At 39.4% G+C, this 144,179-nt stretch overlaps 1 protein-coding gene across 4 annotated transcripts; it reads left to right on the top strand.

The window, feature by feature from the left end:
- Window positions 1–18,098: 18,098 nt before the first annotated feature.
- MINDY4 (MINDY lysine 48 deubiquitinase 4) lies at window positions 18,099–103,160 on the top strand. Of its 4 annotated transcripts, none has more exons than XM_052807902.1 (18): window positions 18,099–18,317; window positions 20,345–20,464; window positions 21,678–21,886; window positions 25,459–25,717; window positions 26,748–27,166; window positions 43,032–43,090; window positions 43,441–43,550; window positions 44,694–44,810; window positions 48,340–48,428; window positions 53,060–53,161; window positions 54,153–54,216; window positions 55,584–55,649; window positions 55,913–55,980; window positions 75,499–75,562; window positions 77,493–77,654; window positions 91,557–91,737; window positions 96,628–96,700; window positions 102,199–103,160. In XM_052807902.1, the coding sequence occupies exons 1-18, from the start codon at window positions 18,255–18,257 to the stop codon at window positions 102,245–102,247; spliced, it is 2,274 nt and encodes a 757-aa protein (XP_052663862.1). In that variant the 5' UTR covers window positions 18,099–18,254; the 3' UTR covers window positions 102,248–103,160. The 4 variants fall into 4 exon arrangements, with proteins under 4 accessions (XP_052663862.1, XP_052663872.1, XP_052663882.1 ...); XM_052807912.1 differs by having other exon boundaries at window positions 18,099–18,293; XM_052807922.1 differs by lacking the exons at window positions 91,557–91,737; window positions 96,628–96,700; window positions 102,199–103,160 and adding an exon at window positions 91,279–91,468.
- Window positions 103,161–144,179: the final 41,019 nt, after the last annotated feature.

The raw sequence follows: 144,179 nt of genomic DNA on the forward strand, positions 1-144,179 counted from the left end.
AAACAGAAACCGTGAATCATGAGCTCACCCTAGTGTTTTAAAGTAAGACTGCAGTGAGGAACTAAGAAATCCATCATGTTATACTTAGCATTTTCATAAATCATTTTACTTGCCTACTTTTTCCATATTAAAGCCAAAAATTACTTTGATTTCGTTAGTATTTAACAAATGCTTACTCATCTGGATCTCCCATTTTACAACAGATTGAACATACTCAAATATTTTGATGTGTATTTTGAAGTCAGTTAATCAATTAAGGTCAAAGCAGTAAATTGCTGGTTTTTTTGCAGACTATAAGCATTGCAGCATTTATCATGGAGAATCTCTAGCAAGTTGTTAGTTATGATTTTACTCTATAGCTTCAGCATAAGACACAAGACAAAAGGAGAGGGAAAAAAAGCAATAGCTAAAAATCTGAAGCATTTCACGTGGGATTTATAAGAAATTCCCAATTCATTCATGACCTGGTTTTCAGAAACTAGTCCATTTACATAAATACAGTCTGCATGCAGCTACAAGCTGCCTTTCTAATTCTTCCTCCTCTTCCTGCCTTTTTTATTTTTAATTCCCAATAAAACAATGCATTTCAAGCATACAGTTTGATGCCATTAATGAGGATGCACTCCAGCTTAAAGGAAAAAAAAACAGACACAGGGTTTTTGCAAAGCAATACCTATCACCTGTAAATTGGCAAAGTGACCTTCTTCAGTCTGCCTACAAACATGAGGACAGAAAGTATCACGAGGAGTGGGATGGCATACACTTCAATTTCAACAGAAGTGTGCAGTAAGCTGCAAATTGTGGGAGAAAAGGAAAGGAAGGAAACGTCAAGCCTTTGAAAACTACAGTAGGAGAAGCTTTTCAAGGACAGATGGCAAAACCTTCTGCAGTTTGCTCAGTGCTGAGAAAAAAAACAGTGAGCATGCTGCCCACAGCAGGTGAATTGCTTAATAGTTAGAAGCTGGTTGCACATTTTAAGGGAAGAAAAGAGTGTTTTGCAGCATGCAGAGCATTGTTCTCAAACAGCCACCCTGCAGTGATGGAGGGGGGGAACATTGTAATTTCCCTGAGATAGAACTGTGCTCCAAAGGCATGTAGTTATTTATATTTTCTCTTAGAAAAAGGGACAATAGGACAACACCAAGAAGAAAACTGCTCAACTATGCCAATGCATAGTGTAACCATGTACAAAAGAAACAGAAAAGCAAGAATTTGTTATGGGATGATGGTGATCAATTCATACCTCAAGTCAAAAACCACTGCAAACACACAGCAGGAGGAAAAGCTTGAGATGGACTGAGAAATTTGAGGGCAAAACTAAAGGAAGTAGAGCACTTCTGTTTATTCTTAACAACTTTAAAGGTGTCTGAAAAAACGCTAAGGCAGGGCCTTCTGGTTGCTCCACCTTCTTCTAAACCCCTTCCTAAAATCCCCTCCCAAAGAAAAAAGAAGAAAGAAAGGTGATCTCAATCTCACATCAAAATTTCGCATTTCTATCCCAGCCAGAATAACTGGATTCTGCAAGAAGTGACTGCTCGAGGGTAAAGGTTTTAGAGAGGAGATATAAGAGCAAGGCTAGTTTGGAGAGCAAGCACTACAGAATGCATAAAAGCAAGGAAAAGTGTGATAGGGTCAAGGCAACAATTTATTTTGCTGACAATGATGTGCACAGAAAAATGAAACATCTCCTGTATTCCTTTCATTCATATTCTTGCATTAAACATAAGTTGTATCTGAAGGAAAAAAATCTTAAAAGAGAAAAAGGACGTTTGAAAACTGACTTGACAATCAGAGCATGTATTTTGTTCCTGTAATTTTATTCTGCATTTTGTTTATTTCTCCGTCTATGTGCCAAAGCATATTATTGTTTACTGCTGGACTTAATTGTTTTCCTGACAACAGTGCCAATTCCTATTTCAATAACAAAATATACTCTTGATTTTCCACACAGTCATATTGCTGTTAGCGAGAATTCAGAAGCAGTGAAAACTTCCCACAAAGTTTATCAGTTTCTCTGAGAAAGCAGAACACTGCTTTTCTTTGAGAAGCAGAACACTGTAAAAAAAAATGTGAGCCACCAAACTTACAGTTTTTCTGTTAAGGTCTGCAAGTACATGACTGGGCACTGGCTTGAGGTTTAGTTAACTGAACAGACCATGAAAAACTAGTGGACACAACACTAGAAACTGCTGAACATAAATAACAGAGTGAAAAGCTGAAGAAAATTATACATAGCACTGTGAAGGATGGCTGAATTTCACACACGATGAAGGGGGAGTTATGTGAGACATGGCCGAATTCCAGAGGTAATCAGAGGGACCATTTGGGGACCAGGATCTTACGAGGCCAACAGGACCCAGGTAATGTCATACCACATAAGGCGCAGATGACCTAGGTAACAGTATCAGAAATACCAAATTTGGATGCAGATATAGTAAAACCATGACCAATGGGGAAAAGGTAATTAAGGATGGGTTGTTCATTTAGGAGGACATAGGAGTGGAGAAAGGAAGAGAGTAAAGTGCACGGGGAAAGGAAAAGCATGGGAAAATAGAGAGAAGGGGGAATAAATGGGGTTAGCTATGTGTAAGCAGGTCAGTACCCTTGTCTGACTGACCCTGTGCCTGACCACCACAGTCTACCCTATCTCCTTGTTAAATCCTAATCTTAACTATTTAATGTGAGATCTCACTCTGTTCCCTGTGTCTGAGGGTGATGTAAGTGTCAGCAACTGAAGAGCAGACTGTCAGCCGCAGGGCTCTGTAGGTCTTGGTGCAAGCAACTGGAGGCACTGGGGCTGGGGCTGCTTCATCAGGGAATGTCAATTCTGTGTGCATGTCGAGTGAGATCTGCTAACAAACTTCAAGCTGGACTAGCTGGTGAGTATGAGAAGATCCACATCTGGTGAAGCCCAAGGTCTCAGCTGACAACTTGTTAAGGTTCTTGGGCAAAGCCCAGAAATGGATATTAGATGAAGGAGTCTGTGATAACATTTGAGAGATCTGCCAACATGGTGTGCTTGTGAATCTAAATAGGCAAGGCATGTAAATGTCTCTTCACTGCTGAACTTCCATCCAGATCTGATGGAGAGGGTAAAAGCACTGGGCCATTTATGTTCATGTTTATGTGAGCGCTGTTGGTGTTCCTGTGGGTGCTGTTAGGAGCTCATGTATCCTGTCTTAGGGTACCCTAAGATGCTCTGTGCTTATCACCTTCTGTCAGCTGCCCTCTTCCGCTGCCATTCCTCTCTTGATGGAATCCCAGAAGAGGAAATCCCTTACGTATACCTGAATATGCCCTGGCAGGAAGAGCATCCTCACTGCTTCTTCTTGCTTAATCCCGGGAAGAATGTATAGATTTGTTCAGCAGATCTGGTGCCCTCCGTATAGTGGAGCAATTTGAGTTCAGAATGTCACATCGGTCCCTTAACTCCTGTCCAGAAATAGGTATCAGCAGCTTCACTTACTGCACTGCATGAACTGCTAGGAGAGACGAGATGCCTGTTCCTTTTGGACACAAAGAACAGCCCTATTCTGATTATTTCACTTTTGGGATGGTGGCAGGTGGACTCAGCAAAGGAAGAATGGTTATTACCAAAGCATTTCTACACAGAAAAGTAGCGACAGTTCCTATGAAAAGTAGAGAGAGCACAGAGAGGCTTGCAAAGGGGTGGGAAAGATGCATTTACTGAGAGTGCAGCAGCCACCTAGATGAATATCCCCTCATATGGACCAGAGGAATTGCTATCTTTATATGTGTTGTTTACATAGCCAAGAAAAATGGGCAATGTTTTAACGTAATGCACTTTGTAACGGGCAGTTGCAAACACTGCACAAGAGCTTCATACTTTCAGGATCCTAAGCAAGCCATCTAAATTACCACAGTATCAAGCCATCAGAGCTTGTTTCCATGGTGGTATGGGTTCATGAGTACTTCTATGCCCACACAACTGCTCCAGCAAACAAAGAATGCATATCGCAAAAAGGAAAAATAAGTTTGGTTGAAGTATAGTCATCTAAAATAGACTGCAGTGAAGAGAGGTTGGCTGATATGAAATGCATCCATCCATGGACTCTGTGTTCTCTCTCTTCTGCTTGATAAATTGTAGGACAACAAAGTTCTGTAAGAATCTCAGCAGACATCAGGACAGTTATCCAGTAAGACAGGATGAAATAAAAAGGGGAGAATACAAGAGAAATAGACTATCAGCTACCATGTAAGAGTTGCACAAAGAACAAGCAACAAAGCCTGCTGTTATCAGGTGCTGCATGAATGCTCCAAGTACAGTCCCGCTGTTAAGTTGTATTGCTTCTGTATTTCCAAGAGGATAATGATGAACATTTGTTTATAACTATTTTCCAAGCACTAAGGTAAGACCTGTCTCTGACTTCTGCTGCTTAGCATCTTGCATTAGCAAACAGTCCCAGAGATTTTGACTAAATTAGTTTGACTATTTAAAATGCAATATTCCCAGGAGCATGACAACCTGATATTAGGAAACTAATAGCAGCATCGTACACAAAAGATACACATGCCATTACACACACGCGTATAGTTAACAGTGAAGTATGCTTCAGGATATCCAGGAGTCCCTTAACGACAGGGCTGATGAAGAACAAGGCATCCATCACATTCCTATATGAAATATTACAACATTATTAAAAATTACACAGCTGCTTATTCTCAAGGCCTCAGATGCAATTATAAAACTCAGTGGTAGAAAAGTACATATTGTTTGCTTTCATTACTTTGCTTCTAAGAAGTTTAATTCTCACCTGTGTTTCACACCTTTTCTGTAACACAAAGCTGATGCTCCCATTAAACCAGTACTCCTTCTTCAGAGAAGCAAGACAAAAAGATGAAGTTCGAGATTGAAACAATGCTATAACTCACACTTCATGAGTTATACAGAGGATTACATTACTGTATTTCAAACTGCATCTGGCATCTCTGTGATCACTTGCTCTATGTTTGTAACTTTGAAATACGCAGAAATGCACAAACCTTTAGAGAAACAGCCAAGGCTACCATGCAGTACAGAAATGAAGGCTTTTTTGAAGCCCTACCCTTTGTTCCCAATCCTCCTTAAATTGACAGGGAATGAAGAATGCTGAAAAAAAAAGCATGGTGCCATGCCTTTTCTTTTTACAAAATGAAACAGTTTTTCAATCCCACATCAAAAAAAGTTCTTAAGAAAATATTAGCCAAACCACACTGGAGGAATTCAAACCATCTCCAACAAGACAGTTATTCAAACAAATCTTTTGATTTAATATACTTGTTAAACAACACATAGCAAGATAAACAGAATCCACTTGTGGACCAGGCAGATTCTGTTGGTTTCAGTCAACAAAACAGCAGAAAGCTACCTTGATACTGAAGTGTTCAGAGGGTGGTATTTTAGCATGTTTTTTCTTAAGAGTGCATTCTTCATGTATCACTTTTGACAGGCTAATTTTTGCAGCACTGATTTACAGCAGTAGTTCTGAGCTGAAAACCAGTGTAACAGCTTTTAAGCATCAGAATTTAACACCTCATCCTTGAAAAGCTTTTCAAAATTTCTTGCCATTATTGTTTTACTCTTCCAGTCATTTTTACCTTTGATTTCTAACAATTAAATGAAGATAGTTACAATAAACGGTCAATGAGATGATATTTGTTTCAAGTCTCCTCTTTAAATGACACTCAGTTGTCTGGAGGGAGATGACAGAGCAGGCTCCCATCAGACCTGTTACTTAACTTACACCCACAAATATAAAATGGCCAGGGTGTGCAAACAGGGACTAACTGGTTAGCAGAGCGGGTGGTCCAAAGGTGCAGCCCAGGAAGGTAATTCAGCACAATGGTGATGTTCTACATGAATAGAAGAGGTCTTGACCTAGATGGGAGCCCATGAGGAAAGATGTAGCTGCACGGAGTACTGGGTGCCCCTTCCTGAGTCCAGGGCTGGGACCACAGCAACCTCAATAAGGCAGGTGTGCTCTGGTCAAATTACTGAATCTGGAGACCTGTCAGGGGGTCAAATGAAATGCTTGACATCTAATGACCACCCCAATAGCAAGAGACATCCGAAAGACCCAGTGAAAACAGGGTCTTTCAACAATGGGACGACTAATGCTAAGTTATCAACTTTGCAAAAGTAACAGAGCCACATGTATGGGGGTGTGTGTTCCAATATATTTAAAGAATTATATACGGTTGTAGTGTAAGAGCACGAAGATATTATAGGAAAAGAGAAGCATGGAAGAACCCTTGAGGTTAGGAATCCCATAATCTAATTCCAGTTTAGCACTGGAACTGGACACTACTGACCTCCATCAGGGCAATGACAGTGATCATGAAATGCTGAGCACAGAAGCAGTAAATTTTGTACTGGTAGCAACAGGAGGAGCTAAATTACCTACATACAGAATGGGTCAGCAACTCATCAGGATGAGACGCAGAAACAAAACTCCTAGAAGAACCTGTATAGGAATCCACATGAGAGTTGGATTTAGATTCAAGTGGTGCCTGGGAACCAGTTCAAGTGGAATCACTGGAAGAGCTGTTCTTTAGCGGTGATCACAACACAATTAGGCTACTATACAAAACAGCAGGTGAGTGAAGAAAGCGCTAGATAAAAAATGTGAAGAAATGGAACAATGTAAAAACGAGGCTATTAGTCAAGAAAAAAGAGGAAAAGAACAGCCCCAAAAGCAGGAACAATATCAAATCTACAAGCAATCTAGAAACTACACAGAATACTGGATTAGAAGCCCAGATAAAACATGGACCAAAAGGTAAAAAAGGAGAAAAAAAAAAAACCAAAACCCAAACAATTAATTCTTGCTTGGCTCAACAGGGAGTTAAGAAGGCTGTTAGAAGAAAAAGGTCAGAATTTAAAGAAATGGAAAGCTTGCCCACATGTAGAGAACAGAAAAGCCATACAACATGGCAGGTCAAATGTAAACAAGAAATTAAGAGGATGGAAATTAATTTGAACAGCACCTTACAATGGATACTCAGCTTCATTGTAAAAAGTTCTTTTAAAACATTAAAAGCAGGAGGCCAGCTAAGGAATCAACAGGACTGCTTGATGAAGAAAGTATAATAGGAGCACTCAGGGGTAGGCAAAAACACTCAGTGAATTTCTTGCATTGGTCTCTTCTGACATCTTTTATAATGAGTCAGCTTCAATACACAAGAAATATTGGACCAAACCAATAATACTAATGAACACCAGAACTGGGTAGCATTCTCCCAAATGTGAATCTGCAAAACTGCTGGCAAAGGCATGCTACCCACCCTTACAAACAGCTGCTCTGCCAGAGGCCAACTCTGGCAATTCCCATCTACAAGAAGGGCTCCGGAAGGTATCTTAGAATTATGGGCTTGTGAGTAACTTCCTTGGCAGTGACGGAGTCCATAAAAAAGAATAAATCTTGAGCTCATGCACAAATACACTCTATTTGGAAAGAATTGGTACAGATTTGTAAAGGGAAATCCAGCCTCACTAGGCTGCTGGACTTGTATGAGTGTTTTCAGTCAGTATTTGGGTAAAGGGAATCCCATGGACATGATATATTTGTAGTTTGAAATAACTTCTCATTAATAAGCTACGTTGCCTCAGGGTTGGAAAGAAGGTATCACATCCAGGACATGACCAAAGAGCATCCATGTTCAGAAACATGCTAATACCACCTCCAGGTGATGATCAAAGTGCAGTACCATGCTTCCCAGAGCAACCACCTTGGGGACATTTCAAAAGCCTTTCAAGTTTCCTTGTGCAATACTGTTTCCTACTATGTATTTTAATACTTTTCCAGCTTATCAGCAGTAATTTCCTACATTCCTGTTCACAGCAGCTCTAGAATAGAATACAGTCAACACAAACTACATTACATTTTTAAATAAAATGTACAATTGCAGAACTAAAGTGAAATTATTTCTAATGAATATCTGCACTAATGAGGCAAGTTCAAGCTAAATGCATCATTTTGCTCAAACCCAAATTCTATAAATTGAAGTGGGTGTCATAGCCTTCAAGAGCTTAAGCATTGCTTTAAAAGAATCTGTCAATTATTTAATAGAAATCCTTTCCTAGCATGATGTTGCTGATCTATGTCTCACATCCAAGGTTAATTTAATGTTTAAAATGTAGCATTTCAACTGCTGCTGCATGAAGTAATTTATCTTGGAAAAAATGTAGAGAACAAGGAAAGACAATTATTCATGTGAATAAGAATATTCATGAGAAAATTACATCTATATAATGTAGACATGCAAAGATCAATCCATTATACTAGGTGACACAAAGAAAGGAGATTTAAATTGTAGGGTAAAATTACAGCTACATACAGTACTTTTTCTTTTTTTCTTTTTTTTTTTTTTTAAAGCAGAAAGGAATCTGGTTCACCACAGATTCTGGTCAAGTCAGTCAAGGTGCCACCATGCCATCCAGAAAACCTCTTTAAACCCATTCAGATACATCTGTACTATCAACACACATTCTTCCTTCCAAAGTTCTCAAATGATCAAGAACACACCCAAACATTTGGTAGTTCCACAGAGGAACCCACACCCGTGACATTTAGACAAAGGTTAGTCCCAAGGCAAAACCAAGGAGGGTAAGTATCAGGGATAGGACCTACTTTCTCAGCTGGAAGAGGACCAGACACCTGACTTTTTCTTTATCAGTGACCCTAGACAATGATTAATAAAATAAACAAACAAACAAACAAACAGAGACCTCCCATGAAGTCTCCAAGGCAAGTTTCATCCTGTTTCCAAGGACATCTCAGTAAGTGGCCAAGAATCAAACCACTCCTCTAGAGCAGGCTGGTATAGCTGCCCACATTATTTGTTACCAGGACTCCGCATCATTTCAGAGCCCGTACCTTGGGGTCTGGCACCTTAATGTGGAGAACCCCAGAGCCAGATGACAAGACAAAGAACCACATCCCTGTCCAGGGAGATTTGATGCTTCCACTGGGCTTGGATCAGGGATGCTGAGGAGAGACTGCCAAGGCTCTTCCAGCCCTTGGACACTTGCTGCTCACTCACATGGGCAGCAATGATACAGTCAAGGGAGACCATGAGCACATCAAAACAAAAGGCCTGAATAACTAGAGCTCTGTGATAGACAGATTACAGATCACAATGGAGGAATTTAGAAACACTGCCAAGGCATATGGAAATGGTGTTAGAAAAGCCAGAGCTCACCCACAGTTCATGCCAGTAGGAGACTTTAAAGGCTAAAAGAAGTGCTTCTTCTCTCACAGTAGTGGTGAAAGACTGACCAAAGAAAATGTGGGCCTGTTGCTCAGTGGGGCAGGTGACTTCAGAATGGCAAGGACACATAAGGTTAAATTAGCTAATTTCTTCCCTGCCTTATTTGCCACTGACAAGGTCTCCCACGTCTCTGAGATTCTTCTCAAAGAGAAGATGAACTACTGGCAGCGGATATGGTTGAAGTCAGGGATTACCTGTGAGAGCATGACTCATCCAATTCCATAGGACCAGATGGGCTTCACCCACGGGTGCTGAGAACTGACTGGTATCATAGTAAGGCTGCTCTCCATCATCTTTGAAAAGTTGTGGAGATTCAGAGAGGTCCTCAGTCACTGATGAAAGACAAATGTTGTACCTGTCTTCAAAAAAAGGCCAAAAGTTCTACCCAGGGACCTACAAGCTAGTCAGCTTTCCTTCAGTTTGTGGGGAAATGATGAAGCAAGTCCTCCTGGATCACACTTCTGAGTGCATGAAGGAGATGGTGGTTATTTGGAATAGCCTGTGGAAAAGGACGTGGAGGTCTTGGTAGTCAGCATGCTGAACACCAGCCAGCAGTGCGCCCAGGCAGCAAAGGCAGCCGACAGCATCCTGGGCTGTATTAAAAGGAGCACGGCCTGTTAATCGAGGAAAATCAACTGAGGGAAATTATTATCCCCCTTTACACTGTACTCATTAGATCACATCTACATGACCACATACAGTTTTAGGACCCCTGGTACAAGAAAGACATTGATCAGCTGGACTGAGTTCAGTAGAGGGTCACCAAGATGGTCAGGGGCTGGAGCACACATCCTCTAAGAAGCAGCTGAGGGAACAGGGCTTGTTCAGTGTGGAGAAGAGAAAGCTACAGGGAGGAAGACATCTGTTAGGTTGTGTGAGAAAAGGTTCATCTTCACAAAGAATCATAGAATAACTCAAGTTGGAAGGGACCCATAAGGGTCATCGAGTCCAACTCCAAGTGGTAAATGGGAGAACCTGAGTAACACTCTGCCCCAACTATTCTGGGCTATCACAGGAGTCATCAGCTTGAAGGAGCACAGAGGAACAACAGGCAAGGGAACCCCCATAACTTACGCCGAGAAAATGAGCCCCTGCCACAGCTCCTCCCAGGGCTGTCACAGGAGAGCCACCGATGAGACAGTGAAAAGGCTCTCCAGTGCATCTTTCAGACTGAGGGGCGAGTTTACACGATGCAGGGAAGAGCTTTACAGGATTGTTCAGAATTTACTAAGGCTGTTTAGAGAAGGAACCAAAGGCAGGCGAAGGTAAGGATTAAGGTGATTTGGGAAAGATTAACATAGAAAGGTAAGGAGTTAGAAGGAGCTGGATGTGTGTTAGCCAGGGCGGGTCAGTATGTTTGTCTTTCTGCACCTGGTCAGCACAGTCAGTCCTGTACCTTCATTAAACTTTATTTCTAACTACTGTTCTGGGTAAGTGTCTATTCTGCAGCTATGTGTGTATATGGAGGTCTGAGTCATCTATTTGTATCTCATGCATTTAACTCATTTTTTCCCCACATGTCCGATTGAGCTAAGGGCTGAAGAAAAGACAGGCAACAGAAAAAGTAACAACAACGGACCTAAAAAATGCTTTGGCAACAAGGAGCTCAACGAGCTTTCTTGTTCAGCACCTCAAATACCAGTCAAGTCCTTTCCTGTACAAATCAGTCACTTTCCAAAGCCCTTATTTACAAAAATGCCTTTTGTTCACAAGAAGTTTATGCATTTCACATTTAGAAAATCTTTATGCATTTCACTTTCTCTTTTAACATACAATGAAATGTTCTGCATTTTTACAAAAAAACACAGGAACATTAACTAGACAAATAAAGGTAATTCTAAACAGCATATAAAACATCAGACTTAAGTGCAATTATGTTCTCCCAGTACAAAGCAGAGAACAAGGGGAGTCAACAAACTGCAGCACATACATAATTGTGTGCAATTATACAAGCAATACATAACTTCTTCCAATTATTTAGCATTGGTAACAGACTCTGTTGTATTCCAAATTCTGTACCAAAAAATGTCAGCCAACTCCAGGTGCCTTTTAAAAGCCAGATCTACTCTACTCATTGTGCATTACTCACTGTGGAAAATAATGGTATTTACAGACATCACAAGGTTCAAAGACTATGTTACAAAGTCTTTCCAGACCTCACATTTGCTGGATTGCTGGAACTGTCACTCACATTACTGACAGTATTTCCCTTAGCCCCTAACCAGAATAATGTTTCTAGATCACATATATTCAGCACCTAGTAGTGCTGAACCAGCCAAATTAAATGCTATGTTACCCCAGCTGCTATGTGAGCAGTCGGTCTGCCATGATTGTCACCGACTGGGATCCTAAAACCTGGGGTGGCGATATTTGTGAGTTTGATGACTAATTAAAACCAGAAGCCTATAAGGCTGTAAGAAACAGGGGGCTACAATAGCGACCTGTGGGGGAGGACATCACAAACTACCATGTGTCAGGCAAAATCACTTCCAGGCTGCCCTAAGTCAAATGAAACAACAGTGGAAAAACCCAATGTGTGCCAAAACTTAATCGAATCAGAGAAGTACTTGAGCTTAAATATACTTAATGGAACATCTGGAACTGCTTAGGGAACTCTCAAGGGGAAAGAATACACCATGCCAGATCACGTATGCGCCTGAGAGTACTCCAGCCTATGGCTGACACCATGCTGGAGCAGGAACCACTATGCTTATTGCCTCAAGCTCCCACATTGCCCATCTATTCATGAGAGGAATTTTTATGGACTCCATGTATCATTTGGTGAAAATAAAGGAATATGAGACTGGGAAAGGGGAAGACAGAAGTGTTTATCTAATTTTTTTTCCTCTTTTTTTTTTTTTTTCCTCTCAGGGCTCAAATCATGGTCAAGGAGTGGTGGACAACTAACTGGCTCAAGTAAAACACCCCAGCTATAGACTGCTTCTCCTGCAACACTGTTTCTCAAACCTGAGGAGCACTGGCCATGCAGAGCTCCAAACTTTGCTCTCTGATCAAACTGGACTGTAGAGCACACCAAGAGTAGTGGTGACACAAGATACTACATTGGTAACATTAGGAATGACTCAGCTTGTCTTGCTGTTGCAGGGAAACATCTTGGCATTATCACTACTAACTACCATGATCTGAATATGCAGTTACAGAGATCCATAAGGCTGTGGCTACTGTACTCCAGACTTGGCAGTAAGTTTGGAGAAACACAGTAAAAATAGTCTAGCCAATGCTTTTAAGTAATTCTTTTTAGTTAATACAGCATTTGGGAACAGGACTCCCCAATGTCTGGCCTATCTGTCTATAAATAGTGCATTTTCCAGATAGGTCTGCCCTGCTTGGGAGAAGCCGGACTGCACCCTTGCTGGTGATGTCACCATTGCTTACCCATGACGTGGTAACCCTTGACACGCAGCTCACCTTCCTCTGCAGAGCAGATCTGCTCTTGCTGCTCTCTGACACTGGGAAAATGGATAACATCATCAGAGGCTTCTAATTAAATGTTCTCCCAACTGTGCTCATGCTGAGCATGAGATATGCATCCCCAGCAGTTGCCCTCCAACTCCTATCACTGCTGATCAAGAGGAACCCAAAAGACAGAGTGAGGGCTTCACAGCCAGTGTCCCTTGTCCCTCCATGTTGCACAGAAGTGATCTTGCCCAGACCACTTGAACATACAGGGTTTGGTGCTTCTGAGTATGTGGGTAGCAAGGTTACTAGCAGAAAAAGTATGTAAAGCAAGAAAGATTTTGCGTAGTAAAAAAATCCCCTTCCATAGGATTTCACATTGAATTTTCTTACATTAATTTTCTAGAGAAATAGCACATCCCCTTTCCCACTGCCTGGTGCAACCTTATTCAGCTGAGGAACCCCATGACCCCAGGGGTTCTTGCCTTGAGCTGCAGGGACGTGGAGCATGTCATCGGCACCTAATTTTGCAGTGGGGCTATGTCAGGAGATCTGCCACATGCCAATGCAGCAAATGCTTTAGACCTAACTGAGCCTGCTGAGTACTTCTTAATACATGTGGATACCGGAGAGACGCTGTCCCATGTGCTCAACAACTACCCAGTCCCTGTAACGGTTATGATCACTGTATACTATGACCACTGTAGTGGACACACTAAGAATGAGACACTTTGCATAGATTAGTTAGGTAAAACTCATAAAATCAGTATTATAAGAACGTTGTTACAGAAAGTCTGTTTCAGAAGCCCACCATTCTTTGGCATAGCTTAATAGTAAACCTTCCCCAGCTTTGTAATGCAGTTTCCTGATTTCTTTCTGTTTGTATCTCATTTGAGATTGCTTTCTGTGTCCTGGTGAGACCTTGCGTCACAGCGCACGTGAATACCCACTGTTAGGAGTACCCCAAGAGCTACTTCAGGGAAAATCAATCCCTGCATCACCACCCCACGTAATCTCTTTGTCAGGTTATAATCAACCTACTTTTACTAGTAAGCGTTAAATGAAACCGTGAGAACACTGTCACTGCAGTGGACAGTAACAGCAATAACCAGAGGGTGCCAATGTCACCCTGTCTGTACCGAAGTCGGTAGCTGCATGGACAAGAGCTTTTCTCGGTTCTGCAATACCGACCTATGGGCACCAGAGGGCATTCCTGGCACTTACATTTCACTTCGGCAAAATTAACTCCCAAGAGCTGTTACCTCTTTTGTAAGGAAACAGGTACCAAAAGCTGGCTACAGGTAAACAGTGCTGGACTTTTTGTAAATGCGTAACAGCATCCATCTTTCCTAAGAGAAATGGAGAGTAAAAGACTGTAAGACATTCAGAAGTAAAAGCTCTTAAGGTCTGAGCTTTGTCACTGTATTTTATTACACTACCTTTGTATTTCACTATCTGCACCTAGATTTTTCCCCTACACGCTACCCAGACTTTTCATATAACTGTCTCCACAGGCCTCCTGCAGCTTCCCACTGCACCAACACCTGCAGGACTTCCTTCTGCAGTCTGTTACTCTCATCTGATCAATACTGGTTTCCTACCCCCTTCCCCCTGCACCCCCCCCCCAACCCCCAGGAACTGGGGAGGGAGTTCTTCCTGCTCTATAAAACCAGGTCCATGTGGAATCAGCTTATGAGCAGAAATTCTGCCATTTTTGCAGAGAACGTGTAATTTCAAGTAGCTGAAAATACTTTGTGCAATGTCTTTAAACAGTGCTACACACTTCACAGCCAGAGCTGTGCTGCAATCACTGAGCAGGGATTACATTACACTATCCCCATTCCTTCAGACATTTCAGTGATCAGTGTATCGCATTTACATGGCAAGGTGTTGGTAGCAGGAGGATGGAGAGTGGCTGCAGAGGTGGCCTCTGTGAGGAGAGATCAGGGGCTGCCCCCATTCTGGACAGTGCTGGTTCCAGACGGCTTCATAATGGGCTGACTGGAGGATGCAGCTGAGCCCATCAGCGAAGCCAGTGGTGCCTCTGTGAAAGCGTATTTAAAAAAGGGAAAACTGTTGTGCAGCAGAGTGTGAAGGATAAGGAAAAAAAGGGTGAGAAACAACCCTCCAGACACCAAGGTCAGCAAAGAAGGAAGGGTAGGAGGTGCTCCAGGCACCAGAGTAGAGGTTCCCCTGCAGCCCATGGAGGAGAGCACAGTGAAGCAGGCATTCCCTGCAGTCCATGGAGAGGACCATGCCAGACCAGATATCCACACTGCAGCCTGTGGAGAACCCCATGCCAGGGCAGGGGAAAGGTGTGAAGAGGAAGGAGTGGCAGAGAGAAGCTGTTATGGATCGACTGCAATCCCCATTCCCCATCCCCCTGTGTCACTCAGCGGAAAGGACTTGGAAGAGTCAGGAATGAAGGAGTGAAGTTGAGCCTGGGAAGAAGGAGGGGTGGGGGGAATATGTTTTCACTTTTATTTCTCACCACTGTACTCTATTTTTTAAATTGAAAATAAATTAAATTTAATTTCCCCAAGTTGAATCTGTTTTGTCCGTGATGGCAGTTGGTATGTGATCTCCCTGTCTTTAGACCTGCAGGATAGCACCTTTACTGCTAAACTGTTGTTATCAAAATCATGTTCCACTTTCATTTTGGAATACAGTTTCCTGGAATGAAAGGAGTGACAGGGGCACCTATATCATAGCAAGCATTATTTAGCATGTTGCATCATGTTCTAGGACAATGTAAAATGCCAGCAAGTTAATGCATGGCAGACAGCTGGTATTGACAACCATAACGAACAGTCAGGCCCTTTGCATGTCCGATTAACTGAATGGTTGGCAAATTACCTCCCGATATCCTGAAAGCATGTGATAGCTCATTTCCAGCACAAGGCAATCTTCTTTTCCCCAGATGTCCCCAAAAGACATATGGAGAAACTAACCAAAACTTTTGCAAAATACTGTTTCCTCCAGGTCTCCAAGAGCCTGTCAGAGTCCAATACCTTCTGACCAGGTTCTTTTAGATATTCCACATGTAAAGGGTATAATGTTTAATGTCAAATTTACTTATATGAATATATTTGATGTTACATGGGATTTCTGATTTAGCAGTGTGATACAAAGCATCACACCACAATACAAATGTAAGTTACACTTAGCAAATATAGCAATTGCAGTATGCAGTTCAATCACAATACCAGTATGATCCCCATTACTAGTCTCTATAATATGTTCATTGTTATGACACTGGGCATCCCTGGTAACTGGGAAGAAATATGTGGGTTGAAGCCAGGTCAAGACCGTTGCTCTCTTCAGAATGCTTTTGCTAGATTTCTAGCTTTTACACTGTGTTGGGCTGAGCCATGCACACACTCCGCCTATGCTGGTCTGGCTAACTCAAAAGACATGCACACTCAGGGAGAAACATTTACACCACCAGTTGATCCACTCAACTGTTGATAGCTGTTTATATGAAACAAAGTCCACCCTCTAGTCCCCTTTGTGTTGAGAAAGTCTGCTTCTTTGCATTATTCTCTGAGCTTCATGGGCACATCACCCTTGTCCATCTGCACCCACCATTCTTCCACTGTAGAGTTTTATTCAGTGAGCCGCATTCCACCCTTTGTCAGTCAGAGGGTCGACATACACGCGTGGCAGACTTAAGGCTGAGATTTCAGCCAATGCCCTACCAAGTAAAATTATACAAAAAACAGCTACTTGTTCTTGCGGGTATACCATTTGATACATCTGGATACAAAGCTAACCCATAAGTAAGCAAAACACCAGGTCTGGAAGAGGCTAAAAATAGCTCACCTGACTGGACCGATACAGGATTTCAAGAAAAGAGAAGCAGGTAAGAGGGGGGAGGAGAACTGTGCTGCATGCAAAGCAGCAGCCTGAATGCAGAGATCTACTATGCAACAAATTATGGGCCAGCCAAGAGCTTATGGGTCAGGACCAAAAGGAAGGTCAACAAAAGAGCCATTGCTGTGGGGATCTGCCAGAGACTGTTCCATTGAGAAGAAATGATGACTTCTTCAGAGAACTGGAAGAAGCTTCGCCATCACCAGGTCCTGCTTCTCATGGAGGATTTTAAGCACCTCAACACCCCATGGAAGAGATACGTGGCCTGGCACAACCAACCAAGAGACTTCTGGAGTGTGTTGACAATAATGCTTTGAAGTTGTGCTGGACAGACGAGTTGATGAAGAGGAGTGCTCTGCTTGATCTGCTACACATGCATATGGAAAAAACGGTGGGTGATGTGAAGGTCAAATGCAAAGTCCTGCAGTAAGAATGAAAAACCCACTCAAAAATACAGCCTAACTGTTGGTTATGCAAGAAAGCAACTTTGCAGAAAAGGATCTTGGGGAGCAGGCAGACAAGCTGAAAATGAGTCAGTAGGATGCACTTGCAGCAAAGGCACCTAGTAAAAGCAAAAATGCCCCTCTGTGAAGCGCTCCTGAGGCTGCATATGGAATACCCTGTTTTATTTTTCTTCCCCCACTACTCAGTTTAAGAGAGCGATGAATGAATCTGACCAAGTACAGCAAGGTACCAGTAAGGCAATTAAGGGGCTGAAGCACACAAGATGCAAGGAGCAACTGAGAGGGCAGTGTCTGCTCAGCCTAAAGAGAAAAAGACCAGGTGAGGGTCTAGATGCTATACAAAACTATTGAATGTGGGTTAAAGAAAAGATAGAGCCATACTCGTCTCACAGGGCACAACAGTTAAAGGGGTAAGATGAAACAGTCAGAAGCTGTAGCAAGGGAAATTTTAACTAGCTAAGGAAAATAGTTTACCCACCCAAGAGTGGTCAGCTATTGGAAGAGGTTGCCCAGGCTGCGGAATCTCTGTACTGGGAGAATACCCTGCTTTGAGCAGGGTACTCTGTTATATGACCTCTCCAACCTAAATCAGATCCCCAAGCTCAAAGCATTGCTCACCACAATCCCTCTGGTTAGCATATTGTATCACTGGCTAGCATAGGTGCAATCTGAAAGGGAAGATTCAGTTGATGAATGCTCCCACCCTAGACATTGCCTGTATGAGAGATTAAGGTCAATTTAGCAGCTGCATTTTTTGTTTGTTTTGTACAAGAGTGCAATTTGACTAAAGAAACATATATGGTTAAAAGCTGCATTACCACAGGAGTTAATAAATTGCAAATAAGTATGTATGCTTCTTAAAACCAAAACAAAACACCCAGAAAACTGTCCCCTCTCTTAGATTTGAACAGTCCTTTCTCCAATTTTATTATTTAAAGCAACGACCGAGATGCTTGCTGCAGTGTTACACCATGAGCTGTTTCAATTTTAAGTCTCTCCCTGGCTTCCTTCCCAGGGGGAGGAGTTCTCCCTGCTTCCGATGACATGGTCTCCACAGCAACATACCTCCAGCACCCGGACTGCCCACAGCCCTGCCGCTGCCATCCACCCGCTGCTGCTTCAGGACTGCAGCGGTTAAAAGCCGCACCGAAGAGCTGCAATGCCGGCAGACTTGAATGATTTGTTAGATGAAGTAAAGAATACGCCCCCTAAGCACACTTTGGGCTAAAAATGGACAACTCCTTTGTGGAAGAAGTGGCTGCATCACTGGTGAGAGAATTTCTCAGTAGAAAGGTAACTTGTCTCGATTTTCTCCAGCTAGTACAAATGAGAATGACACATGAAAAATGTTAAGTGCTAAAAGATTAAGGAATACTGGGAGGGGGGACTTCTAGCCTTAGAGCAGCTAGACCTGAACCGTAACAAGCCTGTTGGGTAAGTATCTGCACTACATTTCCCACAATGCCTTTTTATTCCTGATTATGGAAGCCAGCTTCCTCCTTGTTTGAGAAAGCCCGATTCTTACCCACACGCGCCTGCAGAACCCAAGATTAAATCAAGAAATGCAGTTTCTTTTTTTTTTTCTCATTAATTACCTATTTTGCTGTTGTCCTTGTGTTTACAAGAGGCATACAAAACTTCCCAGGACATTAAAAAAAAAAAAAGGGGGCAAAAGGTAGTGGTTCTAGAGAAACTGGTAATTTTTTTTTTTTTTTTTTTTCTGGTTTTCAGTAATAGCTTGGCAGACAGCAGATTTATCTGGGGGAAAGGGGACAGGGAGAAGGGGGGGTAAGAGGCCACTGTACTTTTCACAAAGTTAATGCTGTAAAGGAAACTTTGGACTATACATAGGTGTGTGGAGTGTGGGACTGAGCAGAAGAAAAGGCACCTTCACATTTCCAGGTGAAAGAACCTACCACCTTGTATTTATGTTAAATCCTAAGGAAATACTGCTGATGTCCAGCCCAGTCAGTCCTTCAGTGTCAGGAATGAGTTAGCTTGTATCAGAAATTAAACAGCCACTGTCTTATTAAGTGCTACACAGACCTCAATTTTCTTCATCTGTTTTGCATCAAGTCTCCAAATGCACATTTTCAATGTTTGTGAACAAAGTTGAAACATTTGCCAGCAGAATTTCAGATGCAGAATTCATTATTTGCCATTTACTGCCAGAAGTATGAGAGGCTGGAGTCTGTCAGCTCAACTGATGGCAAAGATTTTTCAAATGAAAGACATTTACATTTCTGAGTTAGATATCTTTAAAGGTAAAACTGAATAAAAGCATAAAAAGAAAGGGAATGCCCTGCTGGTAAAACAGACCATACAGCTTACCATAGTAACTTATACCTGAATTGCCACATCTATTTCATACTATATACTCTCGAGTCAAAACAAGGGACACTGATAATCCTTTGTGCTTCTGCACAAGTGTTCCCCTGCATCCCCCAAATCTTTAATACACATCAGAGCCAACTGTGGTAATGATCCTTTATTTATCACAACTTGCCCAGTTCCCTAAATCTGAGCCAGACAATCCATCTGCAGAAAAATAAATCCTTTCTTGTAACAATAACCCTTCATAGAAGGAATCGGGACTTTCTCTTTCAAAATGGTGCTGTACCACTTAAATTAGTTTGGGATCTGACTCTGACATTTCACAATCAATCAGTCTCTCCCTCCAGAAAGTGAGATACCCATACATTTTGTCTCTGAAGTGCCCATGTATGTGGACTACAGATTCACAGTAGTTGAGGAAGTCTGAAGACCCCAAACCAGCTGATGCCATGGAGATCTGACTGATTTCCAACCCGAGACTGATCGGAGTAACTTCAGCTCATGATAAAGGTTCTGAAACCTGTTCTGAACCCACCAAGAGATAGCATACACCTGATATTCAGACTCTGTAATTACCCATGTCGGAATCACATATATGAAAAGCTGTATCACATCTTGATGGAAAAAGTAAACTCAGTATTTCTGGAACTATTTGAACCAGAAGCCCAGGTATTAGAAGGGGCCTCATACAGACCAGTCAGTCTTATGAGGGTGTTCAGCAGCTGAAGTCACCTGAATGGAGGTCTTTTTTTTTCCATGTTTGGTAATTTCCATCTCACAGACAACATAGCCACCTTAATTATTTTCACATCTGTGGGCTGTAATAATGCAAAACTGTACCATTAAAGTACAGGTTCTAAAGGTTAGCTTGTTACTAATTACTGCCATCCAGAAGTTTCATACTACATCCAACAAAGTCAAGAATAAAAGATGTAGTAAGTTGTACTGTCTCAAGTACTCTAAAATCTGACACTTTTCCTTCGCAGGGTTTGAAGAAAACCATCACTACCATGGACCGAGAGCTTCCACGTTCTGCACTTAGCATCAATAACAGGAATGAACTTCGAAATGTCCTACATCTGCACTCCTTGTACAAACAGAACAAGGTAAGGAAACAGATCGTGTTCCCCAAAATGTGGTATCAGATACCATGAAGCTGGGCCAACCAGATCAAGACTGTAGCGTATGTCCAAACTGGAGAGAACTCAAGCTTGTGTCTGGTACTGCATTGCTGCAGACACACTGACAGTTCTCTGAGGAATGGAGAGCTTAACATTTAGGTGAGATTGCAGCTCATGGGACGAAGCTGAGAACCTGGCAGTTCATGAACCCTTGTTACAAACTGCAACGTGCAATAAAGCAGGAGCAGTTACTCACTTTAACACCTTTTCCATCATTAGGGCTAGATTATTCAATTTTGGAAGTACCCATACATGCCCATTTCTATTTGCAACTTTTTGTAAGACCTGGCAGATAAAATTACACTTCTAGCATTTACTGTTCTTTGAAATGCAATATAGACAGCAATATTTGATGACAGGGACATCAATGGATAATTTCCACTTCCAGTTCACTCATGACTTAAGGCACCATGATGCTTTTGGTAAGCAGCATGATGCTAATCCTGTATTAAGTCACTTCAAAAAAATCTCCCAGTGTAGTTGCATCACTATAGCAGACATTGTAGCATTTTCTACTTAAGCCTTAAACATCTGTGGTGTTTTTAATTTTCTTTTGTTGGTTTTGGTTTTGTTTTTTTTTTTAAATAAAATACTCATGTACACAGGACACTTTTCCAGAGTACTGTTGAGAAACAGTGTAACAAGAGTGGTGGGGTGTTGCCCTATAATTACCAGTTATCCCAAGCACAAGAGAGTTCTATAGTGTATGCTTCTCACCAAGTTCTGATAAAATAAACCCCAAATACTGAAGTCAGGTACTCAAAACACAGTTCATTCTACATTCTTCTGACATTCACCAGGTAACATTAGAAAAGGTGTATTCTAGCACAGCTACCATACTGTGCAATGTTTAGCTACAATGAGAATAAGGAATGGCTGTAACAGGTTGCTTTTTCTGCATCACGCTTACTTCATTTAACAGCAACACCTTGAAGCTCTTGACATTCTCTAGCTGACATTTTCCAGTTTCCTGGATTGTTTGTAGAGTCACATCTGGGATACACCCATAGGCAGCTAACTCTAGAATGTAGTTAGTGTGTTCAGCTACCGTACAGTGTACAAGAATATCCTATTTTAGGCTGCAGCAAGACGAACAAAGAGTTTCAATAGTCACCGAGAACTTTTTCTTTTTGGATAGGCCAAGGAGAACCCACTGAAAACTCTTCTTGAAATTATTACTAATTACTTCCTTGAGCACCATGGGACTTCCAGAAGCATCAGTTCAAGTTCTGCTCTGTCAGTTCCTCAAAGTAAGAGCTCAACATCTCATCCACCTGACTTCTTGGATGAAGATCATGTGCGTGGGAGTGCCACTGTGCTTGATGAAAGCGAAACTCAAGCCTACAGGTACAGTTTTATTTTTCTCTTTGGCCTGTCTAGTAACTTTTTTAAATTAAATAAGGGAAATAGCATTAAAAGTATTATCATTTATACCTTCAGCTACATTACCTTTTATTAGTTATCCTAGTAACACAAAGCTTAAATTTCCAATTATTAAAATCTCCTATGCAAGCCACTCTTCAAAAATGTTATGTTCCCTACCAATTAGGAAGATTGATAATCTCAATTACATCTTTCAGTCACTGAAGCACACAGAAATCTGAGCTTTTATGCGTTGTAAATTGGAAATACTCAAACTGAAGCAGTCTGATGAGAAACTAACCACATGCACTCAAACTACATGTATATTCATGCCTTACATGTCAAAACCAAGGTCTATTATCTTAAATTCAATATTGTTACTAACAGTATAGGTTATTTCCATCTTGCAAAATACCTGAAAACAGCATGTAACCAAGTCTTTCAATTGCATTTATTACTGCCTCAAGGTGGAGTTAACAGCCCCAACTGTGCTTCAGTACAGAACTTTTAAAATGGGCACAAAAGAGTAATTCACCGTCCCAGCCTTGACTCTCAGGAATTAATCTGATTTTATTCCTCATCCTGAACACAGCATGCTCCAAGTAGCTAAGTCTGAGCATGAGTGCTTGCAAAACCCCAGCAACTCCTTCCTTACAGGGGAAGAAAGCCAAGATTTTGAGTTGATGCTACCAGCTAAGAAGTGACACTTGAAAAGGAGGCAGTGCAAAAGAAGAATTAGCTGCTTCTCTTTTTCAGATACAGAAGCTTCTAGCACGTAGTCAGTGATCTTATCTCCCTCTGTCTGATACTATCACGCCTCATGCTACCTCAGACCTCATACCTGCCTCATTTTCTTCCCTTGCCCTAGACACTGCAAGTTGCTCCATTCCCCCTGCGAGCCTCTCCAGTGCCTGCAGACCTTTCTTACTACAGCAATAAGCTTTCTCCTACAGAGGGATCCACTAACACCCCCGTCTGACACCGAACAGGAGCACCCAGAGAGTTACCAGACCACTCTACCCACCCTCCCCATCCCCAACAAAATGGCGACGCCCCCCTCCCGCCCGCAGCTACCTCTAGCCCGCTGTGCGCATGCGTATTGGCAGCTGAGCGCTTCCCTCCCGCCAGGCGGGGGGTGACGGCAAAGTGAGTGCTCGGCTGCTGGCCCAGAGTGGCCCTTCACTGCACAGGAAGTGGTGCGTTGTGGGGCCGCTCTGCTTTACACTGGAGGGCACTCTATGGTTCTAATCCTCCGCTGGCGGGAAAGACCTGCGCAGTGTGGTTGTTGAGTCCGCCCCCCCCCCCCCCCTACATCTGCACACACATAAACGCTCATTATACACAGATACATGAACACACAAATGCAAAGAGGCAAAGTAAAGCCCTACAGGCAGAAGCAGCATGTGTCGGCGACCGGGGGGGGGTGTGTGGTGCTGTGAGGAAGGGCCCCTCGCCAACATGGCGCGGGCACCATCCCTCAAGGGATGAAGTATTCCCCTTTGCTGCCTCAGCCAGTGGGGCAGGGGGGAGCCAAAAATGGCAGATTAAAGGCAAATCGGTACCCAGCCACACACTGAAAGCTGCCAGCTTTGGAGAGGGCAAAATTCTGTATTGATGTGCAGGTTTCCATCTAAATCCTGTGTGATTTTGTACCAATTTTCATGCCTTCGTATGCACCAACCTCACCAGTTACGCCTTCCTGAGGTGGGGGAGGCCGAAGTTGGCTGGAGGTGCAAGCAAGGAAAAATAGGCCAAGTGGGTGTGACAGGGGAATGTGGGTTTCAGGGCCTGTCCTGATACAAACCAGTATTTGTAACTGATTTTTCTTTCGAAACCAGCTGCGAATCTGACCCTCGGACACAGGTAGGCATTCCTGGATGTGTGGCTCCATTTTTCCCCTGGATCAGGTCTTGTCCCAGCCGTGCGGTTCGGCTGCGTTTCCACGGCAGGGCCGCAGGAGGAGGCTGCAAAGCTGCCATAACAAGGACTAATGTGGGCAGGTTGCCACTTTGGTTCAGCCACGTCCTATTTCAGACCACAAAATGAACCGGTGAGAGAAACACCATGGCAAAGTGCAGCTCTGTGATCCTCCTAGCCATTTCCATCCCCTCCGGCCAAGGAAAAATCAGGCATTACCAAGTCAACCAGCTAGTGCCTGAAATTAGCTTTAATTTCAACTACCTGGATAATTTTTAACAATGCTTTCAGGAGTGGAGAGTATAATTAGACAGGTACTCTTCACTGGTTCCTTATTAAAGGGCCTTCTCTCTTTTTAACTTACCTCTTGAAGTTTTTTTTAATGTCCGTAACTGTTAAAACAGTCTCTAAGCTGACACACTGTGCCCTTTGGCAATGAGGGGTTACACGGTCCCAGGTCGGGAGTAACAGTCCTCAGATTTCCTAATGCTCCCAGAGACTGATCATGTTCCCTTCAGTTTACATACGCAGCGTGTCTTCACAACAAGAGACATACTACTTCAAAAACCTATTTTTAACTGGTTAAATAAAAGGAATGTTTTTGTGATACGAGATGCTTCAACTCAAGGAATTGCTTTACTATGAAATAGGATGGACAAAAACATTCTAGAGTGAAAAACAAGTTCATGGACAGTTGTCATAAAGGCAGCTAGCATTTTCAGGTTACAGAGAATATAAATTTATCAGCTGACACAAAAGAGGTCTCAGTGAAGTGGGAACTACTCAATAAAAGTACTTATATTTAACAGTGATCTAATATTATGCAGACAGTGAAACAGATCCTGATGAAGAAAATTGGGACTTGTCATGATTTCTTACAGGCTCAAATGATGATTTTTTTTTTAGTAAGAACATGATTTGTTAAAAGATATTTTTAAGGAAGAAATTCATATTGTGTTGTACAAACGGAGTCACAGATCCAGGTGAATCTCACTTGCATTTCAGAAAAGCTTGTTTATAGCATTATATATGTGTGGGAAAACAGATGCAAACAGTGAACTACACCTTGTGTTGCTTCCTGGAGGACTAGGCTGAAGAATATGGAAGATGTCAAATGACAGCAGTGTAGCAACCTGTTAACAAGGAAAAGCCCAAATACAAAAGTACCTTTCTTTTTGAACTAAAGTAAGAGTTCTACATTTGAGCAAAGAGTGAAAGGGGTCAGTAGAGTCAGTCTAAGTTATATGATAACAGAGGATGTTAGCAAAAGTGTTAACAAATTTTCAATCTGCCAACCAAGCAGATGGAGAAGGAATGGGAACTGCTGGTGGTAGCTTAGGACCTGTCTGGTATGATATATATAGTTTGCTTTCTGTTATGGTATGGTACATATCAAAATAAGTAAGCATAAGATTAAAGTGTTACACATATTATAACCAATTGTGACACATCATAATGATATTGAAATAATGTCCTGAAGAACTACATATAGATGTTTAAGTGAAAAGCAGCAGTGAGTACTATTGCTAGATAAGTAACTTAATTTGACAGCACTGCTTTAATTAGCCAAGCAAATGTTTTCATTGATTTCATTGTGCATTTTTTTGCTGTTTGAAGTTTTGCCTTTTTCTTCCTCGTAGATATGATGTTGAGAATCCACTAGATAAAATCCTTCCATCCAGAAAACATCAGCACAAAAGTGAAAAATGCCACACAGGGACAATACACAACAGCCACTTACCCTCTGATGGGGATAAGAAGTTAAAAGATAGTCAAGAAGATTTAAAAGCAGCAACGATTTCTGAGGAGCTGAAATCCACCATGAAGGAGAAGCCAAGGCCCAGGTCTGGTCTTATTGTCAGAGGAATGATGGCTGGACCAATAGCAAGTTCACCAGAGGTGATTTCCAACACTTACAAAATATTTGGCTTGGCCATGGATTTTATATCTAAACTTCTGCGATAAAGTCATTTGCAAATAATGTGAAAATGACTTCTGCATGCTAATCCATTAAATCTGCAGTCTGAAAATATGTGGTAAGTTAAGGAAGTGGTTCTGGTTAATTCAGAAATTCAAACTGTTTCAGATATAACCACTACCTGTAACTTCCCCCTGCATGTCTGTGATCTTAGGTTGCAGAATTGCTTTATAAATCTTTTCCATTCTTGATATCTCTTGACAGATGGGATTTTCCATTTTCCTAGGAAAATCGCTTTTTTATCTTAGCAGTATCTACAGCTTTCAAAGTTTTCTTAGCCATGGGTATCAGTTTTACTCAGGTTTTTCCCAAACCCTATATTTAATCAGTAGCAGTTTGGAATTGAAAATTACTTTCAGTTAGAAATATGTTTCTAAAGTGGTCAATCAGACCATATTCCATCAGTAAGTATTTTCAAAACACAGTTCTAAAATTCTTGCCTCTTTTTTTTCCTTCATGCTGCTTTTATATAGACAGGAACTTCCCCTGTGTAAAATTAGGCTTGTAATAATGAGAAATTGAAATATTTTAAACATATAATTTAGATAATACTGAAGAGAATATGGAAGTTAAATGAATTAGTTGGATTTTTCTAAATATCTCTGATTTGGAAATAGAAACTAGATACCTGTAGTGGGCAGTCTTAGTTTCCTGAGTTGGGTACATCCCCAAAATTAAGCTTTTAGGAGGTATTTTGTTGATGTTCTTGGGTAAAAGAAAACAGTTTTTAATGGTATATAGCATCTTTAATACTGTTCAAATTTTAAGTGAAAATGTATGTCTGTCATATATTATCATTTTTTTAAAAATCTGATTTACTATATAACCTGATTCCTAATAACAAACAAATTGCTTAGCTCAGAAATTAGCAACAGAGCTTTCCTTTTCTTTTCATGTTTATTTAAAGATGTTCAAATTTTAATCTATGGTTTTAATGGCACTTACTTCTAGGACCTGCAAAAAAGGAGGCTTCCAAAACGATCCACTAGCATAAGCAGCACAGCACAGTTCAAGGGTGAAGAACATGAAGAAAATGAGCTGAGTGTCCCAAGTACTGATTTTCAAGAAAGCAAAGGATCTTCAACACAAGTAAGTAAGGAGTTTGCATCAAAGACTATGTCAAGCTCACACACAAGTTCAGCCTCTGAAAAACTAAGAAATATCCCCAAAGATACAGATGACTCTTTTGCCAAACTGCTGTCTGAAAGAGAGAGGACCAAGACAGAAGAAAGAAAATCAGTTCCAAGCTTTGGTACAGACAGAAGTGAAAAAAGCCTTAAAGTGAGCGGCCCTCACAGACATTCAGGGGCTGGGAGAGAGAAGAGAGAAAGATCCCTCAAGAAAAATGAGAGTCGGTTGTCAGGCCACAGGTAAGAATATTTGTAAGAATATTATACTAAAACATTGAGGAAATCTGATGGAGGACTAGGAGTGACTGAGATATGCCTTCTGATTTCATTGAGGGGAAGAAGCTGGAAGAGGTGAAGATACTGAAAGGTGGAGAAATTTTAAGATTTAACTTACTAACTTTTGACATCCCAAACCACTGAAGTCTCCTTTCTTGGTCAGTGGAGAGAACCTAGAGGTGCTGGTTTCTCTTTACTGCTTCAAAAGGGAGCTAGTTGCAGGTTCAGACTTAGACCACTTAGACATCTAAGCAGTACAAGTGACTCCCACCTCTGAAGGTCATCTACAGTGTTCCACGGAGATGTTGCTTGTTCCTTAGGAAATAGTGTTGATTACCTCTAAATATTGCAGTAGTACATCCAGAAAACCTCAGAGGATAAAATTAAGGAATACCAGCCAAGTGCACACATACGTCCACATGGTTCAGTGCACTGCTGTGTTGAGATATCCAAGCCATGCCCAAGCAGGCTGGTTTAGCTACCAGCACAGTGCTGTACCATGCAGAGACACTGTGCTGTGTCTTTGAAGCAGGACAGCCCGTGTCATTGCAGTATTTAGACTAAGCCCAGTTAGCGTCCTCATGCACCGTGATGCTGCAGCCACACAGCTCCTGTGTCTCAAAGTATTTTACTCAAAAGTTAGCTCAGATTTTTTTTTATTGTGCTGCATTGCTTCACACTGATATAAAAGGTTTAGAAGAGCCTCCTTCTGTGACCTCCAAATGTGTATTTTTGGCTTTTCTTTGTCTTATATTCTTAATTGATTTTTTTTGGTTTGTTTTCTGGTAGGGTTTTTTTTCTGTGCAGAATTTGAGAAGAGTGGGAGGCATGGGATTTTATTTATTTGGGGGTTGCTAAAGCAGTAGGGCCCAGACTGCCACATCTCAAAGCTTGCTTTGTAGTGGGGCTGTGACTTGGGTTGGGTTTTGAAATGCTTCAGGTTGAGTCATCCATCAGAGTTTAACCAGTCTGGAATTCTGAACTGCTGAAGATGCTCTAGGTTTGAGCAGTGCAAGGCAACTGTGCCCTGTCTGTGCATATATAAAATCTGCATAATAAAAACTGCTGCCTCATTATCTAGCACTTCCTGTCAGCAGCTCTTCAACAACTTTAAGCAGGGGGTGATTATTGCTCTGCCCATACTACAGATGGGAAAACTGAAGAAGGTAGAGAGAAACCTGCGTGCTACAGGTCACACAGCAGGTCAATAAGAAAGTCATACATAGGGCTCTGGCATCCTGAGTGTTGGTCTTGTGGTGTGCTCCCAGTGCTAGAAGTGAGTGTGTGTTATTATTGGCAGAAATATTTTCAAGTTTATATCACGTACTGCTCCACAAACTAAGGCACATGCCATTATCCCCTTCTGCAGGCCGTAAAGTAGTATTTTTGTTTTACTAAATTTAACAGCAGCCAGGTTTGTTGCCTTTTTTTAAATGCTGAAAAACCTCATTAATATGCTAAAACTGCAATCACAGATTTTTTAAAAATTATTATTACTATTTTGTTTTCATGTTTAGTTTCTTATAAATCTTGAGATGCAGTGTGTTAAGGCCCTGTTGAGATCATGAGGAAGCAATGATATATTAGGTCTCTCCACACTTACGGTATGGGCTGTGGGAGTTTACAAACTGGGGATCTACTGGAGCTGCACATGGTCCAGGAGTGGCACTTGCTTCCTGTCTGGAACCAAAAAGCGACTGAAAATAGCCACCAGCATTATGCAGTTATTTATCTGTGTTAGCTAACTTCATTTGTAAAAGATTATTGAGTAACAGGCCAAAGTACTACAGTCTTAAGTCTTAAAACCCACAAGAGGTCAATACTCCATTATGTAATGTACTAGAAAGCTGAGCTATGTCAGATAATGGCTGAACCCAGGTAATACAAGTCCAACTGTTGCTGAACTGGAACTGGTGCCTGCAGATCCACCTTTGATATTCTGCTTTCAGAAGGATTTATTAGGCCTTTCATGACTCCGTGTGAATGCAGAGAGCCAGCTCGTAAGTCACTGTGGAAGCAGAAGCAACAGGGTCTGACTCCATACAGCTCTTGTTTCATATAGCTTGACAGAGTGTATAAGGTAGTGCTAACCCATCACATGAACAGGTTGCCCAGAGAAGTTGTGGATGCCCCATCCCTGGCAGTGTTCAAGGCCAGGTTGGATGGGGCTTTGAGCAACCTGGTCTAGTGGAAGGTGTCCCTGCCCATGGCAGGGGGGTTGGAACTAGATGATCTTTAAGGTCCCTTCCAACACAAACCAGTCCATGATTCTATGATCCTTTCCAGTTTCAGGATGGTTTATTACTTCACGCTCAGCATTAATTGAGGTAGACAATACAGCTTCAGCAGGCTTTTGACAGCTCCCCAACAAAGCTGAGAAGAGTAAGTGTATTCCTGGTATTTGATAATCAGTGCATATATAGTACATTATTTATGAGTGTCAAAGGCATATTGGACTGGATAAAATTCTTTGGGAAGACTGCGTCTGACCTCTTGTACTAACTTCACTCAGCTGTAGTTGGACGTGCTGACACTTCCTAACCTTATGCAGTAATTGTGGAGTAAGTAGAAAAGTAGAAGCTGGACTGAACAGGGACTGCCCCAGTGCACCATTTTGTGCAACGTACTGTGGTACTGTGCTCCATTGCTGTAGTAAGTGGTTTGAAATAGATTCCTTCCTGCAGAGGACTGGATTGGTTTCAGCGAGAACAGAAGAGGGAGCTATTTCCTAAGCAGAGTCCATGTGATAATCTATTTCCAAAGCAAAACGGGGACATTCCTGCCAGATGATTTGAGTTAAAGCCAGTAAAGCATTTGAATTCATGCTGAGCTCTGAGCTTCTGAAAACTCACACTGAAATCAGCAGGACTGCTGATACTCCTGAAGTTAAATGAAAGTAACAGAGAGTGGAAGTGAGACTACAGATAAACATCGACCATTACAATATAAGGCCTGGCTCTTGCAAGACTTTTATATCCCTTTGGGCAAATCCTGCAGTGTTTGACAGCCTTTCAGCATTTGGCCAGAGTGCTTGAGCATTTTGAGGCATGAAAAATTACAATGTAGGAGTGGATATTTGTCTGGATTCTCTTCCATTCTCTGTTACTGCTACCTGATGCCCCTGACATAAATGCTAATTTAAGTATTTAGATAAGTAGTTGAAAATCTCTGTAGGATTAACCACAGCTGGTTCATTCACAGGCATCTGCAATTCTGTTTTTGTTTCCCATAGAAAACTAAAGACATACAAATCTTATTTTTCCTTCCATTTGCTGTACTTTTTCATTCTCTTTTCTCATATGCAAAAAATGCTTTTGTTGCATACAGGCTGCAGGCATCCATTGTCTACCTGTGAGGAAAAACTCAAGCAAAACCACTGCCATGCTTCAAAAGACAAGCTGAATATTATCAAATAAATGCTTACAAACTGAGTGGGCAGAAATACCTAGCTATAAAAATATCCTGGAGAAATACAGATCCACAGTATTTTGACACACACATTTTAATGAAAGAAATGTTCATGCTTTTTTTTCATTAACTATCTAATTCGTAGCTACTGCATGAAGTGTGTGCAGCAGGGTAACTGTGTCAAGAGGCCAGATTTGTGACTTGCTACTTCAATCTTATAATATCAACACGAAGTTAGACCTCCAAGTACCATATTTCACAAAAAAAAGTTTGTCCTCAGTAAGAAATGGAGCTTCTGTCTTTGTCCAAATAGATACTATTTGCTATCTTGACAGTGAGGAGGCATTTGGATTTCTGTGATGACCCAAATTAAATGCTTACCTGTAAAGAGAGCTGTGTAATTCAAGAGTGAGCACTAAGTTTTCCAAAATAACAGACCGACACACCTACCACAGATAGGAAAAAAAAATGCAAAGTCATTTATTTGCATTGCTATTGCTGCAATTCCTTGTTTCTTTTTAGAAAAATGGAATCAAGTTAGTGAATCAGTCAAATGGAGACTAATGATACAGATGTAGTCTTTGCTTGTTTGTTGAACTACTGCTGAGACCATCTGCTTTCAAATTCAGGTAACTCTAGTGATGGTTTAAAAGGCCAGTGCTTAACTGCAGTTATTACCTAATTGCTCATAACTGTAATAAAATACTGACTTTTAATAGAAAATCGCTTGTTGTGTTTTCAGTATACTCCAGACTTAATGTTGATCCCCTTGCAGACATACTGTCATTACATAGTGAGTGCACTTCATTCCTTTAATCACTGAAAGATAGAGGTGAAGAACAATTTGTTCACCTGCAGCTTCATTTATTTACGTAGTTCCTGGTAATACAGTGTCTGAATTCTTCCCCAGAAATGGGAGAATAATGATTGCAAAGAATTAGAACAAAAGGATTATTTTCTTCCTTGTATTACAGGGGGAACAGAAATTTTTGTTCTGTTGGGTCAATGATAGCTCTCTATGACGTGATTGTATTCTTTTCTATGTCACTAGGAGTTATTCCATAAAGAAAGTATAATATGCAGTAGAGTTTACATACCTACTCAGATGTAATTGTGAATGCAATCTATATGCCTTTTTTTTTTAGAATTCCTTTACTTTTAATTAATCCAGAAAAAAAAGCAATATATAGGTGGCAGCAAATCTTCATGTATCCTCAGCTGTAAGCAAACAGCAGCTAATTTAGTTTCTCCATCATAGAATCATAGAATACCAGGTTGGAAGGGGCCTCAAGGATCATCTGGTCCAACCTTTCTTGGCAAAAACATGGTCTAGACAAGATGGCCCAGCACCCTGTCCAGCTGAATCTTAAAAGTGTCCAGTGTTGGGGAATCCACCACTTCCCTGGGGAGATTATTCCAATGGCTGATTGTTCTCATTGTGAAAAATCTTCCTCTTGTGTCCAATTGGAATCTCCCCAGGAGTAACTTGTATCCATTACCCCTGGTCTTTTCCATGTGACTCCTTGTAAAAAGGGAGTCTCCATCTTCTTTGTAGCCACCCTTCAAATACTGGAACATGGTGATAAGGTCTCCCCTAAGCCTTCTTTTCTCAAGGCTGAACAAACCCCGTTCTGTCAGCCTTTCCTCATATGGCAGGCTTCCCAGTCCTTTGATCATCTTTGTGGCCCTTCTCTGGACCCTCTCCAGCCTGTCCACATCTTTTTTGTATAGCGGGGACCAAAACTGAGCACAGCATTCCAGGTGTGGCCCGACAAGCGCTGAGTAGAGTGCCTTAATGACTTCATTATCTCTGCTGGTGATGCCCTTGTTGATGCAACCCGGCATCCTGTTGGCTTGCTTTGTCGCAGCAGCTCGCTGTTCGCTCATATTGAGCTTGTTGTCCACCAGGACCCCCAGCTCCCTTTCCACAGAGCTGCTCCCCAGCCGGGTAGATCCCAACCTGCGCTGCACTCCTGGGTTATGTTTTCCCAGGTGCAGGACCTTACATTTGTCTTTGTTGAACTTCTTAAGGTTCTTGTTAGCCTACTCTTGCAGCCTGTCCAGGTCTTCCTGCAGGGTGGCTCTCCCTTCCAAAGTGTCCACTTCCTCACTCAGTTTGGTATCATTGGTAAACTTCATCGGGGTACACTTGATCCCATCATCCAGATCACTTACGAAGATATTAAGCAGCGTTGGGCCCAATATCAATCCCTGGGGGACCCCACTTGTGACAGGTTGCCAATTTGAAAAAGAGTTATTTACCACCACTCTCTGGGTGAGGCATCGCGTTTTGTTTATTGTGCCATATATGTTGTGGTGTTGGTAATGGTAACTGTGCTGGTTGCTGGAATCTGTAGGTACAGGAGATTATTATAAGGACAGTATTTCAATCTGAGTTTTAAACTTACTTTTCTCAGGAGTTGGTTTTCTGACTTTTCATATTCCATGGCTTTAGTTTTTAATAGTTTAGATAAAATGCTTCAGTGGCCACAGTACATTTCTTTTCTGCCTAAACTACATAATAGTAGTGCAATCATAAATATATGAAGTAAATAAGGAAAGGTAAAGGTTTGCTTTGACAGAGAAATCATGCAGCAGAAGTAATTAACAGTGAATCGGTTCGTGATATTTTCCTATGTGACTTTATCATGCAAAGGTAGATTGTTGATGAGTTTTCTGGTTGTATAAACTGATACAATGTATACAGCACTCCTAATATTTTACTGTAGAACCTTCCATTTTAAGGAAATGAAAAATGTTTCTCCAAGAACATATGGAGACAAATACATAATCTAGTATTTGTATATTGATATCAAACTACACACACACACTTGTATACAGAATTATGGCAGTAATTCCTCCATACTCCTTCATAGAAATTTCATTTAACTTAACAAGTTAAAAATGACATTTATGTCTCAGTGCCACTTCAGTGGAGAATTTGAAACCTCATCTATCCTTTCAGGTCATTTTGATGCTGCTGTTTATAGTTCATTCTCAAAGGAGTATTTCTCACTGTTCTCCTTTTTGTTGAGTCCTTGTTCCTCTCAGTAGTGTCAGTTTTGTGCAAGGCACAAGCAAAATGTGGAGGACTCACTACTTTTTAATTTTTTTATTTTGAGATTTTCAAGAGAATAAAAAATAATGTTTAAAAATACACAATTCAAGTGAATGATTGAAGATTCCAACTAAAAAGTTGCCATATCTGTAGTTATAATTTTGTTAAAATGCTGCAAGTTCCACAGGAACTTGGGAGAGACGATGTTGAAGGAACATATTCAGATCAAAGGCAGCAAACTATTAAAGACTTTCCCAAGTCTTTTAACCTGGGCAGAGCCTTAAATGGCAGTGAGGAAAGGTTCTCTGCCACTTTTAATATCTTGAGGTAGGGTCAGTCCTCCCTTGAGCAAGGGGGTTGGACGAGCTGACCTCCAGAGGTCCCTTCCAAACTCAACCATTCTGTGATTCTGTGATTCTCCTTAATGCTGAATCCCCTACAAGAAGCAAGTATTTATCACTAAACTGAGCACACAGAATAAAGAATGCGGCTCTATAGTGGAATGGAATTCACAACCTTTAGGAACTGTAAAAAAAAAAATAGCTGTTGTAGTTGATGCCTGACCTTGGATTAAAATTTTTCTATTGCTTTTCCGGAAAGACCATGGTGAATAATAAGGTATTTGGGGAAGCTAAATGGTGTTAGAAGGTCAAGATGTCCCTATGTTTCACAGCTCGCGCAAACAAAATTGGGGAAAGGCAAGCAGAACCACTTCACAGCAGTTGAGAAAGTTCTTTTGTCTCAGCTACAGAGACATACTACAATTGCTGCTTATGCAGCCACTGAAGTTGAAGTGCTCTCCTAATTTTCCATGTCCTTTAATTCTATCAATGTAAGGTGTGATAGGGATGTGGAAACCCTTTAGTTCTCAGCTGAATAGTTTCTAAATGAGTAATTCTGAGCTGGCCAGCTGCACTCTGACTGGGCAGTTCTGCAGTGTAGTGGAACCACCTTGTGCTGAGTTAGATGGGCAGATACTATCTGTAGACCTCAGTTTCACCTCTGGTAGTTAAGAAGAACATATTGCGATGTTTGAACTTCTAGTTTTCATGTATAAAGCCAACCACCCTTCCTCACCCAATTCAAAGAAAAATAGCATAGAAACTAGAATCAGAGCAATGAAAGAAGAAAAAAGTGTAAAACTGGAATCAAAGACCCAGGGGAACAAAAGGACTTAGCAATCAGGACCTGAGGTTAAGGATATCTTGCCAATTTCATAGAAACCAAAAGGGAATGGCTATCAGAAAGGCAAAAAGAAATAGGAATATCATTACATCAGAACAAAAATTTCCTCCTGCCATTAGTGAACAAAAGGTTACAGCAGTGGATCCCATTGTCCAAAGGCAGAGATCTATAATACAGTTTCAGGAGCAAGGAAGATAATTGATTCTCCACTCATCCTTTCATTGTGAACAATCACCCTACTTATCCGGTTCTTCTAATTGCGTCTGCCATACCCTCCTTTGCCTTGCCATCAGTCTTGGCTACAAACTGAATGTGAGCTAGTGGTTTCCTTTCAGAAGTCTGCCAGTACAGATGGATATTTCAGACAGTAAGGACTATTTTATGACTGTGTAGCTTGGCTTCAGATGCCTTTTCCAACCAAAACCTAAATATCTCTGATGCACTTCATCTCCACCACCAGGAAAGCAAGCGCCAGTGAGTTCGGAGCCAGAATTTCTCTTCCTGCAATAGTCTCTCAGCTGAGTTTGCCTTAGCTGGGCACTCTTTAGTGGTTCCCAAAATATCACTTATTATTTGATAATAAGCCTTTTTCTAGCAGTGCTTTGCATTCTAACACAAATAGGGTAGGATTAGTGAATTGCCATAGATACCAAGTTCATTAGTGGAACATTACTCATATTTCATAGAATCTTAGAAATTACAGATGGAAAAGACCTTTTAAGGTCATTTGTTTCTATGGCAGATTATTCATTTCTATATATATATATTTGCTGTAATACTTTTTCCAGGGTTTTGTCTAGTCCAGTCTTAAATTACTCAGGTAACACCTCTCCCCTGAGAATATATTCCAGTGTCTAGCGTCCTTAGTCTTAGGAATTTTTCCCTTATATTCACCTTGCATTTGCTTTTTACTGCCCTGTTATCCGTAGCTAAAGTTGGTTTTTGACTGATCTTTCTGTTCCTTGCTACATATTTGCCTCTGTTAAAATACTTTTATATAATTTTCATGTTCATTTAGACATTTTTTGTCTAAAACTTATATCGCCTGCTTGTATTTTTATCTTTCCTGCTCTGAAATTTTGCTGTTGTTTTTCTGTTAGGTTTTACTGATTTGTTTTATATTTCTTCCATGTAGTTAAGGACTGCTCTAACTTTATTGCACTGTGAGTCTCACTAATACAGCATAAGAACAGTCACCGGCTGCTCAAGGCAGGATTCTCAGCACTATAAAATCACATTAGCCCATTTGTCACTGCAGTTTATCACAGGCGTATGCCTTCTTACTTTCAGTTTCAAGCACATTGAATGCAAAATGTCTCCTCAGTGTTTTAGTGTGTTTTCCTCCAAATTGGCCTTTATAGTAGAATTATGAAGTCAGTCTAATCTTCTGTGGTAAGGCAATATGTGTTCCTATAGCAAAGATACTTCCCTTCAACTCCCTGCATTTCTATGTAAGACTGACAAGGAGTGAATGGCTTTACTTTGCTCTCTGAACCACCTATGGCTTTCTTCATCCTGAATGGAGATGAATACAGGTGAACCCATTGTGTTACCGAAAATTCCTGCCTTTTCCCTTTCATATGTTCCAACAAAAAGTCCCTGAAAATTCACTTTTATGGAGCTAGGAGATCCTTAGAGGAAAACAAAGTACTAATCTTCCTCTGTTGTGGTTTAACCCCAGCCAGCAACTAAACACCACGCAGCCGCTCACTCACTCCCCCCCACCCAGTGGGATGGGGGAGAAAATCGGGAAAAGAAGCAAAACCCATGGGTTGAGATAAGAACGGTTTAATAGAACAGAAAAGAAGAAACTAATAATGATAATGATAACACTAATAAAATGACAACAGTAATAATGAAAGGATTGGAATGTACAAATGATGCGCAGTGCAATTGCTCACCACCCGCCGACCGACACCCAGCTAGTCCCCAAACGGCGATTCCTCGCCCCCACTTCCCAGTTCCTATACTGGATGTGAGGTCACATGGTATGGAATACCCCGTTGGCCACTTTGGGTCAGGTGCCCTGGCTGTGTCCCCTCCCAACTTCTTGTGCCCCTCCAGCTTTCTCGCTGACTGGGCATGAGAAGCTGAAAAATCCTTGACTTTAGTCTAAACACTACTGAGCAACAACTGAAAACATCAGTGTGTTATCAACATTCTTCTCATACTTAACTCAAAACATAGCACTGTACCAGCTTCTAGGAAGACAGTTAACTCTCTCCCAGCTGAAACCAGGACATCCTCAAAGAAATCCTTTAAGTCCTTTAAAAATATGTGCAGTTTTTTTTGTATTCTTTTAGATATCTGAGACTTTCAAAATAATATTTTGAAAGTGTTATGGTCCTGAAAGGATTAATACTCATGCTTTCTGTTATTAACAGGAATAAATGAGCTTATTTTCTGTGTGAGGACCAAGCCTATAGCTGTCAGTTACACATGATTGAAACCTAAAACTGCCAAGATCCTCTCACACATTTTTATCCTGCATCATTCCTGGCCACACGCGGTGCTGATTTACATTAGGACATTGGCAGAGAATGTTGGCCATGAGTTTCTGAACAAGTCCAGAGCAGGATTTGACATTCCCTCCATCAGCATAAGCAACAAAGCAGAGCACAAGCAATCCAGGAGGTTTCTGACTGCACTGATGATAACTTCCTGACACAGGTGATTGAGGAATTTTTTCCTATGAGGGTAGAAAGTAAGTACTCATCACCTTGATAGCCTATTCTGTGAAATGAGGTCTGAGCTCAGATGGCCATGTTGTTATAAACTAGAGCCTGTTTAAAATCAGTCAGAAAACCCCAGCTGATTTCAGTGTATGCCAGCATACTCAGTGACATGCAGAGTGTATGAGCAATGTCTGAGAAATTTGTTAAATTTTTCCCACTATAAGAGGAAGAGGATGTATTGGGCAATGGTGGCGTTTCTGGGAAACAGGAGTTTAGTCAGAGTGCAACACTTCAGGCAAAAGAATGGAAAAGAATGCAGAGTTGGAGCAGCCTAATAGTAAATTACCTTTGCATGTTTCCTTCCATCTTTGTCAGTTTGTGATCTGTGCATAGCACCAGGCATTGTCCTTAAGCTGCATGAAGAAGCACATGGCGTCATCTCAAGCTTTCGTCAATGCTTCGGTGTGGCTTTGTATACAGGAAGCACAGTAAGACTAGTGCAGTCGGCACCTTCCCTGAGAGACTAACCAAACCCTCCTGGAGTGTGTGCAGCTGCCAGCCGGGGAATAAATCTTTATTTGTCTCTTGCAATTGGCAGTCGAAGAATGGCTGTCAAACAAAACGGGCTCATCTTTGGGGAATATGGATTTAACTAGCCTATATACAAAAACAGAGAGAGAGATACTGTAGTTGCCAAATCACTCAGCAGTGAAAACCTTCAAGTATCTGGAGTTGCATAACACCTTTTATAACATAATGCTTGGACCGGAAAAAAGAACCTAAAATAAAAGTAACTCTTGTGACTTTTGTTTTGTGCCAATGGATTTATGGCATCAGAGCCTTTGACATAACATCTGTGTGTGCTGCCATTTGCCCTTTTGGTATTTTTCCAGCACTCCATAGGAAGAAGCACTTTGCAATTACTGGAAATGGCAAATGGCTTCTCTATCATTTCTTTATTTTTGGGAAGGATGTAAAACTGGAAAGGTCCAACCCATTGCCCAAAATGCATTCAGTCATTTGAGAATTTGCCTTGTTCATGCAAATACAGAGGGAGTCTAGATCTTCTCAAATGTAAAGCAAGAACAGACAGTATACATCCTATTTTGCTCATAGAGCTTCACACTATTTCCTTTCACTGTGTCTACATACGAGCCTTGGGGGGAGCACAGTAGGAAGCAGCATGAGAAATTACCCACTCCTTAAAAACAATCAGTTGTTTGCAGGTAGCACAAGGAATTTTTGTCCCCCTATGTGTTAATCTCCCTAAGACTACTTTACCAGGAGGTAAAATCTCTCTCTGCAGTATATGTGCTTACCAATAGGCTGTTATCTGTATTCACCTTTTTTAATAAGAAAATGAGATAAGAAAACTGCCCCACTCTTCAGTGTAAGCTTTTGTCATCTTCCAATTTAACATTTGATATTAGCTTTCAGGAAGATAATTTATTTTGCTAAAATTTGTCAGGTTACAGTGGTTTGGACTGTTAAAAATCTGAGGTTTCTGACAGGAAATGTAAGACCACGAAAATTCTACATCCTTAAAAATAAATGTCCTAAAAGTTGAAGGCCAAAACCAGTCAGAGTGTGTACTTTATGTACGACAAACAGAATGGAGGATTCTATTCACCTCCACTCATATGAACTGATTGAGCGTTGAAGTCTGGGAACCCTTCTCAATACTTTACGTAGAGTCTCTTAGCTGGTGTCTTGTAAGCACCTTTAGATAATGGAATCAATGGAATGGAGTTTTATTTTACTGATACCTGTTTATTTTGCTGGCAACTGTTTTGAGTTGCTGAATGTAATGGTCAGTTCAAACGAGTGGTACTGTGCTCCTTGAAAATTCCAATGTGGGAGTGTTGCACTGAAAAATCTTTGATAGAGTACAGTATGAATAAAGGAGCTACACTTACATTATAGTCAGTCTGGTTTTATAGCTGGAGATAAATATTCATTCATTGCCCATGAGAGCATTCTGTTCAGGTGAGCCCAACTCATCATGCAGTTCAAACCATCTTGTAACTCAAGCCGTGATTATAATCATACTTTTTTCATATGCAAGCCTTCTCAGCAAAGATGTAGCTTTCTCCTGAATTGTCACTACAGTTAATAAAATTCAGCAGGACAAACACAGATTCGTGTGTGAGCTTATTAGAAATGACCCTTTCAATGGCAATTTTTTCATTTAGCTTTTTTATATCTGTCAATGAGCCATCTGTTCATGAATTAATTTTTCATACTGCTCATGTGCCAATCAAATCAGATGCAGGTCTTAACTAAAAAGGAAATTTGGAGAAGTTAAGTGTGTGAGATCTGTTACCTTTGTCAAACAGACTTACAAGCATGGCAGAATTTATATTAAATCTTCTTGACTAGGTCTTTTTCCAATAGAAATATATTGCCTAGTATTGATTATGATCCGTTTTCTTTGCATTTTTACAATTGCTTTTAATAATTCTGGTTTTATATTTTTGCCCCAAAGCAATGGCAAGCTGCATCGCATATAATGGCCTTGTTTACCTTTTTGCAAATAGCAACAGAGTCTAATTTTTTTCTTACCTACTCTCCAGATCTTACTCACTATACCAAGAATGTCACGTATGTCTGTATATGGCATAACAGCAAAAGACCAGAGGATTGCATTGTGACTTCTTGGCATCCTGCTGACACTAAATTGTTATGCAGAAAAGGTATATGTCCAGTGGAAAAGCTGTTGTAATCAGGCAGTGAAATAAGTTTTACCAACACAGTCATCTTAAAGCCACCGATCATCAGTGTTTATTTTTTAAGCCCCTTTGTTTATTTGACCTCTTGTGTATGGTAGTATAAATAGGAAATAGTGGAATGTACATGCATTATTGTGCCAAGAAGTGCTTTCTCTGCGAGTTTGGCTATTCTGAGTAAATTCAGTTTTCTGAAATGCATGAAGATCAGATAGGAATGTTCAAATATTTAGAGAAAGTACTGTATAGTATGTTTATAATGAAACTTATTTTCTTCCTGTCCCATTTTTCTGCCATGACGGATGACTTCCCCCTTCCTCAGTATTCTAACTGTATGGTTTTACATGTACAATAAATTTTCCTGGAACAGTAACCATCTGCTGAAATGGAAATTGCAATAAATGTCCTGACAGTGTTTTGAGAAACACAAGCTCCCCTTAAGGAGGGAAACTACACCTGCAAAAATACCCCTCTTAACCAGAAAACACCCTCCATCAATCTTACATGTCAGCACTTTCCTCAGCTTGATGGGAATTCTCAGCCTTGACAATTCAAAGCACTTTGCATCCCAGCATTGGTTCTTCCTGGAATGGGTGTAGAACCAAAACTTTTTAGACTTTCCAGAAAGCAATAATGTTACAAAAACTGGTACCAGGTGAGCTATATATGAATTGTACCATAGTTGACTTTATTTTCATTTATAGATCTTTTGAGATGAAACACTACTGAGAAGAGTTTGGGTTGCTAATTTGATGTAGGCAGTGTTCTACATGCCTGAACATAGGCATATTGTGCTATTTGAGACTCTAAGGTATCCAGGACATCTAATGAAGCTACAAGATATGATACAGTACCTATAAGAGACCCAAGCCCTTCTGAAGCAGCAACTGAGGCTGGATGGGATGCTGTAACCTGTAGTGCTGCATTCTTAAAGTGTTAAGAGCTCTGTTTTTGCAATACTAAATCGAAATGGGTTGACCTAGGAAGAAACACATTATTCTCTAGGAAATAAGAGACAGTAGTCTGCAGTCTCAGACAAAAGAAAAATATGGCTTGTGGTTATGTCAAAGTACAGTTAAGTGACATGATGCTTGACAGAAAAACATTTTATTGGCAAATTTAGTGTCATTGAGACCCTTTCCCTCACCAGGAGGGATGAAATACTAGCAAGTAGCTAGCAGAAAGGAATATCAGCTGAAATTCAGTATTAGCGAAAAGCAAGGTGAGATCTGATTGTATTTTAAAATATACCACAGTCAACTATATTAAGCTCTATATCACATTAAAAGTACTATTATGTTCAGTGAGAGCTCGGTACTACTTATGCCACTATACAAATTTGCTCTCAGTCCTCTTATTTATATTGACCTGCTGGGCATCCTATTTATTTTTACCTCAAGTCCCTAATAACATGGGTGATTCATTTCCATTCTATCTTTTCTGAATTGTAGCCATCCACATTTCATTGCATAAACCCTTTAACTTGTTCACAGAGAAATAGAGGTGTTTCTTTTCTTATAGTATCAAAGATTATCAGTGAGAAAGGTGCCAAAATGCTTTTGAACTGGAAAAGCCTTGATTATGATATGTCTATGTTCTGTTTTTATTCATCTTTCACACACTGAAAAAGGAAATTAAGTTAATGGAAAGTATGTGATATGACAGCAGTTGTTGCTATAATAATATCGTGCATACAAAAAATGTTGCTGAGGAAATTATTCCATACTATTTTTGAAAGGACTGTCAGTGCAATGCCTTTTTTCCAAAGCAAAGGCCAATGATGCAGTATTGCTCTTTTGGAAAAAAAACCAAACCCCATCATCTTTTTACAGTTGTTATTTGAAACTTTTCCTTGGTTCTGAATTCATTTTGGTATGAATTCAACAGAAAGAGTAAACCCATCTCATCTCTGAAGATCTAACATTCTATTTAAGTTCTGACTTCACAGCCAAGTTTAAATGCTTAGTCCTTTTAGTAGTTGTTTATATGAATTTTTAACCTGTTATTTATGTAATATACAATTAAATCACAAGGGCAGTTGAACAACTGCTACGTATTAGTGGATTAAAAAATTACCCTGGTAAAGGAAGCCAGTCTACCACCTATTCCCACTTATATTATTTGAATATTTCACGTAGTTTAATGACTGATTTGAATCTCATCCTGATCCCCATCAGGGATGTAAATTTTATGTTATGTTCTGATCCTTTGAACTCAGAGGCAGTCACATATACTTGAATATCCTCACTTGAAATTCAGGGCAGTATAAAATCTGCCCCCGTATATGAGCTTGCAGGACCTGATACATACTGAAATCACACAAATGAAATGAAACTGATGTTGAAAGAGAACTGAAATCCTGAATCAATTGCAGTATATTGCTCTGTGCTGGTGGCTTTTCCTGATGAACTCCTGAAGTTCTGCTTTCTTCCACTGAAAAAGTTTTTGCTCTAACACCATTTATTTCTTTATACAAAAATATGAGACTGAGCTCCTTTGTATAGAACATTTTAAAAACTAAAGGTGAAAGCCATTTAATATGTTTTTATCTATCATCTTCTGCATCTTTTATTATCTCTCTCTCTCCACATGCACACACATACCCCCACACCCGCACCCCCCCCCGTATATAGATATATATACACATATATTTATACACACATAAAAAAATATATCTTTGTGTGGGCGTATTCCATATTTCTTCTTGTTTATTCAAACAACTTTTCTCATTGTAAGTGAACATTTGGTCATTTGCTTTTTGCTTAATTTTAATGTAGGAAGTCTCCAACATCCACTTACTGTAAAGAAGACCAGACGAAAGATGTCCTAGAATTACGTAAGTTACATCAAGCTTCAGTTTGGCTTTTGCCATCGTATTCTTCAGAGCAGCTGTAACCAAATATGTATGAGTTGCTTCTTTTGTAACCCTTAGTTGAGTCAGAGTAATTGCATTTGCTATTAACTTCTTGGGTAAGACTGTGTGAAGAAGTCATTAAGACATAATCAAACAAAGGCTGGCTCATGTATTTTTTATCTCTCCTTTCTGACTAAAACTATATTTTCTTTTTTATAAAGACGGATGACAAGAAAGTGTTAATTGTCATATTGGTGACCCCCTGGCACTGAGCCTGCTGGGGGAAGCAATTTTTTCATCCAACACATTATATGATTTTTTTTTTCTTTTAGTTGATGTTGAGGATGAAGAAACAACTGGAGAAGTTAGTAAGAACCCGGATCTTTCAACACTGTATACGCTTCAAGTAGTATCAAAGGCAATTGATATTTCTCTTGCAAAAGTAAGACTAACTATGATGGTAAATATAAATAGACGTGTGAGAATGTTTTTTCCAGTTAAGTTAGCCAAAGCTGCAGTAGGTTGCTATGTGTTGCATGTTTGTGTGTGATTTAACATGTGCTGTTTCATTCCTGAGTATTTTCCTTACTAGGTATTCAGGTGAAAAAGTAATGTAGGGATGCCTGGCCAAAATTCAGAAAAATATCAGAAGAGCATGCCAGAATGCATCAGCACACTTGAAGCACAGATAATAGCTTTAATTAATGAAGCTTGTATTATTTTATTAATGCCTCCAGTCAGTTATTCACGTGCTTATTCTCCAGTCCTTTAAATTGACAGTGGTTTAGAACAAGTTTATTATTCCCCTATCACTGTTTATCCCTTGCTTACCTTCCTCATTCTGAGCAAAAATGGAAGCATTAAATACTTTTAATATTTTCTTTTCCATTCAGACAGAGGGAAAGAAAAAACAGAGAAGAGATAATGAGGGTGTCTTCCAATTTAATTTCTAGATCAAAGAGGTCCAAGTAACTATACAAACACTGAGTAGTCAGTCTGTTCTTATTTACTCAGCTTTACTTTAGCATGAATGCAATTTCTTCAGTGTAGCTATTCCTGAATAGCAGTGGTCTGCAGTTGTTCAGGGCCAAGACTGAATTTGGCACATGCTGATATGCCATCCGACATACAGCAGTTAAACATTTGAGTAACATTTATCTCATACCAGCAATTCTGACAGGCAAAACTAGCTGCCTTTTCTCCATACTGTGTTCAGCAAGGTCCTTTTCTCCCTAATGTAACCATTAGTAGGCATTGCTTTTCTAGCTGTTAAATTTAAGTCAATATTCTGTAACGGTTTCATGGGAAACTGTGCCCCAGACAATCCGCATAAACAGTTTCCTATGCTGAGCAGCACACAGCATTGTGAGTTGAAGGAATATTGCAGGAAAAGGAAAAAATTGCTCCTTTTCATTTGAGTGTTGCTATTTACAGTACGTATAAAACAGAAAAGGGTGGTTGTAGTGAGTTAGTCATTACCCTTCCACACTCCTCCTTTCTTTTCTACAAATTACTGCAAGAAAACGTATCTATGTTTTGATTTGTTTTTAAAATGAGAACTTTTTTCTTTCCTTTTTTTTTATAGGAATTAAAAAATCTTTTGTTTGGCTCTAGTCTTTGTTGCTTCAGTGAAGAATGGAAAATACAGAGTTTTACTTTTAATAACATACCACAGTTAAAATACGGCATTGTGCAAAAAAAGGTACTGTAAGTGACTTCTTTAAAGTGATCTTTGCTTTTTACACTGAGTTTACAAAGGCTGTGTGTTTCAGCAGTAAAAAAAAAGTCTTCTAAAGACTCTTCTCTTTCTTTAACTTCTCTAGTTACCAGTGGATGATGTGACCTTCTCAGATCTTCTTAGGAGACTTGAGATGGATGGAATATTTCTGAGGGAAACTTAAAGTAGCTACAGAAACTGTGCACATATGCGTGTGTGATGGGGAGTTATTCGTAGGGAGGAAGACAAGCCACTTCAGCTGAAAGCTAGTGGTGGTAAAAGAATAAAAGAGCATAAATCAAGGGTGGAGTTTAAGAGATAAGGGAATTGGGGGGGCAGAGTTTAACAAGTTTAAGGTAGAGCTTTATCTGTCTCAAAATGGGAGGACATAGCAAAAATTGCCTGCAGTGCCTGGGAAATCACAAGGAGATTTTTGCCTCTTAAAGATATGGGGGTCACATGATGAGGCTCATTCCTAAAACAAAAGGGAACAAGTGCCCCTGCAGTGTCACTGAGGCTGGGACTCTGGGATGGCTGGTGGGACCACCTCTTTTGCAGCCATGTTTCTGTAATTCTGGACTGCAGCCACAAGATGCCAGCTCCTCCCTAAAACAAGGTTTTCATCAGTTCCTTGGCATCATCTACCAAGTGGCCCTTTCTAAAATCCCCAGGAGGTCCCTGTGGTGACCCGAGCTGGTAAAACCACCATGCTATGACTAGGGTCAGCCTGGAAAGCACGTACCCAATCCATAGAAATTTTTGGTGCTAACAAAGATCTCTCTGGCCTAGGGCATTCAGTGGGAGACTCACTCATCTGATGTCTATCTTTTCAACCTTGCCTGGGCACCTGACTCTTACAGACTCAGACTGCAGTGCTTCAGACTGTCCTTCTGCTCTGTATGCCGGATGCAGTTGGTCAGCCTGGTTTCTCAGCTGGCCAATGTGTAGACTCAGACCAGGGACCACACGCAGGGTGCAGGAGGTGTAGCTGCCTCCAGAATCAAACAGATCCTTTGTAAAAATGCATCCTGCTCAGCTACAGCTTAATGCTTTTGTCTCTGCCCTGTGACTCTGTACATATGCTTCTGGGACATCCATTCACGAGGTCTCTTCTCTTGAGAGCAAGGATCTGAGGACTTCAGTAAAGACTAGGGAAGGAGTAGACTCCTCTTTACAAAACACTCATCAAGCTTCTGCACTGATGCAGAAAATCTTTATCTGGCCTGAGAGAAGTAGACCATTATGTATTATACAGAAATGAGAGGAAGAGAGGCTTTGGGGCAAGGACAATGGCTAATAAACATGTCATTAAGATGTTTAATTAACTTACCTTGTCTAGTTAAATATTTCATTAGGCTGATGATCTCAGAGAAAAGCTGCTTATGTTTAAAGAAAACCTAGCAGAAAAAAGATATTAAATGTTACTTTAAACTCCAAAAGGAACCATGGCAGTAATGTTCACTGGTCCACAGTAAATGTTACTTTGGTGTTTCCAGACCCTGCTGCGAGAGAAAGGATATCTCATCACTTCTAGTGACTCACTGGCCATTAAATTTCCTACTGTAAATTCCACAACAGGAATGGTAAACCAGAGTGTTTTGCTTAGATGTGATTATTTCAGATAGGTAATATATTCCTCCTCACTTCCAAAATTCATTTCAGCTGAACAAATGTTTGATTCTCTCTTACATTAAGTTTCTGTGGTGCAATAAGAAGATATTTAGAATGGTTCCTGTAATTTTTTTGACTGGGAGGCTTTCCCTGGTGGACTGAAATAAACCTTGCTTTTTTCCTTTATATATTTCACATGATTCACTCATTAGTTGTGTAAGTAAGTATAGAGAGGTAGTGTGTGTGTAATATAAATGAGAAAATGGAAGGTATCAATATCTAAGCTATTTTCTGATTACAGGACCTTTATTTTCTAGGTTGCATACTGTGCATACTGCATGTACCTGGAAGTCCCATTCCCTTAGGCTTTATGCCATACTTAGGACAACCTGAGAATTAAACTGATCACTTTGGTCACATTGCTATTTGAAAATAGCAGTGCTGGCTGCAATTTTCATTCTGCTCCATGGTTTTGAGAGGAGTTTGACAGATCCTAAACTGATTCATCACAACCTGGTTGTGATCTACAGCGGAAATCAGGGGCGCAACTGTAGCATATGACAGCAGTGTGATCCTGGGTTAATCTCATGCTATGGAGAGTAACAACAGCATAGACTTTGGCATGGGTTAAAATCAGAACACAGACTCTCCAGAAAACCTGCTGGGTCGTCCATACTTTCTTACTCTCATGGTTTTTCTTACGTGACCTCGGTAGACAAAGCTGGCACTGATACATCAGCCTATATGGGATGCTGGTTTAGGGAGGACCTGTGTTAAAGTAATTGACTTCCTAATGTTAAGAGTGAGCCCATTTCTGAGAATGGCAGCATGTGCTGACAGACACGTGGGACAGCATCTGTGGGATTTAATATGCTGAATCCTCTGTTAAGTTGCAGTAATTCCCAGTACTACCAATTTGATGTGTGGTATTGCGGTATCTGTGATGTTAGTCTTGTGTCCTGTATAGCCTGCTCCATTCATGCTTAGATGTTCCAGACAAATGATGGCTTTTCTCTGTCTCCTCAGCAAACTACTTGAGTAAATAATATGATATGAGGCACCTGGGAGAGAATTGAGTGACAAGGGAAGGAGAGTTATGCTGGATGAAGTTTTCTAGACAAGAAGAGGGCATACCATTTGCTTCTCAGGACAACTTGTACAGCTGTCTGTCATATAGTTAACCCATAGGAACAGGTCTTGGTCGTGCAATAGGGTCAGGTGGGCTAGATGGCAGGGAATAAGCAAGGAGAAGGAAATACATTGCTACTCCATCCCACAGTCTTTCAGAACAGCTATTTATCTATTTTCCATAAAGTTTAAAGTTAATATGGTATTTATTGGTATTGTGATTTTTTTTCAACATGAATAATTTGAAAGGTTCAAACTTCATTCATTTTCTTTCTTCCCCAGTGAGATAGCTGCCTAGTGCAGAGGACTATACATAAAACTGAAATTTTTGTTTAGTGATGTAAGTGGGAACTTGAGGGGGGGCATAGTGCTCAGAGGAGGTAAAAGACCAAGGCTTATTTTCACCATTTGGAAAACAGTCAGATTTGATTTCTCTCTGGAAGTCAAGGTAGACTGTGACTCAATAGGGATCAGGAGATCTTTCATTTGTTTGCATAATCACAGAACAGATTTTAAAAAACCTTTCCTTTGACATTATAGATGTCTAGGCATTTTCAGGAAAAATAGATGGGAAACAATACCAGTTAGTAACACTGATTTTCACTGGCTTGCAAAAAAAATAGAGCGACAGAGAGTACTACAAAGTCATGGATGGAAAGAGAAAGATGAAAGAATGGCTTAAGCCTGAATGGAAGCGCATGGCTTGCAAAAGTTTTCACCAGCATCAAACAGTGCAAATTGTTTTGCTCATGGAGTGTCCTGTTATTCCCCTCAGGGTGGCCCATGTGGAGTACTGGCTGCAGTTCAAGCTTGTGTCCTACAACAGCTTATCTTTGCAGACAGTAACAGGAATAAAGACACTCGGTAAGTCAGCAGTTGACATCAGAAATATTTTCCATACAGAATTAAATTTTTTTTTTCTCTGCTGCAGCCACTGAGGAGCCTTTTGAGTTTGAACTTATTGAACTTCTCTTTGTCTCTGAGAGAGAAAGAAAGTAGCATATGATTTACTTGTATTTACTTCCCTTTCAACTGTAGGAATTTAGAGGTTGGTGTTTTATTTGTAAATTACTTGCTTGTCATTAACACAAGAACCTCTAAAAAAATCCAACAGCTTGAATTGAGGCCAATGAAAATTATTTAACTTTGAGATCCCATGGAGATATGATTTAAAAGAAAATGTAATCAAGGCTTGAAAGACCATGAAATTCATGCAGCTTTTGACACTACAAATCTCAGGGAGGGTGAAAAATTAAAGTTACAGCTATAATTTTTTTTTCTTGCTACTGTGTTTGATCTTTCACAGTTAAACTCCTTAATAGAATTTGAACTTAAATTCTGTGTGTGTATTTTCTACTTACTTTAAAGGAATATTGTTAAGTATGCTAGTGTCAAGGAAAATTACTTGCACTTCTATAATATTAACATACTTGTCACTTTGCTAAAGGAACAGAGCTTATTCAATGAAATGCTGGAAAATTATGTCTAAAAAAATTACTGTATTACCAGACTTCTTGTATTCACCTTTTGTTTTCAATAACAAATTAAGTCCATTACAAAAGAAAAATTTCACAAAGCTTTCCTGTGCTTTATAGATACAGTTTGTTGAATAGGTACAACAGTATTTTACTGGTTTATGCTGCCACCACCTTGTGTTATTTGTGGGTGATACACTGACCCCAATTTAGTCAGAAGAAAATCTTTCATGCTGAGAATTTTCTTGAACTTCATTACCTTACAATGTAAAAATGTTCATCATGTATAAAAATTTGGCCATAAATATACACTTTTCTGCTTGGAGCTGTTTAGGAAAGTGACAGGGTCTCTGTTGATTTTTCTTAGTTTTGTCTCACTGGCACTTAATGTAAATTCATTGTTTGGGCTGTTTTCATCAATAATGGAATGAAACAGGCACCTGTAGAACATCATTATTTGCCTTCAGCACCCAGGATGGGAGATGACAGTTAATCAAAGGATTACCAGGCCCTAGGGGGTCCACACTGGTGCCCAGGTCCAGTACTAGTGTGTAGGCAGTCCTGATACAAGACACCTAGTAAGCCAGTAGAAATGTTGAAAAACAGGCTTAGAGTCTAAATACAATACTGAAAGTTTTACCGGTACTACTACTATTGCTGTTGCTAGTTGTTATTGGCACTGATTGCCAGCAGACCCCAAGACAAGGGCCAAATAAACAAGATGCTATGAATTTATCACTTGAAAATTGCCTATTCCTTGAAGTCACTTAAAGGCAGTTAGGATGGACTGATAAAGAGATAGGGTCAGTGGGATAACACCTGTGCAGAGTGTAATGTCAAGTTAATTCTGCAATGTTATGCAGTTTAGTTTTTTTCTTCTTCTGTTCAGTTCTTTCAGTACATCACATCTGTCTGTAATTCCTATCAAGAGCCTGCTGTTCAGAGCACACTTTTTAAAAGTGCAAAAATTAGCTAGCAAAACTTTATTATTCTAATTTAGATTATAATGAAAGTAGACTTTTCAAGGCAGAATGAAGCTCTTGTCCACATAAAGAGAAAACTCAGAAACTTGCATGCAAGAAAATCAGTACATATTTAGATTTTATGACCAGGAATCTCCACAGAATTCACCGAAGAATTATTTCTGGTTGTGAAAGCCAAGAATTTGTTTCAGCTTTGAGGACAGCCTTTGATCATCTGCTCCTTGGTCCCTTTGAGTCTCAGGTCATCCTTAGTAAAAATAGAGCTGTTAACCTTTTCCTCTTTCAACGTGGTTCAGTGATTGTAAATATCATAAAATTATGTGGCACCCAAATAAGTAGATTAAGGCCAGATTGTTTAAACTATAAGTAAGTGTCCCCACTCATGCCAGCTACAAATTATCCTGTTTACTTGGCAACATTTGCCTGTCCTATTTTTCCCCTCCTATTATCCACATGGTTTTAAAATTGTTTTTACATATTTTGTATATGAAAAATGATGCTGAAGTATGCAGAAATTCTCTGTAGGATTTCAGGTTAGCAGGTGAGCTCTTTGTCTTTATGCACAGAAATGCTAAAAGCCTCCAGGCTCCTGAAAATGAATAGCAAGATGGACTGTTTTATTCATGAGATAAACATATTTTTCTTATGATGTGTTTGCCATAGGCAGAAACTCTTAGGCAGAAAGAGAGGGAAGTCTCAGAGCTTGAAATGAGAGGATTAATATTCCTTTCTAATTCTAACCTGAATTTTCAAATTACTAACCACTTCACAGTAAGTGTTTGACTTCAGGCTTCTTCGACATTCAAGAAATAATTATCATGTCTCCTTCTTGCTCTGCTACCTCTCTCAGACACGTAAATTAGTTGCTATGCTTCCCATAAATTTCTGAGTGTCTCTATTAGAACACAGGCAGAGATAAGAGAAAGTTGTGATTATATTTTTTTTACTTGAAAACTCTCACCAATTATTTCCCATATCTCACATCCTTCAGAGGGAGAAACATTCTCCAAATGAACATTATATTCAAGGTAGACATTGAACTTGAAAGTCTGTTTAATTTTTTGATGTTTGCTGTTTCTTGTTTAGTCTTTTGAATTATTAGATCTTTTACTGAAATGCTGGGAACAGGTTCTGACATCATCTCCCATGCTGGTAACACTCTTAAGACTGATAATATCTGAATTTCAAAGACTGCCATTCTTGAAGCCACTAGAGAAAATTCCAATGCTGTGCTTCCCAGGGGCATGGATCTGTTGTCCACTTCTTCAGGCTCATGGATGTTGGGTTTTATTTTTAAATCTGCCAGTTTTCCATTGTGTGACTTTTGGCCTCCTGGTCCTTTATTTCTCCATTCACATCTTGGAAATTAGAATAACAGGAGGTATTAGAAGACTTCACAAAACACAGCTTGTAGGAAATGTGTTGACAGCGTTGCTTACATACAGATCAATAGACTACTGTAAGCATCTTGTAGTTTTGCACATCATTGTGTTATTTCCAAGCCAAGCATCTAAGTGAAGATATTTCCGAAACAGTGGGGCTTCACAGACCAATACTAGGTCAGTCACCATAATGTTTTAGGTCACCACTTTGGGGCATACCTTATTAAAAAAATGCAAGCATACTGTTTATTGCAGATAGTACTTTAGATGAAGTTTAGTAGTAAGTAAGAGCATTATGTTGTTGACAAGAGTTAAGAAATAAGAACTTAAGAAAGAAATTAAATATGAAGGCCTTTATAAACTAAAAACCATATTTAATATATAAAACAATCCTGTTATAGAATATTAAAACAATTTTATTACAGATTTAAAGATGAATTAGCTTCTCTTGTCCATTATTTGGCAATACAGTATTGTTCCCTAAAGTACATTTACCTGTTTTTTTGTCCAACCAATTATAAATATGTAATCTGAAAGAGCATCCACTATTTTTTTTAGAAGATTAGTTTCCAGGGTATGATTATAGATCTGTGTATAATCAGTTCCTGTTGTTGACCATAACTTATTTAGTCTTCTCTTGATTTTGGTCCATTGGTCTTAATAATAGTTTTGTTTTAATCATTCCTTATAAATCAGACACCATTTTTAGTATTGATCTCCTAGAAATAGAGATTGTGCATTTTATCTCTTAGGTTCACCTGTATTACAAGGGTATTGTTGTAGAATATATAGACATAAGCTAGCAAGCTTACAATTGCTTAGCTTAAGTACCTGTAACAGCAGTCTAACCATCATTATGAGCAACATAAGTTCATCCAGATCACCCAAATGCAACACACTGGTGTTAACACTTGACCTAGGTGAATTAACTTCCCTCAAATTTCTATTTTGCTTCTGACTTCAGACGAGTTTGCTACTCGCCCAGTTTGTTTTACTAGCAATCTAAAGAGGTAGTTGTTCTAGATACAGCTCTATTCACTGGATCTGATTACCTTCAGCAAGATCTAAGGTACCTTCTTGAATGCCTAAAATGAGATTTAAGGTGGTTCACCTCAAAGAATGGTTCCAGAAAGTCCATATTCCAGTGGTAACTTCAGTTGCATCTCCCTCCTTAGAGCTCTTTATGTGCTGAACAGCAGCATCACATCCTCCTATCACCTGTTCAGTCCAGTGCTGAGAAGTCTTCATACTGCATGCACAGTAAGTGCTCTCATGGCATTTCATTCAGATGCTTAATCCTCAGAGAAAAGTCAGATTCAACTGTACCTTTACACCTGGTACATCTTCTCAGTAAAAATACTAGCTTCCTGTTCAGCTCACAGGATTTTTTTGAGTTGGCCATCCAAGTTGTCTCTTTTCTTGACTACAGAAGGAACTGAGATACCTAAATGATTATTTTCTAAGGGAACTTGCCGCAGCCTCATTATTAGGCATTGCAACACCTAAATAGTCTCAGAAAATTGCTTTTGTTCTTTTAGCTGCAAACCTGCTATGAATCTATGTATACTGTAATTGGGGCAGTTTGCCCTCTAATGAGTAAGCTTCCCAGTACACATTTTGGTACTTGTCTGTTTCTTCCATTTCCTGGACTGCAGTTGTCTTCAGCCCTCAGAAGTACACAGGACCAAATGCCTCACCATGGCTATTGCAGACATATTGTGGCGTGCAGGAGGCAATGAAAAAGCAATTGTGGCACTGTAAGTAGGAGAAGTGGTTTTAGTTATTGTACAATGCTCTTATACTTGTGTCTGTTATGTATGTACATAGTTTACAAAATGGAAGTTTTGTAGCATGTATGTATGCAGTCTAAAATGGCTTAGGGAGAAATGCAAAATGTCATTTCTGCTGTCCCAGTAGCTTGGACAAAATAGTCAAATTCTTTGAAATTGCTGTGAAAGATCCTGTGGATTTCATTGAGGCTAGGATTCCTCCAAAACCATTATCAAGAGTTATTTTTCCAGACGCAGCATTTTACTCCAACAATTTTGTATTGCAGGATATTCTATTATGGCTGGGATTAATTTCCTTTTGCTGTAGCTTCCTACTAGTTACTTAGTTTATGCTATGCAATTAAGCTGCTTGTACACAAGACATCTAACTTTTAGATTTGCTTTGGCTGTACTGGATCCAACATGATATTTTACGTGAGCCAGGTTTTGTGAGAATAGGTCATTTCTTTTATTAGATCAACTAAGATAGCTGAAAAATAACAGAGAAGCTTTTGGGCACAGAAGTCCTTCTTCAAACCTGAAATAGAAGCAGAAAATTCAAAGACATTTCAAATGATATTTTGCATATTTTACATCTATAAAATGCTTCCTATGTGATGATATTGTACATATGTTCTTCTTGTTTTAATGTCATTGCTTTAATATTCTTTTCCAATAAAAACTGTCATTAACATCTTAAACCTATATTTATCCTCTTTCTGTATAGAGAAACTTGTAATTGATATTAAATATACTGAGAGAACACAGCATAGCTAAAGTATATGTTTCAGTGATAAAAGTTTGTTTAATATGTAATATGAACTTATTATGCAAGAGGTCCCTTTTTTAAAAAGTGGTTAAAAATAATAATACAAAATCTTTGGCTCATCATTCAGTTAATATAACATCTTGATTTCTCTTTAATGCCATTTTGTTCCTTCTAACATGAGCTTTGGTTTTGTCTGAATATCCTCTTCAGGCCATCAGGAAGACAGCAGTTCACTCCCATAGGAAAATACAAGGCAGATGGAATCTTAGAAACTGTAAGGCTCTGTGTAACTCACAGTGACACTCTCCATATATCCTCTTTCTAGCTTTTCTTATTTTAGTACAATGAATCTGATTTCCATTGCTCTCTTAGTGTTTTAAAATCTTTTATGTCAAATTAGTTAGTTGTGATCCAAAAACCAATAGGAAGTAACAAAATCCTGTAGTCTGGCTGGCTGGCTCTGAGTCGTCCCAGTGTCTGTGGGCAATTGGGCTCTCTGAAGTCCTTTTTGTTCCATCTACTTTTCAAGCTTATAAACTGTGCCTACTTTTATTGATATGTAGTAAAACTGAACATGGATCCTTTCAAGTTGACCAGCATGGCTGTGAGCATCAAAAGGCAGTATTTTCTTCTTGTCTTACACAGAATTCTTTGCCTTTTTTTTTCCTCCAGAAGATCTAAATGGCAAAATACTTTCCAGTTATGCCTTTATTTCCATCTGAAGCTCTCAGATGGCTTTGCAAACAGTGATGCCATAAGCCAGGCTTTAGTGGTTTAAGGAAATATTACTGGCCTCCTAAATGGAGGAATGGATGTGCCAACAACTTTTCAGAACCAGACAGTTTTGGAACAACTGAAAGTGAAAACCTGTATAAATAGGGTGAATGCAGCAGAAAACCTTGGCTATAATATGCTTTTCCAAGAGACAAGATAATTAACACATTAACATAATTCTCAGCTGCTGGCTATTTCGGAGTGCAACTAGCACCATTATGCTGCCTCTAAGTACTGCTTATCAAAGGTCATGTGGATATAGCCACAGTGAAAATGTGATGGAAAGGAATATAATCCAGACTGCTTCATCTTTCCTCACACAGTATCTGCAAGACCATCATTTCTGTCAAAATCTGAAGATGGAAAAATAGACAAAGAATGTTGAAATAAGGGCCTGGATCTGTGAACTCTCCTGAACTTCATGTTAAATAGGAGTATTCATGGGAGTATTCTCTGATTATGATAAGAAGTGCTCTGATATGTGCCTGCTATAGATGGCTCACCACATAGGTACAAACTCCTAAGCTACTTGCCCATTCTATGTCTTCTAAAGCTGCAGTATTCCTATGTTTGTTCTAGGAATCGTTTTTCATTGCAAAAACAATGCTTAAAGTTGAATCAAACTGTTCAACAAATTTAAAAACAACAAGAAGCGGTATTTAAAAATTCAGAATATACGAAGTGCTGAGATACAGTATTATACCAGGTAGCAACAATAAGTGGTAGATTTCTTTAGATCTTTATTCCATTTTGTTTATTCAAATTTTTCAAGTTAGATTTAAAGTTTTGGCTACTTCAGCTTTCAGATTATAAAAATGAGTTGTTATTGTTTCAGTTACTTTTTTTTCTTTTTACATTTCTTCCCAGCTAATACTACATAGTGCCACAAGATACGAAGATCTGATTGTATTTCTTCAGCAAAATATTCATCAGGTACTGTGTATAGAGAAGATACTAAACCTGTTATAGTTCAGCTGCCAGTCTTTCTGTGTTTATCAGTCCCATATGATGTCTTCCGAACATCGTTTCAAACACTATATGGACATGTCTTGCATTTTAACAAACAGAGTAACAGATTCAGTTTTAGTATAAATGAGAGCAATTCTTTCAGCTTTTCAGTTCAATTTGTGTATCTTTAGGATTGGACAAAAAATGTACACAACAAACAAAATAAAAATAGTCCTTTTCTTTTTCAGTTTGAAATTGGTCCCTGTGGGTGCATCCTTCTGACTGTGTCTGTCATCTTATCAAGATCTATCAATCTGTGAGTATCTTTGTATCCCTGTTTCATAAACTGCAAAGCAAACAAGCTGTGCAAAATGAGGAAACAACCATGATGTACTTAACTCTCTGGCCTTTTTAATCTGTCTTGATGTTTACTCTGATAAATATAGGGAAGTTATGCAGATTTACTCACCTAATCTTGTCTTTTTTTGTTGTATACACATACACTTGTGTGTGTATATATATATATATGCTGTTAAAGTGGCAGTGATCAGTCCACTGTATCTGATATAAATGACTCCATCTAAACATTAGGCTTCATGTCAAAGGTAGTTGCCTATGCTCCCTCTCTTGACAACTGAAAGCAAGACTCATTTAGAGGGTTATTTGTTTCACATACTTTAGGTATCTGTCTTAGGTAGGGATGAATAACTTGCTTGTGATGCCCCAATCTCTCTCGTCAATGATAATGATAAAGAAAGGCTAGTATAAAATGGATTAGGCAGCTAATTTTTAGATGGTTATAAGTAAGGTATGGCAAATCTAGTCTCCGTTTATTAGTGTAATAAATATGCTGAGCTCTAACTAAGCAGTAGTCATTATAGCCTCTTTTAAAAACTCATTGAGGCTTGCCCAAGCACAGTTGCAGTTATTTGTGCTTTTATACAGATTAAATGTATTTCTGTGGTACTGTGAGTATCAGAGAGGGTCAGAATATAAAAGCTTTCTTCATTTTGTCAAATTCCACTTTTTAAAAAATGTCTTAGAGTTATCTGCAAGTGAAAAAACTGTTCCCTGACAACTTGGAATAACAACTGACATTAAGAGAGCAGCTTGTGCTTGAAAGCAGCATGGGTTTGATTTATGTAAGCTTTTATTTCTAACATCTCTGTATTGTCTTGAAAATAAATAGCAACTTAGTCCAAATTTGTGATACGCATTCAGTTGCTTACCTACTGAGATTCCTACAAGTGTTTACAGATTGGTTTTTTGGTTTTGTTGTCATTTCTTCATTTCTTTTGCTTACAGTAACACTAGAGGCTATTGGCTTAACTCCACTTCTGCACTCTAACACAAATGATGTGATAATTTTATAACATATGTCATTTATTCTTATTTTTCTGAGCTAGTTACAGCAGAGAGGTCCAGATTAGTAAAGGTATTTCATAGAATCATAGAATGGTTTGGTTTGGAAGAGACCTTGAAGATCATCTAGTTCCAACCCCCCTGCCATGGGCAAGGACACCTTCCACTAGACCAGGTTGCTCAAAGCCCCATCCAACCTGGCCTTGAACACTGCCAGGGATGGAGCAGCCACAACTTCTCTGGGCAACCTGGTCCAGTGCCTCACCACCTGCACAGTAAAGAATTTTCCTAATAGCTAAACTAAATATACCCTCTTTCTGTTTAAAACTGACACCCCTTGTCCTGTCACTACATGCCCTTGTAAAAAGTCCCTCTGGCTTTCTTGTAGGCCCCCTTTAGGTACTGGAAGGCTGCTCTAAGGTCTCCCCAGAGCCTTCTCCAGGCCGAACAACCCCAACTCTCTCAGCCTGTCTACATAGGAGAGGTGCTCCAGCCCTCTGATCATCCTCTGGACTCAATCCAACAGGTCCATGTCCTTCTTATGCTGGGGGCCCCAAGGCTGAATGCAGTACTCCAGGTGGGGTCTCATGAGAGTGGAGTAGAGGGGGAGAATCACCTCCCTCGACCTGCTGGTCACGCTTCTTTTGATGCAGCCCAGGATACGGTTGGCTTTCTGGGCTGCAAACACACATTGCTGGCTCATGCTGAACTTCTTGTCAGCCAACATCCCCAAGTCCTTCTCTGCAGGGCTGCTCTCAATGCACTCATTGCCCAGCCTGTATTTGTGCTTGGGATTGCCCAGACCCATGTGCAGGACCTTGCACTTGGCCTTGTTGAACTTCATGAGGTTCACACGGGCCCACCTCTCAAGCCTGTCCAGGTCCCTCTGGATGGCATCCCTTCCCTCCAGCATGTTAACTGCACAACGCAGCTTGGCGTCGTCAGCAACCTTGCTGAGGTTGCACTGAATCCCACTGTCCATGTCACTGACAAAGATGTTAAACAGCGCCGGTCCCAGTACTGACCCCTGAGGAATGCCCCTCATCACTGGTCTCCACTTGGATATCGAGCCATTGACCACAACTCTTTGAGTGCAACCACGCAGCCAATTCCTTATCCACCAAGTGGTCCATCCGTCAAATCCATGTCTCTCCAATTTAGAGACAAGGATATCGTGTGGGACAGTGTCAAAGGCTTTGCACAAGTCCAGGTAGGTGACATCCATTGCTCTTCTCTTATCCACCAACACTGTAACCCCATCATAAAAGGCCACTAAATTTGTCAGGCACAATTTGCCCTTAGTGAAGCCATGTTGGCTGTCACCAATCACCTCCTTATTTTCCATGGGCCTTAGCATAGTTTCCAGGAGGATCCGCTCCATGATCTTGCTGGGCACAGAGGTGAGACTGACTGGCCTGTCGTTCCCCGGTTCTTCCTTTTTTTCCTTTTTAAAAATGGGGGTTATGTTTCCCCTTTTCCAGTCAGTGCGAACTTCCCTGGACTGCCACAACTTCTCAAATATGATGGTAGTGGCTTAGCCACTTCATCCACCAGTTCCCTCAGGACCCGTGGATGCATCTTATCAGGTCCCATGCACTTGTGCACCTTCATGTTCCTTAGATGGTCTCAAACCTGATTTTCTCCTACAGTGGGCAGTTCTTCATTCTCCCAGTCCCTGGCTTTGCCTTCTGCGTCTGGGGTGGTGTGGCTGGAGCACTTGCTGGTGAAGACTGAGGAAAAAAAGTCATTGACTACCTCAGCCTTCTCCATGTCCCGCGTAACCAGGTCTGCTGTTTCCTTCCGGAGAGGGCCCACATTCTCCCCAGTCTTCCTTTTATCACCGACGTACCTATTGAAGCTTTTCTTGTTGCCCTTGATGTCCCTGGTCAGATTTAATTCTCTCAGGGCTTTAGCTTTCCTAACCTGATCCCTGGCTGCTCGGACAATTTCTCTGTGTTCCTCCCAGGCTACCCGTCCTTGCTTCCACCCTCTGCAGGCTGTCTTTTTGTGTTTGAGCAAGTGACAATATATTTGGCATTTGGTAGGATCACCAAAAGCAGCAATGGTCCTAATTGCTATTGATTGCATTGCTTCACTTGTTATAAAATGGTAAACATTCTTTAATAATATAACCAAAGAGCTTATTTTTCCCATCACCTCTAAATTCTTAACAGATGGATTATGACAAGGCCAATCAATCATCTGTGTTTGTATTTGGGGGAGCTAAGTGTTTGAAGTGAACATGAAAATTCCTTATGGTGCCTATTTGCATTTTTAGGTATCTAAATATTATTACAGTTCTGGTCCACAATGTCAGAATTGTTTATAAAATGTAGCTTTATTGTGAGGAAAATTCATGACTTTCTCACAGATCATAATTTTAAAGTACCATTACTCTTCTAACTTGGTACTGTGTAATACATTGCATTGGTACCTATCTTTTTGTTTATAAGAAACAGGAATTTTTCTGTGTCACTAGATACAGTGGAATGTGTTTTCAGACCTTTGCATAAATTTTTTTTTAAGTGCAAACTAAGTTTCGTTTATGTAATTTTCAGTAACAGATTTGAATGACTATGTCATAGTGCTTCTCTTAGGATATTACAATTATCAAGACAAATAACTCACTGCTCATATCATCAAGAAATATGTACCATTTAGTGAGTGTTACAAGCATTGTAAGTAATTATTTACATAACTGACATAGTTCTGGGTGAATAGTTGAAGACAAATAAGAGTTGTTTTAGGTAATGGAATTTTCATACAGTAATAAATCTCCCTAGGATTATTTTTGTCCCAGTTTTTTAACACAAAATCAGTGGGGGGGTTTGTTAAAAAAAAAAAAAACAAACCCCCATGGAAGTTTCAGTTGTCCTGATTTTTGTGTGCATATTCTATTGAAAAAGCTAGATAGATTTTTTAATTTTAGTTGAGAAGTTGACATATTTTACGTTCTCAAATCATGTTGAAATGCTTCTGTTTGGGTCAGTTCTTCACCATGTGCCCACAATGCTGACCCTCTGGGGACCCTTGTTAAATATCTCTTCTATAAATAATTGGCATTTCTCGTAAGCAAGTTGAAGACTAAGGATGGAATAATCTTGAACCATGGTTATCATAAAACGACATTGTCTAAGATGCAGAGGTATGTCCAGTGAAACCAAACCAAAGCATTTACATTTGGTTCAACAAAAAAAAGACTGGCATTTTGGTTAATGAATATTGAAATGTTTCTTTCAATCAAAAATATTATTTCAGATGTTTTCTGTTCCATGAAAAGTTCCAGTGTTTACTGAAGCTTTCACTTCAGGATGTAATTAGAAGAAAATAATAATACCTTATTTTATATGGTGGGGAAGCATTAATTATAAGTTAAAAGGAAGAGCACTGAATGTGGAGTAAATGGTGAGGTTGATTAACTGAAGGATAAGTACCACTGTACCAAGACCTGTGCAGTTCAACCCATCCAGCACTGATCTAGAAGGGGTGCAGGATAATGAGACCACAAAGCTTACAGACTTCCTCAGAGCAGTCACACCTGTGGACAAATGCTTCCCATGTCTGTAAGATGGAAGATGGCATGCAGTTGTGACCATGCCACATAACTTAGGAATGATAGCTGCAGTAGTTGGTGCGGTTCAGAATGATCAAGACCTGTTAGCACCTTCTTAAATCTGTGACTAAGTTCTAGCAGTTCAGAAGGATCTCATAGTGCCAACACAGGAGTATTTTCATCTAGGGTTAGCCTTCTAAAAATTACGCCAAGTCTCAGTCCTCCCAGCTCCCTCTGTAATCAGTGAAAAGAGAGAAGCTTCTCTAAGAGAGAGTCATCCCATCCGAAAATAAGTGCCAAGAAAGGTGAGGAGAATTGCTGTGGGCAGCATCTATCTTTTTTCTTTGATTTTGAAGGAGAACTACTAGCTAAGACTCCTATTTCTTAGATTTTTGCTATTTTGAGGGTAATGATCTATTTTACTTTATTTACTTTCTATGGAAATATTTGCATCTAGGCTTCTTTTACGCTCAGCAAAGAGAAAAAGATCATGATTCATTTGACTTATTTTGAATGTCTAGCTTAGAATGAGATAAATCATCTCCTGAAATGCTTACTTACCTCCCCTATATAAAAAGAAAATCTCAATTACCTAACCATATAGAGGCTTTACACTGTAAACATCAAGCGGTGAAATGAATTCTGTCTTATAGTAACTGCTCAATAAAATGGGAGATGAAATTCAGTGCAAAGCATTATACATGATGAAAAAAGATTCTCAACTATACTTACCTAGTGATGGGCTTTAAATAGGCTATTATAAAAAAGGAGAGAAATGCTGGCACCACTACTAGTAATTTAATTATCTGAACATATCAGTTCAAAAAAGAAATAATGTGTTGGTACTTAAGTTGATAAGAAGTGAGAACAGAATAAAAACATGGTAATGTCTTTGCATAGATACATGATCTTCTCATGTCTCTGTCTTGCATGTAGTCTTGTCTCCCCCGGTCAGAAAAGACATACAGTGGAAGACAAAAACCAAAGTTTCCCTTTAGTGTGGACTAGCTTCTGTGTGAGGACAGATGAAATCTTTCCTCTTTAGCATTGAAGAAGAATAACTTGGATGTGATAAATATTTAGACTTCCATGATAAGGTTGAATAAAGAGTGATTATACATTATTTCTCAGAGTCCAAAAACTTAGGGGATGTCATGGAAATGCTCAGGCTTCGATTTTAAAACAAACCACAGTACTTTTTTTCCACAGCATAAGTAACTGTCAGTACTGGGAGATGAGGAGGCCAAAAATATGAAGAGGTTCAAATAAATTTAGACAAATTACTGGAACGTGCATGCTTTGGTATCTTTAAACTCACCTGTCTAGATGTAATCTCCATGTACCCTGTTTTTGTGTTCTGCCTTGATGTTTGCTATTGCTGCTGCTGACTGGATGCTGGGATAGGCTGACTTTTGGTCTGGCTCCATAATTTTTACATTGTTACTGATTTTTCATGTAAAGGGAAATTCCAGATTTCAGCTAGGTCTATCAGGGAGTTGTTCTAAATCACTGACAATCTAAGTATTTTTATTTAATGGGGACGCATGCCAGGAAATGCAGGGGTTTGCACCGCTTTGTAGATTTTGGTAATGAGTTTATCATACTCCATGCACTAATGATCATCACTGGTAGGACTGATAACAAATGGCCAAAAAGGAGTGAGAATTCCTGAGGAAGTTGCTGAGAACGTGTTGTTGTTTCTGGTACAGGAAGGAATGCTAGTCACTAACAATTGTAACCTCTTTTTTTTTTTTACAACCAGTGAAAAATTAAAAAATAGTGGGCGTATTGTACTAGCTCAAGGGACCAATCTTCCTGAATGTGCAAAATGTGTACTGAAATCTTCATGTTGTTAAGAGCTACAAGATATTTTCCATGTACCTGGGAGAGACTGAGCTTAAAGGTGGGCTGCAAGCCCCCATGTGGGCCTCACCGTTGCATCCAAGAATGGCACATTGCATGCAGGAAAGATGAATACTGAGGAGTGGTTTACACTGACCCAGTAATGGCAGCTTCAGTAAACTCCACAGTCTTACTGAAGTTACAGCATGTACTGGAACTGCAGCACAAGCTTTCTCTGCTAGATGCTGTCTCATCACCTCTAACACTTGGCACCTTCCTCACTGAGCTTACTCATGCAAAGCCATTGCTATATTGGGATGTGGCTGATTCTGATCCATTCATTGAAAAGCCTTCTTTAAATTTCAACTTCTTACCAACCAGTTGTACTGTCTGTTTTCATTGCTGTATTTTTCTTAATCAGTGCAATAACTTTATTGCATAAAACCATCATTACTAGAACCTATTAGCGCAAAGAACATATTGAATGAGAAAATTCCTTGGGTCAAATTCCTTTGTGGAAAAGCAGTGTACTGCTGATTTCAAGCTGCCTGGAGAAAATAAATAGAGCCTCATCTGACACAGAGACTCATTGTGTTACTCACAAATTTGCTGACCAATAGAATAAAACCACCAGTGTTTGCAATCTTTTTTATCAATTTAGGGATACGTTATCACTTACTGATAGCAGATCACAAATGTAATTCTACAGTCAGCATTGGTCATTTGGGTATCTTTTCAAATTTTTCTCTGAAGTGTTTGTGTGAGAATAAAGAAAACAATGTCTTTATCTGTGAAAAAAAAGGAGAGTGATTTTGCAAGTCAAGAGGAGGCTGTGTACTTCATTAAGGTTGGCCACTTATAAACCTAGGAAAATATGCATCAACACCTTTTTCCTTATTGTGATCCCACAACTCTAATAACTATCCTTCTGTAGTGTTTACTGCTCCAGAAATGTGTACAGTCCTGTTTCAAAATTATTTGTGCTGTTTCCATTTCTGAATTTGGGAGTTTTCATTGGGTGTTTTGTTTTTTTTTTTTTCAAAAGCCAATGTCTTTTTATTAAATGGAATAAAATATGTTTTGATTCCTTATCAGTCTAGGACTTCCCACATCAAATAAGTCTGCCCCTAGTTATTAGTAAATTATCTAGTTCTCTGAAATCTTCTATCAATTAACAATTTTTTACTAAGTGAATCATGGGATTAAAACCATGTTGTTCTGTGCCCTTGAGTACTTATTCTTCATTCCTGTGGTACCATTTTACTGAACCAGGGAAGTTAAATTTCCTTCATCTTTCATTCTAATCCATCCTTGAAATAAACACACACAAGCATTAAATCATGTTAGTAGCTGTCCGGTATACCTATTCCATCTCAAAAAATATCCTTCCCATAATAAATGAACCTGAGCTGCACTTGACATGTTGCAGGGGAGAGAAATTTTTACTTGTTTGAACTTCAAGTGAGAGGAAAGCCTGATCAGACAGGCTAAAGGAGCAGAGGCTACAATCCCTCTCTGGCTATTGAGAGCATGTAGCTTCAGCATTTACAGAACTATTATACCTTCCTGAACCAATAACTTGCTCATCTAAGGAATCTGATTTTTAAGTGTTCAGAAGATGTTGGATGCACTATGCATTGTTATCATTATTATGCCCTGTACTATGCTCAAGTATATCCATTTGTCAACTTGGTTTTACTTCTGTAATTATTTGTTGGGTTGCAAGCCATATTCCAAGAATCTTCCTGCTTTGGTCCATTGGCAAACTATTTTTATCAATTTTTAAAAAAATATAACATTTCTGTCTTTACTCATCTCCATAGGACAGCATTTCGCTATGAGACATACTGTTATATATGTACATTATATATTTATAGTACAGTAATACCTATGGGCTGTAATAAAGATCAGAAGCTCTCCTTGCCAAAGAGTCAGAAAGAGCAAAGCCACATCCAGAGTAACCTCAGCATGCCACTTACTACTCCCCAATCGCTCTGACCTTATATGCACTAACTTATAGGGCAAACAGATGTGTTCATCCTTGTTTCACACAGGAGAAAGTTATCTCAGATTTGCTGTAGGGTAAGAGCATGTGTATATGCAATTACTACAGGTCATGCTCTACCTGGCCTCAGGATCAGTTGTTTACCCATAGCCACACAATTCCTGCTTTATAGAATTTTCATAGAACAGGAGGGACATGTCACAAATAGGAAGCAGAAGCCTGTGGGAATTGATTTATCAAGGAGCTTCCAGATACATATGATTTGTTGGGCATGTGCTATAAGCATGTGAGCACATTGCTTTACTGTGGCCAGAACAAGGTGCCACAAATCAGGGAAGAAACTGTACATTGACTACTGAACTTTGGCATCTCTAGTCATGATGTTACCTGCCTTTCAGACATGATTTGCTGGTCCATTTTCATCTGGATTATTTCATATTGCTGCAAGGACAGAATAACCACTCTTAATTAACCATACACTTCATTATGATAAAGAATCTTAAATAATCTCAAATAACCATATTAAAATTATAAAATGTTAGTGCAATTAAAAAATATTGAAAGCCAAGCTCTGGGAAGAGTACCTTTACTCAATAAAACAAGTTTTTATTGAGATGTGTAACAGAAGATAATTGTCATTGTAGTAATCTGTATCAAGCCATTTTTTTCTGTATCCTTTTCTATATCCTTTCTGAATCCTTTTCTGTATCAATTATTGTGAAATAATCCTGATTCTGACATGTTACTTGACTTTTAAACTCTTTCAGTCACGTAGGCCATTGAAAAAGAAAGTGATGCTCTGTTGCATGAATTGTGGGTGGAACAATGGGTCCTCCACCCTCAATCCACTTTCCTTAACTGACACCTTTTCCTGTCTCAGAACCGATCTCTAATTTAGAGTTCCCCTAAAATGCACCTACTCTCCTCATGCTATTTGGCTGTTGAAGAAAGGCTTTCTGTAAAATGACCATTTGGCTTGTCCAATGGTAAAAGCAATTACAACTTCACATAAAAGATCCAAACACATGGGGCATACTCAGTTCTTGATGGAAATATGAGCTAGTTTTCTGGGAAAACTTTTTCAAAGGTAGTTCCCCCCCCCTTCTTGAGAACGCCTGGGAGACCAACAGCAAGGGGAAATTACGTGTGTGAGCAGTTTTCACTCAGTGTTTACAGTTATGTAATATAAATACATGTCATCATGTATTTTACGGCTTAGTCTTTTGGTGTTTGAAAAAGATAGGGAAGCAGCTATTTTTAAGGGGAAACAGCTGTCAATTACGTTACAGTGCTAAAAAACAAGCAGCTTGACCTAACTGAAAAATCCATATTTGAGAGTCTCAGACCTCTCCAAGATCCATTTGTGATTTCACAACATGGAGGAAGCATGAGATTAGATTTACCGAGAACAGTGGGAGGAGAGCAAATAGGAGAGTTTGTGTGGGATCCAGTCCTTGGTAGGGAGGAATTGAGTCCTTGTTTGTTTGGGTAAGTGAACTTCTATGCCTCCTGCTTGATAGGTTGCATGCAATACGTAATCTTCGGGATCTTCCTTGTCTTTGAGGCTCTGTTGTGTAAATTAGACAGAGGCCCTTTTAGCTGGAGTGTTCACTGGGCAAGAATTGCTTGCTACATTAATAAATATATTAATAAATGTAGAACCTTGATGAAGTACAGATTTCAGCTTCAGCTCCTAAGAGTCAATAAAGAAGGGAGTTTGCTTGAAAGAAGCTAATGTTTTCCCTTAAAAGAAAGACAAGAAGACAGGGATAATAAGTGAGACAGCCATAGCAATATTTGAAGGAGGATGTGAGACCAAGATTTGAAGCTATGAGATTTATATTTTTTCAAAAGTGGATATGCAGTGGAATATATTGAAGTATGAAATGTCACCTTATAACACATGAGAAAGAGGGGACCCAGGGACAAAGGAATAAAGCTAGAGATGATAGTAGAATGGGATTTTGAAGACAAGATACAGGAAAAGAGAGTAGGGTCTGACACAACACAAATATGTAGGCATTTGTCAAATAAGATCTGAAGATAAGGAACCTATATAGCGTGCTAGATAAGGAATGAGATCCAGGTGGAAAAATGACCACAAAGGCAAAGAAGAGGAAGAGTTGAATTAGGTTTGAAGAAATTTGCTGCACTGAAGAACAAGGAACAGATGTTAGTGGTAAAGGAAACCGAAAAAATGAAACTAAACTCAGCAAAAAAGGGAAGAATCAAGAAGACAAAGAGGTTGTTATATTGACTCTGTTTGACATCTTGCTAGGTAAGGGATTGGTATATTGGGAAACAATGCAAAAAATAATGGGAAAAAACCTGGGATTTGCACAAATAATGGAGAGAAACATGTAACACTTGTTTCCCTGTTAAGAAAATTCAGGAAGCCTGTCACCAGCATGGGTCCACAGAACAGAGAAGTGGACTATGTACTGGGTATATATATATACACTATATATATACACACTATATATATATATATACTGGGTATCCACACTTTTGGTGTGGATATACAACAGAAAGATTTCTTATGGCAACAGGGGAAAAAATCCAGATTGTTCCCCCAACACATCCAGTTCCTTCTAGAACAGATCAGGATAAATCATAAAGCTGAGGAACATTCCTGAAGAGAAGGAAGCTTATTAGCTCATTCTCTGGAGAATTTTCTGATCTCTAAAGAGTGCAAAGGAATGAAAAAAAGTGTAGTGAGCAACAAATAGCTCTAGCACTAGTGGTCTGAGTCTTGGTGTTGGAAATAATGTGATTCAGACAAGGTCAGACCTAGACCTTGAGTCACGGAAATTAAACAACAAGCAATTTCCGTATCTTATCAATAAAAAGATATCAGGAAAAGATGTGAAGTTTCTGCGTAGAGTGGATGTGGGTGATATTAGGAATAATGTAAAGAATGCTCCAGATCTAAATTAATATTCTGCCTTACATTTCAGTAAGGAGAACACCATGGTGCAAAGTCAGGATAGATAACTGGAATCCATGCATAGAAATTGAATTAATTTTGTGGGAGGTAGAACTGAACCTGAAAAAGTGATGGCCACACAACATGAAGGAAAAATTGAACCAAGTATCTTTTTGCCTATATCTCATTCCTAAACTTATGCAACACTTTCTGATCTCTCTCTTGCTTTTTCAGACTTTATGAATGGACTTGATCCTAAAATCTTACATGCTTTGTCATACTATACCTCTTGCCCCATTAAAACATACAGTAACATTGCATCTCTGGTGCAGTAAGTCTGGAGAATTGGATGCTCTCCATCTCCAAATACTGAAATAACTAATATCTAAAATCATAGATACAATGACAGTGATGCTTTATACCTTTTTACAATAGAGGTCACCATAACTGTGTAATAGCAAACAATGCTTACATTTAAGAAAGATAGAAAAGCAGACCAAGCAACTTAGCCTTTATCTCAGCAGGTTGAAATTCTGTAGGCAAAATTCTGAAAAGAGAGTCAGTAACTACAGAGATAATGGAAAATGGCAGGGAATGCAGTCTGATTTTATAGAAGATAAGTTATACAAAACTGAACTAATATTCTACTTTGATAAAAGAGCTGCTTTTTTGAAGTGGGAAATGAAATAGACGAATTCTATCTGAACTTCAGTAGAGCATGCAATTATAGTACCAAATGGAGAATTGTTAGTTAAACTGGAAAAAAAAAAATAGAATAAATTTAGTTAATGGAGAGGTAATAAGAGGGTTTTGTATTTGATATCATGCCAAATGAGAAGTCATTTGCTAATGTGAAAATAAGGGATCTTAAGAATTGTAAAGGTGATAAAGGAAAGGGACTCAGAAAAGGATTACCAGCGTGGGGAAGGTTACTGATAGAGTTCCGCAATGATCAGTCTGGGATTAAACTTAGTTTTTATTCCCTACAGTAATGTTGGAAAAAGGGAGTGGTGTGCTAATGAAATGTACTGATGACTTGAAAGTTGAAAGGCACTGTCAATACAGAGAACAAATTGTGTTGTGCACAAAGAGTTGGCTCAGCTTCATGATGAGGATAATAAAAAAAGAATTTATTTTAACTACAGAAACTACAAGGTCATGCAAACAGAGACTACTCACTACTGTACTGTGGGGGTTCATAAGTTGTGAACGGCAGGATGAGGGGTTGAGAAGAGTAGTGGAGTACATGGTGACTTTGAGCCAGCATTATAAAACAGCACTGTATCTGCTCTTAGGGTGTATCAGCATAAATAGTTTTAGGAGGTGAAGAAATATTAATAGATTGTGCAAGGCACTGATGTATCCTCATTGAAATCCCATGTCAGATTGGGTTCACCCATTAAAAATGGGAGAAGTGTAGGGAAAGGGAAGATCAGGGGAATGAGAAATCTGCCTTATAAAAGAAGAACAAACATTTTAATCTTTTCTAGCCTAAAAAACAGATTTTGAGAGGGGATGTAACTATTTTCTAAAAAATGGGAGGGCAGCAGTTGTAAGTAAACAAGAAGGACTGAGAAGAATTGTTGAATTTAAAGAACAATAATAGTACAAAATAAAAGTGTATCAGTAAACTTAGCCTGTGACTCAATAAACCTAGTCAAAGTGCGACTAGATTTCAGGTTCCTAAGCTACCACTGAGAAAAGTATGGAAAGCCAAGAAAGCAGCTAAGTGTTTTCTGTGAAAGAGAGTAACTGGGATGGCTGGATTTTACCTGCCAGATGCAGAGAACATCATCTTCCTTTTTTCCCCCTCTCTGCAATGCTGCTCTATCCCAGTATGTGATATGGCTGTAGTCCACACTGTGGCTAATATAAACACAGAGTATTGTTCTGAGAAGTATCTGAGATATGTGGATTTAATTGCCCCTCAGTTCCATAAGACTGTCCATATAGCATCAAAGGAAAGGTCCTATTAGCCTGTCTTTGATAGTGGAAAGCCGTGGCTGCTGAGGGAAACTGCATAAGAAATGGGGTGAATATAGAGCAATTATTCTGCTGGTATATTCTTTATGTTTCCGATAGTCAGTAATTCAGAGACTTCCTAAACTGGAAGTTGTATCCGGACCACTGAGTTTATTAGCCCTTGATGAACCTATCCTCCCTGAATTTTTCTAAAACCTTTTTGAACCCTTTAATTCTTTTGGCCTTTGCAACATCCTGTGGCAATGAGTTCCCCAATGTAGTTAGGTGCTTTCTGAAAGAGTTTTTCCTTTTGTTTGCTTGAACTGGTTGCCCAATAAGTCTACAGAGTGTTGCCTAGTCCATGTTATGAAACGTAGTGAGTAAATGTTCCTTAATAATCTCCTTACTATTGAGGAGTTTTTGAACTTCTGTTGCAGTCCATTGGTTGTGTCCTTTTGTAGTGAAAAGGTCCTAGGATCTATGAAGTCTCTTCTTACAGGAAAGCTGCTCCATATCTTGACAGTGGTTTCTTCTGACCATCTGAATTTCCTTTGATTCTACTATATCTAAATGCTTAAATTCTGTTACTGTTGAGCTAAAATTTATAACAAAGTGACTGTTTGAAACCGAGTGTTCATGCATTGTTTTTAATTCGCTTGTCCAATTGAGGAGTCTTTTTTAAAGGCTGGCTACAGGGTGTTGTCATTTCTATAGCAACCTTATTTCTCATCGTGTGATCTAAGAAAAATATAGTCAGCCTGTCTGCAGTGCTGACATATTTGTGAGTATGATTTATCTGCCCAGTCCCTGCTATAGAGCAGTTAGATGGCCATGCCTGAGCCATGGCAGGCTCCCTTTACTTTATGGTCATCAGATGGAGAAGATGCATTTTCCAGTAGAGTTTCTTCCTCTACTCTGCAAATGATCTAAGCAAGGACACATAAGCTACCTTCAGGACCTACCAGTTTCTTTCCATGTACAAAAATGTAAAGAAGCCCAGACTGATTAGCTGATGTTTATGTGTCCATCTTTAGATAGAAAAAATTAGTGATATGAAGCCCATCCCTAAGTGTTTGATTAGCTTTGTCATCTTCCCAATCTTGTTTTTTCCCTTTCCTTCAGGAAATCAATGCATTTCAGAAATGAACTCTTTTGATTTTAGGGGCATAAAGTATATTTATTAAAAAGACTCCAAAGATGTGAAAGAACAATTGTGATTCTACTACAAAATAGAGCAGTAACAAAAACACTCTCATATTTTTGCCAAATTTCAGCCAGTGTACTGTCATACTGTGTACTATTCAGCTGTTTGCTAAACATAAGATCAACATGGTTAAGCAGATCTGGGTTTAGTATCTTTGCTTAATGTGTGGCGCTCAGGAAGACATATTGCATTCAGTAAGAAGAAAGATAATTTATTTTTAAAAATGAAATAGGAGGTTGAATGTGCCAATAGATTAATCACTTTTCACATCAGATCTATCTCTCTGAAATATAAATACTTCCTACAGTATGTTAGCACCCTGTAGCAGCAGAGCTGATAAATTAAATGTGCATGATTACCTCAGTACATGTACATTTTAAGAACTTTGTGAAATTAGCAGGTACATTAAAAAAGTGATAAATAAAGAATCAAGCCACTTCCTTGCTTTCACTGGTTTGAATCCCCAACAGCAATCTTTTTTTTTTTTTTTCTTTTCAGAGGGGCTCTTCCCTTCTTTTTTGAACATTCATTTGAAAGCTTTGCAGTGTGCCAGTATAAAAAAAAAAATATTATGGAACATTTACACAATAAGCCAGTCACCCATCCTGTCATTTTCCACATCCCCATTGTAATTATTTGAAATCCTTATGCTTGAAGACGAGTTTTTCTCCCTCCCAACCCAAATTCTATTTTCGGAGTAGACTTGTAATTGTGTGTTTGTTAATATAGCTGTCTGTTGCCATGAACAAAGTGAGGTCACCAATTTTCTATTACAGCTTTGCCACAGAGTTAAGGACTGTAAAACAGCTAGCACTTACTTGAATGCACTATTTTTTGTTTTATATTGTTTTATTTTGTTCTGCTATCAATCCAAACAATATCTAGGGTAAATAACTGACATGAACTTTTGTATTTAATATTCAATGCTCAGATGTTCTCCATTTAAGGCTTGGCAAGAATTTTCCTGGAAGTAAATTGAGAATTAATGTGTATGAAGCATTTTTAAAATATCTTGATTATCTAACTCAGTGTTATTTGCTAAGAAAAAGTTAATCTGTTTACAGAGTATGTTATATTGTAGCATCCAGTGCTTAAAATATTTATATTTTGGATTTGTATTTATGCACTTTTAAAACTTTAGTAGAGTTCATACAGATCACTGTAAATTATTTTATCAATGCATCAGTACTAAGGTTTATACCGCCATTATGGTTTCTTCTAAATCTGGTATTTTTGTTCATCTGTCTTAAACTCTTAGAATATTTTTTTATAATTTGTATATCCCAGAATGGATGAATGAATTGAAAACATGAGGCAGATTCCTAATAAGAACTGTCATGGCTACCTTGAAGTCAGCAAGTTTTGTCAGTACGGCTGTGACAATTCAGAGCAGTCAAAGGTTTGGCTCAGAACATCTACAAATCTTCAGTACTTTACATCCTTAATAAACACATTATTTATAACTTGAAACTAACAGTTTCAACAAGGCTGGTTAACACAGAATCACCAACAGGAGAATGGAGAGAAAATGAGATTTATAATATGTAATGATATTTTTTGAAAGGCTATTTCAGGCATTCCTGCCCTAAAACCAGCAGCTTTAACAAACATGAAAAAATATGTATAATTCACACCAGATGCATTTTGCTGATTTCTGTCATGATGAGATTTCTCCAGTTGCTGTAAAGTAGATATTTGCTCTGAAGCCACTTTACACATCTTTTGGTTTTGCCACATAATGATGTTCATTTTATGCAATAATAATGTGAGAAAAAAATGTTTGGTTGCTTGCTGAATGAAAAGACAGTTAAGCCCCAGTATATAGGTACCTCACCCTGATCACCCTATTATGGGGGGGGGGGCAAAAAGATTTACATAGAAATATTTTTAAAAAGAACAGTACAAAATTCATTAACTATGTGGAGATGAGTTTTGACATGTTATTTAGGTTCTGTGAGCATATAAAAATACATCCATATTTTGTCAAGATATCAGAAAAGCAGGCCTAAGCAATTCCAGCACTGCTGAAAGGAGAATTCAGCAATTCAGGGGTCCCAGGACAAAACCAGAAACACAGCAAAAGTTGAAACTATGCCTTTACGCACATTAGGAAGTATGTTAATCTGACTCTATTTGCTGCTGTCTCTCGTCTCAGGAGGCTGCTTCTGCCTTAGAAGAAGCCACAGCTTCCCTCATTCCATAGGGTATTCACACTCTCTCCTCCCTGGTTTCAGTACAGATGTAAGCCACATTACTTTACACACAGTACAACTGAAAATAAAAATCAAGCTGGGAGATCTTACAGAGTGATCTGAAATTTAGCAGATCTCATTGTCAACTTTCTGATTATCTGTCAACTCAGGAAATGATTCCTGCTGAAGGTTGCACTTAAGTGTATTTGAACACATGCTTAATTTTAAATATTTGTCCAGGAGATTTTAAAAATCAGTATCTTGCTCTCTGCGTAGTTTTTTTCACAGACTTTACAGTATTACCAGGTGAGGCAAACACCCCCATTCTGCACCAGCAGTCAACATACTCCTAGCTCACTTTCCAGTTAAGTATTTAAGTACTACAATGACACTGGAAAATACTGATAATATTGCATGAGGAAAAAATATTTACCATTAACACTGTTCTCTTTGTCTTAGTTCTCTTAGTGTCTTTTTACTGACCTGTGATTCTGTCAAAGCAGCATGCAGAGCCCTGAGTTGTAAATTAAGAAGAAGGAATTCAGTAGGGCCAAGCCTTTAACTCATTGTCTGATGGTGACCGGGATTCTTAAAAGTCTCCTGGCTTAAAATTAATGGGGGTTTCTGTTTTAAAGTGATTTAAAAATTATAAATGGAAAATTCCATGAAAGGACAAAGTAGTATTAGTAGTAATGATTTATTCATTACATCTGTTTTGACATCTGATAGCCAAGACACCAGAATGAACAAATGCTTCAGATTTGCTTGTCATCAATGAATATCTTCACAGCCTGGCAGGAAACAAAACACATTGTTACCATTATCTGATACTTTTACAATGTATGAAGTGTACTTGCACTTAAAAGCTGACACCTTTTATTATAACACAATAAATACACCTGCACAGAAGCTGGTAAGTCTTTGGCAGGTATGAATAATAATCTTAAAACCATTTAGAATAGGTATAAATCTCATAGCTATATGCCTGATGTTTGTTTCCTCATTAGCAGAGATGATTTGAAAGGCAGATGTTCTTCTTCTTGAAAATCTGAGATACACCTCTAAACTCCCATATTGTTTGTACCTACAGATGAAATTAGAACTTCCTCCTATTGTCTTTGTCGTATGTCCCATCGTCCCTAACTGACGCATATTGTATAGTCTACTCATTTCAAACAAGGCTATGGCGTTTTCAAGATGAAACTGTTTCTAAAACTAAAAAATGGCCAAAATCCAAAGATTATTATCACCTCATCCATTCCTTGCAATGTTGCATGAGAGAGTTTTCCATATCACAGGCACATTTTCCGTGGTCTTTTCTTTGATTTTACACTAGCAAGAGATGTTATTATGGCACTTTGTTATGATTGAGACTAACTTGTAAATTATCTTTAAAATAAATTTTTAAAAAAGGGAATTGTGATTCAATGGCTATGACTTGATTTGAATGATTTTAAGTATCATTAGGGCTGGAAATCTTAGAAATTATATATTACATTCTGATTTTGGCATTCAAAAAAATCCCATGAGAAAATAATTATTTACAGTTTGGGTTGAAGACAGGGAACGTCCGAGCTTTTTACTTAAGAAATTAATTTTTTAACAGAGCACGTATAGCAACGTTGAAGGGAAATTTCTAGCTAGCTCTACTCCAACCACATCTATTCAACTCTTACTTTATCACAAACAAAATCTTTTGGGGTTTTTTAAATAATTGTGCTAATTGCCAGAAAACGAGTAATTGGGTGCATAGAAGATTTTACAAGTCAAATGAGAGTGAGAAGGCCAGGTGTATGTAGAATAACTAAGTTTTAATTGATGATCATTCAGGCATTCTCTTTACCTTTGTAACAATATCAAAATAAGTTAGTAGACAAAACAATTGAGATCGACATATTTTATACTGATGGGAAATAGCTTTTTTATGAACCATAGACTTAATCTGTGGAATTTATTGCCATAGCTGTCCCAGAATATAGTACACTGTTTTTTCTCAAAATTAGATTAGACATTTATTTATGTATAAAATAATGTTTGCAATTACATTTTATCTGCAGGATAAAAATGATCACAGTTACAATCTTATTTATTAGGTCATCAACCAATCACTAGTTCAGTAATTTCAGGAGTATGGGAGAGGGAATTTGGTTTGGGGAGATATTACGCCATAATTATCCATAGTGCAATTTCATGGACTTTTCTCTTTGATATCATAAAATAGAAGAAGGGTCATCTTCAGTTTGTGGGTGTATTCCAAGTACTGATGATAGGCATAACAAATACATGCATTTGTGAGAACATCTTATCTGAGTACTGGAATAGGTTGCCCAGGTAGGTTGTAGAGTCTACCTCATTAGAGATATTAAAAAACTTATCTAGACATGGTCCTGGGCAACTGGCTCTAGGTGGCCCTGCTTGAGTGGTGGGGTTGGACAAGGTGACCTCCAGAAGTCCCTTCCGACCTGAGCCAGTCTGTGATTCTCTAATTCTGTAAGACAAGTGGTCCACTAGTTCTAATTTCTAAAGTTCTAACTAGTGGTGACAATGGCTTCTTTTCTCCTATACAACTATTTTCTTTAGTCTAGCTCTAACAAACTTTTGCTTTCCACAGGTTTAGTTGATATGTACACTTTTTTTTTTTGCCATGCAAAAATGACCTTGAAAGAATTTAAAAATGTAGAGCTATATTTATGGTTGGGAAACAGTTTGGGTTTTTTTCGCCAAGATTTAGACATTAAGTCTAGTGAAAAAAAGCAATTGTATTTAAATATCATCCACTCCTTTTCAGGGTGCGCAATGATTTTGATGTACTTACAAACCGATTGATTGGCAGCCATGGCTATTGTACTCAGGTAAGTTAAGTGTGCAGTCTTGGGGATGTGATATGCCTCTGCATGCAGAGCTGTGAACTGAGTTCTGTGAAGAGATGGCATTTCTTATTTTAAGTTCCTTATGGTTTTCCTTTTTCCCCATAATGTCAAGCACCTTCATCCTTTATTCTTTTTTCCTTGTGTTTTGGCATATTGTTGTCTTTGCTTTCAGAGCCTCTGCTTTTTGGCCTATTTTTCTGCTCTGTGTGTGTCTGTACCTATGTGTGCATGTGCTCATACTCCTCTCATCTGCCTCTTTTGAACTCCTTAGTTGATTTTGGTGCTGAGATACTGCTGAGATAGATTGCAAGCTGAGTTTTCTCCATGCCATTTCAGAAAGGTGACTGAGGTTGCATGTGCAATTGTACAGCTCCTCTGTAAACAATCACTGCCCAGCTAACTGAGCTGACGCTGACTTAAGCTAACTGGTGCTTCAAACTGGAGACACTGATTTATTAAATACATGTCTAAAAGACATGTGGTGCTTGAAAATAAGCAGTCTGAATTGCTGTCTGACACTTAAGACCACAACTGTATGTAGTCTAAATTCCAGCTCATTTCCTGTACCAAATGTCTCCCACTGGCTGGCTCTAGGCCTGCAGAGGCATCCACTCAGTTGGAAACGCTTTGCCTTGGACATGTAGGTGGAGTGTAGATCCCAGAATCCTGGGACATGGATTCCCCCAAAGCTGGGATGTAGGCAGTTGTGTGGTCTGAATATGGTCCACAGCCATTAAATGTACTGCCATTTTGGCTGCAAAAGGCAAGCTTCATGTTATTCTCTGGTACTGTTGCTAGAAGACTTTTATGCTGTGGTTACATGGTGATTCCTCAGGAAGGTGGTGGAACATCACTGGTGGATTAGAACTCCTAAAAACATCAGTAAGAACTTATAAACTTTGGAGAGTCCTTCAGGAGAAACATGGGGCTATAAATGTGTGCAGTATTTTTAAAATCATACGTCAAGTCCAAACTGGCAATACCACTGTTATTCATGTCTTCGGGCATGGTAATTTGGAATATTTTTTCTGGAAGCTTTCTTCTTGTTATTTCCCCTCATGTTTCTTGACATGTGTTATTTATTAATAGTTAGCTGGTTCATTGCTGTAGCACAGTCTGCTGCTAGATATTGTTATGTGCTGTTACATTCTAGCTGGCCCTTGTGAGATCTTATGCTAAACAAAATGTCTAGTGTCTCTGTTCCTTGTACTTTACACACACTCACATGCGCACATGCACACACACACACAACCTCTCACTTGTATTTAGCCCCTGACACACCCGTACTTCTAGTTCAATTGGAGACAAAATAATCAACAATCTGCTATACAAAGTATGAGTATATTAGTGATATGGACCAGATGTGAAGCCATATGGGTGAATGTCTTACTGAATGAGACTTAAGTTCATCCAGAACTAATCAGTGAGGAAAAAAAAAATCTTTTAACAGACCTCGTCCAACATCTGAAATAAATCACTAAGCACATGCAGAAATACCAGATAGTACTGTAGAGGCTTTTAATTTATATCATTCATGCTGTAGCTTTCATTGTAGAGAAGAAGGGACACCAAAATGTTTTAATTCAAAAAAACCTCAACACTAATATGAGAAGGTTGAGAGTTGGATGTCAGAGTAAATGGGTTATCAGCAGTTTGGAAGGGTGAACATTGAAAACTCCATTAGTATTTCCTCATTTTACTTTGGGAGTAGACTTTCCTCAAAATATCTGGAAAAATTTTTATAAGCAATCCTAATCCTAACCCTAACCCTAAACTTAAAGCAACCACATAAATTAGGGGTCTGGTACATGTGTCACTTTATCAGTCCTGAATCAATCTTGTACTGATGTCTGGTAGAGACAAGATGTTTAACTACTGTTTGGTTTTTTTTTTTTAAACATGTCACAAACAGGAATTGGTGAACTTGCTTTTGACTGGCAAAGCTGTGTCCAATGTTTTCAACAATGTGATAGAGCTGGACTCTGGAAATGGCAATATCACAATACTGAAAGGTATCACAAGCCGCAGTGATATTGGTTTGCTGTCTCTCTTCGAGCACTATGATGTTTGTCAGGTATGCTTTCCATTCTTCTGATTTTAATTAAAAAGGAAACAATTACATTTAAAATTGGCTTGGAGTGAGTATAGCAGCTAAGAAATTATGGGCTTGACTCAGTTGCTCACTCAGAGGCATCTAGCACTCTTTCAGATGCCGCAAGGCAAAGCATGGTCTCTCTTCTGGATGCAGGTTCTGTGTCACAACTGCCACCCCTTGGTGAATGACTTGGGTAGTCCACAGCATCTCAAATCTTACATGCCTGTGTCGTTTCTAACTGATCTTCTGAAATGGGAGTCAACTTACGGACTAACACACTTCTATTTAAGTGGCTGCTGTATAGATCTGTATACGTGAACTAGGACCTGCTCAGTGAACTCTGTGGAGTTGAAAGCTGATCAGCTGACTAAACATAATTGGGTACTCTAGGCTGAGCTGAACAAGTTCCTCTGACTGTATTCACTAGCTCTCCACTGATTACAGTGTAGTTGAGACGCCCAGCTCACATGTGGACACCTATATCTTAGTCATGTATATATAAGCAACAGAATCTGGAGCTGAAACTCACCCTAAGTATTCAGTTTTCCATGAGTTCCCATGTGATGGGAAGCCAGATCGATTGAATCCTCTACTCCATGCTGTATGGTGGTCATATTGTATTAGCAGTAAAAAAACCCATAAACAATTAAAATAGCTGTCAATATAATGGGAATGTTCCCTTTAACATGTCTTTGAAATTAGTATTTTAATTGTAGTCATCATGAAAATTTAAAGATAGATTAAAAATTTCAAAGATGAGACAGCCATTAATTTACCCTTGGAAAAACTTTTATAAGGATTTCACTGGTTCTCCATCAACAGACGTTGTTGTCAAGATGGACATCTTTAGGAAAGACATGTTCTATCTTAAACAGAGAATGTTGTGTTTGATGCAAAGATATTATCTGAAATTCTCATGCTTGTGTTAGAGGCTAGATTAGATAATTGTAACAGTCCCATCTGAATTTTCCTCTATAAAAATTTTAATTCATTAGCAAAGAATTTGTTTGTACTTATCTAATATAAATGTGTGACTGAAAACAAAGCTTAGTTCTAACTGTTTCCCATATGGCTAAAGTCAGTTATGTTTTCCTACTACTGACAAATTATAATTTTTACTATTTTTGATTAACACAATCCTTTACATTATTCACAAGATTATAATAAGGCTTAAATTCAGTGCAGACAGCATATCAGTGTATCCAAATCAGATTAGTTCAGAACAAACTGGACTAAAAATAAATTAGCTTCTGTGTCTAATTCAAGCTCCTTGTCCTTTTCTATAAACAATGTAACATTTAAAACCTCAAAAAATTGTTATGCATCACTGTAGCATTTTTTCCATTCTCTAGTGAGGAAAATTACTTCTAAGCAGCAAAATGGTAAGTGAGGTCAGTGCAGGTAAGAGCTATTTCTTTCCCATCTGCCCTCTAAAAATAAAATAAAAAGTTACCCAGAGAATCAGACACTGTCTTCCACTTATTCTGCAAATTACATGGTGGAGGGAGTCCGTTTCTTCTACTACTGTGCTCTTGCATGGGAGCTGGACTCATGAGCAGTGATCTGTTTTCCAAGTGAGTCTTAATCAGTTACAGAAACTCCAGTAGATGTAGTTTCCTTTTTTTTCTGTCTACACTAGTTAGGCATCTGATGCAAATTGTCTTGCTTTTTATTAAGAACATCTGCGACTGCTCTGCATTTCAGTTCATATGTCTCAGTGCATGCTGCAATGCCTGCCTTCGGACTAGGACAAAAGTCAGATTCTGGTGGACTTTGGCCTCAAGTCTGGGGAGTCTTCACTGTGGCTTCTGCATGAGGGGCCAGATTCTGCTTTCTGTTACAAAGAGATACGTTTAGAACAATTTAGAAAAAAGAAATGTCACTGATAGTTTGCAGTAGTGGAACTGAGAATAGCATTTGCCTGTCATTCAAAGTGACTCTTTTCTTCCTCTCAGTGTTTCAGTAAGTGGATTCAACATCCAATTACATTGTGGCTATGAGGATGGTAACTGAAACCAGTAATGGAAAAGGACTGTCATTTTTGGTTGGGTTTTTTTTTGTTTCCAGGAGTAAGAAAATCCTGAGCATGATATATGATGAATCATAGACATTAGAGTTGGAAAACTCCCTTTAGGTCATATCCAGTCAATCTCTCAGGGGATAAATCAGGATATTTTTATGTCCTGTTATATAGTAGACGTTCTTTTAAAAATCTGTATCCATGAAGTTCCTGCCTTTTTGTTCAGATGACCATTTATTAGTTGATCGTAGTGCATATAACTGTGATCTTACCTTTTTCCTCACACGTCTCTGCTTTAAAATATGAGGAAGTGCAAATACAGATTTGCAGGTACCTGCGAATGTGAATATTTTAATATCTACTACACAGCTTGTGCTTGGATATTCTAATATTAAATCTGACTGTTCATTTACTTGGTTTCCTCTGATTATCATTCTTACTTCTAATCCAGCCTGGCCCCTAAACAATTCATCCTCATCCGCTAGACATTTGCAAGCTGATGTAACAGTTCCTCCCTTTTTCATCAGTGCATCCTGTCCAAAGCTTATTTTTATTGACCTACTCTAGACTTCTTCCAAATTACCAATGCATTTAGGAAAAGATATGCAAGATTCCAGGCTAGATGCAGTAAATCCACACAGAGAAAGAATTCTATACCATTTTATCTCCTTTGTCTAATATGTGGAGTATTTGTATATAATCCACAATTTCCTTGGCATGGCTTCTAAGTTGAAAATATCATGAGGGCATGAGAACTGAATTAATCCTTCTGTCAAACTTCAACAGTAGCAAATCAAAACAAAATGATCAGTCCTTTTTTCTCCAGTGATTGCCTGAAGAATCCCTCTGTTACTGATCCATTAATCTCTTTCACTGGATCATGCCGAATGTGTTATCTTTACTGATTAGAAAAATGTGTGTTTCATGTAATTTGTCTGGAATTGTTAATGCCTAATCATCACTCTTAGTCCTAATATATCACCATACTCAGTAAATTTTTTGTAATGTAATTACTTGCTGAAAATTGTTTCACAATGACAGATGGATTCATTCAATCTATTTCATATGCAAACATTTAGTTTCATAGTGAGATTCTGTATTTTAATGCAAAAAGGCTAAAAGTCCAATTCTGTCACTTTTTGGTAGGCAAGTTACACATCTTTGGATTTCTTTTCTTTGTGCTAAGCCCATGTTTAAGCTATATTAATTCCATCTAATCTTACACATTTAACTAAGAAACCTAAATTCAGATTTTAGGTTTCCTGGGATTTAGTTAGAGCTCTTAAAGCAATAGAAACATTTCCAAAATCTGGTCAGTCCATATAAAATTGATGCAGGTTTTCCTCTGTTTGCTGGGCTGCAGCATGCAGCAGTTTAGCAGTAGTCTCAGGGAAGCTGAGTCGTTTCTGCAGCTGGGACAAGACCTCAGAGAAAGGGGTGAGGCACAGAAGTGGGTAGGGCCAATTATAGAAGTCATGAGTGAGAAAGTTCCTGCATTTGGGTCAGAGTCTTTGGCCTAAATGCCACATTAAAATTGCAGGTGAAAAAAATTTGAATGATGAAATGCTCTTTTCAAAACTTATTGTGACATTAAAAGTAGAAACAGATGGAAACAGATTCTCTTCATATTTATACCAGATCATTTAAGAGACTAAAAGCAACAAAAGGGAAAAATAATCTGCATTCTCATCTGAAAAATTTAAAAGATAATACTACTATCATTATTAATGGTAATAATAACAATAACAATATTAATATCTAGCATTTATATATCATTTCCTATGAATAGATCTGTGCTTTGCAAAAGAGGCAAGTATCATTACCATTTTACGGGGAGGGAACAGATGAACAAAAGTCAAAGTGCTTATCCCAATAAGTCATCCAGTAAGCTGGTGGCTGAACTGGGAAGAGAGTACAGGTCTTCTGAATCTCTCATTCTAAAGTTAGTATGATACCGGCTGATGAATTTGGCCATCCTTCTGAAATGCTTTTTGAAACCACTTTAGGTATGTGCTGTTGTACATGAAATAATGAAGGTATTCAAGGTTACTTGTCTCTTTTGAACCTTTCCTCTGATTCTTCTTTGTCTTCACTGATTCTCTGCTGCTTTTAACCTGTCATGCTATAGTAGTTAAACCTCCTATCATCTGACCTCCCAAACTCACCCTACTCTGATTCTTGACAATGTCCAAGTCTCTGCCTGAGCTGTCAGCATTTCAAGAGACTGATGCTTTTTAGTTTTTGCATTTCTGAAAATGAACAGAGAATGTGGCATTGACAAAAAAGTTATGCTCATTTTTCCTATTTCTTTTCAAAAAGAGAGAGAAATGTAAATAAACAGAATTTATTCATTAAAATTCCACAGATGGGAATTATTATCTTTGGTCCTTTTGATGAAACCAGCACACTCTGTGCTATAACAAGACCTACTTGAATTATTAAATTCAGCACACATGCTCTGTCTTCTGGCACCTCACCTGTTTATTTGCCCTGTGGAACGTCCTTCTTATAACCTTCTTCGCTGGGAAATATGTCTGCTAAACAGGCGCCTTTCTCAGACCGATGGACTGGATTCAAGCCAGGTCATTGGTGGGGTTGCGGAGGGGGAGGTTTAGAAAGACGTTTTTAACCATCTTGTTTAAGAAACCAACAACAAAAATATGCATGTGCAAAATGGAAACTGATGGTTGGTTTTAATTTTCCACTTATTTTTCAGTAATGGGTATGCGGTAGATATTGTGCCGCCTAGATGCATTCAGCAAGGGACCCTGCTATTTATGTAAGACATTTGTGAGCACCACTGTGGGCAAAAACATGTGATACATACAAGTTTGACTGAAATAAGGGTGACAAAGCATCAGCCGGTTAAAAAGTCTTTTCTTCATTCTTTGTTTTTACATCTCCCTTTCTAGCCTGGAACTGAAATTTTCTGTAATGAAGTCCTATTGTCCTACTTATCCATGGACAGTTATTTTCCCAGTGGCCAGTCACTGTTGCTGGGATATTGGCATTGATTTCTTGTCAACATCCTTCTAAATAAAATAGAATCACAGAGTTTTTATTTAAGACAATAAGAATAACAAACCCCACATTTTTAAGACAGATCTGCATGCTTTGCAAACAGACAAAAAAGAAAATGATAAGTCAAACATTTTCCACATGTCTCTCTAGATTATAAATACCTGCATTTGGATCTGGATTTATTCTATCTAACGTTAGGGCCTTTATAGGCTGAAAATGCTTCAGGTAAGAGTTGAACCAACTCCCTTTATAGCTGATGAACAGGGGGGGTGTCTAAATTTCTGACAATACCCATCTCTTCCTCGTTTGATTTTACAGACAGCCAAAGCCTAGGGGCTCGCCTAAGTTAGAGGGCCTACAAATAGATGCTGAAGAGTTAAGTGGACTGAATCTTGACCTATCTTTGTCATTACAGTGAAGTAACTTACTGAAATGGATTATAAAATCCTTCATGGGAGTGGCAAAGTGCTGAAGTCTGAGTGAGGCTCTGAATCTCCCACAACATTTCTTCACTTGATGGGACATACCAGAAAAACAGCAGAATGGGACAAAGATAAAGGAAAGATCCTGAGGCTACCTGGCGTCTATTTGCCTTGCCACAACAGCTATCTTCTTTTATGTTGTGACCACAAAAGAGAACTTTAGTCAAAAGCCAGTGCTTTCCAGAAGTCTTTTCTTTGGTTTGGTAGTCCTGGGATTGAACACACATCTCTTTCTATTCTTCTTCATTAAAGTTGCCCTTTCCCCCCCCCCAGTTCATTATCAGAAAGATTTCCTTTTCTAAAACAAAAACGATTCCAAGCTACAGAGAAATTATCTAGGGCTCCCACATGGCAGTAGTGTTTTCTACTACAATTTATAAATATCTGGCTAAAAACTCTTCAATTTCTGCCTAACCTGGCACAGTCAATAAATTATGCATACTCTGAATGTCAGATGCTGTGAACATTAATTTTATTTTTCTTAATCTGATTGAAATCAAGTACATATCAATGGCAATAGCTTTGCCCTCACAGTGTCCCTTAACTATATGAAAATATAATAGTAATGTGGCTGGCCTGGTGTTTTAATAGTGCTGGTGCAATAGGTGAACTGAGTCAGTGGTATTCTTGATCACCCAAGGGCTGTTGCAAGGGTATCCATTTTCATACCATTGACACTTAACACTGTTGGAACATTGTTTAATATTAATTCAGTAAAGGTCATTGCAATTGCTGGGAAAAAATGACAGAACAAACAATAGGCTATGGCCTGTAACTGTGAAAGCTTTGTGTAATTATCCTTTTGTCTATCAGTCCTATTGGATTCAGTACAACTAGTAATTTCTCAGTTTGACAGAACCCAGACCTTTGTGGAATTACATGTGTCTCAGTACTGCACTGTATGATTACTTTGGAAAATAAGCATCTATAACAGTTGTATTCAGGCAAACAAACATAAAGCAAGAAATGACTGAATATAATTTTGATTGAAAAAAAAAAAAAGTAAAGTCCAACAAGCAAGGAAGGGAAATTATATTAAGTTATAACAAAACTCCTGGAGAAAAATGCCTTCACATTAACCATATCCAGTGAGCTCCCTTGGTTTTGATAATCATCTTCTCTTCTTTGAATCATGGCCACTGCATAGGAGTGATAACCTGATGTTTATTTTTGTTCAAGGTAAATTGTGTAATGGAGTCCAAGGAACACAAAATCTCGGTTATATTTCTTGTTTATTTCTTTTGGTATAAATGTGGAAAAAGATAGCCTTGTTCAATGAGCAAATAAAATCTGAATGGTGAAGTACCATACACTCATTCTGGCAGATACATTGGAATAATTCTCCAGTAATAAATATTTGTCTGTAGATTTAATTTCACTATTGTGTGAATACACACTAAACTCAGATGTGGAAAAAGACCACCCGTAGTGTTGAAAATGAGCCCTTTGAAGGTGCTTGCTTTTGAAAGGTTGACATTTTCCAAAGATGAGAATTGTGTCCCTGAAATTTATGAGCATTCTTAAGAGATTTGTAAAGGAGAGGATTAGGGTTAGTGAAGTGTCCATAGGAATTGAAAACATGCAGCATGAAACAACACCTAATTAATCCTTCCCCCCTTATATTTTTTTTTGCCTGAAGAAGATTAATGAGCATGTTTTGCCTGAAGAAGATTAATGAGCATGTTTGAAAACAAATATTTGAATAGTAATGCATTTTTACTATTTAATGCATTATGATACTGCAAGCAGGAAAAAAAAAAAGGATTCTTTTTATGTTCTGCAAAGTAGAAATACAGCCCTTAACACAAATAATAATACTTAATAAAGTAGATTCAAGTCACATATCCGTGATTTGCCTTTGGAAGTCAGAGCCAGCGTTACACTCACAGGGCAGCATACAACAGCTGGAAAGAAGGGCCCCATTCTCTGGCAGGCACTTGTTGGATGACACACACTCTGAGTTTAAAGGGTTTCCTGAGAAGTCAGAACACTGGGTGTTCATGCTTGTTCTTCCCTGTCCTGCTTCAAGCTCCTGTTACATTCCAGGATCAGTACCACCAACAAACCTGGCCAGTCAATTGAAGAAGCACTCACCACTCAGCAGGTGGACCAGTTAAATGAGGGCTTTTAGACCACTCAACAGCTGATGCTTGAAGAAGCAGGCAAAGGATTCCTCACAATGAGGATTGTCCTTTGTCAGTAGCATGGTTCCATATTATATTTTGTAGAAAAAATCTAGACATGTTTTGGGGAATGCTATAGGAGAGGGAAGTTCCTTATAGGAAGTCTAGACAAAGTAACGTGTTTGGGGAGAGGAAGAAATTTTAGTCTTATGGATAAAAACCATTCCATGCTGCTTGACCTTAAAGCTGGAGTGTAGGAATAACCTGAGGTATCTGGAGAGCCAGAAGCCCCTGGAAGGTGATGATAGTGGGACAGACTGGCCAGTGGTTTTGGGGAGAAGCAAACCTCCAGTGACCAGCCAACCACCCGAACACAACTTGATGCTGAAGGCAGCAGCTAATCCTCAACTAGTATAATTGATGTAAGTGAAATGAGGACCTCTCCCTTTTTATGGCAGATGAGGATTTGACCTGCAATGTTTTTATACTCTCCTTATTGTCTTAAAGTTCATGCCCTTGCCTTCTTCTGCAAGCATTGTAATTGAAAACTTTACATATTTGGAAAATGTTCCTACAGACCTTACTCCTGACTTCAATAGGACTGTTCATGTGAGTAAGAACTGGAATGGATGTGTGCTTTGAAACAGTTTTGTATCTCTCTAATCTTGTTTTGTCAAATGTTGTTTGATGAAGCTTGGAAGTTGCTTTAGCAGACATATGTAGGAAGAACACATTTTTAAAAGACTGGCTGTTCCCTTTTGGCTTTGATTTATCTGCATATTAAAATATGCATGTTTGTGAGACTGAATCTTTTCATCCGTATCCCTCTAATTTGCCATCTTCTGTTGCATCTGCGTATTTCCCTTCTTGATAACTCCTGTTCTGAGTGTTTTTGTAAGCTTGTAAAAAAATTTCTTTACTTTTAAGCCAAGAATTTACATAAAAAGCAAAACTGTTGTATAAAAGGCTGTTTTAAATAGATATCAGCAAAGTAATGAGTCAGAGAACAGTTACTTAATTAGCTAATGACTTCTTATCTAACATCAGAAGAAATTCTCATTGGGGAATATAATTGATTTTGTACTCATATAACACTTCAGATGATACAAATTCTAAATCTCAGCAATACCCCCCCCCAACTACTTATCACTTAGGATGCTGGTTAGATTTTTAGTTACATATATCTTGGCATATATCTTGACTTCTGCCTTTTAGCAGTATATGAGATGACATTTGCACCTGTGTGCCCACGGTAAAGAACTGAGGGCTGCACTGTAGAAGCTGTATCCGTTAATCTGTATCTAGAAAACAGGCATGAGAATTTTTCTATTAAAAGTCTTCCAGTTTCCACTAGCACCTACTGCATATGCTGAAGCATGATTTAAATCCCATAGTGGTAAAGGTAAAGGTAGTAATAGGCAGAGATTAGTTCTGTAGATTATATCACTTACCATATTACTATGCAAACCTCTTCTAAACTACCTGAGCCTCTGAACTAGCAAAGTTTCTTTGATCCATGTGTCTGTATTACGGAGACAGAAACTGATCTTGTATTTCTATGCACATATATTTGCACACTTGGCTGCCATTCCTTGTTTTGCAGATTGGTAGCATACCAGGAGTGCAACATCTGTTTAGCAAAGGATACATACAACTGGGGATGAAATAAAAATGGTTATATACAGCGTCCTGCACAGTGGTGATTCTGTCTACTCTAAGAATAATAAACAGATCTGTGGTTAGAAACATTCCACTGAAAGCAAAAAGTTTTATTTTGTTTTTTAGTTGCCCTGAGTGATTTATCAAAGATACAAAACTCAACAATTCAGTGATGGAAAAAACAGTATTATTTTGAACTTAGAATACAGCTTTCAATGACAGGAATATAGCTAATAATAAATACCTGTTGTAGCTGAATACCAACATCTTAGCTGGAAGAAATAAGGTTTCTTTGTTACATTAAGCAATCATCTAATCACTATTTTTACTCTATTACTTACTACTGAAGGGGCTAATATCATTAACTGATACTGCAGCTTTAAAGCAGCAGCATGCAATAGGAGGATGGTATCCGTCTCAGAACACATTAGTGTGAGGTGAAGAAAATACAAGATATTCACTGACCTCAGGGGATGCAGGAAACTTCCATAACTCATTTTATGTCACCATATATTAAGATTCAAAACCATAGATACACTCCCCCAGGTATTAAAGCCTTAAAACAGAAGTTCCATGAGAAATAATATATATATGTGAGGCTAATACACATAAGACTAGTCTCAATCCTTTGCTGGACTGGACTTGAACCTTAGAGACTATGGGGTGAAGCAACAGAAAAAATTGATTAAACCAATAAATGAATACATATATAGATAAAAGAAATTACTCACAAATCCAAAGAATTGCTGTAGTAGCCCACATTTTAAATAGCTGGTAGATTTAAAAATAATACTTCAAATCAGTAGAATAGAATAGAATAGACTATTTCAGTTGGAAGGGACCTACAACGATCATCTAGTCCAACTGCGTGACCACTTCAGGGCTGACCAAGTTAAAGCATGTTATTAAGGGCACTGTCCAAATGCCTCTTGAACACTGACAGGCTTGGGGCATCGACCATGTCTCTAGGAAGCCTGTTCCAGTGTCAGACCACCCTCTCGGTAAAGAAATGCTTCCTCCTGTCCAGTGTAAACCTCCATTGACGCAGCTTTGAACCATTCCCACGCATCCTATCACTGGATCCCAGGGAGCAGAGCTCAGCACCTCCCTCTCCACTTTTCCTCCTCAAGAAGCTGTAGAGAGCAATGAGGTCACCTCTCAGCCTTCTTTTCTCTAAACTAGACAAACCTGAAGTCCTTAGCTGCTTCTCATAGGACATGCCTTCCAACCCTGTCACCAGCTTGGTTCCCCCCCTTTGGAGACATTCAAGGACCTTCACATCCTTCTTAAATTGAAGGGCCCAGAAGTGCACACAGTACTCCAGGTGAGGCTGCACCAACGCTGAATACAGCAGGATAACCACCTCTTTTGACCGGCTGGTTATACTGTGTTAGATGCACCCCAGGATGGGATTTGTCTTCTTGGCTGCCAGGTCACACTGCTGACTCTTATAGGGCCTGCTGTTGACCAGCTCCCCCAGATCCCTTTCTGCAGGGCTGTTCTCCAGCCACTCCTCTCCCAGTTTATACTTCCGCCTGGCATTACTCCATCCTAGGTGCAGAATCCAGCATTTCATCTTGTTAAATTTCATCCCATTGATCATAGCCCAATGCTCCAATCTGTCTAGATCCCTCTCCAAGGCCTCCTGTCCCTCAAGAGAGTCAACAGCATCTCCCAGTTTGGTATCATCAGCAAACTTGCTAATGGTGCATTCGACTCCTTCATGCAGATCGTTGGTAAATGTAGTGAACAGAACTGACCCTAGAATTGAACCCTGAGGAACTTTGCTGGTGACTGGTTGCCAGCCAGATGGAGCCCCATTCACTACAAGCCTTTGAGCTCTGCCCTTCAGCCAGTTCTTCACCCAGCACACTGTGAACCCAGTCATCCCACAGTTGGACAATTTGTCCAGAAGAATGCTGTGAGGGACACTATCAAAAGCCTTACTAAAATCCAGAAAAACTACATCCACCATCTTCCCTTCATCCACTAAGTGGGTGACCTTATCATAGAAGGATATCAAATTAGTTAAAACAGGACTTTCCTTTTGTGAACCTATGTTGACTGTGCTTGATGACTGCATTATTCTTTAAATGCCTTTCAATAGTACCCAGTATAATTTTCTCCATAATTTTTCCAGGAACTGAGGTTAGACTAACAGGTCTGTAGATCCCCGGGTCTTCCCTCACACCCTTTTTGTAGATTGGGATAACATTGGCTAGCTTCCAGTCAGCGGGGACCTCTCCAGACTCCCAAGACCTTTGGTAGATGAGAGAGAGGGGTCCTGCCATAACATCCACTAGCTCCTTCAGAACTCTGGGATGAATCCCATCAGGCCCCATGGACTTGTTAACATTGAGCTGATTCTGCTGGTCCCTTACAATTTCAGTGTCCACAAATGGAAAGTCACTGTTCCCACACTCGTGGTCCTCTGTCTCAGGGAACTGGGCAGCCCAAGGTCTACCAGTATTATTAAAGACTGAGGCAAAAAACGCATTGAATGCCTCTGCTTTTTCTTCATCCCTATTAGTCAGATGACCATCTTCAACAAGTATTTGTTCAATGTTTTCTTTAGACCTCTGCTTGCTATTAACATACTTATAAAAGCCCTTCTTGTTATCTGAAACAACTCTGGCCAGTTTCAACTCTAATTGAGCTTTGGCCTTTCGTGTTTTCTCCCTGCATAAATGAACCACAGCTCTGTACTCTTCCTGTGAAACCTGACCTTGCTTCCAGATATCATACAGTTTCTTCTTGCTCTTAAGCTCCACGAGGAGTTCCCTGTTCAGCCAGGCTGGTCTTCTGCCCCAGTTGCTTGATTTGCAACACAGTGGAATTGCCTGCTCCTGTGCTTCTCAAAGGTGGTTCTTAAAGACTGACCAGCACTCGTGGACTCCTAAGCCCTCAAAAGCAGATTCCCAAGGTACTTTGCTAAAAAGCTCCCTGAATAGCTTCAAGTTTGCTCTCCTGAAGTCCAGGGTAACAACTCTGCTGTCCTTTTTTCTCATTACACTGAAAATTTTAAACTCAACTAGTTCATGATCACTGTGGCCAAGACAGACACCTACTATCACATCCCCCACGAGTCCTTCCCTATTCACAAATAGCAAGGCTAGGAAGGCATCTTTCCTACTTGGCTCACTGAGTACCTGTGACAAGAAGTTGTCTCTTACAAGCTTCAAGAATTTCCAAGACTTGCTTGTCACAGCAGTATGATATTTCCAGTTGATGTCTGGGAAGTTGAAACCTCCTGTAAGGACAAGGTCTACCGTTCCAGAAATTTATCCTAACTGCCTACAGAATAACTCATCGGTGCTTACATCCTGGCTGGGCGATTAGTAGTAGATACCCACTACAATCAATATCTCCTTTGTTTTCCATCCCCCTAATCCTTACTCAGAGGCTCTCCACCACATCATCACTAACTGTAAGGGCTGTGCAATCAAGCCTCTCCCTTGTGTATAGTGTGACACCTCTACCTCGCCTGCCCTGCCTATCCCTCCTGAACGGCCTGTAGCCCTCTATCCCGGCACTCCAACTGTGGGACTCATTCCACCAAGTCTCACTAATACCAATGATATCGTAGCTCTGGGAGCTGACCAATGCTTCCAGTTCATCCTGTTCGTTTCTCACACTGCGTGCATTGGTGTACAAATATTTCAGATACACTCCTGAGCCCTCCATGCTCCCAGGAGCAATGTGAATGTTTCCACTAGGATTGCCGCCCTGAGTTGACGCCATGCCAGCTCTTGGCTTACCTACTGCAATCCTATTGGTATCCCCTTCCCCCACTAATTCTAGTTTAAAGCTCTTGAGTATTCTAGTTTAAAGCATCTTGAGTATGAAAATCATTTATATGCAATTTCATACAGGATATTTAAGTTACTTATAAAGAAAGAAGTTTATTTTCAGACATTCAAAAGGAAGGCAAAGGCTTAGAAAAGGCATCTGTTAAAGAAATAATTTTTTTTTTCAGCTGAGAATATTTCATTTTTAAGAAGAATGAATCAAAACAAGTGCTTCTGTTATTGCTTTCTTCTAGTAGCTGAAAATATTTTACATATCTGGACTGTGAAGCTAGAAGAACATGCTAAAGTGAAGAGAATGTATTATATTCTTAATCCAAGAAAAGATTTTGGTCTCAGTTTAGTTGCCCACACAGGGGTGTCTCATGTCATCTGAGATCCTATGAAGTCTCTTGCCTGGCTTCCAGGTGCTGTTGCATAAGAGCATGGTCTCCCATTGATCTTGTGTAGTATTCCTAACCTAAACTCACTGTGGTTTTATAGTTATTGCAGAGGACAGGGTTCTTTTTGGTTCTGATCATCTGGTATATGATCTTTTTGCTGTAAGGATTTCATTACCTGCCTGTAACTCAGAGCCAGATAGTTGCTTTATATGTTCCATGATTTACCAGAGCTATCCTGGTCTGCTTCATCAGCAGTACATAATGAGCCTTCATTAATGTTTGTAGACTATAATAAATAAAAGATCTTATACAACTCATGTTTTCCACAATGAATTGTTTCTTCCCTTGCCCCCTGTGATGTTCTAATGTTTTGTATCTTTCTTTTAGGTTGGTGGTTACTTGAAGACCCCTAAATATCCAATTTGGTTGGTATGCAGCGAAAGCCACTTCAGTGTGCTTTTTTGTTTGGAAAAGGATTTACTGGGTGACTGGAAAACAGAGCAGAGATTTGATCTGTATTATTATGATGGCTTGGCCAACCAGGAAGAAGAAATACGGTTAACAGTTGGTACGTACAACTCAGTACCTCTGCATTTCATCTCTGGTGGTGGCAACAGCATCACATCAGAAAGAAGAGTTCAATAATACAAACAATGATGGTCTTAGGCACTAAAGTTTATTTGTGTGCCTGTTTCCTGTTTTCTGTAATTAGTTTTGGTGATTAATTGGAAATTAGATTTCGCAAGGAAATTTTGAGGATAAGCTCTTGAAAGGGTTAAAAGTGAGCACGTGCTACTTTATACAGACTGGTATATCTTTCAGTGACACTGATTTCCAAGGAACAGATTGTGATCTGGCCTATTCATGCTCCCAGGATTATAAACCATATTTAGCTACTCCCATTCTCCTTCACATCTTCTCACATCATTTCTACAGGCAGAAAGTGCAAGTGTCCTGTTCCTCAACCCTACATGCCTGTAGTAAAATGAGCAGAGAGGGTGAGGAAGCATGAAAACCTTGCCTCCAAAACTAGCTACTTCAGAAGATGGGAGTAATCTGCTAACAAAGTCTGGTCTCTTACCTGCTTGTAAGCATACCTGGAAACACAAGCATGCAAAAGATCTTCTGACTTGTTGCACTCATTTTTTCAGGAAACCATGCCAAACTATGCAGCTGCTTTTACCGTAATTATGTATTTCTCCAACTGGAAGGCATTTGGACAAGAAGTATTCTGATGCTTAGAATGCTCCTACTTATTGCCATATTAAGTCATTCTTGACCACTAAATTCCTATTTGCTAATAATATCCTACTTATCTTTTTTTTTCTTTTCTTCAATATATTTATACAATCTAATCAAATTCCTTCTCAATCTTAAGGAGCCACTCTACTGTAGTCCACTCTTTAAAAAGAAGCTGTCTGTATTCCTTGTTTGCACCTACATTCTGGTTCTTGGACAGGATGAGTTATACATGGGTGTTGTATGTTCTAATTGAGTCCATGTGGCAAAGCTCTTTGTATGGTGGGAGTGCTGGGGGCTTTTAGCATCTCGCAAGATTTGGTAGTGAATTCAATCATCTTTCTCCCTGTTATTTATCCTCTTATTTTAATTAAAATCCCTGTCATTCTATTGTAGTGATCACATTATATATTATCTCAAAGAAATACTTGACCTTTACAGGACTATAGTTGCCAACTGGTTCCCACATGGTCTGTCCCAGATAAAAGGTTCTTTGTAAGTGATACAGATGATATAGTTCAACATAGGGCTAGAGAGATCAAGACACATTTTTTCTATTGTGTTGTACCATGTAACATACAGTCCAAACCAGGTGTCCTTATCTGTCTTTTTATCATTAATAAATCAGGAATGTTTCCAAAATGCAGAGCTACCAAGCACTCTGAGATCCCTGGATGAGAAAGTGCTCAGAGTATGTATCAGTTTTTCTCTTTACTGTTCAATCTGTCATGGCATATCTGTATATTTCTCCTCAAAGACTAAACTTGCATTGAGAGGTAGATATCTTTTTGTTGTGCCTATAGCCTCTTCCAGGGATGTGTCCTAGTCAATCTTCTGTTATCTGTGAAATTCTGCAAAAGGCTGTAAAATGCAAATAATTTCATCATTCCAGGGAAATGCTTTCCTAGTTCTCACTGTACAGTAATCCTTTGTTAGGTCTGGAGAAAAACTGAAATTACTTTACATCCAAAAGGTAACATTGATCATACATCTAAACCATGCATACAGTACCAGATGGAAACATCAGAATGCTAAGTATTACTGGTATTTCCATTGCAGAAATATCAACAAGCTATGATGGTTAGGCAGTGTTACTCTGATGGTTAGGCAGTGTTACCTAGAGATACAACGTGAGGTTCTGGGTGCTGCACAGCCACATCTCACTGGTGCGGGTTAGTGAAGTTGTTTGCTTTTCACAAGCAAGAGGGTGAATTCCTTGATATGGGAATCTTGTTTATAATTAGGAAGATTACAATCAAGGTCATATTTCAGGAAATCTTGAAGAAATTACACTGGGCAAGAAAGGTAAAAAAGCCAGAAAGAAAGAGTAGAATTACATTTTGGGGGTAATAGCAATTGCCACTTTATATTGAGAATTTGCCCTGCTTCTTATACTTATAACCATTTGCCAAAATGTAGACGGGAAATAATAAAGTTCCTTCCTAAAAGCAGGCAAAGCCTTCTAGTGAATTCAACATACTAACCTAAATAGATGAAGATTCTTCAGTCCTTTCCATTGGGGTAGAAATTTCTGATAGGCAGAGAAGAAAAACAAGCCAGTGTATCTAAATTTTGCATGCATTTTGCTCATCTTCTTTTGTCAGCTGTTCAGGGACTGACTGGAGATTCTGGGATTTTTGTTATATGTCACAGAGACCACTTGTATGAGTGTGTTGTACTGCTCAGAAAGATACTCCTTCTCCTTTCTAATATATACAGTTAACACCTACCTATGCTAACATTTACAATATGTTGTCTCCAAGTGAAGATACAGGGAATTTTTGTACAGTCTGTTTTAATAGATCATTCTTATATCTCATTGGTGCTTACCTTCAACTCAGTATCCTTTTAAAGGTGTTTTCAAAAAGCAGCTGAATAATTGCTAAGGAGAATATAACTGAATTTCTCAGAAGATTCTTGCAGAGTCATAGACAGCATCCTGAGCCCCTTTGCAGGTACCACAGAAGGTAGTGCAAGCAGTGAAATTAGCAGAGATTCAGATACTGGAGGCAGCTTCTAGGAAAGGCTCATATATTGATTATGACACTTTCAGAACAGTTTTTTCGTACAGTTAAGATGAGATTGTTCCAATGTGCAAACGTCTTCTGGAAAGGTAATTAATAAAAATCACTTCCTATGGTTGCCGTTTAAATTATGAGCAGTATTTCTTCTCTCGGTGATTCACATTCCATTCTTCTGAACCTGTGGTCATCATATCTCCTGAACAGCAAGTTTGTCTGTAACTCTGCTGGCTCTCAGTTTCTCACTACCCTTAGCTTAGTATATAAGTGAATATGTAAGAGATCATATTCATATCTTTCTTGCTGTTGGTGACTCCAGGATGGAAGAGTGTAACTTCAATATTGCCTGCTCCAAATAAGTTGTATGAAACACTTTAACGCAGTTTGTTAGTTAATTAACTTAGCTAAATGTTCCTTGCCTACTCCCGTAAGGTACACCTTTAGTGATACTTTTTTCCTATTCCTTTGTATGAAAAACCTTTATTCAAACCTCCTGGTTGGAAGAACTCAAGTCTAAAAATTACAAAATTCCACAAGTTAGCAATGACTGGGAAAGGCAGCCATGCTATATGCCTATCCTGCTACCAGTACTATGGTCAGGACAGTGGCTCTTGCTTCTCACTATGAGAAGATCCAGAACATCGGTATCAGGAATTCCTAGAGGGGTCCAAATACTATTGGAGACCTCTAACAAACCATTATAAACTCTTCAATATTATGATAAAAGAGGCCCTTTGAAACTTAAAAAGATTCCTGTGTACCTCTAAGTTCCTGAGGATCTAGGAGAAAACTGCCAGTACTTTATGTATTTTTAAATATTGTCCATTTCCTACTATTCCAGCCCTTACAGTCATTCAGAGTTTTCCGCATGTATTTATACCAACATGATCAACAAGCAAGGGAGAGCCAGATTCTGTCTATGACACGAGGAAGCCAGATATATCTGAGACTGGCAGCTGTGAATGTAAGAGCAATTGCCTCCCATCCTGTCTACAACAGTGTCACTGAAGCAGACCCATATCCTACACCCTGTCTTGGCATCGTTTGTTGCTCGCAACCTACCCATTGGCTGGATGACTGACAGAAAAGAAGAAAAAGAAAAAGCCCTAGTCTGCTGCAGTTTAAAATGTTTTACTCCAAAACAGGAAACAGCTGAGCAGACTAACATCCAAGCTGGTCGCAGGATGTTTTCTCCCTGAGAAGTTCAGCGACTACTTTCACTGTTGACAGATCCAGTGTCTGAGACACTGACCTCTCTGTTTTCCCTGGAACAGTGCAATTGCCTCTCTGTCCCGAAGGAATGCTCACAGCTTGTGGTAGCTCTCTTATATCCAACACAACATTGGCTTCTCCTGTCTGTGCATTGCTTTCTCAACAGTCAAGGGACAATCTTCTTTTCCAGGGTGAAAGAATCTTAACCCAGTTTGGATTGGACTTGGGGTTTCCTATTCAACTACCGCTGTCCTTAGTATTTGAGTAATGAAAATTGCTTTCTTAGTAATTACGACATCAATTGCAAAATAAAAACCTCATGACATCCCTCCAGCATATTCTTTCACCTTCTAATCCATGTTTTTCCTTGAAACCATCTCTATATTAGTAAACTAACCTGTGTCAGGGCATGAGTCTGAACACTGTCCCCCGATCATCCTTGCTGGTAAGTAGTCAGCACAATTTTGGGAGAGTTTCTGGCGCAGAACAACTAATATTGGGCACAATCTGGGGATCATTCCCAACAGCGTTTGCATTCAGTCACCCCTGCCTTTAGCCTGCCATCACATGAACAGGCAGTAGACCACAAGCTGAAAGGGTTCAGGCGATGACAAAGCAGTGAGTGCCAGACTGTCCACTGTAAGCTCAGCTATAAAGCCCATGCTATTTGCAAAGACCCATAGTTGTGGTACCTGCTCTGAGCATTCCTGGCCGTGTCTGTGGCCACTCTGTTCAGATGGTGTGAACGAGGGCATGAGATGGTATTCCAGTGCCAGCAATGCTCACCTTCCAGGGTATTTCAGTCCAAAGTGGATACGTGCCTATTGTGGGCTAGGAGATTTACAGTGTGAGTGGTAGTCCATCACTTCCATGGGTGGAGTTCCTAGAAGCTACTGCGGTATTCTATATAAATAGAAGCTACTGCAGTGTTCTATGTGAATAGAAATATACTCCAGCCACTAATAATGTCTGATATGTCTCTGCAGACACAACTCAGATGTGCACTGAAGATAAAGAAAATGACCTTACTCCTCCACTTGAGCACTGTATTAGGACAAAGTAAGTGAAACTACAGTTTTTCATACAGATATATTCAGTTACTGATATAAATAATATATGTAAGGCTGGAGTGTGGTAAAAAATAATGCAGCAAGTAATCTTGCAAAATTACTGCTTAAAAATCAGAAAGGATCTGAATAGGCCAGGCTGTGATAATAAGTATTACACATTTAATTGTGTGTTATTGTAGTTAACATCAAACTAAGACATTCACTTCATTCTTAGAAGAACCTTCATTACATCACCAAGAACTGACTGAGCAAAATTCAGTTTGAGAGCACAACTTGATTTCAATAAATCTGCATTTAGATCCCCAAAAGTTCACTGATTCCTATTGTCGAGGTATAATGAGAAAAGGAGAAAATTTTCCTAAGTCCTTTCTGAAAAATATAATTGCTCTGGGGGACTTGGGTATCGTTCTCGATGCATGAAGCCCTGTGCTCAATGGGCTCAGTTTTCTCAAACTTTCCATGTGCCTATGGGCAGCACAGAGCTCAAGATCACAAAACACTGTGTTTTGTGAAGTCATTCTTGACAGTTCTTAGGTCATATTTTCTTCTTAAATACAAGGCTAGTTCCTGTCATGTTCAGATTTTCATGGCCATTTTGAGGTCTATATGATATTAAATGATGTTATTTTAAGCAATTTATCCAAGTCATACTGAAGTTAATGAGAACATTTTCAGTTTAGTGAGACATGAAAGAAGCAAAATGGAGAAATTTAACTAGGTAGAAAAATTAGCTTTATATCAGCTCCATCAGCATGACTTTGAAAACCGCTATCTGAATATCTTTGGAGCAAGAAGTAAAAGCCTCATTGTCAAAGACCGTAACATTTGTTAAATCAGCAAGCCAAGCAGCTTCAGATTTCTGTTGTAATTTCCCCCTCTCCTTGCCACAATTTGTCCTGTAAAAAAACACCCCCAAAAATAAGCACAGTGGCTGCCAAACAGTGTGTTCCTGCATGGCTGCCATTATAAAGTTACACAAAAGTAGAAGAGGCATCCTGTAATATGACAGCAGTGACATTAGTCCAGACTCCCTGCACATATAGATTGTATTGATTCCTCTGTTCCAGTAACACATAAGCATGACTACAAACTAAAATAAATAATATATAGCCTCAGAAACCCACACAGTAAATAATGCGTGCAACTACTTAAAAGTGCTCTTAGAACATCTTCCATTCCTGGCATTGTATCAAAGTTACACAGTTTTTGTAGTGGTGATGTTTGTTTATTTTAAATTCCTTGCTTTAATCTACTGGAGAAGTAAATTACCAGCAAATTCCGGTGTCAATTTATTTTGTTTGTACCATTCTCAGGACCATCTGATTTACCCTGATCAGTCTGGCTCCTTGTTTTCAGTATTCTCCATTTGCTTTGAGCATATTTATTTAAGCATGGCCTTGCTGCTAAAGGTTTTTTGTGTTCTATTTTTCCTTTTTAGTTTAAGAACTTTTTCTTCCAACTGTGAAACACTATATAAGGAAAAGTAAAATCAAACCAAACTAACCAATATTTTAACAAATTGGGAGATAAAAAAGAAATGTTTTCTATCATACAGCCATGGAAAACACTCCTAAACTAATTTTTAGTAAAGCAAGCAAAGAGCTGTTACTTATTTTGACAAAACATTCATGACGAAGCTACTTAACAAACCTTTCTCATAAAAAAGTGCAGGATGATTTCTCAGGCAGTGTGGATAATTTCACAGACTGAACAATCAGAACTGAGAAGATTAACTGTTGTTTCCAAAAGTTGATTGGGTTTTTTCCTTTTATTCACATGACTCCGTTCTGTTTTAATCCATGAAAAGCCTTACCCATTGTTTACCTCAATACCTGAACACCACCGTCCTGTAATGCATTGAATTACATGCCTAACATCTGTTTGCTGTTTGTTCTCTTATCCTCTCCCAAAGGGAAAACTGCATATGTAATAGACTGTTTCTGTATTTAGGTTTTCTTGTTATTATTTTTATCAGAGGAGAAGGGTTGTTTTGCTTCTGCAGGAGGAAGAGAGTCCCTATTCTAGTCCCTGTTTTAGTCCCTATTCTATAAAATGTCAGAAGAGCGAGATTTGAGTTTAAAGCAGGTAACGCTTCAGATGGCTAGAATGACTAGTCACCAACAGGTATCACTTTAACCTGCAGGCTCCCAACCAAAGAGTCAGTACAAGTACATGTGCTTTTATTGTGGCTTTCAGCCCTAGACATCTGTAGAAGCAGTCAGATTCTGACCAAGAGATGTCTGGAATGTGTATCCCTCTGTTGTTTAGGAGATGCTGTGCAGACGTCTTCTCCCATTCTTCCCTGAAAAATACTCATATCACAGTCACAATCCACAGCGTCTCTCTGCACTGGCGGAAATAACATCTGTTAGCTCTGCCTGAGGGGAATAAAACTTTGATCTGATATTATAATCTGAATTTAGAGGTATATTTTGTTAACCCTCTAGCATCAGCTTTCCTCTGGGGTAGTGGGGCTATATGACACATTAGTTCCTCTATTTGGCTTTGAAGTGAGACATCCAGTGGAAATTTAGTGGATAAGAGGAGAGGAGAGCATGGGCATTTCATCCTGAATTATTGGTGTGCTCTAAAACAATACTGAATGATTAGTACAGGAGATACTCTCTGAATGTTATTCCAGACTGAGCATTGTTCAGGGCTTGAACCAGTTCCTCCTGGGTTCCCGTTAACTCCATGACCCTTGGGTGAGGTTGTAGTTGAACCAGGTGTGTCAAATATAGTTTTCATGTTGCTAATCTGATAAATTATAATTGAATCAGCAGCTAGAATCTGGGTTCCATTTGAATTGCATTGTGGCAGGATAGTGTGGGGAAATGATGATGCTGAATTGTCTGGACAGTTTTGTTTCTGTCTGTAAAGAAAAGACTTGTTCAGCGCCTGTGAGTGAGGTTCCTCACTATTTGACACCTTTTCTTGTGCAGATTCAATAGATGAAAAAATTTTGGATCCATCTCCACAGGAGCAAACAGCTAAAGACTGCTTTTCAATCTACAAATGGCTCAGCAAAAATGGTTTGAAAATAAACACGGGAGATAAGGCTTGTTATGAAAGTTACCTTGAGTCCTGCTTCAAAATACTCTTTTCTGTTTAAGCTTTTTATTGAAATCCTGTTTTAGGAAAGGCCAGTTCTTCACTGCATAGCGATTAGCAGCATCCTAAGCCATAACAGCAAAAATGGTATCAGGACATGTTAGTGTTTTCACAGAGTATAATGTAGTCTCAGAGCAGACTTCATTCGGTGTCTTTTGGCCTCTGTGGGGTCTCTGTGGATCTCTCTCAAAGCTTTAATCACCCTGATGAGATAGAAAGTGGTGCCTTGGGAAGATTGTACACAAAGATAAGGAATGATTTGATGGCATTACCTGAAAAATCCAATGGGGACAGAAGGTGGCGATTGTACTTCCCACTTGCATTTGGTTATTCTGGGGGTAATATTCTGAACATCCGGCAGGGACAGCTCTCACCACTGGCAAATGCCAGACTAGGTCAAATATCCCCAGCTAGAACATATTCTGCTTTTAGCTTAAGATGTGAGGCATCACTGTTGTGTATTCCTACTAAGTCCTGGGATGAGGACAGCCTTTCTGCAATTTTTTAATTTTTATTTTCTCAGCAAAATCAAAAAAAGAAGGAAAAAATCCACAACAACCCTCAGATGGTCTCTTCCTTTGAGACTTTGCACTGAATACTGCATGAATTCAGCTTTTGGTTTTGTTTTACACTTAATTGACTTGCTCAGTGAAAGGACTGAGCTGCCATACCCTTGCTGACACATTCTTTCCTCGGTGACAGAAAGAATGTGGCACTCTGGCAACTCACTGTCATCTCCACCCCCTCACCAATGTCTTGCTACTGTGCACATGCACTCTGAGACAGATTTTCAAAACAGATATAAATACTTGACAGTGAGAATGCAATAGTTTAGTCCTCAGAAGATGGGGACCATGAACTTGCAAACATGAGAAATGCCACGGACAAGGGTGCAATTCATGCAGTGAATGACTCTGACTGTACAGTAAGTTGACTCACTTCAACCCAGTGAGGTCACTGGAGAGCATCATCCTGCTTTCACCAAGTCTTGGTTCAGATCTTTGTCTTCTGCCACGATTTGAAGACACATTCGGTGACAAATGCAGGATTGATACATTCTTTGCATTCAGTGTTGGTCACATTCCTGGAGTGGTGTTGTGGTTTAACCCCAGCCAGCAACTAAGCACCAGGCAGCAGCTCACTCATTCCCCCCTACCCAGTGGGTTGCGGGAGAGAATCGGGGAAAAAAAGTAAAGCTCATGGGTTGACATAAAGACAGTTTAATAGGAAAGGAAGAAAGGAAGAAAATAATAGTGATAATAATAATGATGATGATACTAATAAAATGACAATAATAATAATAATTAAAGAATTGGAATATACAAAACAAGTGATGCACAATGCAATTGCTCACCACTCGCTGACGGATGCCCAGTTAGTCCCCCAGCAGTGATCCCCTGCCTGACCAACTCCCCCCAGTTTATATACTGGCCATGATGTCACATGGTATGGAATACCCCTCTGGCCAGTTTGGGTCAGCTGCCCTGGCTGTGTCCCCTCCCAACTCCTTGTACCCCTCCAGCCTTCTTGCTGGCTGGGCATGAGAAGCTGAAAAATCCTTGACTTCTTAGTAGAAACACTACTTAGCAACAACTGAAAACATCAGTGTGTTATCAACATTCTTCTCATATCAAATCCAAAACATAGCACTATACCAGCTACCAGAAAGGAAATTAACTCTATCCCAGCCAAAACCAGGACAAATGGGCAGCTGAGGATAAGCAGGAATTAAAGACATGGAAGGTTTTTGTGCACATGTGTGCGGACTCATTTGGAAACATTGTTCTTGGTACACATCTTTAGTGTTATCCTGAAGAAGGAATGAGGGCAGAGAAAAAGCAAAGCCTCAACATAGGAAAAGCAAAACATTGCCATTAAAGTAAGCCATTGAATACTTCAAAGGAACCAAGGTCAGGAGCAAAGATAGCTGCTAAATGAAATGATCCGGTCTCAGGGTCTCAGAGACAGAGAGTTCCTAATCAGAGGCCTGCCTGTATAGGAGTGTGCAAAATGCATAGTAACAGCTCAGACTGAGCATTCTGGTTATATAGGGTTAATTCTTGTACCCATCTTAGGGATTCCCTACAGTCTTTGCAACATGAAGGTACTTGTTCTGAATCAGCTGCTGCTGAGGAGTCTCTATTGCTTAGAAGAGACTGGAGGAAGGGTAAGGAGACTGACCAAACTTGGGCACCTAAAATTATGGGGGACAAGTACCTCACTTCTGTTCTTATGCCTTTGAGAAGATGTGATTAGTTACCCCAAATGAGTCCATCCTAATCTCTCTAAGGTTTGTTGGGTGGTTGAGGGGTGTTGGGTTACCTTTCCAATGACCTGATTAACTGACGGATGTAAAACGATTGCTTTCATTTCTAGGTGGCAAGGAGCTGTTATTGACTGGAATGGCACAGAACCAATATTGTGACTGACCTGAGCTGCACTTTATTTGTAAAGACAAAAAGGAAATGACTGAATTAGCGCATTCCTATTCCCACCAATACAGGAAATAGGACAAGAGTTGTGCAGTTTACGATGAGGAAGAATGGCATGGTTTGCAGGCTGGAAGAGTTTCACCTCAATCACCTCGTGCTTCAGATATTTTGCTTATAATATAAACAACACTTACGTAAATTCCTTGTCACTGCCTTTAACATACAGCTTCTGAGAGTAGACTCAGATTCCACTACCAAACCAAGGTTACAGATGAAGCAGTGAAGTCGTCAACGTCCCCTTGAGGTCTCTTTCTGGATCCACTCTGTATCCTGCAATTGTTTCAAAGCATCTGATGAAAGATGGTGAACCCAGATTTCTGTCACTGTACATGCCTTCTCTGTACTGCTTAGTTCTTCACCTACAAAACTCCAGTGCAAATATAAAATATCATCCAAGAAATATATATTCACTTCTTTACCTGATATTAGTAAGTCTCGTTTTGCACTAAACAGATTGGTAACCATGTGGACTTTTCAGATAAAGCCTGACCTATACAAAGTTCTTGTGTCATAAAATTTGCAGTAAGGATTGTGGTTTTGTGTTATGAGAATAATAACACCAGTATGTTCCTTATACCGGGTGAAATTGGTGTGTAACAGTGCCTCACACTGATGTAGCACATTTTTCTTTCTAGATTAGAGATAGCTCTATCAGTATCTTTACATTTATACCATTGTAACTACTTATACACTAGGGTTTATTTACACCAAAGTGATAGATAAGATCTGTGCTTTGCTTCTTCATTACAAGAAAACAGAAGAGCTGTTAGATTTGAAATTTAAATGGTGCCTATCTGTGATAGATACCGTTTTTCATGATTAAATAAAGTGCATGTACTGAAATGATGTACTGTGGATATGTATCACGAGGTACTGAAACAGCAGTTTGTATGCTGAAATGAATTCAAGTGACATATTTTGGCAACACTTTACCAAAATTGGAACAAGTTACTGAACTGAAGATGGAAAAAATGCCTTGGAAAAAAGGCAGAAAAATGGTGTTTCTAGAATTATTCCTCTCTCTTGATAGCGAATAATTCATGAGAGTTTAATAAAGAACTTTTACTTTCTGGTATTTATCATAGCACCTTCTTCCTAGTCAGTATGCAGATTCCTCTGAGTCCTGATAAACTAATTGCTCTTTCCAAAATCAATTTCCAACAAAAATTCAAGGCCCTACTCTGTGTAGCGTGGAGACACCAAACTGACTATGCAAATACAAATCTCGGGGAATTAGCACTTGAGCTAGATTTGGAAACCAGCCTGAATATGAGCCATAACAGAGTACTAGAAAGGTTTAGATAGTCTTTGAGTGAACATCTGTCTCCCCCTTTGCTTCCCATTCACATCAAACTAGCTATATGCCATAAAGCATCTCAGAGTTTCAGTTATTTTATTTAATTCAGTGTAATGTAATTTGTTTGTTTAGATCAGATAGGCAAACTTTTTTAAACTTTGTGAGATTAAGATCTCCCATTCAGCCTCTGAGGCATAGGCAGCATCAGATCTGAGCTCATTCCTGACTCTACTACAAGGATGTTACATGGCCTTTGGCAAACCCTTTTGTCTTTGTGTATATAGACATATGTTTGTACTGTCAGCTATAGGTGGACCCAATACTGCCTTTAAGATACACTTATCATCCATACTTCAGGCGGTCCAGTTTCCCAGGAAGAGCTTGCCTCAGTGTGAGCTTCAGTGTTTCTGGGAGTGGGAGATCATGAACAGTCAAAGATCCCAGATCCAAAGCCTTTGTTCCTCTTGAAATTTCTGTGAACTATAGTCCACACTTTGTTTCATGAAGCAAATATAGTTTGATTTTCCCACCTACCTCACAGGGCATCTATGATGTAAACTAAGATTTTTTGCAGAATGCATTTGGACAGAAAATAGTGTAGAGATGAAAAATGGTGGAAAATTTTTGGAACCAGGTTTAACAAAAAATTCCTTTCTGAATTTTTCAGTCTAGTAAACCTACACCATTTAATTTAAAGCACTGCTTTAAAGTATGTCAGTTTGTCGATAACCTTCCACTCCCTGATAGAAGAGCAGCAAAGATTAAGTGTTTGTCTGGGGAAGGAGGGAGCTGCCTTGTGACAGACCAGATTTCATCTGACTAAAATATGGATGTCTACAGTGCGTATGTGTTCAGAGGAGCTGTTCTCCTCTGTTCAGAAGAGGGGAGATATCGGGGTGTGATGTGTCTTTGCTTTAGGATGAGAAGAACTATGCTCCAGCCTGTAGGATGATAAGTAAAAATGAGGATTGCCTCAAATGCATTTCACCCATGAAGCTGTAAGGATTTTTCAGGGTATAAGAAATAGTATAGTGAATAGCGCTTGGAAATAGATTGTGGTTTATGGTTTATCTTGGAGGGTAAATGAAGATGAGGAAAGGCCCTGAACTCTGACCATCTTTGTAAAACAGGCTGTAAAGAACTTTGAGGCTCCTTCATCACTGGTTATGGAGAATAGTTTTGTTGAATCTCAGTTTCTGTGACAACAGAATCTCAGTGAGACAGATCTTTCTTGCCTATTATCTGTCATTGTGTCCACATATATTTGTTCTGCAAAGTCCACTGTCCACCTGCCATCTATTTAAGACGAACTAACTCCAGATTCACCTGTGCCCCCACTCACAAAGGCAGAAATAAAGCATTTGGACCACTTCACCAAACTGCCACTTGTGTAGGGTAAATCCACCAAGGTGGAGCACTGAGAACCTCAGCATTGCTAAGCTCCCTCCACCATCCTTGACTGCTGGAGCCTAAAATCTGTGTCTTCCTTCACCAGTGTTCAATGCCAGTGTCCTTACTAGGAAAAGAGATGACTCTTGAGGTTTGCTAGGGCAGCCTTCCATAAGGAAGAAATGTGCACCAGAACATTAATTTAGATCTAGTTCTTCTCAGAAAAATGCCACAGCGTTACCTCGATCACTGTGTGCATCAAGAATAAGACCTGTGTATTTTTATTCGATATAAAGCACCAGAAGTTATTTCCCTTAAGACATTACAGGGCTTTTTGAGTCAATCAGACAAGGCAATGCAAAATGTTATACGGCAATGCAACAACCTTTGCACAGATCTGTGTAGAATCATATCCTGTTCCAGCAGCATGCATCTATTTTTTTTAATTATGTTTTCCTCTTCATTGTTTCTTATTTTCTTTTTCATTGCCCAATGAATGTGACTTCCTGAAATGAACAAAACAGCAACTGTTTGATAATTGAGCATTAAAAGACACCGGTGACGTTGGCACTTGGTCTGCATGATGTCTTAATTTCATTCTCTTTTCTTCTGTGGCATAAAAAAAATACACCCTCTGCTGAAAATTGGCCCCTTCGCTAACAACAGACATGGCATATTGTGTATGTAGATGAATATGTAAGCAGAGGTAAGGTGTCATATATGTCACTTTTGTACAAAATGTATATTTAACTTTGTCTTGTACAGAATGTCCCATACAAATAAAACATTTAAAGCAATGGTAATAGTAAAAGCCCAGATTTCCTCCTCATTTTTTAATAATTCATTTGCTAGTGGAAATTAATCTGGGAGATTAGATTATAAATGTTTCATGGGCCTCATCAGGTCAGTGGAATAATGAGAAGTTAGGCCTCCTTTTCTGTGAGACGAACCGTAGCGCAGTCGGGGTGGGATAAAGTAGCCCACAACGACCTCGGTGGTGTTACACCCAGGCAGCTACAGATGCTTAAACCAACTAGTCTGAAGCTAATTTAAAGCGCGAGGTACTATCCGACTCCACGTACACGTGTGCACCATGTTCTGTTTGAAACCTGCCCAAGCGGTAGTGAAAACTGCAAAGATCTCATTACTTGTCGTTTAGTCTGATACGAGTCACATCATCCTGATCAAAATCAGAGCAGAGGCAGTCATGTTGCAGAGTCTTATTGGGAGTCCGGGCAGGATGGGTATGTGCACACACTGAGTAGGTTTCTTATCCATCTGCAGGTCTACTCTACAGCAGAAAGAAATGTTTTATTATTATAGCAGCAAACACTTGTGAAAAAGTCATCATTGTGGGTAAAATTCAGACCTAATTTGATGAACCTGCTGGTGTCTGGTTTTCTACATATCTGCCCTTCTACTGGTCAAATCTGGGAAAACAGATATGATGGCTGACTATCATGAATGAATCTCTGCTGTCACTATGTGTTTTGTTCCCAGGCAGACCAAAAATGACAACTTGAATCCATTGTTTTCAAGTCTTCACTTTTCTAAGCCAGATTTCTTTTTGGTTTTGTTCCTAATATATCTAATGGGCTAATCTGAAATGGCAGGAAATGGTCACTTTAGAAATCAGAGGAAAGCTGAAGAGCTTGGAAAAATGACACAGCTGTAAGCCAAGTTTTCAGAAGTGATAAGTGGCCTACGGGCTCTAAAGATTCAATTGCTGAAACTGAAGTACTTGAAGAAGGCACGATTTTCTGGTGTTGGGAGCTCCATTACACCACAAGGACCTCAAATCACTGGCTGTTTCCGAAAATGCTGGTACCAATTTTTTGAAGGAGTAAAATAGTCAGTTCTTTAGAGTGCCTACATGATTTGGGGTATGATCACAAAAACATAATGTGATACAAAATCTAGATTTGCATTATTTTGGTAACTTTGCTTCATTTTCCTGTCCCAGGGTAAGTTTACTATGGAGGAAACTGCCTTGAATTATTTCACATTGACCACACCTGGTATATGGACAGTTATTGTGGAGTAGGTGATAAAAAGTTAATCCACACCAAAGTTTGTCGTGTAATAATTTGTCTCTTCAATTCATGTTTGTAGAAACACAAAACTTAAGAATCAAGAACCAAAGCCTTTATGACTGATGTGCATTATTTTATTTTTCTGTTCAGCAATAAGATCCTATAGGAAACACAGGCATTTCTTCATGGAAAGAAAATGATTGCTCCTGCATGTTCATATGATCCAGGGCCCAGTCTGCTGTATAACCTGAGGAAAACTCATCCCATTAAGAACACTTTGTGTATACTAGCACTCTTCATTTATTTGTTTTCATTGGCTAAAAGATAATAAAGCCAACATTAGCTCTGAAATAAGGAAGCAGTTTCTCCTTAGCAGCTTTGTTTATAAAACTAGAGAAAGAAAAAGGGCATTTTTAATCAGATATTTTATTTGTCATTTCAACCAGGGTAGGGAGGGATTGTTGTTAGAGTGGAAAGAAACCTATTTTTGTGATGTCCCTCATTAACAACAGTTGTTGACTTTATTAACATGGAAACGAGCACCGATTTTAAAAAGAAAAATCCTCTCAAGTATGCAAAGTGACTTTTTTCTAAGATAAATATTTATCAGTAGTCCAAGATTTCAAGTTTCATCTGCTGTGGGATTTTTTTATTTTTCTTTTGCTTGAAGGAATTATGCTAAACTGCAACAGCTGACACTTCATGGAAGTTGTGCTTAAAGGCACAACTCTTAGCTATTTGTAGGAATGACAGCGTTGAGACTTTTGCTAGACCCTCAAACTAGAGCACTATTTCTTTGATCTCTGGCTCTTGGCATCAAGGTGAGTTTCAGCTAGTGTGTGATTTCCATGGCACTGTACGCATTACATGCTATTCACAGCATGCTTTACATAGCACATCCTTGGTCTGCACAGATTAAAATGTCTTATAGCAACTCATGGATCTGGGTGCCTCAATTTTCAAGGCCCATTTGAGAAACCTGAGATCATTTGTGAAAAAATAGAATATAAGGAGTTGGCTGTAGACAGCTTGAGATGAGGTGGTGCTGTGCAGAGACTAGATTCAGATACTGAGAGACAGTAAATCTGGAAGCAGCAGGGTGACATTAATGCAGCTCTGAAGCTGAACTTATAAACCCTCATTCTTTTATGGAGGTTAAATGGCTGAGATGCAACAAGGCTAATGGGTTCAGATGCAACACATTTCATTTTCACAGCTGGTCCATGCATTGCTTACTAGATGTTTGTGATACAATCTGTTTGCTTGATGTACCAATGCCTGTAACAGCACTGGAAAGTAGTGAGCATCCACAGTCTCAAAATAAAGGTCTTTCATGTGACTGAAGTGATCATCCCAAACCAAAAGCTTCCAATATTGTCAACTAGTCTTGGCAATAGTTTTCTGCTCAGATGCCTTCCTGCTGTAGGAAGTTTAGTCTTATCTGTGAATCTCAGGCAAGATCCATCTAATCTAGTCAGAGGTGTCTACAGGGGAGATATCTCCATGCAAACCAGTGACTCAGGACTATCTTTAACGCCACTGGTAAGAAATAGGCACAATATGGGCATGAGCCACCCGACTTGTTTTAGGTGCCTACTAAGCAAATTGCATTTTTCACTTCCCTGACTGCTGCTGGCTGGATTTCTGCTGGTTATACTGACTATCGGGAGGCTGGGATGGCTAGTTCAAATGAATCCCACTGTGTGTGAATGATAAGGTCAGAAAAGAAGAAGAATGGGTTTATAGACCGATATACTTGACAAAACAAGTGAATGAGATGATGGGTTAGAGATTCCTCCTGGCTCCTGCATCATTCTTACCTCTGTCTTCCACTTCACAGCTTTTAGCTGTGAGATAGAGAAAGCTCTCTTTGTGAAAGAAATCACAGGACTGAGCAGCAGGAATTTGCCACCGTTTGGAGAAGGAGGTGCTGGTAAAATTTGGTCACTCACGTGGACACACGGAAGGCATATCAGAGTTGAGGCCTGGAAGGTGTCCTGGACATGAGATTTTGTAAGCATAGATTTCTTGTATAACAGCACTAAGACTGTGTCACAATCCTCAATCCTGATAAAACACCCAAGATATCTGTACCTTGTGTGGGCGTTCTGCTTATTTTCTTATCATTTTCTTATCATTTGGCAAGGACTTCCAAATTAATCTGAGAAATATTCTGGGCATTTGTAAAAATACTCTGTGCACTGGAATTCAGCAAATATTTAATAATTGACAAAACACCAGCAAAGAATGTGTAACCAAAAAAAGAATAAAACTGTTCAGCTCCTCTCTGTACAATACACAAAGAATATGAGGTTAAAAGTTACGTTCCGCAAACATACCTTTTGCTGAGATGTACTTGGTTTGGTAAGTGTTGTGGATATGAGCCAAGGGCTCCAGACCTTGACTTCTTGATCATTCCTGCAGGGAGCATGGGAAAATATAGCTTCTGGCTAAGGGAAGGGAGTGGTCCACAGTCTCCACCTGTGCAGATCTGTGTGGCACAGTTCCCCTGAAGACATTCGGGTTTCTGCAAGGTTATTTCCAAAAAGAAGTTAAAACCCCAACTGAAGATCACAGTTGCTGAGTAGCTACTCAGTCAGCTGTGTATATGACTTGGGTCGCATTGGTGAAGTTTTGGTAGGGATTAAATCCTAAACATTAAAAAGGCATCATCATAAGTGGGGGTGGAAGTAAATTAATTTTAGTAACCCAGGCAAAAAGAAAAAATCCACCTTAAACACTGAACATACAAGTAGCTACAAATCATTTTACCCTAGAGGTACAGGACATCACGAATCACTGATTTTTGTGTTACTCTGATTTTTTTCTTCTTTGTGGTGCAGTTTTAGGCTTACACTTCGTTTACTTTACTGACCGTTAAATTCAGGAGAAAAATATACTAAAGGCCAAACTCATGCCAAGTGCAAATCAGCTAAATACTGTTTTCAGTATGCTCCATATTTTTATTTATCTCACATTGAAGATAACTGTCTTTCACGCTATTACATTTTGGCTGAGAAAAAGGTTCACGGTTTGTGTCCTTATGTCTTATTGTCTATGATACATCTCCGTGTTCCTGTTTTTAAGTGGCTGTAATACGTTGTTGATATGATTTCAAATCTGCTGTCATATGTTGTTTGCGTTTGGTTTATAGAAGTAAAGGGGAAAAATATCACAATAGCAAATTGTGGCTGGTAAATGTCAGTCCTAGATAGTGTGACAAATGAGTAATGCTTTGCAATGGCGTGTGAAGAAAGCTGGTTTTTACGAGCACTTCAATAGAGAAGAGTTTTATTGTAACTGCCATCCTTCTCAGGGCTGAATTCCTATCACACACAATATCCTTCCTGAGTCGCTCTTGGTCAAGTCAGTTCTGTAAGAAACAGTCCAGTTTTATTAAAGTTATGATTCCAGTTTGCAAACCTGACAAATACAACACACACATTAGAATCTGCTCTGCTTTTAATGGTATTATTTTTCAGGAGTTTTCAATGTTAGCAGCAGATGAACATAGTAGATGAAAATCTGAAAATCAGCCTTTTTTTTTTTTACATTATGAAATATAGCTATGGATACCCAACTGTTTAGTCATCTGAGAGAGAAAATAGGCGTCTGATGGCTGCATGCCATATGCTTTGAGAAATACATATGTGTACGAGTAGCAGAAGGCACAGAAAGAGGAATTAGAATGATAACTATTATATTTCTTTTCATTTTGGGTGGAATTCATTAGGTTTTATGCAACACGGCTAAGGCGTCCACTAATTTTTAGCAGAACAGTGAATTAAAAATACAGGGAAACATCCTGAAGAGTGAGAGACTAGACAGCCATGAGACCATGTCAGAAACTGTTAGAGTCTCCTCTAATAGCACCAGCCTAGATTTAAATTCTTCTAACAACTTGTGCTTTCCAAATACACATTGCTCCTGTGCTTCCTCCTTTTGAGTTTTCTCAACTGCTAAGAGCAATGAAAGGCACTCCATAACTTGCAGTATAAAGGCAGCATTAATTTTTACTCTCTCCTTGCTTGTTTTGCCCACTTTACATATCCTACGTCTAACGTGTAACTGAATTAGGAAGCCTCTTTCTTTTGTGAACTCTGACAGCAAAATGTCAGTATGGTCTGAGAGGAGAAGGCTGATTTATGAGGTTTCCAGGATGCAGGGAACAGGTGACTTTTGTTTAAAGGAAAAATTATGTTCCTTGCTTAAAAAAATAATCAAGTAAAAGTAAAGCCATACGGAGAATATGTGTTATCTACAATCATTCCAGAAAGAGTTTCCTACAGAACAACCATTACAAGTCATTGTAAGTCTCTTGGGAACAGCAGTCAAAAACATCAGCAGTTAATTACTAGAACTTCCTAAATCAACCTTCTTTGGCATGACATGAAGTGAATGAAAGCAATAAAAACAAGGAAGTGCATTGTGCTTTGTCCTGTCCAACTCCTGTTCAGACAGGCGTAGGTCACAAGCACAAATGTAACCAGGCATGAATTGTTGTTTTTTATTTTAATTCCTGGCCTTGGGTTAAATTAAATCAGCATGCTGGAAAGGCCAAGGTGAAATGTAGGGCCAGGTCTTCAGACTGCGTAAATCCTCTGACTTCAGTTGAGTTGTAGTATTGCCACACCTTCAGAGCGTAGTCCGTGCTCTAGTAAAGCATCAAAGAGTACGGAAAAAATATGCCCTACAAGGGCTGGTAAAATAAAGAGAGAAACCGAACAATCTGTTCTTACTGGGGTCTTCAAAGTATCAGCTTTCGAGAATGTATGTTGGGGTGCTGCTGAATTTTATGATACACAGCTCTGGGAGGTAGAGCTCTTTCTTTGCTTTGCCCTGATTGTGGTCGGTCCTGGGGGCAGCAGAAGTGTTCTGCAGATTCTGTGGCTGCTGGAACGAGTCTGGAAGGAAGAGATTATGTACCCTCATGTTTGTTACCAGGTATGCGAAAGGGAAAATGTTTCATGTGTATCTTGCATCAAAATCGATTTCTTTGCTTTAAAACCAATCTGCAAAATCTAGAATATCTGCTTGATAAAGCAGAGTTACAGCTCTTTTTCACTGATCTCTTCCTTCTTGCCCTTACATCTCACAGTGGGGTAGAGAAGATGTTTCACCAGCTGATTTGGTAAGTCTTCCAGGGAAAAGGAGTTTTGAGGAGGGAGGTGAATGGGGCAGAGTTGCAGGCATCACATATCTTTGACTCAGCGTGAATGAGAAGGAAACCCGGAGGAAAGCCTAGTGTCTTAATTGGAGGGAAGGAGCCAAAGGGAAAGGCACACAATAACAAATGAGACAGAAATTGTGTATATCGGGAAGGTTTTATAGGATCTCAAAACCTTCACAGATGTGGGTGAGGAGAAGCTGATGATTGATATAGGGTGGCGGAAAGGAAGAGAGCACAACGAGATGTTGGCCAGACAGGGTTCCCCAGACCTTGGGAGCTTAATGCAGCCTGGGCAATGGGAAGCAGCAGAGCATGATATTTTCGGATCAGCAGGTGGACAAATCATGCTAGGTGCCATGCGAGGGCTGGTCAGAAGAACAATAAACTAGGCAGCAGGCAGGATGTTTGCCTAATCCGTTAGCATATGTGATGAAGAGCTAAATCACCATAAACACAAAGGCTCGTCAAGGAGTTGAGGGACTACAATAGGTGGAGGAACCCCAAGAATGCAATTAGTGCCGATGGACTACTCTGACTCAGTCTCTCCTGGGGCTACCCAGGGAGGGTCATCAGCCCATGGTCAAGGCTGAGACCCACCAAGATGGCTTGGCTTGGCCAAAGAAATACTTCCCAGGTGGCCTTGAAAGCTGCAGGTTTGCTGCCTTCACAGGAACAGGACTCATAGTGGGATGCAAGGGAGGAGCACTTGAGGATTGTGTAAAACTTATTGTGGGCTGTTTTTACAGGAATTGTGAGAGCATGTGAGACTTACCATAGGATGTTTGGGGGAAGGACCAATCCATGTGGCTTGGGGAGGAGCAAGGGTGGGAAAACAGAGAGATAAGGGGATAAAAGCAGTTGAACGTGTATGAACCAGTGCTGGCCCATGCTCTGTGCTTGCTCAGCTCAGTCTGTCCTGTCTCCTTATTGAACTCCATTTCCAAATATTTTCCTGGCCGAGGGGCTCCCTATGCTGCGTGCACGTGTGTGTATGGATGGGGTCTGAGTGCCAGCGGCTGGAGAAGGGGCCGTGGCTCACAGCGCTCATGTGTCTGTGGCACCAGGAACCAGAAACATCAGGATGTGTGAGTGTTTCCCTGAGGAACTGCAGCCCCGTGTGTGTGTGTCCACGTGGGTATACCTAATTTGTCAGCAAACTTCCAACCAGACTAGCTGGCAAGAAGGCTAAGAGGTCTGGGAGCTGGGCATGGGAGAGACCATGGCCCTGGGGCCAAATACTGGAGGGACCAGGGGGTCAACAAGTTGGCTACTGGAGGGTCTGGAGGTCTGAAGCAGTTGCTGGAGAGATTGTGAGTATTCCCAATGCCTGTTGGGAATACACGCTGAACCTCACAGCCGGCTGAGCCTAGGGACATGGAGCTGTGGCAGCCTCGCATCCACTGGCTCTTGGATCCAGCTGCCTCTAACATCTGTCATCCTGACCTGTGCTCTCCCCAGTTGTTGTCCGTCTGACCCCCACTGAACTTTGCTGTTTATGGTGATTAGCTTTTTATCACATAACGTGATGTAAGGCACTAAGGGAGGTACCAAGCTTCTGGAAACATATTTTAAGCTATTAAAAAAAAGGAAATAAATTTGATGTTAGTACTTTTGGGGGCTTTTAACAGCACTACTGGACAACTACAACCCCTTGAGGCCTTTCTGTACTCTGAATCTATGGGATAGGAACTTTCCCCTCCAACAACAAAAGTTCCTGAAAGGGGTTGTAGGACATAGTGTGTTGAGTTCAGCAACGTGAGGAAATCTCCTCTTGTCCTTCATTCCACTCTAGGTATATGTGAAAGTCACATCACCACTGCTCTTAGTCTGAGGAGGTTTCAAATTTCCCCCCTTCCGTGAGGTCATCTCTCTGACTTCTTGCTTTCTAAACAATTCAGGTGATTTTTTTCTCCATGTCTCTACAGATCTGACATCTGTGCAATGGACCAATGGGTCTCTGATTTAATATTTTCTAACATCTTTTCTATAATAAAGGTGAACAGTTATGAAATGCCATACCAGTATGTTGTGCCTCACATCCAATATTAATCACAAATCCAAAATTAAATGTCAGGTGCCTGAACTAGGCAATTTAATTATTGATTCTTAACTCCACGGCACCCAAGTAAAACTCTGACTGATACCAGGTTCTGCTTTGTTGTGCTTTTTAATGGCATGTAATATAAAAAGATTCACCTTACCAGAAAACATGCAACATCTAGGCAGATTCAAGCAAAGAGAATTTATATCATGGATAACTTTAGTCTGTGACCAAAATCTGAAGTGAAGCCACTGCCTATGGTCTTACAGTGAATGTACATCTACTCTCTTCTTCTATTCTTCATGTTCAGGAATATTTTATGCTTAGATATGCTTACCTGCTGTTTACCAGTGCATTATCTTTATTTTCATCTGTGGTTTGTGCTTTTCAGTTTATTGCTCAGGATTTGAAAATAAAGGACTTTTTTTGAAGGAACAAGCTAATAAACACATCTCGATCATGGTTTCCTAGGAAGGCTCTTATACTCATGTCCAGTTGCTGTGCTATATAAGTCTGCAAATCAGATAAAAATTTTAAGTGTGAAAACAGAGAACAACTGGAGAAACAAACCACGCAGATAGGGAAAGTGATAGTTATCCAGAAGATTTTATCAGTTTCTGTGCCAATACCACAGCTATCATGTTTCTTGTAATCACTGCTATGTTTAAAAACAAGTGTCTCTTCAGATTAAAGTAAAATTGCATTTTGTTTACTGCCACACTAATCTGTTTTCCACTGTATACCAAAAATGGAGCAAAATGAAGGAAAGAGCTTTGCTTTTTCATCCCCTCATGAAAGACATATGGTTGTCTCGGGCTGTGAGCATGTGTGTGAAGTGATGGTCTGATCTTGAGCACCCCTAACACAGATTGATACCTGAATAACATAATTTTGTTAAATGCTGTTTTCCCCTTGAGGTGGAAGCTGTCAATTTTAATTTTATTCTTGAAACATTATGTCTGAACTCATCACCCTACACATCTTTTAGGGTCAGATGAACAGATGCCTCCTCCTGACCTGCCTTTTACAGCTACTTTAGGAAAATACAAATACACTTCTGAAAGTGGAGCACAGCGTACAAGATGAATTGTGACTTCAGAGGATGCTTCAAGGAACTCTCTGCTTGCAACTGTAACAGTATAGATATTTTTTTTAATCCCTCCCCTTTCTATGCATGGATCATAGCCAGTGTCATCTGTGTGCAGACCATAGCCTGGTGGAAAAAAATAGAAGAAAATTACAAAATCAAGTGTAATTTTCTGGGCTTTTTCTCCATGCTCTTTCTGAGCTTGCAGAGGTTTTAACTACTCGTTCCAGTACCAGGATCAGTGTCATTTACGCACGAGAAGCCCTTTATGATCTCAGGCCTCAGCAGGCTGTTTTCCAGCTGAGATTTTTGAGCAATTCCAGTGTAGTGTGTAGGAAACGGCCTCTGGTGACATTATTCTGCTTTCAGTGGCAGGGCCAGCATGTGCCAAAATGATTGCTACTATAACAAATAAACTAAGCCATGCTGCAGTTTCCCTTTGTGTAAATTAGGAGTGAGAACTGTGAATGCCCCTAGCATTCTCCAGAGCTGAAGTATAAAGCTGCTGCTTTATGCAAAATTAACAGCATGTGGCAGCCCCACTTAAGATTGTGCAGGTCTTTCTGAATGCACCCATGTTGTAAATGACACTACAATTTATTATTAACTTGTTAATATTTGATGGAACGGCGCAGTTTATTAAGCTTGGGGAAGCAAGCAAGAGAAAAAACACCTGAAATTAATGGAGTCCCAATATAAAGACATAAGTAGACAACAGCAGGGAGTTGTGCTAGGATAGTCACAGCACACAAAATTAATCATTTTCTTCATGGAGCCCCCTGTACCTGAGAAGTTCAGGGAGGGCAACTCTTTTAATGATCCCTGAGCACAGCAAGTTACAAAACAGAACAGCTCCACGCAAACTTCATTTGCTTAGAGCAGTGGAGCTCTAAGCTGATGGGGAGAAAAAAAATAAATCTCAGAAATTTTTCAGCCGTTCCATACTACTGATTCAGAATCCCATTTAAAATAAACAGATGAACAAACTGTGATGTTCTAATTGCTTTCACTCTGAAACTCACAGTAAATATGCAAAAGGAGAGCCAAGTCTGTGTTGAATATTTAGGAAAATACTGATATATGTAAAAATAAAAAAAAAACAAATTGAAAGTAAATAACCAAAACATCCTGGTTGCACTTCTGTAATTTGAAAATGAAAGAAAAAATATAATGACAACAGCAATACACATGATAGCAGTAAGGTGAAGCGAAATGCAGGGAAGAAAGAACATAACTTCAAATCAAGGGCATATAGAATATCACCATCTGATTGTCTTATGTTTCTTTCTGTCCTGACATGCTTAAGGATTTTGGGAAAAATCCTTGTTAACTGAGTTTTACTTTTCCTTTCCTATTTCTTAACAACATGGAGTTTGAGAATAAAACTGACACCTTCCTTCTCTAACATGAAGGGTCTCATTGCAAAATCAAAAAAAATTTCCCTTGTGAATTTGAGTGGATATTGTCAAATTAGAAATGGAACATTTCTATGTGAATTAATCAGATAACTTCTGATTTGCCTTTAAATACTTCTCAGTATTCATCAGTATTGTGATGTCTTAAATACCTCTTGCTAATACTAGCATAAGATGTGTTCATAGTAGAGCCTTACAGGCCTACACATTTCTAATGACCAACCGATGAGGCTGACTGCATTTCTACCCATATGCTTCTTTGAGAAAAAAAGCAGTTATGACAAGGAATGAAGGAAACTAACTCCATTTAGAAGTTCTGTATCCCATTAAAAGGCTTTACAGGTGAAATTCCATTCCTGTTGAAATCAATATGATTCGATTTCATAATGAATAGGATTTCACTTAAAAAAAAAAATCAGCTTTGTGGTATGTGCAATCAAATAAAACTCCATAATTGAGAATATGTTCTTAATTTGGTAGCTCCCAAAGCATAAAATAAACAAAATAGTGTGTAAGCCAACGGAAGTCAAAGATCTGTGTGTTAGTCCATTGGGCTATCCTAGTTCAGCTGCATTCGGTTTTATAGCCACGGTGCACTGTCAGTGCTTAGTTGAGGATCATGGTCAATGATGGGTGGTTCCCCCACACAAATGATCATATGGCCACTTTCAGATGGATTAATTAAGTGAGCAGTTACAGATTCCTAGACAAAATACAGCCTTGATTTAAACAGAAAAATTCTGTTAATTCGATATAAAAAACTGTGGCCATTTGACTAAAGAATAAGCTACACCAAGATATTCTTTTTATCAGTTAATTAGAGTGAAAAGTTTTGCAACAGGGAATGAATTGCTACATCCATGCAGTTTTTACCAAAGAAGGAAAAATGTAGAGTCATCAGCCAGGTGAAAACAATCAGTCAGGACCTGACAAATGAAGAACTGTTTACCAAGGTTCATAGGGAAAAAAAAGAAAAGAAAACATTAAGAAAACTTGGAACTAAAACAACCAAATCACTGATTCACCAGAAAATAGGGATGTGAAAAAAGCAGTGCTGCTACCAAGGCAAACGTGCTGAAAAATTATCCTGGGCCAGAGCAAACGGGACCTTTCCCTGCCCAAGGAGGCACAAGAGAATCATTACTGCCTAAATGCTCACTTAACATTCCCTGGGAAGCAATTTATAGAGAGCACCACATGCTCTCCTCTCCTTTTAGGGAAGCCGTGTGGAGTGGATAATCCTGGAGCCTTCTCATGCCAAGGAGCAAAAAGAATCATTACTCTGTATCTGCGGCATTTAATCAACCTCTCCCCAGGCTTATTCTGTAAGGTTAAGAACTGAGATGAGAACAAAAACCTGTCACGCACAGTTCACTTTAATACCAGAATCCCCAAGACATCCCAGCTCCCCCCTTTTTAAAGACATTTCTGGAAAATTAATGATATTTTTTAATGGTTTTCACAATTTTAGAGCTGTCAAGATAATGAGAGCTATAGGGACTGTTTTTATAAAGACAGGACTCCCTTACTTTCTACCTTTGTGCTTAGAAACAATGGACCAGATTGATCCCATTTCCATTTAAAAATCTGATTGAGGTGTCTAGGTTATGGAATAGTTGCCTTATGCTTCCATTAATATACAGAGAGAGATTATTTCAAAAAAATTATTCAGATTTCACATTCTCCTCTAATAATTGGGTCATGTAAGCAATAAGAGCTTGTTGCCAGATAATGGAGTCTGAGTGATTGACTTCCATGCTTTGAATCCCAACATCCCAGGTTTTCTTCTACTAACAACCTAGGTGAGCAAAACATTTCACAGGATCTGCTTATTTCTGCCACCTTCAGCAAATTGTGCCAGTGCTGTCTGAACAATTTTCTTAAAGCACAATAATACTTGAGGAAATCCCTCAAGCTAAATTGTAAATATTCAGTTGCAAACTGTAAGGGAAAACATATTTCTGCTGCATGAGAAATATCAGAACAGAGTCTGTGCCAGTGTTAAATCACCAGCAGGAAAAAAACCACCACCAAAATTGGGCTTCCTGAGTTTGATGCTTTATTCCAAACTCAAACATCTCAAGAAAAATGATCTGATTTTCTTCCTGAACATTTACCTATCCACATATATAAGCATCTCACTTGATATATATTGTAATATGGAAGCCTGCTTTGTAATTTTGAAGCATTAAGGGTTAGTAGGTAAATAACAGTTAAATTCATAATGGATACAAAAATCTTCTGGAAACTCAGGGTACAGCAACCCAGAAGATGCCTTGTAATTATACCTTTTCCATGTCTTTCTGCTGATATGATATAATAACCAATGTTCAGTAACCACAGTCTAAGCTGTACATCATAGTAACTGGCACATATCATTGTTATGCCTTACTGGCTCCACAACAGTACAGAAATGAAATGAAAATAATATTCTCCTTTCTCTTCTCATAAATCTATGGTAACTTCTCATTAGGTTTTATTTTACATGTCAGAATAAAGCATGTTACATGTCAGAATAGAACATGGATGAGACTCTAGGGTGCACATAGTTCCAGGCAACAGTTTAGTTTTAGTAAAATTATTTGCATCTGTTAAGACTCATATGAAGCTTACTTGATTTTTTTTTTTTTCTTTCCAAAATCCCTGGCACTACACCAAAGTGATGGAATTTAGAGTTCTGACCCTTAAGACTCCTGTCAGCAAGCTGAGGATGTAATTTTCTTTGGGGTTATTATAGCTCTGAAAAGGCTGAGTTAGATTTAACCTGATATTGTTTGAATGAGTTTACCATCGAATAGCAAAACAAAGATAGAGCAGTGGTTCATATTTTTGATGTAGGCCTCTGAGATTTTTCTACATGAGCATAGATGAGCACTGTTGGAACATTGGAGGGCTTTTTAGAGTATTTTATTTTTCATTTGCCTAACAAGCTTGGTCACAGTTGTTGAAGATTTTTGCTCTACTTTTCTCCTAAAGAGGCTAGTAACTGCTGAAAATATTAATTTTGCAGTGACAGAAGAAGATATTACAGGGATGCCTCAAGCTAAACAGAACTCTGTCTGTGGAGAACATCTGTCTCTTATTCTCAACAGGTAAGTCTTGTCAAGGACCTGGAAGTTCAGCTCAGATGATTCCTCAGAAGTTCTTATTCAGGTTTGAAACTTAAATGTTCTGGAAATCAGCCTGGAACTAGCATGGTTTAAGAGCAAAACAAAAGAAAACAAAACAAAACTTTCTGGAAGTTACTTCTAAGGTTATCGATGTGTTCTGTGAATTTAAAATAGAACAAAGCTTGCTTAATTGTGTTGACTGGGTCTGAAATACCATGAATCCTACGCCTTCCGCCTAATTCTGGCAGATTGACATTCTGTCCTAGCCAAATCTCAGTTGTACCAAAGAAAGAAAACATGTAAGAGAAAACATTATTTCATGAGTTAGTCAATTTTTCACTTATCAGTAAGGGGACAGATGAAAACTTAATTGGGTTTTCATTTGTTCAAAAGTAGTTTATCATCAAAAGGATAGAGCAGAAAGGAAAGTCTGTTTTTCTCTGGACTGAATCTATACCTTGTGAATAAACCCTTGACAACATCATTGCATTTTATGTTAGTGATTCAAATTCTATGCAATATTTGGTTTTCAAAAAGAGAGAGAGAGTGGAAGTGGGAGATACATTGGAAGGCAAACCACAGACTGTACCTAGAAGTGCAGACGATTTCTTGTGATTTCTGTCAAAGGAGTTCATGAAATTTCCTGCTATCAACACCATGTTACTTGTTGGCAATTGCAAGAATTTGCTGCTGAATGACTAAATTAATAATTTTGAAAATTTTATTTGGGTTTGGGGAAGAGTGCTCTTTTAGACAGATCAGAAATAATAATTAAAGAAAACAAAACAGCAAAACCAGAGCAGATTGTAAGTGAGAAAAGTAGCCTAACAGAGCTCTAGAAAACAGTGTTATAAGCAAGTCTTCAACCAGACTGTGTCTGACAAAACACTTTCCCAACTGTTCAGCAACTCTGTGCTTTTCTGCCAAGGCACATGAAATACAGTTCATTATAAATAAATGACTTTATCTATTGGCAAAGCTATTGAGAATGTAGGTGGGGTTATGGCACTACGTCCTGCAAGTCAGAAAGGTCCAAGCCCCCATGAGAAGTGAGGCTGAGGTTGTGTGGATTCCCTTTCTTGTTCCTTGGTGAGCTCTCCATTTTTAAATCTACCACCTTGACCTCTCCTGGCCTTTTTCCCTTTGGAAGTCACCTCCAGCTATGTCTCTCCTGTAACCTAATCTGCTTTTCTGGTCACACGCCTCGCACTACATAACAACATTTCATCAAAACACATTTCTAATTAATATGTTCTGGATTTGATCCCACCTTAGAGAAAAAGTCCAACTGATTTAAGTGGGAGGAGGATCAATCTTTGTTGTGTTCTTTTCTGTTAAGAATGTACCAAAATCTTGTGACACATAATCAAATAAAATGACTTGTCTCTAATAGTCTCTCTGTCTCTCATGAGCTTTTAAGAGGCTGTTCAGTTCATTAAAAGCACCTCGGAAAATATTGCTCTTGGAGACAGCAAAAGGCGCAAACATGAATAGCCACAGATGAGCAATTTCTTATTAAAAAATCAGGAAATTAGAATCAATCTTTGGAAATCTTTTTTGCTCTGTGGCACCAGCAGTTCCTTCTCACTACACTTGGGAAGGATTATCTGAGCGATGTTTCTTTCACAGTCGTGTGGTTCAAAGACGCCAATGGAGCGCATGATAGACAAGCCAAGCAATACACACCTCCACTGTTCTGTCAAGAGAGTCATGTTCTTTAACGGCATTTTCCTCTCACGCACTGGTGTAACATATTGTGCTAATTTTCCAGAGCTGGAAAACCGGCAAGGAATGGCTGGGAATACACTAGAACGTCCGCTGGAGGAGCGATGTGTAGAGACTGCATGCTGCCTTCGAGTTGGTATTTTCCTTCAGGGAGGTGCTCATGACTAGTGATTTGAATTACTGGAAGCCAAATCAAAAAGTCAATTGGAAAAATACATGTTTTTTTTTTTCTTCTTTTATGGTAATACCTACAGGCCCCAATCAACCTTGTGGCCCTTTGTCTTGGGCATTGTACACTTGAATTTGGTCAATGCTGTTAAAGTAAAGAAGACCAGGGATGGCCCTGTGTCCTGGTTTTGGCTGGGATAGAGTTAATTTCCTTTCTAGTAGCTGGTATAGTGCTATGTTTTGGGTTCTGTGTGAGAAGAATGTTGATAACACACTGATGTTTTCAGTTGTTGCTAGGTAGTGTTTAGACTAAGTCAAGGATTTTTCAGCTTCTCATGCCCAGCCAACAAGAAGGCTGGAGGGGCACAAGAAGTTGGGAGGGGACACAGCCAGGACAGCTGACCCAAACTGGCCAGAGGGGTATTCCAGACCATGAGACGTAATGTCCAGTATATAAACTGGGGGGAGTTGGCCAGAGTGGGGCAGATCACTGCTCGGGATCTAACTGGGCATCAGTCAGTGAGTGGTGAGCAATTGCATTGCGCATCATTTGTTTTGTATATTTCGATCCTTCTATTATTATTATTATTATTATTATTATTATTTTATTATTGTTGTTATTACCATCATTAGTTTCTTCCTTTCTGTTCTATTAAACTGTTCTTGTCTCAACCCACGAGTTTTACTTTTTTTTCCCGATTCTCTCCCTCATCCCACTGGGTGGGTGGGAGTGAGTGAGCAGCTGCGTGGTGCTTAGTTACCGGCTGGGGTTAAACCATGACAACCTGCAATCTTCCATAGTGATCAACTGTTAGCACCATCCCCGAAATAGTTCTGCTCCATGTAATTTTTCCCAGACAATGCTCAGGGATGGTTCAGGTAATATCACAGGTCAGAGACTGTTCCCAGTAGGCAGTATGGGTGAGGCTATGCTTTTTTTCACATGGAGGAAAGTTTAGCCATATGCCCATGAGATTAATTACGCCACTTGCCTTCAGGGCCAAGGGACAGGTCTTGGCCTGTTTGTCCTACTCGCATTCATGTGTCCTTGTGTAATAAGAGAAGGGGCTTGCCTTTTAATACTTGTAATCTCAACAGAAAAGAAAATCAAAAGGGAAAAATCAAAGAAATATTATTATTTTCCAGATGGTACAGAGAGATTAAAGACATGTTTACTTAGTGCAATGGAGCATTATACAGACATCCTCAAGCTAGTGCTGACCTGTGGTTGATACATGTTCACCACAATAATGGTTAGAGTATCTTTGTTGGCCCATCAAACTTTAGAAGTTGGCTCAAATTCCAAATAACCCAAAGACCACTGAGAAAACACTCGATAGAAGTAGCAAAAGGACAGTTGGCAAGAGACATAAAAGGAGGGGGCTTTACTATAATCCTTGTATGCAAAACCTCTACTTCTACTGAATAGTTGCCAGTGTCATTTTCTGATGGCATCCCTCTGCCTCAGAGCTACAAGTCCCTTCAAGTTTTTACAGGAGAACCATCAGCCTGTAGCCTGATGTGAAATTCATTCATCATCTTCAGGTTTTATCTCTTCAAGTAACAAATTTCTTAACCCTTTTAAAGATTTGAAAGAGTTTGAGTCTTGATAGAATTGGAACGTGAACTCTTTAATATGATAGAGGACATCTCTTAGGCTTTCTGAATATTACACATTTCTGCTCATCATGTGCCAGTCCACCCCTTCTACAGAAGGACACCTCCAAGCAAAGTATATCAAGGCAGCCCAATTCAGCTTCCCCTTTCCATGGGTAGATGAGTTGACTTCCAGCTTTCCAGGAGACACACAATGGAAGCATGCCACTGGCTTCATATGCTCAGGAAGCGAATCTCATCGTCTACAGGACCAATTTGCAGGGCTCACATGTTTTAGTCTTTATCAATTATTTAGAAACTTGGACCATGAATTGGAAAGTAACAGGACTATCTGAGCTCCCCAATGAAATCCTCCAACCTTGTTTTTTGCAGGGTACAATAGGCCTCTCTAGATCTGGGTGCAACTTCTTATTGATATAATGATAATTTCAGCAAAGCTCGTAGCTGTTCGTATGTTGGTCCTAGCCATCTTCCTGTTAATATCATTATGTTACGAGTGGAGAACCGAGACACAGAAAAGCTGCAGTGACTTTGTCACAGTTAGAGAGGAAGCCTAGAATGGAGCAGGAGACCTGGGTGGAATGCATAAATTAAAGTCCACTGTGTTAACTACTGGACCATCTTTCCTCTAAAGGGGTTTATGACCTGGGCCTATGGTGGTTTTAATATGAACAGTATTTCCTTGATTTTTGCCCCTTTGCCTTGACCACTGGTAGTTTTTCCTAAAAACCTTCTGGCTCAAGACTTGTACTATATCTCGATTGTCCACCCAGAGGAATACTTGTGACTAAATTTATCTGCCTTTTAAGTTGTTTTTAAATTGCCTTTAGCGTGTGATGTTTCCTTATCTTGGACAAGAGAAAGGAAAAAGGAAGGAGTCTATTTCTGCCATCTCTTTCCTCCTGCAAGAAATCCCCCTCCCCCTTCCCTTCTCCCTGCCTTCCAAAGCTTTTGTTAATTTAAAATTAGCCCTTTGAGATGTTCTTGGGAAAAATCAGGCTCCACACGGTGAGCAAGTCCCTGTGGAGAGGGGACTGTTGCCGTTGCAGTAAACATGGGGCAGAATCTCAGTGAGTCACCTGGCTTGCGTTCCCCCACTGCGTGAGGGAGAGCAGCGTAGGAAGCCCATAACGAAACATGCCACCACCACCGGGGAATCCACGCGGGATACTTCAGCAAAATCATTTCCCATCCTATCCGGGCCTCCTACCAGCTATTCACTGCAAGCGTCAGTCCAGATAGTAATTAGTGGGCACTAGATGCCTGGCTCTGATCTCATTGCCATTGTTTGACCAAAGGAAGGATTCAAAACAAGGCTTGGGGCCAAAAATAAGTTCTGAAATGCTTTTTTAATATTCAGGTTCTCTTGCCCCCATGTTTTTTTCTTTTTTCTTTTATTTTTTTTATTTCCCTTACAGCTAATTTTTAGTGACACCCACTGGCCAAGCCTCAATTGTAATAAATCCCTGGTACCCCTGGTTGGCTTGTAGAGAAGTTATTGGCCTGCAGTGCATCAAAACAGTCTGAAATATCTATCTGCACACACATGCTGTTCTGGCCAGCCAGACAGAAATGCTTGGGAGCACTGTTGCTCCCAAAACCGCCTCTGTCTCAGCCTGTCCTAGTAGAGACATTGCAAGAGGGATGCGACAGACAAGCCATTCTTTGTCAGCCTTTTGATGAAAAAAAGAAAGCACGTAGGATGTTTTATTCAAACCACCTGTCATGTTTTTTCACAGAAGCTGTGTGAAACAGGAAGAAAAAAATACAGAAAATAACCTTTCTCGGTATCTTTATTATCTGTTTTGTTGATGTACAGTGGAACACATGGACGGAGGGTTAGTTTTGCAGGAGAAGGAGGATGACAAATGATAGCAGCCTCTTTCAGGGGCTTTGCTAGGTGGAAGGTTTATAGGAGCTTCTGACATCTCTTTCTGGGCAGACGGGAGGGACTATGCACCCATGAACAGGGAGGACAAACATATTTAAGTCAGGGCAGCTTGGAAGATAAACTTCTTTCCCATTCCCTTTCCTTTCCCACTTTCCAGAACACATAGATCAAACTTCAGATTTTAGGAATCCTAAACCTCACCTTTCTAATGCTGCAGTCACGTAGATCTTCAGTGCTTGCTGTGAAATGCTGATTGCTTAAATCTTCATCCAAACAAACAGCTTCCTTACATTATTAAACCCCTTGTTTGCAATAAGAAAATGGAAATTTAACTCTAAAGTCTTGATGTACACAGTAAATGAGATACATCTGGTGTCACGGCACATATTTACACACTGTACACCCAGTGTAGCTTGTACCTTCGACCAAGCCAGCTCTCATTCTGGAGGTGAAACAGCCACAGTAGCACAGATCTCACCACAGGGTAATTATTCTGCCAAGGGATGTTTTGGTCTGGTACATCAGACACCAACGCTACTGTGCTGGCACTCACTGCTCACAGCAAGCAAGGGATGGGAACAGGACATTGCTTTTATAGGCTGTAATAAACGTGTGGACTGTTTCTGAGCAAGTGCCCATTACTGTGACACTTGAAGTTTACAGCTCATGGTGGAAATAATAGATGCATGTTTTCTGCTCCCACCCTCCCCCACCAAACAGAAAATTTTTCTTCAGCTAAGATTAGAAATTTTCTTGATATTTTAGAATTTTGTGGTTTTATGGCCTGGGCACAGTTACCATGAAGTAAAAGAAACACAAAATCAATGGTAGGTCTGATATTTCATCCAGAATAGGGCAATGGGACAGAACCAGGACATTTCATGTTATATTTTCATCTTATGTTTTCATAGACATCTTTTACATTTACATTTTTAAAGCATCCGTAAGTTAATTTTCAAAAAAATACCCCCAAACAAACAAAAAAAAAGGCAGATGTCACCTGTCAGAACTATAATGATAAACAGTCTTTTCAAATCAAAGATTTTATCAAAATGAATAAATAACAGTGCTCAGAAATTGAGCATATGTACACCACCAGGATAATATTTCCTGATTATTTTAATTCCTTCATTTTTAAAGAATTTTTCATTAAAAAATAATTTTTGCAACTTTAACATTTCAGAACATCAATCAAATATGAAGAAGAGAAATGAATAGAAAACCATTTCTGAAATAAAAGAATAATGAAGAAATAAAGGACAGTGAATCATTGTTATGAAGTAACCACGCAGGGGAATGAACATAAAGAAGAAAACCAAAAGGCTTCATAGGCTGAGACCTTGCAGTGATGAGGATATACTAATGTATCAGTCTTGCTTGGTTTTGAGTGATCTTTATAGACTTCTATATTTGTGTGAATAACAAAGGACTCAAATTCAGGCAGAGTAAAGAAATGCAGAACTCAACTGACTATGGCTGATTTACACCATATTTCCCTTGTGATGACTAACAGAATGTGGACTTTTATCCAAAAGAAAAATTTAACTCTACCTTAAAATCATTCTCCTTCTCCTTCCCATATCTGGTGGAAAGAGGACAAGTAATATCTCGGTGTTTCTTTTCCCTCAAAAGATTTTACATGGAAGAGCAGTTTGCAGCTATTATTCTGAAGATCTTGATATTGTGCATGGGAAATGTTAAGAGTGTTTAGGAATTTTAAAGTGAAATTTTCTCAGCTTTCTAAAGATATGGTTTTCTAAGCACTGAAATTTAGTGTCACTAGCTTTTGCTGCCCAGAACTGTACAGCCTTGTATAAGGCAACAGGGAATTCCCTTCATTTTGTATTTGGAAACAAAAAAACAAAACCCAACTTGTCGCCCCTTTTACATTTTGCTTAGGGTACAGTTTCCATAACCTTTTCTTTTCAGGATGCCAAAGCCCAAGACAGACCAGTAGATAATACTTTTTCCTTAAAGTCCCTTAGAAGCTGTATTCTGGTGTCTCTAAGAGTCACGGCCCCGTATTGGGTAATTTAATGTGATGAACGTTGTGCTTTTGAGGTTCAGGACAAAACACAGACAGGTTGCTGTTGTTATCTACGTAGGAAAGATGAAGTTGTGAACCATGATTGGATTCCCAGTGGCATCACCAAATGTTGGCAAAAGTCCTTGGAGGCTTTTAAAGTTGCTGTTCGTAGCTGGTCTCTGGCCCTAGCTCATCGACCTCAATGTGAGCACCTTTCTCAGGTACCTCTCTTGCCTTTGGTCATGCCTGGGTCTTGACAGCAATGTAAGCAGTCCCGTTGAGCTCTCTGACACCTTCTTGCTTGGTCCTGCCTCACTGGTTTGTATTTCTTGGAAAACTTTCCAGGCTATGGGAGCAGTGAATGTGTGATAGTTCAATGAACTGTAAGCCACCCACTTAGATTACCTTTGGTATGCTCTGAAACGTATTCAGGACTTGTCTTTAACAACTTAATTTCAGTGTTTTTCTAAGGAAAATAAAGAGTTTAACCAGCTTGTAGAGGATAACACCTTATCCAGCAATGTCCAGCCCAGACTTCGTTTTGAAGTTAAGTAAACACAGGTACATGCTAGAAGCTGGTTGCAATGATACATCATCTTGGTCTCCTTCCAAAAAACACTTAGGCAAGAGGAACTCAGCATTTTAGAGGGACCCTAGATATACCATCCCCATGCGTGCCTCTGATGTTGTATATAACATGCTGTGAGCACTCTGTCTTTGTAAAAGCGAACAAGCAGGCGACACCTCCATTCCCTGTCTGTCATGATTCCTCAGAGTGCTTTGCTATACATGAAGGAAGGGGTGGGGAGAAAAAAAAAAAAAAGAAAAAAAGACCACGGCATTCCTAGGAGCATCTTGAGGACTGTCAGGAAAAATCAGATGGGACATGAAATCAAGCCCTCTAGCTACAAACAATAGTTATTGCTTTCTTTTTGGAAAATCATTACAGATGTTCAACCAAATTGAAGAAACCTCAGCAATAGCTTGTGGAATGAAATCATGTATTCTGTTAGTGAAGCTTGTTTGCTTTTTTTTGAGCCTCAGAGAGCATTTTAAAATGCTTTAAATTGTTTACCTTGACTTAAGTCAAGATTAATTAAGTTTTCCTTGGCTACAACTGGGCATGTCCAGAAACTATGGGAGGAGCATGAGATAGAAGTGTACATGGTAGGTAAGTAGGCTAACTTTTCATATAGCTCATAAATCCTGAGGCAGATACCTCCAGGTTGTAATATTGACTTGAAAATTATTAAAGGAAAAGGGAATCTTTTGTTCTCTTGATGCTTTTAAGCTTTTCTTTGCAAACACTTTTCTGGAAAGATGGTATAAACTGTTATTGTTACATGAATTCCAGAGAAGGAGTTAGCAAGTGCAATAGCTGCAAGGATTTGTGGATTTTAATGCTAAAAGAGACTGTTTTAATTATGTGGCTTGAATGCTTCCTAACACAGGCCAGCATATCTAAGCCAGTAATTCCTGCGGTGAGTTTAATAACATCTGGTTGCGATAACCCAAGTGTTTCTTAACTGGGTTTCATAAGAGACCTCTTCATCTCAGCCTTCATGTCTTATCAGTATATGTTATTATATGAAATATTCCTGTTTTATCAATAGAATAGTGGAAGGAATGTTCAGGGAAGTCTCAGAGAGGGAAGCCCCTGAATTTCAGCAGAGACACTCATCTCAGACTTGAGCAACATGAAGAGCTTTAATGTATGTTTATCAAAGGGTGTCTCCACAATCACAGAGATGAGGAGGTGGATAACGAGATAGATCTCCTCTCAAGCCTTTCAAACTTGCCCAGGGTGCTCATTTTCCATTCTTTGGAAAAACTAATGCGTGGTGAGAATATCAGCCTGGCTTGCAAAGCAGGAACAGTTCGTTCCAAGCTGTTCAACACGCTGCTCCCTCTGTTTTCTTCATGTTATCAGCACACTGGCTTTGGTTTCAAGGCGCTCAAAATTAATCACTTTGCAGGCAAACAGGCTGGCTGTAGAGGTTTGCAGTGTTTTCTTCAGAGGGTGGGTTTACTTTGGAGGCCAAATAAAGAGTTGCCAAGCAGCTGCCAGAGCTGATGGATAGAAGGCGATTGCAGGAATGTCCAGAAATGTTTCATTGTTCTTTAGTTGTTTAAATAAATGGATACAGGATGAACTCCAGGTTGTGCAGGGTGTGGTCACTGGCCAAAAGGGGGGAGTTTGCGAATGTATGTGCTTTTTTTTAAAGTAATTTTTTTATTATTTCCCGTGTTTCTGCATTACTGATTGTTGGAGAATCCCAAGAATATAACGACTTTACTTTTTTTTGTTCTTGCTTTTGAAAGAAATGATTCAAAATCAGAAATTAGTTTGAGAAAGGATTTGTATGAAGTCGAGACCTAGTGGACATAAATTACTTCACTCTGTTACAGTGATTGCTAAAAGTGCTACTGATACCACACACACACACACACACACACACACACAAAAGACTATTTCTATCACAAGACAGTAACTACACATGTAGTGGTGTCTTTTATATTTGAAGATTAAAATGGGCCAACACATAAGGACACACCATGTGAGCACTTCATATAGATACCAGCATTTTCCATTCACAGCCTATGGGTTGAATAGGTTTCATACCAGACTGGTTTCTGGAACAAATACCCCTTGTAGTAGGTTGACTGAATTGGAAAAGAAGTGGAAGGAGAAGTTGTAAAGCTGGAGTTTCTCACATACATAAACTGCATGTGAAGCACAAGTAGTTTATCCCTCCATTGTGCCCTGGGAATTAATTATTTCATGAATATGCATTTACAGAATGAAGAAAAATGATGATGACCAAGGATCATTGGAGTGACAGGTATTTAAACATTGCAGACATTACAAAAAAATGATGTCAGCTCAGAAATTAGGCTTCTAAATCTGTTGAGAAACCAGCTAGCTGGCTGTGCTGTTGAAACAAATGGTGTTGCACATCTGGAAAATCAATGTTCAAGTGCCTAAAAATGGCAATTGGGTTATATTTTAGCTCTAAATAGATGGCAAAACATTCCTTTACCTCACTGAGGCAGCACCAGGCCTTTAGGCAGATTAATTAAATGTTGACAGTGGTACTGGCAGATTAAGGGATAACTTGCCTATGGAGTATTTGTTACTAATAGCGGTAGCTGGTACCAGTTATTAGAATTTTACCTAAATAAGACAGTGAGGTCCTATGTAAGGTGACTCATTCCCTGCTATCTTAAATGGTATTTGCAAACTTTCTTATGTGGTTCTGGTGTTGTTGAAAAGGAATGCTATGGCTCCACAACCTGCAGTATGAAATATTATTCTTCATTCTGACCTTTTGAGAAGGTTTTGTTTTTTGGGAGATTTTTTTGGTCTGGCTTATTCTGTGGAAAAAAAAAAGAGATTAAAAAATCAGAGAAGTAAACAGTGAGTATGAAAAATGAGGTTGTCTGAAATATTTGCTGTGTTAGAGACAAAAGTCCCTTCTCCACCTCACATGTTGTGATTCTGGGCCAGCTTGTTTTCTTGCATTGTCTCGTTCTAAAGAAGTTTCGGTCATATTAAGTAGGCACAGAAAAATTGCCCAAATAAGGAGGAATCAAGTCTTGCCATGGAGAAAATGCTTCTTTGAGCATCTTGCTTTTCTGTCATCATGTTTGTAGAACAATGTCCATCCCTCAGTAGCCTGCATAATACAGGGGAAGAGAATTTGTACTCCTTGAAGTTTGGCTTGGAAATGTCTACCTTCTATCAGTATTAGAAGATGCTGCTAAAGTTTCAAGTATTCCATACAGATGTGTCACCTGGATCACCATTTTCTTGATGGAAACACAGTCTTCCACCTCTGTGGCTAAGGACCTGTCCTGGTTTCAGCTGGGACAGAGTTAACTGTCTTCCTAGTAGCTGGTACAGTGCTATGTTTTGAGTTCAGAGCGAAGAATGTTGATAACACACTGATGTTTTCAGTTGTTGCTCAGTAGTGTTTAGACTAATGTCAAGGATTTTTCAGCTTCTCATGCCCAGCCAGTGAGAAAGCTGGAGGGGCACAAGAAGTTGGGAGGGGACACAGCCAGGGTACCTGACCCAAAGTGGCCAACGGGGTATTCCATACCATGTGACCTCACATCCAGTATAGGAACGGGGAAGTGGGAGGCAGGGATTCGCCACTCGGGGACTGGCTGGGTGTCGGTCGGCGGGTGGTGAGCAATTGCACTGCGCATCATTTGTACATTCCAATCCTTTCATTATTGCTGTTGTCATTTTATTAGTGTTATCATTATCATTATTAGTTTCTTCTTTTCTGTTCTATTAAACCGTTCTTATCTCAACCCACGGGTTTTGCTTCTTTTCCCGATTTTCTCCCCCATCCCACTGGGTGGGGGGGAGTGAGTGAGTGGCTGCGTGGTGTTTAGTTGCTGGCTGGGGTTAAACCACGACAGGACCGCAAAATTCCTGGATCTTTATGAAAGTTGACTGTAGCAGGGACACTGTGGGGAGGGAGATATTCATGTCACAATTTTAAGCATCAAAATTTGACACAGAAGTTAGCAGTTTAGGCTCCATGTACTGTTCAAAGAAGAGGTATGAATGTTTGGTGACAGCCTCTGGAGGATCTTCTCTTTACATCGGCATCTAGGAGATAAATCACATAACTATTATTCACTTCCCATAATAATCATTCCCTAGGGACTTGCAGCCCAGCAAAGGCAAATCCTGAGGAACAGATTTAGTCTTTGCAAAGATGATAACTTCCCAGAGACAATAATTTATCCTGCCGGCATTGGATTGGACTCAGTCTTGCTGAATCAAGCATTTGATAGATCAGGGAATTGTAGCTCAAAGATGCTTTTGAACAGGTTTTCTACTACATTACAGAAGCAGAGGGAATCAAGACAGTCTTATGGATGATTTCTGACCTAAGTCAAGGATGTTACTTCTTAGAAGGCCTGAGTAAAGAAATGCCAAACCTCTCTGTGTCTGGAGTTAATCCTTGTGGTTGGTGCGTGAGGGCTGTTTATTCAGGTTGCGGTGCTGTGACTAGATTGTGTGCACTGTGAAACCTGGATAATTGGTTGTATAGAGTGAAAGAAGTTTTAGCGGGCAAAAACTTTCCTTCCTCTGGCCTATGCTTAATGCAGCTGATCTGTGCCTGTGATGATGTCCTAAGAGCCCCAATACTTTCCCTTCTTTCTACTTCCTCTGGCAAAAATATTTTGTCTCTCAAGTAACTCATCTGTCTTTAGTTATCCAGTAAGAGTGGCTTCCTTTGAGATTTATCCCCCTCCACATCTGCCTCGGTGACCATTGCAGTCCCACCTGGCCAGGAGACTTCTCTAACTTTCAGTGCTACCAGCAGGATCCATTTAGTGGCCTTCAGTGGCAAAGTTTGATTAGCCTCTGAAGACCAAAAGACAAACATGAATAAAAATGCTAAGCTACCACCCCATTAGCAACACTGAGTGAAGCATCAGGAAGGCATTTATTTCACATTAAGGATAAAACTGTCAGAGAAGCCAGAATCATTAAATCTGACAGGACATTAACAGCTAGAAATGATTTGGAGGAGCTTGTCAGGGAAATCCCAAGACTGAAATATAAATTATGTTGAAACAGTGCCTATTCAGCGATAAATTAATGCTTAGAAATACAACATCTGTGCAGTTTCCTCAGACTGATAAGTTCTGAAGCAATTCCATATGAAATTACATCTTCTTCTACTGAGCCATCTTTTGTCTGATGTCCATCCCACTCTTGGAATGGTTTTTAATAAATGCACAGAAAAGAACTGGAACAGCATCAGAAGGTGATTCATAGGCAAAACCCACATACAGTGGGTACACAAGCTTGTTTGTTGAGCAAGCTGCTGCCCTTGTCTATCTGGTTGCAGACCAGGGCCTGGAAAAAGGTGGGTCAACAGGGGTGGACTGAACAGAAAGCTTGGAAAAAAAATATTGTTCCCCTGTCTCCTCAGTTTTGACTGTCTTCATCCTTGTTTTTCTGATTTTTCTTCATGAAATTAATAAGGAATTAATGAACAATGTCTTTGTTAATGGCAGGGCATAGGTCTTTACAGCAGACCAGTATGGGTAGCATAGTCAGATATTACGTGGTATTAATCACTTCCACTCTTGCATCTATGACGCACCGAGGCGACAGGTTGCTTGGTCTGACCTGATTTGGGAAATTGCATGAACTGCTCTAGTAACTCCCCAGCTGTTTTGTAACTTGTGACTGATAACAGACTACTGGAAAGCATTGTCAAAATCTGTGGCTCGTTTAGCCCCTAGGGATCTTCACAGACTCACAAACTGTAGAGATAGGAAAGGACTATTAAATGGTCCAATTCCTTGCCACTAGAGGTTTTCTCTCCAGTGCACAATTGTTGGTTTTGAAAAAGCTCATGTTCAATATTTCAAGAAATTATGTGCTCATCACTTCCCCAGGGGAGCTATTGTATAATAGGTCTTGTTGGGAAGGTTTCCTCTCCACCTTGATAATTTATCCTAGATTTTCTTTTCCTAAGGACATATATACCTATATATTTATATACATGTGTATATATACATTTTGCTAGTTCTTTTGCTGCATTTGTTGGGTTTTTTTGAGTGCAGGGCTACATTTCAGAGATACTATTAATAGAAAATGCCCAAGATGGCTAAATTAAATACTGTTTTGCAGTTTCTAAGTTTGAATAGTAGAAAGCTGTCAGCAAATTACAAATAAATTCTATAAAATTATGGTGATAGCAGAAAAGGAGGTCTAAAACACCCTGAATGATAAAGACATGGTTTATTTCTCATGTATATAACACAGTTGTTAGTAATTGGCTTCATTTTCCTCACAGATTTCACTTCAATATAAATGTCAGGAACTGTGTCATGGCTGGAAATCTTAGATTAATGTACTTTTCTGTGTGACGATTTGCATGAAATACCAGAGGGCTAAAGATGCAATGAAACTTAAATTTAAAGTAAAAAGTACTTGTTCTATGAGCAGTGGAATAAATGAAGACTGGTTTGCACTGGTCATGTTTGTGTACATTTTCCCTCTCTTCTTTATTTTCCCAAAGGGGTAGGCTTTGTGATGTCTAGAAAGGTAGTTAAAGTTCACTAAGAGGACTTTCTACTCAGCTGCCTATTTTAATAAGTGTTTTAGCAATTTACCATCTCTGAGTTTTTCACCCTTTTAAATTTGGTTGAAATCAGCCAAGCTCTGTTTACATGAATAAAAACACATGAAATTTATACACACTCTCATATGGCATCAGAACCACCCAAAGAAGAAATGAGTGCAGTGGACTTAAAGGCTCCGTTTTGTCCATCTTGCAGCACAGCATAGTGCACAGAGCTGAAAAACAAGATTAGCTGAAAAACAAGATTAACTGACAAAGTGGTTTCAAAGAATAATCCTATACAGCTTGTAATTAATCTTGTCTCATAGCAGTGAAGGCCATGAAAAAAACCCCAAACTTGTTAAAAGTGACTCACAGGTAAGAGAAAAGTTATGTTCAAGCTTGTGCATCTTCCAACATCCTCTATCTACTGAGCGTGGTCCTCATACCTTGTCTGTTCAGCAAAAAACATGCCCATAAGGACTACTGCTGCTTATGATGACTTACTTAAGTGTCACCTTTATCCATGTATATGCTGGTGCCCTTCGGTTTGGCACAGCTGGATGTGTACCCCATAAGCTACACCTACACCATTAAAGTGCAGAGGGCCAGGAGAGGGACTCAGTAGCCTGCTCACAGTTGTCCATACTGTGTAATTTGCCAGCAAAATCACTAATTTTTTTTGGTCTGGGATGAGCAGCACCTTCCCCGAAAGGGCCTGGATATGCTTTGGGTGGGTAACACAGACCACAGGTTCACAATGGGTGGTATGGATAAGGCCACCTGAGGAGCAGAAGGGCAATGAAGTTTTTAGCTGGGTGGATTCAAAGTGTGGCCACATCTTGTCCTGAGAATGGTCTCTAACGTCTCCATTATTCACGAGTGTGGATGTGGCCAGTGAAGACTTGCAGGATACTGTGATCCAGATAAATTCATGGGCTGAGTCCATGTTTGCAGATTAGAGAAGGGCATACAGAGGAAGTTTTAAAATAATGTGAATGATTCAAATAAGTTCCTTATTGTGGTTTTTTAACACATCATTAAGTGATATGGTACCCCAAAACCCTGCATACCCTCCAGCTTGGATAAACAATTGACCCTTATAAATCCCTTATTAAAATTCATTAATTTCTCCAGCTTGCTTCTGGTAAGTCACCACAGCTCCATGGCTACAGTAATAACCAGGTCTGGGAAGACCTAAATTCAGTTTCTTGTTCTGCCATATTCTTTCCATCAGACTCTGACTATTCATCTTTAGTTCTCTTCATTCCTTGTCAATGCAAATGTTTTGGATGCTTTTCTTTTCCCTAGCTGTCTCAGCTTTATCAAGATTGAATCTCACTGTGTTATTGTCATGTCTGGTTTGTTGTCCCTGTTTAGAGTAGGCCCGTCTTGAATTTACTTTTTTTGTGTTCGTAACCTTTCCCAGATTAGTCTCCCCCATACCTACAACTGCATTTAAAGGCTCCCATTTGGTTTTGCCTCTCTGACTTTCTGGACAGAAGTTTTTGCTCAGCAAACACTAACGGTTCTGGCCAACAAGTGCTCCTCTAGAGAGGAGAAAACTTGTCTTTATTTGTAGCGTGGTTTTGGTACAGGAAAAAACCCACTCCCTTGTTCCCGATCTGATTCATCCAGTGGTTTCAAAGAAAATAAGAGCAGATGGTTTGAAAGGAATGGTGGCAATTTCTGCCTGGTGTGCTTGAGAAATTTTGCAGTACCTTTCCTTTACTTTTGATGAAAACTCTGAAGGTTTCTGTGTGGGGAGAGATTGGCAGGTTGTTTTTGTTGTTATGCTGAGACAGCAATGTGTGGGTGGGAGAAAGTTTTATTTGATACAGTGCTGGGAGATGGGGGGACTTAATCTTGACTCCAATATCCTGCTTCTCTGCTCAGTGGAAAACGCTCCAAGTGAACAGCTAAAAGTCTGAGAGCAGCAAATTGCTTGACAGTCTTGGTTAGCATCCAAGGACAATGCCCTTTGCACATGGGCTAGCTGAGATGTTGTGAACGCCGTTCACATCCAAGCAGAGGAAGCACATGGAATGAAAATGCATCTCCCTGTTTTTCTCTAATATTTGTGCTCCGGGGTTGAGATGGCTTAGGAGATTAGGGACAGGATATGGAAGACTTCAGCAGAGGAGAGCTTTTGAAATCAGACTGTAGTTCTCAGCAAGCGAAGAGGCTGTTTTATGTTCGATAAAATTATGTAGTTATCTCAGTCTAATTTATGGGGATGCATATCTAAGACTATTCCTCCATGGCCCAATTTATTGCATTTCGGCAATATCAGAGCCCTTTTTTCAATCAGCTCATAAATTTGAAATAGTGGAGTCAAAACTGGAAGCAGGTTATAATTTATCTCATTGGAAAATCACACCACTCATCTCTGTACTAGACACTACTGGCCAGTGCCAAGGACGGTGGCTTTTAAGTCCAATTCAATACAGCTGTTCCTCTTAGGGTCTTTGTTTGGTGTGCCTGAGGGATTTCAAGCTGCATTAGACTTCATTGGCTTTCATGGCCAGAAAAGACCAAAAAAGGATCTTAGACTAGATCCTTTATTCCTGTCTCCTGTACTGTACAAACCCTTTGCTATCATCATGGGAATTTTTCTAGTGCTTGCTGATTATATTTCTACTGTTTACTAGTAGGCTACTACTAGTATACTGCTAATATGGTACTACTGCTATATTAATCCAGTATTTGAGAAAAGTCAAAAGTAGAGAAATTTTGTCTGCATTTTACAGTGTGGGGAGACCGGTGTTTGTCACTTTTAAACACTGAACACAATAGGGAGATAAAGAATCTGGAAATAATATCTCATGCCCACCCCACCCTCTCTCTACCCACCTCCCTCTAATGCTCCACACTGACATAGTTAATAAACCTAAAAGTGATGAATCAGCCAGGCATCAAGCCACTTGATCTTACTATCTTGTATTCTTGTTACATAAAAATAAACTAAAAAATTCAGAAGCCCTGTGGCCAAGCCAGCTAACGGAAATGGAAAAACACGGCAGCCTACTAGGAAAGATGAGACATTATTATAGTGTAGTATAGCGTACCTTCTTCCTTAGAGTAGTTAGGAGCAAGCCTTCGGGGCAGGAACCATATAATCTACCTTCAACTGCAGAAGTAACAAGAATCCTCCAAATCAAATGTCTGAAGAGGTTCATCCATCCTTTCTTTTGCTGCTGATGTCATCTTGGTTTTCTCGCTGTGGCACAAATGCTAGAATGGGGAATATTTCATGTCATCTTGATGCCTGCGCAGGTGAACTAAAAGCAGTCCTGCTGAAAGCCCCCAGAGGAGTTCCAGCTATAGATCAGAGCCCGTCATCTCCTATAACAGTACCTTGTGGATCCAGGTGACTGAAATTGCCTGTGTTTGTACTAGAAAACCGAATGGGTCCAGGGCCTGGGGTACGTCTCCAGCAGACAACCATTTATATCATTATGTTTCTACCAACATCTCTAGCATGGTGTGGCTGGCTCCCCAGACATTCCGCTGGGAGAGGTAGGCTAACAACTCTTCAGAAATACCTGAACCCACCCAACTTCTTGGCTGAAACACTGAAGCAGAGAACCTCATTGTTGCAGTCCCTGTCCATAGTTGTGAGAATGGGATGCTGGAGTTCACTGGTTTCTCACCTGTGTTGGTGGAAGGCATCTAGCTAAATTTCTAATGATATCTTGGTCTTGGTTTCCCCACTGAATGTATAGAGAAGCTGAGCGTACATGGTTGTGGTTCATGTATTATTCTCTTGAACAGCACATGCTGTTCAAGTGCTGTAGGCACTTGTATAGGCACTTGATTTGAGTGTGGCCCTTTAGTCTCAAAGTTGCTTTTGAATATGGAGTAGAATGCAGAAAAGTATGGAGCAGAAAGTTAAAAATAAACTTTCTGTCATCATGTGGAGTCATGCTCAGCTGAACACTCACTATTACTGATGTATAGTACAGCCCCAATAATACAAGTTTCCCAGCAGCACCGATTGAAAATAACTATAGATTATCTATCATGTTTTTCTTTTCATGTTGACAATTAGTGTATTAAAAGCTGATCTGTATGATTATTAGCATGCGTCAGTGCATGCCATCTGTCCCTTGGCACTGATAACTCAACTAAGAGCGGTATCTGCATCATCTACCTTCATGTCCTTTTGGTTTTTTTAAATTACTTTGAGTGATTATTTTTTTAAGAACAATTTTCAGGCTTTAATTCTTTATACTGAATAAATGTATTTATAAATCCTAGAAAACAGCATTTGAATTCTTATTCATTTGAGCACATCTGTCTTGTGCATTCGTAACTTAGCATGCTCAAAATGTAAACACAATTTCTGAATGCTTTTACAGAAAAAAGTGGGTGTGCAGAGCAGCGAACACGGAGGCCCTGGCTATTGGATCAGCAGGAAACACTCTGAGAGCTCTGCAGCCCCTACGTCCTTTACATCCCAGACTTGCTTTTACAAGAAATCCTTGACACAAGACAAGGACTGGTGCACTCTAACATCCCATAGAGATGAGAGTTAGGAATGTGCCTCTGCCTGCCCCCCCGCCGCCCTTCTTTTCCTTGGCTACACAAATTCCCAGTGGTTTGTCAAGCCATTTGTATTTTATTTTAAAGCACAAGGCTCAATCAGTCAGTGACCACTGGAAGTCCTCCAAATACCAGTTAAACCCCAGCCTGAAATATGCTATTTTTTCCTTCTTTGAAACCTTCAAAACAATGCAAGAAATCTGCTTTCACTCTATATCCTCAACAAGGCCATGCATCACTGATTAATTTCTGTTTCTCATTTTCTAGGACTCTTTTTTGCCTCTTTTCTCATATTCTATTTCCATGCATTGTCATCACAGAAATTACTATTGAGACTATTTTGCTGTAACTTAACTTTTTATGAGTACTTCGTAAGAAGTGCAGCAAAATCAGAGTGTTTTTCAACCTGTGTCAGTTGTTATAGTAATAATTAAAAAAAAAATGGTGTGGCCCCTGAAAATCAAAGGTTGTCTTCCTACGCCTGTTTTCTTGTGACCCTACACAAGAGCAGTTCCCCTCTGCTAGAAGACATAAAGGAGAGGGTGGGCTTGCCACATAGCAAGGAAGGCCTTAGTATATTATTTGCATGGTGTGGTGTTGCCCTAAAGAAAGCTTGTACGTTATTTAATCTCTCTGAATATAGCCTTTGCTGTAGACCATGGCCTGCTGCGGCCAGGGGCAGACTAACTAACCGTGAATCTGCAATTTGTAGTGTATGGGAGAATTGCCCTGGGAAGGAGCATCTTTGAATAGTACTTGTAGGCTTGAATCAAAGGCCCAGGGCCAACATATTCACACTGCAGGCAGGGTGAAGCTGACAATCACTTGGAAAAGAACCAGGCCTTGGAGTAACTTGCTGTATAATAGCCCATTCATTAATGCTCTGGTTTTTAGGGAATTGATTACAGCATCAGAAATACATTGCAAGAAGGGGAGCCTTACAACTCCAGCTGCTTTCTCCAACAACAATGCTTTTTCTCTATTATTCTTTCACAGTACACCACCATAGATAGCTTCATTGTTTTCTTCTCTTGGATCATTTCCATTTATTGTACTGGGAAAATCTGTGCTGGCAAATAATATCACCTAGGGCTCCTAGCTTACTATTCTTACATTCTATATGTTCTCAGTTTCAACAAAGTTACCACTTATTTACATTTGGGTAAATAGGTTCAAAATTGGACCTAGGGCAGTTAGCTTCACAGTTTCAGGTGGTAAAGGAAAAATGCAGCTGGAAACTGTAAGTTCACCGAGTTTATATCTAGCCGATTATTTTATTCTAATTTTAACCTGCGGTAAGAAAAAAAAAAATAGACTGGATATTTTGAGTTCACTTTGTTTTTGTTCTTGCGAATAACTGGCATATTACTTTGCCAAATGGCACTGCAAATCCATGATGGAAAACGTTATGCAGAACCTCTCATTTCTCTTCAGAATAGATACAGCTCTTTACGAAAGAGAACACTTGATTCAAAACTGATGCAACACAGAACTTAGGCACTTAGACTTATCATGTTTGTCAAACAATGAAAGATGCTAAGTGTGCAGGAAATAGCAACATCATAATCCTAAAATACAGACAGAAAATCCACAGAAAGATTTTTTTTTAATACTTAATACTTACATATGACATATTGTGGCTGGAAAAACTGTTGTGAACTACATTATTCTAAATGTAAAACATCTAGACGGAGACGCACTGGAATGAATTCAGAGAAACAGCAAAGGCTATGAAAAGGCTAAGATTTATGAAAAAAAAAAGAAGTTTTATAAATAACCTAATCCAACAATGGTTGACAGGCTTAAGAGCAATTTTAAAGTAATGAGAAGGATAAGTGCAACAGAGAAAAAGGGACTCAGTGCTATTAATGCAGTGTAATACAACCAGGAGGATGGAACAAAATGGAAGAAAAAAAGTAATTTAAATGTAATGCAATAAACAGCTTTATAATAGTGAGATCTGTCAGGTCCTGGAATAGTTTTCCAAGGGTAGTAAATAACTTTTCACAATTAAGAGATCTAAGTTCAGGTTGGATAAAGGAGTATAAAAATACTGTAGCAAGCAAGCGTACAGTTGATACATAAACATTACAATTAAAAGAAGCTCATAATGGTCTGAAGTGAATGCATTTACTTTCTCAATGTTTGCATCCTGGTATTATTTTTGAGAAGTTTCTTGGAACAAGAAACAAACTGACCCTTTCAATATGACTCTTTCAGTTTCATATATAATTGGAATTGTCCGTAACATTTGGCTGTTGTACAAAACCTAATATATACTGATTACACTTTCCTTGGAAGGTCTCCAAACCTTCTGCTTCCAAAAAAAAAAAAAAAAAAAAAAAGCTCTCCAAAAGAATATGTGACAAATATTTGGTATTTTTCTTCTACATGTGTTTTTTCCAGCTGTTACTTGAAACTGTGTCTTCTCAAGAAATATAATGGGATGCTGGAATGCAGAAAGCATGCTATCAAGCAGGTTGTCTAGGAATATGGACTGGGTTTCACATCAGAGATTAGATGTTTACATCTAGATGTCTACATGGAACTGTGTCCCATTGCAATCTGTGGATTTCCAATCAATATAATTAGAGGAATCTATAGAATAATTCAACTGGTCAAATGTATGCATTTTCTACAACATAAGCTTCAAAAGTCCCTAGGCTCCATTGCTTTTGCTAATTGATTCAGTTGCCTAAAGATAGGGTCTAGTGCCATTTGGGATAAATCTACATGGAAATGGTGGCCATTACTGAGGATCTACAAATTTATGGACTAGCAACTGGTTATTAGATGGGAAAAGGAATCTCAAATGCCCTCGACATAAAAATATGCCACCTTGATGCCTATATTAAGGTAACTGAATTAAATCCCAGATCTCAACTAAATATAAGGGGGTCATAGGCACCTAGTTTACAAGTAGATATGAACACTGAGATTTCTGATTTTTTTAGCTGAATGCCACCAGAAACCACCATTAATAAAAAAATAAAGGTAAAAAAAAATGGTGTTCCTAACAAGTGCATCGATTTTGACATAGGTAATCTGTTTTTCAACATACAGGTTTGTTTATTTTGGCAGACATTTTGGTGCGTTCAGTTTAAGATGTGAATATCTCATGATTTCTTAGCTGGTCTTGGAAGAGAGATTATAGTGCTACCAATAACAGAACAATGTATTCCTAGAGGAAAAAAAGAGAATCCATGGAGACATATTTCAATCACAATACTGCACTGTTGGGTCTTTCCCCCAAATCCTAGCTTGTGTGGTATCTGAAGGGTATATCACATGAAATGAGATTGTGAGAGATCATATTACCTGGGCTTCCGGCAGTTGCTGACCCTTTGAAATGCATAGCCAAATAAAATACCGAGACACATGTTGTTGATGCTACTATTACAGAGATTTGAACCATTCCCCAGAGATTTGAACCATCATTTCTCATGGAGCAGGCTATAGCTGTGAAAAGGACAAGATAGTTTCTTTCTTACAGAGCTACACTGGATAGATGTCTCACAACTCAGCACAAGCTATCTGTTCTATGCTCTTTGCAGGCTTCACAGTGAAAGCTGGTTTCAAAGAGAGAGGTTGTAGAGTCTACCTCCTTAGAGATATTAAAAAACTATCTAGACATGGTCCTGGGCAACTGGCTTTAGGTGGCCCTGCTTGAGCAGGAGGGTTGGACGAGATACCTCCAGAGGCTCCTTCCAACCTCAGCCATTCTGAGATTCTGTGGAGAGGGGAGTAAAGAACAACAGAAATGTTTTGAACACGCATACAAATAATATTTTGGTGTGTAAAACATAACCTGGAAAAAAGTCTAAGATGAGATTATGTGAAAATGAAAGAAATAGATAAAGAGGTTTGTCCTCACTGCTTGCTTAGAGGTTTGTATCAGCTTGTTAACACTGAAAGAAAAGAAGATAAATATCCTCCATCAAAGGCTCTGAGACTGAAAACAAGCAGTTTCTTTTATGTGATAGAAAAGGAGTAAGGCGAGGGATCAGAGGAGAAAGATGACATATCAGTAACTCCCAGTTAAGGAAAGGTGGAGGAAAATTCAGGATGTGCAGTAGCAAGGTAAGGTTACATAGGTTAAGATCTGAGACAAAAGATACAAGGTGATAAGAATCCAAATGAGATCTGCCCTTCTGTGGATGGACAGAAAAAGTCATTTCCAATAATATATTACCTGGAGTAAGGTGGGATGGCTAATGTCAAGATAGTCTTTCCCAATAACATGGAAACTTTGCAAACTATGAAACTTTGCAGCTTATCTCTAGTTCCTCAAAGGGAGGTGAAGAGAAGAAGCCACACTGAGCAGGATGAGAATTCAGAGCGGACAGGTCTGCATGCCACCTGCACAGTGGTGGCAACTGGAAAATGAGACTATGCAGAATTAAGATGTAGAAGGGGAAACATGAGGTAAGTGGTGATGTGAGTCATTCTGACACACCATTAATTATGTTTCCAACCCTGGAATGAGATTGTGTCAGTCCTGTATGTTTGTCAAGGTGGAAAGTGCTAGCACAAGGCTGTGTGTATGTCAGAGAGGTTTCCAAAGGGAATTAGGTGAGGCTGAAGTAATTCCTTATGGCTGAGTTACATTTCATCCTCTGCCAGTAAGAGAAACAGTATTGGACAAATGTTCACTGAGTGTGATGTAAAGCTTGGGATCCGCCTCACCTTTAGCCATCTGAAAATGAAGGAGCAGGTTCCTCTCTAGTGGGAAGCTGGTATTTCCAGGGAATGGTTTGCATCACCTGTTTTGGACACTGTACTGGGACAGGGTGCATCAGCATCTGACTGTGTCCATCTTTATTTATTGTCAGTAAAGGGGCCACACAACTTCCGTACACCTGGGCATTGCTTTTTAAATTCCCACACATCATTAGTTAGCCATTTAAGCTAGGGAACTCTTTACCATTGGGTAGCTGAGATATCCACATAAGGCTGGCAGATATGACAGAGACAGCACAAGGAGACCCCATGTTTCTGGCATAGCTGCTGGAGGCCAGGCAAGAGACTGCAATGCATAAAATGGTGCCAGATACTTATTTTTAGGCAGAAGAATTGCACCATGTACTGCTCTGCTGACTGACTCCCCGAAGTCCACTGACTGTGCTGTCTAAATTCATTGGGCAATATGAAGTTACTGTGCAGTGTGTTCCTGATATAAACCTGCTAATTCACCAGCATTTTTCTACTCCCACATCCACTTAAGCTGGGATTACCTCACAGTGACTAA

Source organism: Harpia harpyja, chromosome 1 (genome assembly GCF_026419915.1).
Source record: "Harpia harpyja isolate bHarHar1 chromosome 1, bHarHar1 primary haplotype, whole genome shotgun sequence".
Lineage (NCBI taxonomy): Eukaryota > Metazoa > Chordata > Aves > Accipitriformes > Accipitridae > Harpia > Harpia harpyja.

Excerpts from the sequence above, each read along its gene's own strand:
- MINDY4 (XM_052807902.1), top strand. The coding sequence starts at position 18,255 with ATGGACAACTCCTTTGTGGAAGAAGTGGCTGCATCACTGGTGAGAGAA. Across the intron at positions 27,167-43,031 it reads AGTCGGTTGTCAGGCCACAG|GAAGTCTCCAACATCCACTT; the intron begins GTAAGAATATTT and ends ATTTTAATGTAG. Across the intron at positions 55,981-75,498 it reads TTATCAAGATCTATCAATCT|GGTGCGCAATGATTTTGATG; the intron begins GTGAGTATCTTT and ends ACTCCTTTTCAG.